The sequence below is a fragment of the Malaclemys terrapin genome, chromosome 4 (assembly GCF_027887155.1).
Source record: "Malaclemys terrapin pileata isolate rMalTer1 chromosome 4, rMalTer1.hap1, whole genome shotgun sequence".
NCBI lineage: Eukaryota > Metazoa > Chordata > Testudines > Emydidae > Malaclemys > Malaclemys terrapin.
Window position 1 is genome coordinate 9,858,840 of NC_071508.1, and position 142,873 is coordinate 10,001,712.

General features: G+C 52.1%; 2 protein-coding genes across 2 annotated transcripts in view; one reads left to right on the plus strand and one right to left on the minus strand.

The window, feature by feature from the left end:
• Positions 1–28,093: 28,093 nt before the first annotated feature.
• Positions 28,094–103,533, minus strand: TAFA3 (TAFA chemokine like family member 3). Its single transcript, XM_054026426.1, has 6 exons — positions 103,371–103,533; positions 67,024–67,112; positions 66,000–66,115; positions 38,610–38,759; positions 34,904–35,028; positions 28,094–30,107 (listed from the first exon to the last, which is right to left on the minus strand). Exons 2-6 carry the CDS (start codon positions 67,056–67,058, stop codon positions 30,096–30,098), a joined length of 438 nt encoding a protein of 145 aa, XP_053882401.1. The 5' UTR covers positions 67,059–67,112; positions 103,371–103,533; the 3' UTR covers positions 28,094–30,095.
• A 31,174-nt stretch (positions 103,534–134,707) lies between these two features.
• PPM1J (protein phosphatase, Mg2+/Mn2+ dependent 1J) overlaps positions 134,708–142,873 on the plus strand; it is a 17,233-nt gene continuing 9,067 nt past the window's right edge. The window contains exons 1-4 of the mRNA XM_054028671.1: positions 134,708–134,979; positions 138,556–138,682; positions 139,160–139,483; positions 141,000–141,112. Coding sequence (XP_053884646.1) covers positions 134,708–134,979; positions 138,556–138,682; positions 139,160–139,483; positions 141,000–141,112 — 836 coding nt within the window. The remainder of the gene's footprint in view (positions 134,980–138,555; positions 138,683–139,159; positions 139,484–140,999; positions 141,113–142,873) is intronic.

The following is a 142,873-nucleotide window of genomic DNA, read 5'->3' on the forward strand; positions in this document are numbered from 1 at the left end:
CTGCCATTTAGTGCTTTTAAACTAAGCTGCAGCATGACTGGCAACTGGGTGACAGAAAAGCTGGGGCAAGGGCAGCCAGGTTGGTAGGCCCAGCTGTGTTGGGCTTCCTGACCCAGTTGCTATTTGAAGCCACAAGTGCCACTCATGGTGTCAGACAGGGAACGTGTAACTATGTGTTCAGTGAGCCATGGTTCAGCCTTGGGGTAGGTAGTGTAAAAACATCCCTAGGTAACCTAACCCATTGACTTCAGCAGAAGCCATGCAGGTGGCTCAGTTCTGAGAATAGCAAAGGAACAGGGTAAATCAGGACCGACTGCTTCATCCGACCCTCCTCCTAGCGTTTCCCCTTCTGCCTCCCCACTGTGCCAGTTACATTCATTCTGCACATCCACCGAATACCAGAACAGGTGCGATCACTCCGCTCTGCCGCTTCCTTCCACTTCACAACCAGCTTTTATGCACCTGCATTTGTCCCTGCTGAATTTAGCCAATGCAATTCCACTGCTCCCACTTATTCCAGCTTGTTACTTGGCCCTGAAGATCTGTGCAATTATTTATGCATGATCCAGATATGCCATAGCTCCATAATGGAGATTTCATTATTATAAATGGATTGCCAAAACCTCCATATTCTACCTTCGGTCTTTGCAGAGATTTTTAAACACTTGGATTTTGTCCCACTGTGATGGAATAGTCCTACTGAGCCATCGTCAACTTCTCAGACTCCCAACTCCTGCTAAGACTTCAGAACTCCTGGAATCATTTTTAGAACTGAGCATCCACAATATTTATTATTGTTATTAATGCAACATGAGTTCAGCCCCTTTAATAACGAGAGGACATGATTCCCAGTGCATTTAAATAATAGATTGGCTTAGAGTTTACACACTAATGCAAATGCATCAACAAGAATTTAATTGGATTGCTACTGGATCCCAGCACCATGCAATGTCTCATGTTACCTGTAAATCAAGTTGACAGCTTTCTCTCTTTGCAGTGAAGTATCTATCCTAGCGGCTCAGCAGGAAGACAGAGATGACCAAAACTGGCTCTTTCACTGCTAAATCATGTTCCCCTTTCCTCCGAGATCAGCCCTGCTCTACGTGAAGCACAAGCCAAGCTGGGTTTCAGCCTCAGTGCCCTGGAAGCTAGAGCTACTTTGCAGGTGGACCGAAAAGTATTTAAACAAACAAATGAGCTAAAACTTCCCCCCTGTTTAAAATCCCAGATTAAGACTCAAATCTTAGTCCTATTAAAGGCTCTGGAAGTGTTGCCATTCTTCGGGGAGATGGAGGATTGGTCCCAGCACAAGCTATTGAACAAATAAGTAAATCTGAAAACTTCAATTATTTCCTCTCTACTCACTTGCCAAGCGTGAGTGGAGGATTCTGTGTTCCCCCTGTAATCGGTGACCTACGTCCTCGTTAACACCTGAGCTGGGAACTGCTGCACAGTGGTCCTTGGGGAAATGCAGCGTTCTGATCTCAGACCCCAGGGATAACTCAGTGGTTTGAGCATTGGCCTGCTAAACCCAGGGTTGTGAGTTCAATCCTTGAGGGGGCCATTTAGCGATCTGGGGAAAAATCAGTACTTGGTCCTGCTAGTAAAGGCAGGGGGCTAGACTCACTGACCTTTCAAGGTCCCTTCCAGTTCTAGTAGATGGGATATCTCTATTAATCTAAAAAAAAATTTTAATTTAACGTGCTCAGTTTGACCACAGCGGGGCCAATTCAATGCTGTGCTCTGCCCCCGTTACCCCAGTGTCCTTAGGGCGGTTCTGAGAGTGGCAGTGGTTTGATTTTTAAGGGCTGCCCTGATGGCTTGGCACAGTCCTATGCTCTGTTTTACAGCCAGCTGTTCCTGTGGGTTTCCCAAAGCTTTGGCTTTCGTGGGTCTCTATTTCTGCTAGTCGCCTTTTGCCCCGGCCTCCCTTTGCCCTGGTTTTCGAATATCAAAGTGGTTATTTATATTACAGCAGCATCTGGTGGCCCCATTGTGCTGGGCTTTGAACACACAGTGAAGACAAACCCTGCTCCTCAGAGTTTACAATTTAAACAGACCCAGGTGGAAAGGGCATCAGGTGAAAGGATTTTCCCAAGGTTCCCCAGCAGGTCAGTGGCAGAGCTGGTAGTATAAACCCAGTTTCCTAAGTTCCAGTGCAGAGCCCTCACCACTGGGCCATGCTGTCATGAAGACTCTTCCCACCAGACCCCAGTATTTCTAACCTTTACCATCCACCTCCCCATAGTGCTTCAAGGTCTCCTTGCCTTAATGAGGGATACAGAGGTGTGCAGAGACAGGCTGGCTGGGCCTTGGCCCTTGTAACAGGAGAGTGCTATCCTCCCCATCGCCTGCAGAGCCAAATCTCATCTGTGATTTCAGCCACTGGAGTCCTGGGGACCCACCTGAATGCCCCAGGCCAAGGTGTTCTCCAGCCTTTCCAGCCGGAGAGGCTGTCTCATGGAGCCACCTCGCCAGCACCTACTGCTTGGTTCACACTGTTTTGCTCTGCAGGTCATGGCTTTGAGAGCCACTGCTCCAGAACACGTGTCCCATATTGTATCTAGTCTGGTTTTGATTGGACCATGCGGGATCCCCTTTAATCTCTCCAGTCTAGAAGCTTGGAGATGCACCCCCATCCCTAGCTGAATCAAGTGGACAGACCTTGTAGGGAGAGAGAATGGGGACTTAAATATGTATTTAATGTATTGCAGAATAGGGATGGACTGGATCCAAATGTAAGCATTGTGATGATCCTAGCAAAGTGGGCAGAGACGTCAGAGGAGAAAGCAGGTGAAAATGGGCTCAATTCTAAAAGTCTGATATTTTGTTTGCTCAAATTGAGAATAAATATTTAAGAAAAAACCTTAAACCAAATAGCGTGTGTGTAGCACTTGGCACTGCTACATGCCTTGCTGCCTACCAGCTGTGTTCCTAATTTGAGCTATTATTTATGTGTCCCCTCATCAGCATGGAGACAAAGTTGTCAGCAGTTTCATCTGGAGCTTGTAGTGGGATTATTGTGCAATTATTTATAAATGAGAATGACTCCCGTCTCCAGTGACTAATACAGCCACATGTATTGTCCTTTTCTCCTGCTGCAGAGTGGGGCCCTGCCACTTTGTCAAAGAGGATCGATGACAAGGAGGCAGGTTGAACACATCCCGGCTTTGGGGGTTCGGTGAAGCCGAAGGAACAAACTTCCTCACTGTATTAGCAGAGCACAGGTGGCAGCATGGGGGACTGAAATCCGCCATGCACACACAGAAAGAAGCCATGCAAGCTTCCTCCTGCCTTGCATCTGTTTCCCCCTTGCTCCACAGATGGTGAGGGCTCAAGGAGTGCAGTCCCTGGCCTGGTCATTCCTTGGTGCTCCCAGCAAACAGGCCAGCACAGACAAACTAGCGCTGGGCGTGGTGATGCTGCAGGGTGGATACCTGTCCGCTGGGAATGCGAGTGGCGAGCTGCTAGGCTCATTTCTCCTACGCTACTGAAGAGCCCTCAAAGGGTGACCCCTAAGTCACTACCACACTGGGCTGGATTTGCACTGATGTGCTAGAGGTAAAAGGCTTTCGAAACATACCCACCCTGCTTCCTCCCTATTCCTTGGCAGTAGGCGGCCAGCTGGACTGACACATAGGGGTCACCATACATTGCCATAGCAGTAACCTACAAGTACCAGAAATGTATCCCCTCGGAAACAAAGGTGTTGGAGGCATTGGTTAGGATGAACTGGTTCAGGAGACCTGGAAGACAAAAACCCCCAGGGTATAAAAAGAGCCAGCCTGATCTGACATAGGAGAGACTCATTCTGGAACAGAGAACTGATAAACTTGTGTCTCAAGCTCCCAGGAGCCCCTGTGCAGATGATGAGTGACCCCTGATAAGCTGAGCATGTGTGCAGATTGTCTATTGTTTTCTCTGCAGTGGCTTTGTCCTCAATAAACGTCCCATGCTTTGTGAAGTTGGCTGGTCACTGGTTAACTCTGTCATTGGCCCTGGGAGAAAGCAGAACTGCAGGTGCTGAACTAAAGTCAGACCTGCTGGGATTAGCATAGTGAATTGCCAGGGGAGCCCTGGAGCCCTAAATACTTTGCTCTGAAGAGTGAGGAACCTGGGTCCCACCGAGTACCGAGCTGTCTGGAGGCTTGAGACCTAAGGGAATACCTGGGAGGGGGCCACGAAGGGGGCAGTTACCCCTAGAACTGTGAGAACTGGTCAGGGGAGCAGAGCCCAGGGATACCAGCTCTGCCATGGGGAGGCCTGGAAGGGACAGAGCAGCGCAGTGACATGGTGGCACTGAGGGGATAAGGTCTGGGATACTGTGTGGAGTGAAGCATCGGAACATTTCCAGGCCATGCACACTCCGGGATGCTGGAACCATTTTTAAGGTGGGGATGCTGATGATGGAAACCAGATATTTGGGGTCTGTTATTACTACTTCAAGCCTGGGGGTGCAGCAGCACCTCTACTTCTAACCCCACTGGGTACACATGAAGGTGGGGGGGAAGAGGAAGAACCTAGTCCCACCAAAGAAGGGTTAAAACCTCAGCCTGCCCTAGAGAGGATGAGCTTTTCCCCAGGTGCGGCCGCTGAGACAGGAAGGCAGGACGGTATTGAAAGGCAATGGAGCATGTGCTAATTTGTCTGTGTTTCCAGTTAGCAGGCATTTATAAAGATATCTGACTTCATTCATATGCAGGGCAAACCTAATAATATTATATTGATGTGAACAATCCAAGTCTAGCCATTGGTACTGGGGTTTTCCAGGAGAAGATTGTATCTGCCAACACACTCCCCACACGGAGCCTGCACTCACCCACCTGTGCCAAGCCCCCACTTCAGGGCTTAAACAATGCAGCCACTTCCGTTAGCATGCAGGGTATTGCTACTCAGGTGCCCCCAGAGCCTGATAGCTCCAGCCCCTTTATTACCACGGCTAGACAGACGAAGGAAATGAGGCGCACGGAAGGAAAACAATATTTATGGGAAGACGGTCAATAGCAGATCTTGGTTTCTTGGAGAAAACTGAGCGTTAGCCAGACAGGTTGTAATTAGGGAGCCAAAGTTTGCTGCCTCCTTTTAAACAGCTTTCAGCTATTTATAAAGCTTTTGTAGAGCTTAACCTGCCCCCTGGCTCCACGGTGATAGAAAGCAATGTCTGCTGCTCAGCCCCTTTCGAAGGCTAGTGGTGCTGTGCTCCCTTGGGTCCGTCTCTGGCCCCCCTCAGCATTAATGTATTCATCCTCACGTACCCCTGGCAGGCAGGGCAGCACTAGCAGCCCCATTGTGCAGGCAGGGAGCAGGGGCACAGAGAAGCTAAGTGACTGGTAGCCAGTTCTCCTCCCTCCCCTGCCCTGCCCCTCCTGCAAAACTCCAACCCCTGCGCTAAAGCAGCCGCAATACATGGGCAAGAGAACGGAGGGCAGACAGAGCTATTCTTTATCCCCTGGGGGAAGATGATGAGAGAGAAATCACCTAGGCAAAGAGATATTATGACTGAGTGGCTCCTGCCCGGAGGGCACCCGTTAGCAAAACTGCCAGCCAGGCCTTCCCAGCGTGCTGCTGAGAGGAAGGGAAATGAAGGAGAAACAGGAGTTTTGTCATTGACCTGGATTACATGGGAAAAAATCACTTTCTGCCTGAGAGCACAAGCCTCTCTGTGGGCTGGGAGAGCTACTCAGAGCGACAGCAGGGCCCAGACTGGATGAGCAGCAGAGTCAAGCTTAGGGTCCATATTGACAATAGAGACCCCCTCCGCATGAGGAGTGGCGTAGCAGAGGGTGCCCTCCCTGCTCTGGATATCATTTGGCACTGGCTGCTCTATGGGGAGCCACTGAACACAGGCCCAAATTCAATGTTGGCATCAGCAGGCATTGTTGGGGGGGAGGTAGGGATAGCTCAGTGGTTTGAGCATTGGTCTGCTAAACCCAGCATTGTGAGCTCAATCCTTGAGGGGGCCATTTAGGGAACTGGGGTAAAAATCTGTCTGAGGATTGGTCCTGCTTTGCACAGGGGGTTGGACTAGATGACCTCCTAAGGTCCCTTCCAAACCTGATATTCTATGATTCCCACTGACTTCACTAGGAGCTGCTTTTGCTGACTGCAGGGCATGCTCTGTTCTCCTGAGCAAAGTGTGCCACAGTGTCAGGGCTGCCCAAAAGAGAACCAGATTCTGGGCTCAGTCCCACTAGTGTTACTCCAGAGTCATGCCACCGAAGTCTGCAGAGTGACCCTGGCTGTACATCAGTGTAAATGGTCAGAACCTGGCCCACAGGCCTTCGAGCTGACACCCGTCCTGCTCTGCTCCAATTTCATTTTCAAGAGCATCTTTCAACAAGTTTGGGCCCACACATCGAGACGGGCTATCCGAGCAGGAGTCAAATTCAGTTTAGGCGATTGCAAGCCAAAGCCCACTCCTCTTGGCCCGGCTACCTCTCGCCAATACAACGGCTTTGCTGGGTATGTCTACACGGTGGTTTTGGACTGAACCTCTCAGCCTAGGCAGCGCTGGGAAGTTGTGGCTCGGGCTGGAACTCAGGCTCTGTAACTCAGCCCCCTCCCTAGAGTTCAGAGCAAAAACTCCAGCCCCGTCACAATTCCCAGCCCTGCTGATACAGCTGTTTTTAGAAGGCTAGCATGAGCCCCAGTCACTGTGTAGACATACTTATATGGTCCCTGTGCCTTTGGCCTCTGGTGATTCAAAGGGCCCTGAGCAAACTGAAGGCTAAAGGGCTCAGACAGGCATTTCGCTGACCAGGCATTTGAGCAAGTATTCCCGGACTTCAAAGACGTGTATTTGCCCAGACGTGGGGCACAGTGCTACTCAGATTTTCATTTTTACCTCTCTGACCCATTAATTAACCACAAAATGTAGGTGTAATCCCCCGCAGATGAGAGTCGGACAAGAGACCTATGGCTCTGGCTAATCCCCTTATTACAAAGTAAAGCTGCAGAAATCAAATGCCCACAATAAGTCAGGAGATTAACAACACGCTGGGAAATGTACAAATTAAATTGTAGTTTCTCTTGTTGCATTGCACAAGCCAATGGCATCGTTCCTAGCTCCATCCAAAGCAGGCTTTCTGGGCAGGAAAACAAGGTTAGAAATCACTTTATAAAAATGAAAATCTATTTTTAATCCTTGATCCAATCAGTAAATAGAACCTGCCCAGAACATAACTAATGGTGTGCTGCCTTCCCCGGTTGTGTTTAGTCACTGAAATTAGCCCAGAAAAGGGCCCTTCTCTCCAGTTGAGAATCCAATGCATTGGAATCCAAAACTGCAAACAGCCCAGTGAAGAAGGGAAGTGGCGGGGGATGAGGGCTCTGTGGCTGGAGCTACGGACAGGGGCCAGAAATAAACCCTTTCATTGGCAAGTAGATGGGATGTACCCTTTATAGAACAAAGGCTGGTGGAGACAAGAGCTGGCTAAAGCAGGTATGAGAAAGAAGGTTCCGGGCCCTAAATCTTCACCAATCCTTAGAGCCAAGCTGAAACAAAGGCATATTTTAGTTCCTGAAATAATGACTGGATTTCAGTGTACTTATGGTTTAACACTCCCCACCCCACGAGGAGTTAAATTTGAGAGCTTCCAAGCTATAACACAGAGTTCTACTACTTCAGCTAACAATGTAACTCCATTAGCTGGCAGCAGTAGTAGGCTGTTAACCCTTGTGAAATTGCCATCATCTGAGACTGCAACATGTGCTTTACCAGTGTGTTACAATAGCACTTCCAGTTTCTGGTCCAGTGGGAAAACCCTGCTCTCATTCCATTTTTGCCACGAGACTCCCAAGGTTCAGACCATATGGTGGCTGCTATTCCAAACCACAGTTCCAAACACTTAATATTCTCCCCTCCCTAACTTGCGGGGCCCTTTTGGCCTGAAGTGCCCATGACAAGAAAGACTGAGCCCTTGTTCACCTCCGAATTGGGATCTGTCTTTCAAGAGATGGACGCATGCAGCCCCTCGGAAAAGGCATTTCCATTTTTCTTTGACTTTGGGGAGTGATGGAGGTGGAAGCTCTCCGAGACCTCTTGCAATGAGTGAGTTTGAGAAGGCTCTGTGCCGCTGACATTCAGGGACTGGCTGCTGATAAAGCCAATTCTGTTTGTATAGCCAGCTCAGTGCTGACAGAGAAATATTAGTCCCCAGCGGCATAAGGCTATGACAGGATTCAGAGTCCTTTTGAAAAATGACGTGAATTTTAGTTTGTGGGTGTAGGGAGAAAATACATCCAGATGTAGGGGAGAAATAAAAGAAAACCTAAATAAACAATATAAGCCCCTGAGCAAATAGGCTGATGTTCTATGTATGAACCATAGCAGACTAATGTAATAGTTTCCCTATTCCTTCTAGAAAATTAATGAGTTTTGAGTTTTAGAGCAGAGGCCTGGGGGGTGGGGGGAGGGAGAGGATATTCCTAAGGTCTGTTCCAGATCTGGGCAGGGGGTGGGGTGTAGCGGTTTGGAGCAGGAGCTGGGAGTGAGAGCTCCTGGGCTCCATTCCCAGCTCTGGGCGTGATGTGTGGTCTAGTGAATTACAGCGCTGGAGTTCTATTCCACTTCTACTACTGTGGGACGATGGGCAAATCATTTAGGCTAAAACTTGGGTAACTGGTTAGGCAGCCAAACCCACCTTTGGGCACTAATAAAACTGGCTTGATTTTTCCGAGGTGCTGGGCACCCTCAGTTGCCACTGCCTTCAGAGGCAGAAGTACAGAATCTGGTTACTCAGACACAAAAGCAGTTGAAATCCCCACTGGCTTCAGAGGGAGTTGTGAGCGCTGGAAAAGAGGGCAAGTTTCTTTCCATCCCTAAACACGGATTTCAGTGCCCCACTTTTCCGAGTTTGGAAATTGCTGTTCTCACCTCCCTGGGCCTTAGCTTCTCTATCTGGAAACAGGGGTTAATACAAACTTCTGTTCCATGCAAAGCCATCTCTCGCCTTCCACACCGCAGTATTGTAGTGCCTTCCGGTCGGGCACTAAGTGACATGACTGGTGTATTACACGTGGTTCATTTTCTCTCATCCTCTCCCCGCAGGGAGAATTGGGTGTGCTGCCTAGTATTTGTTTGGGATTTTTAAAAAGCCTCTGTTTTATGTCGATGGTGCTCTGGGTTGCTATCAGAGGCGCACATCCAGCACTTGGGGTAGAAGGTGGGGAGGTTGGGGATGGATGGGCCTTAGAGCCTGAGGGCATTTATTCCACAGTATTGGACTGGCCCCCAAGGCAGCTCTGTCCCCTGCCCAGATAAGCATTATCCTTGGGCTGGACAGCTCCATTCTGCCTGAGAGCAGAGCGCTCTTCCTTCCAGAGCTGCAGGCTCATGTTTGAACAGCGCCTTGCACAATGGCACTCTGACCTCTACGCACTTCTGTAGTACAAATAATCATATACTTTTCTGAGCACACACATCAGCATGGCGCCTATGCCCCAGTACCTAAGTCTCAGGGATGATGGGAGGCTCCATTAACTAATGTTTGCACCCTACTGGTGAAGCATTAATTTGGTGTCTTCCAGGCCTGAGGCTTTGTCTACACTGGCAAGTGAAAGACAAAACTTTCGTTGTTCAGAGGTGTTAAACACCCCTCTCCCTCCCCCCCAGAAAGACAAAAGTTTTGTCGACAACAAGCACTGGTGTGACCAGGACATTGTCAGCAGGTGCACTCCCCTGCCGACAACGTGAACACCGGTCGTTGGAGGTGGAAGTTTAACAGCAGCTACACTGAGCGGCTTTTAGCGGCATGGCTGTAGCGGCACAGCCGTGTCACTAATAGCTCCATTGTGTAGACAGAGCCCAACTATCAGGAGGCGTCCTGCAGCCTCTTTCAGCACCTGCAGCTTGTTGCACATGGTCACACTTGATTTCACTTTCCTGGACGGAGCATCGTGCCCCGAATTGCCTCTATTCCTGGAGGGAGAGACGTGGAGATGCTGCCACTTCCCTGGGACTCAGCCTGTTTTTCTGTGGCACTGCAATCTTCAATGTGATAATGAACGGAACCATTTCCTTTCTCCAGCCCACTGGCAAGGCAACAGAGTGGCTTTCTGGGTGATGGATTCTATTTTCTGGGGACTGGGGGGAGGAGGAAAAGGGGAGGTTTCCAGACAAAGAAAAAACTAACCAGAAAAATAAAACTGTCCTTGAGCAAATAGCACTCCAGCTAGGAGAGGCGGCATGATCCACAGGGAACCAATGGTGCTGGAACTAGGGGTGCTTGAAATAGTAATAGCAACCCAAATACATGGTTTCCATCATCAGCACCCCCACTATAAAAATGGTTCCAGTCCCCTGCAGGGAGCTGAGCTGGGCCTCGGGGGACCTGGCTTCTATTCCTGCCTCTGCCATGGACCTGATGAGTGACTTCTCTGCTGCCCCCTCACCCTTTGTCTGTCCTATCCAGTAGACTGTCAGGTCCACAGGGCAGGAGCTGTCTCTTGCAAAGTGTACGGATAGCGCCTAACACAACGGGGCCCTGATCGTTGTTAGGTGCTACTGTAATGGAAAGAAGAAGAATACAATTTCCTTTGCACTACGCCGTGTACATTTGCGGTTACTCGCCTCAGCTCGCCCCGTGAACCATTATGTTTAACAAAGAGCTGGTCTAGTTTCTCTCTGATTTTGTTTCCTTTATAGACATAACGAGCTAATTGAATCTGCCAGCCAGCACCTGCTGCACAGTCCTTGCCCACCCCTAGGTGCCTGCGCAACACAGCAGAAGGCACTGGGCCAGCAGTAATCTTCTGTCGCTGAGCCCTCTCGCACCACTTAGCTAGGTATTGATCCGCATGGCCAGGGACAGCTTCGCATTTATGTTCTCCTCCCGGCTGTCAGGAGGGATGCAGGAAGTGCTGGAGCACCTGAGGGAGATGGAGGGAGGAGTGGGGAGGGAAGGCAATATGTAATACAAACTATTGTCAGCGTTCCCTAGCAGCCGAGGTTACTTAGTGTCCCCACGTTGGAGCGTTTTACACACAGCCCAGTAGCCATACTCCCAGTGCCCTGTTTTCAATATGGGTCTTTCACAGGGTGCTGCAATCATCTGAACCCATTTGGATTTCGTTGACTGACAACCTAACGAGCACTGTCCACTGGAACCCTTCACTGAACATGAGACCAAACGCCAAAAAAAGGCCAGCAATTGTGGGGGGCCAAATGGATCGCGTCCAGCACAAAACCACGTACGTTATTTTCATCCGCCTCGCTCGGTGCTGAAGATACAGATCTTGTTATTCATCCTTCCCCGGCACCTTCCACCCAAGGATCTCAAAGCACACTGCACACACTAATGAATTGACCCCTGTCCTTGGGGAGCCAGGACTGTCTCCATGTCAGAGAGGGGAATGGAGGCATGGGGGGAGGGCAGGAGCAGCTTTTCTCAGTCAATGACGAGAGCTACGAATAGAACCCAGGAGTCCTAGCTCCTGTGTCTTAAACAGGAAGCTTAAATGCCAGCAGCTATGCATATTGTCTACGCCTCCAGGGATGTAGCCTGTGCAATGCCCAGAAAAAGCATCTGGAAGACACGGACCCATCCAGGGCTGGCCCCCATTGCCAGGAAGAGCCAGTCAGAGGCTCCCTCACAAGAGCTGAGGTCACCAAATGGGCTTAATGGAAGGTGGTGAAGCGGGAGGACACTAGAGGCCTCATGGGATGGAAAGGAGAGCGGGAGGAGGAGCACAACAACAGCACAGCAGTAGGGGAGCCAGTCTCTTGAGGGGCCCAGAACAGAGTGTGAATTCCACTGGGGTCACTGTCCAATCCTTGGATCGGATTCTGCCCCTGCAGCTTGGGGCCCTTGTCTCTGGGTCCAGCTCAGAGCCAAGATGGTGGAAGGCTCACAAGAAACAGCTCATGTAACATGATCTCGGCTCCACTGAACGAGGCGAACCCTAACCCCAGCCCTGATTCACCCCTGTGCGTTCACCATCCGCTGCTCTCCCAAAGCTTGCCCTCACTCGGATGCACAGTTCACGTTATGGGCAAGTGCAAAGCAATTTGGGGGCTTTGAACAACAACTTTAAGATCATCCCTGGGAGAAAGGGTGAATTTTGCACCAGTCTCCCCATGTCTGCTCTGAATGGGCAGTGGCAGCAGCCTCGCGAGGTGCGCTCCCAGTCTCGGAAGGGCTCTCTATTATTCCTGACAGGTAGCAGTGATTTATAAAGCAGAAATAAACTGAAGCCGGCTGAACAATTTCACCTAATTTTGTCTCCCATTTCAAATTTTACATCTTTCAGCATAATGCTGGATGGTTAATTATGTTTCCATCTTATTTCTTGGATAATACCCCTCTTGTTCTGGGTGTCGCGTCTGCTCAAAGAGTTTTCATTTTACCTTTCATTTCACCTCCTAGCAGAGCTCTAAATTTAGTCAGCTTGTAATTTTTGGATATTTTGTACATTATGCCTGTATTGTTGTGAAGTCAAATGGAATCCTTGTCTTTTAATTCATTCGCTAATAACCCTCAATACAAAAGGCTTTTTCCGAGGGCTAATTGAATGGGGTATAATTATAACACCCCAGAAGATGATATTGAAAGTACCTTAACTGTGACAGTTTCCTGTGACTAACAGCTCCTCCTGTGACACATAAATCTTGGCTGTGCAAGTTCCCACATCAGTTAATGCACAAATGTGTTAAGACCAAGGCTTAGCAGTGCTTTGGTCACATTGTAACTTAGCGGCTGTGAGCTCAAGTCTTTAAAATGCTGCTGTAACCGTCAGTGGGAGGGGAAGTTTTGCCCATCAGGAGAGCCTGGGGAATGGGCTTCTCTGTGTGGCTTACAGGAAAGGGGAAGAGAAAAAAAACATTTTTATTATTGCTGCAGTAGTTTGGCCAAGGGTCAAGGAGCAAACTACACGTGTTGGTAGGGTGACCAGATGTCCCGATTTTATAGGGACATTTCCGATTTTTGGGTCTTTTTCTTATATAGGCTCCTATTACCCCCCACCCTCTAGTCCTGATTTTTCACATTCGCTATCTGGTCACCCTACGTGTTGGGCAGACACTGGGGTAACCTCCGTCCTACTAGTGCATTCTGCCCACCTGGGGACTGGACTTGTGCGCACTTTGAAACATGCCAGGACCATCACTGCTCTGCAGCAAGTCTGTTCAGTAGATGAGCCATAAAGATGACTGATGAGGCAGACACGGTGTGCGGCTTTGCTGAATTGGATGTCACCCTGAAGTTCTTATATTAACACGTTATCACCTGATTGTTCCCTGCAAGATCAGCTGTGATGCTTGCAGCATTGGGGCACGCTTGGCTTTGATAGGAGAATGCAGTGGGTATGCTGGCAGTCGATTACAGATTGGATGGGATGATGCGGAACTCAAGGGGAAAATCCTTCCAGGAATGGTGTCAAAAGTTTCCTAGGAAGTGGTGAAAAATCACAGAGTCAAGCACAGGAATCAGAGAGGGAAAAGATTGGTTCCCACAGGACATGCAGGCTAATTCCTTGCTGTTAGAGAATTGGACACTGATCAGTGCAGAATTCACGCTTCTCTTCTCTTTCTATTTAATTTTGCTGTTAAAAATAAATCTATTCTCTGCGTTTTGCCAAAGGAAAAGAGCTGAGATTTTAATGTGTCCCTCCGGAAAACATTGAAAAGACTGGAGAGGAGAGGGGGCACGAAGCCCTGGTGGGTTCCACTTGTAAGAGAGAAGCAGCTATTGGCGCTGTTTCCTTTGAAATCGGTTACACTCCAAGAGAAGAATCAGTGATTTTCTATATTTATATGTATTACCTTGATGGGTGTACAGATTAGAGACCCGGCAAGGTCAGCGCTCAGCAGAGACACCAAGGGGCCATTTCTTTACTAAACACCAGATTGCAGTAAGTGAAAAATAAGCGTTAAGGGCGGCTATTCTGTAGACAACACAATGTTTTCATATCATTGTGCATGTTGAGCTCAACTTATACTGGAGTAGCACCCAGAAGCCATATTCAGGAGCAGAGCCCCACCGTGCTAGGAGCTGCACAAGCACATAGTCACTGCCCCGAATAGTTCACAATCTAAACTGACAGGTATTGCACAAAGGAGGAAGGGAGATGCATGCAATCAAATCTATACAGCTTGTGCCTAGCATAGATATTTTATCTATAATCACCAAAAACAAGTCAACAGGGATGTGAAATGATCATCTTGCAGGAAAATGTATCCTGGAGACAGTAATACAGAAAACGCAACAGCTCAGTGTTCTGGAAATACCAAATCGAATTAGCCTTTGCTGTCCTGAACAAAGCCCAAAGAAAAGCATCACCGTGCAGGCAGGACTCTTCCCTCACCATTAAAACAAGAATTAAAATAAATGTGGGGGTTACTTTAAAAAAATCCCTCTTTATGCAGCAAGGAAAATCATGATTAAGAAACAGCTGTTAACTAGTTGATCATTGTAATGGTACAGCAAAGTGGTTGCAAGCAATCCTGGCTGGAGGGGCACATGCTTCGTACGCTGGTTGAACTACAGGTTCATTCTGGGGAGAGTTCTGACAAACAGAAAATGGAAGGAATGAGTTGCAAAGGCCCCTCCCTATGTCCAGGAAAGACTAAAGCCTTTCGCAGCTTACAAACACACACAGCTATTGCCCGCGAGCATGCACAGGTGTACATACACCTGTGTGTGTGATCTACTGGCCACAGGGGGTAGGGCTCAAGGGAAAGGGACCACCTAGGACCTCAGCGCAGAGCAGTGTCTGGGTTTAGCATAGGATATGACTGGGGGCAAAGCAGCCTTGACAAGTCTTTGCCATGCCACTTCCCACTGCTGCATTCCTCATTTTCCCAGCTCCAGCCATTTCTAGCACTTCTCTAGCTAAACTGCTTTGTGCAGAGCTCAGCGGCACACAGACTGCCTTGACATTGGTAGCTGCAGCTAACAATAATAATGCCAGGGAAGCGGTGGGAGCAGATCTGAGGGCACTATCCATGCTTGTGCAGGTGAGAACGTCCGTGCCTGGCCCAATGAGGAGAATCAATTAAAGCTCCCAACTCCATTAGCAGTGTCAAAGGGCAGAGTAGGCAGCAAATGGAAAAGGGTTTTTCTTTCACCCCCCAAGCAGCCGTCAAGGACAGCTTATGAAGGGCTGCAGAGTTTCATTTTTTAAGCCTATGTATCGAGTGCGAAAGCAGCAAGCACTGAACCAGACGAAGCACAAATCAATGCAGGACGCAATGAGCCACTTCCCCTGTCTGTCCTCTCCAGAGCAGAAGAACCACGGTATTCTAGGGGTGTGCCGTGTTTGCCCTTTCCCCCTGAAAGCAAGCACCGCACCCAGCAGGATGCAGCACAGGGTGCCAGTCGTTGGGGATTTCTTTCTGAGCGGGATGGACACATCCACCAGCTGACCTGGCCTGATGTGCTGGGTGGCGTGCTGCCTGCCCGGACCAGCATCTGAAACATCACAGAAAGATTGCCGAGGCTCCTCTGTCCCTCTGATCGCTACTCCCACACTGCTCATCCACCTGGGTGCCAATGACACTGCCAGGCATGCCCCTGAGCGGATCAGGAGTGCTTAAAGGGCTCTGGGAGCAAGGGTGAAGGTATCAGGGCACGGGTTGTGTTCTTGTGCATCCTCCCATTGAGGGTAAGGGCCCAGGCAGGGGGACACGCATTTGATCTGGAGTCCTAGAATCCCCATACATGTCAACAGCCAAGGCCTCTGGCAAAGCTGCTGAAATCAGAGGCAGAGCTTCTGGCACATCAGAGAAGCTGAAGACATTTGAACAATTATAGCAACGAATAATCAATCCTTCCCCACATGAAAAAAGCTGCTTGCTTGCATTTGGAGATAACTGAACAAAAGCAGAAATAGCGACAGACAGCAGCTCAGTGAGCACGTGGCAGACGGCCCCATGCAGCGGGAACCTTTGATTCCCGAAAAGACTCTCTGAGCTTGCTCGGTGCCTAATCTGCAAACAACGCTACATTTTAGTGTATTAAAAATTCATTAAACAAAAAACCTCCTGGATCGTCTCAACCCACTCGCTGCAGGAGACCTGCACACTCTCACCGGCTTCCCGAGATGAAACAGCCAAGCTGGAAGCAGCTGCATGGGCAGCCCAGTCTTGACAGAATCCAGTGTTTGTTAGAGTCTTTTTGGGGGGGGAGAGGGGAGGAGGGTAACTAAGAATTGGAAGAGCAGTTTATTGTGTTTGATAGAGCACCCAGTTCCATCCAGGGCTCCCTCCTCTCCTATGGAAGCAAACACCCTTCTAGAGAGCAGTGGCACCATTGCCTAATGGATAGCGCAACACACTGCAGAGACCTGGAAACTTTACTTAGCTCTGCCACTGGCCTGCTGGGTGACCTTGGGCAAGTCACTTCCCCGCTCTGGGCCTCAGTTTTCCCATCTGTAAAATGGGGGTGCTGATCCTGACCAGTTTATAAACTTGTTCAAGATCTACAGCTGAAAAGCATGGTGTAAGGAACAGATATTATAGATGAGCTAGGTAGTAACAGTTTTTATTGGACCAACTTCTGTTGGTGAGAGACACAAGCTTTCAAGCCACACTGAGCTCTTCTTCCGGTCTGGGAAAAGTACTGCCAGCATCACAGCTAAATGCAAGATTGAGCAGATTGTTTAGCAGCGTAGTTAACACACGTTTCCTGTTATTTACAGCAGAGGCTCAATATCACAGGATTGGGGCCTGAAGTTGGAGTTCTGAGATAAGCAATTGTGCCTGCCATTATTCCCTCCCTCACCCCCATGGTGGGAATTCCCACCAGGCACCAACTGGTTGTGTTTATTCCCTGGTTTCCAGGGAAGTGGTTTGCGGCCCCCTCAGGAGATCAGCGGGATTTAGCTCAGAGGATTTAGCAGTACCTCTGCAGGAGGATGCGGTCAGACCAGTCACTATCACAGTGCTCAGACTGTGGGTTTGGCAAGTTTCCAAAGCAGGAGCCTAGTGCCTGACACACGGAAACAGAGGTGACGGCCACGTCTCTCAGACAGAACGTGGTGCTAAGGGTGGTGGCAGCACAGACAATGCCTTCAGAGCAGCACAGACAGCTCCCTGCTCCACAGCTTGGCTGTTACAGAGCGTGCAATTATCTCCCTCAGACACGTCGGACTGGTCCCCAGGGCCGCCCCGATGGATTTTGTACAATCGTATTTGGCACCTGTCAGCTCTTTCACTCCTGGGAAGTATGCCGAGCTAGCTGATTAAAATGACTCAAAAACGGTGTCTTCCAAATAAAGCTTTATTTATTCATTCCCCAAAAGGTACAAATGGCAGAGAGCAAAGGGTAAAATCAGGCACCGGCCTCTGTGCTTTAGTCCGTCTTACACCTTCTTCCTTGCCGACTTGTCAGTTCCCCTCAGCCCAGCTAACCCCCATCTTGGGCTGGGCGTGGCAGACTGTCCTGCTCCCAGCCTGCTTGGCCCCTGGCCAGCCAATTGGCTTTCACTGGCGATCCTAGACAGCCGCTGGCCACTCACTCGAGCGCTAGGCTTGGCTAGGCCTGGGAGTTCTCGAACGGTTTAGTGTTCCCTTGGATCTCTCTCTTCTTGGCCTTGGCAAAGTAACTACAGCAGCAAGATTAGGGCCAAAGAATCACCTCTTCACCGCTATAAATCTGGCTGCAGGCTGTTCGTTGGGATGCTCCTTATGTAGGCCCTTGTTTTCTCTTTCCTGCTTGGTTCCTCAAACACTCCCTGTCAATCTAACTCCATAGCAGGTAACCCCTAACGAACACACACAGTGAGGCCTGCACCCCATTCATACATACTACCGTTACTCCCCTCCTGGTCCCAGCCTGCTTTCCTACCCAAGCTCTGAAGCAAAAAGCTGAATTAACGCTCTTCGGTGTGTGTGTCCTTTTATAATTGCCCCCAACGACACAGCTGACGGAGTTAGAAATGTACTGTGTGCTGCATTATTGGGCTGATCCCCTCCTGTGCGTAGGGAAAGAGCCCCAGCTTCCTGACAGGACAGCAGAGAGCTGTAACTCCCACTAAACACAGCTGTGTGTGTCACCCCAAAAGGATACAGGCAACTCCCCCCAAAACTCTCAATGTTTTGAAAATTCTGTTCCCCCTTTGGAAAATCATGTGTTAAAGATTCGGGGGGGGGAGAGGGGTTCATCAAAAATTGAATTTGACAAAACATGGAGTCAACGTTCAGAAGGCTGCACCCAGCTGCCTTCATTGGTGTGACCAGGGGCACAAGAGAACAGCCCACAGCTGCTCCCATCAGGCACCCACTACACAGCTGGCACTCCCGGTGCTCTCAGGGGAGCTGCTGAGCTCTTTTGAATGTCTGGCCACATCAGCTCTGTGCCTAACCAGGAGCCAAGTCCTTCAGAACCCTGGACCTTCCCCAAACATGCCCCCCTGCTTCCCTGCCAGCCTGGAAGAACTAAACTGACATTTGGGTTGGAGCTCATACTTGGCCTAAACCTAAGGCTTCTCTGGAGTCCTACAGCAGGCGGCCGTGTGTATGAACAGGCAGCAGAACGAGGACAGGAAGAGATGTAAGGAGTGCAGGGCAAAAATAGCACCTTAGATTCCCAGGATCCCCAGGGGAACAGAGGGACTGTGGAAATGCTCTACCCTGGAACCACTCACACAGCAGAGAGAAGGGAAAGCACCTTCACAGGGAAGATTGAGGGCCAGGGAAAGGGCAAATGCATCTCCCCCTCCTGTTGCATTTGTGCCCAGCCCATCAAACAGCCCCCACATAACCCTCCTTTCCCAGAGTGGTGAGCAAACACCCAGCAAAGCAAACCCACTCTGAGCCTCCTCTTGAGTGTGACAATCAACAGCCCAGCCACCAAAACCCCCCTTCTCTTCCCCAGCACAATAACAGCCCCGAGAAACACCCCAATCCCTTTCAAAGGGGAATCAGGGCATCCTCCCCTCCAACCTGATCTCTCCCCTCCCACACTGTAGTGAGATGGCCCACTCATCCTCCTCCTGTTATACAGTGCCCAGACAGGCTATCGGGACCAGCTGTGTGTGTGCCACGCCCTTTAACCCTTTCCTGCCTGATGCTGTGCCCATGGAGATCACAGCCCATCACAGCTGCTTCCCGGCCCCTGCTGCTCATCGTACAGATAGCGCAGGGCCTGGTCTGTACCTGCTGGGCTAGTTCCCAGTCCCACGGTGGCTGCGCGCAGGGAGAGAGGCCGATCCTGTTGCCTCCCTGATCTAAGACGCCACAAACTCCCCAGAATTGGGGCTGTGATTGTTCAGATCTGGGAACTTCCCTGGGCCCCCTCTTTCACTGTTCTTGGGGTGAGCTGAATCTTGAAGCTTTTCACATCACACACAGAGTGGGTGCAATTCTGGTTTTGTGAGAAATGTTGCCACTGACTTCAGGGAGGCCAGGATTTCACCCTGTTTGTTTCAGCTGCGGTGAGCTGGGAGGCCCGCAGGAAGCGTTTCTATGTTCACTCCACTCCCTGCCTGCCCTCCTCGTCCAGCACCGCTCTCTTCCCCCATTAACGTCTGTCTGAAAAGCATCCAGATAAATTATTTATAGTTGTAAACAAGCTATCAATAGGCAAGCCAGACTGGATTACTCCCACAGCCGTTTGTTTCAGACGGCCAGTCCCCGGCGCCTCCTCATTTCCTTGTCTGGGTGCACAACGGAGGGGCTTGCATCCCGTCTCCACTGCTCCCGCACCGCAGTCCTGGTCCCAGATTGCACAGAGCGATGACTGTTGAGACCCGTCTTTAAGAGGGGAAGCAGCCCAGCTTTGGGATACATTTGCAGGGTGGTAAAACACGTCTTCCTCCCAACACAGGAGAGACGCCAGCATTCAGCCCCGCCAGCAGCAGTGCCATCCAGGAGCCATGGAGCTCTTGGCCTTTCCATGCCGGAATGGATCAGGGACCCAGCAACACCTGGGACTTCAAACAGTAAAATACCCAGCGGACTGGAGTAAAGAGACGGCCCCTGCTTCCTCAGACAAGATTAAAGGGGGATTTATTTACACATTAAATCCTGGTAAGCTGTTCTACGTAATTCCCACCGTCCTTGGGGCCTTCCTCTGGGGCAGGGGGGCATCTGGGTCGTTCTGACACATCAAACGAATTAGGCACAAGTCGGTGGAACAAGGAGTAAAAGGAACTGTTATCCTGAGCCTTGTAACAGCTGTCCCACTTCAACTCCACACACCATCCAAATGGCCAACTCGACTCAGGTCGCCGTGGTTCCAGGGATAAGCTCTACCCTGCCAACATGGGCTTTGCACTAACAGTGAGTCACCCTAAGGAAACCAATGGGCTGCTCAGCTATGCAGGAGTTATGGCTGCAGCATTGGGGTTGGAACAGGCACATTTGGATTTCAGCCGTGAGGCCTAGTGATAGTGCACTGGTCTGGGACTCAGGAGATCTGGGTTCTATTCCTGGCTCTGCCACTGACCTGCTGGCTGACCTTGGGTAAGTCACTTCACTTCCCCGTGCCTCAGTTTCCTTATTTGTCAAACGGGGATAAAGATACTGACCTCCTTCATAATGTACTTTTAAGTCGACTCATAAAAAGCACTAGATGAGAGCTAGGGATTATCACTATTCATTAATATTTTTATTGGCACGGTGGCAGTAGAAGCCCTGCCCCCCTTTCCCCCTCTCCGCATACTAAGGCCAGAAATGAGAGAAGTGGCTAATGGGCTCGGGTGCCTCTGTTCAGGCGTGTCCTGTCTGAGACTCCTTGGCTTTGATTTTCCAGAGGTGCTGTGCACCCGCTGTGCCCATTGACCTCAGCTAGAGGCAGGCGTGCTCAGCAAGATGTCTCACGGTGGGCACCCAAAATCAGCAGCTCCTGCTGTGCTCAGCGTCTGTGAATGCGTCACGTTTACCGGGGAGGCTCCGGCCTCAATGTGCCGTTCTACAATGCTCCTGCCAGAACATAGCACGCTGCTGCCCTTCCTTTGCAACCTAATTGCCAAGCCCAAGTTGGTCCAATAAAGGTATCACCTCACTCACGCTTTCCTCCACCCTGTGGCTGTCTGGTCTGTGAAACTCTTTGGGTCACAGACCATCTACAATTCTGAGTTCATGCAGCCCCTAACACAATGGGGCCCCATTCTTGGATGGTCCGAGGCACTGCTGTAATAAACCTGATTCATAACAAGGGGTCCCAGCATGGCAAGGCTGACCAGAGGCAAGACAATGCTGTTGGATACTACAGTGATGAGCTTGGAAGAAGGACCTTTAAGTAGAACAAATACTGTTACCATGTTAGCAGCCTATGACATTAAGGGGCTGTATGTCCATAAATTATACAGTGTGGCAGGGGTCCTTAATTTTGTGGGTTTGTTTCATTATTACAAAGTGTTAAAAGCAGTGGGCAGGTCTTGAAAATCACCCAAAAAAGCATTAGAGAGAGCCCCTAATATGCAGAGACCTATCAACCAAACCGGAATAGGACATTGTCTCTGTCAAGTCTTAACATTCCAAAGCTGGAAAATAGAGACTGGGACAAATTCATCCTTGGTGTTACTTCAGTGAAATCAAGATTAAGTTCAGCCTGCTGTGTGTAACATTGGGTGAATCCAACACTGTTCTGTTCTGGTTTACTTACGTGAAAAGAATATGTCTTTTTAATCCAACATTAGCCTGTGTAACTGACAGCCACAAGATTTTATTGAGCGAAAGAATGAGAGATTTCTATGAATAAAGAGAGCATCTGCAGTTGCATTAGCTAATCTAGAATGTATCATGGATGAACATTCTTATGCTTCAGGATGCACACAAACCACTACCTGCTGGGGGTCAGGAAGCAACTTCTCCATCGCTATGCTCTTACCTAATTGTCCACCTGGGAGTATTACACTTTCCTTTGAGTCATCTAGGACTGGCTGCTCCAGAGAGGGGATTCTGGAGCAGGTGGGACGGTGATTTGACATGGAAGGGGAACTCCCATTTCCCTATGTTCCTAAACATTGTTTTCATCTAAAGCAGGGGTCGGCTTTCAGAAGTGGTGTGCCGAGTCTTCATTTATTCACTCTAATTTAAGGTTTCGCGTGCCAGTAATACATTTTAATGTTTTTAGAAGGTCTCTTTCTATAAGTCTATAATATATAACTAAATTATTGTTGTATGTAAAGTAAATAAGGTTTTTAAAATGTTTAAGAAGCTTCATTTAAAATTAAATTAAAATGCAGAGTCCCCCGGACTGGTGGCCAGACCCGGGCAGTGTGAGTGCCACTGAAAATCAGCTCGCGTGCCGCCTTCGGCACCCGGGCCGTAGGTTGCCTACCCCTGATCTAAAGTCTATCTGAGCTATCAAAACCTCTGCCGTCTGCCGAACTGGGTTAGAAATATCACAAAACAGGCTTTGGTATGTGAATTCCCGTATTCTGCTTCGGGTTCAGAGCACAAACACTCTTTGTGGGGTCTAAATTATTCAGTGTCACAAGTGAGTCAGGGAAAACCCTACTCTGCAAGGGGCTCCTCACAGAAGGGAACAACCCGATACCCACACGGGGCTTAACAGGGCTCCCTCTGAACCCAGGGGCATTTTGTCATTGACACCACTGGGAGCCGGGTCATGCCTCGGGTCAAGATAGGAATGCGTGAGAGGTGCAGCTGGACTGGGAGAGGTGAAGGAACCAGGACCGTGGAGAGGTGCGTGTGGCAGGGAGAGCGAACATTTCTTTTAGAAGGGGAAATCTGAGCAGATCCAAAGCCTTTGGGATCTGTCACCTGATAATGTGGGATAGTGAACTCCTGTTGAAGGCTGTGTTCACGCTGATGTCAGCACCCCGACTGGCTTGCTGTGAGATCCTGGCTCCATCTGCTCCCGGTGTAGGTTTGGAGTCTGCTAAAAAAATTAATTGCTACTTACTTCTGCTAGCCCCGCAGAGCCACTACAGCTACAGGAGACTGGAGTCTGTTCCTGCTTGTGCATCAACAGAACTGCGGACTAAATTCAAGTCCATGACACGCCCACTGAAGACAATTGGTTGCACAGCCTTTATTACTAGTCATAATGCATGAGAAGGCAAGAATCCAGCTTCATTTTCCATTTGCAGGGCTGGCAGCTAAAGAAAAATATCTTTTTATGTGTTACACTGACTGCATTTGATCATTTGGAATCATAGACAATAAATGAGGCCCCCACTGTGCCATTTTTACAGTCCCATCTTGTAGAACCCCTGATGACAAGGCAGAATTGTGCCGTATATTTATATTCTCCAGGGCTTTGTCCAGTCTAATTTAAAATGCCTCAGGCAAGGGTCTCCCACCACTTCCCTTGAGAGACTATTTCAAAGGCTAATGGAGCTCATTGTTGGGAAGTTTCTCCTGATGTTCAGCCTGTCCCTGTTTGCAAGTGCAGTGTCACTGGAGGAGAGTTTAGTGCAGGATGGACAGAAGCATCTGCTGAATACGTGTATTAAACACAAACAATGGAATTGTATAATTCCGGCCATCCTCTGCAGCTCCTAAATCCGATTCACAGAAACCACATCTCTAGGTTCAGTCGCAACGTATTGTTCCCTCTCAACCACTCACTAAAAGAATTAAAAGAAACCCGAAGTCCCATGTGGTGCAGAAGCTCAGAGGACTAAAAAGCCAGCCGCATATTTGAATACCATGGGAAAATAGTTATAAATCCTCCTCCTCTGATGACACTACAATTCATTTTTATGCATTACAACCACTAATAATGGCTTAAGGGTTTCTCTTTCTCCAAACAGCAACGTCTCTGTACACAAAAAAGTTACTGCCGTCCATGGCCAGTGCAAGCATAACTCAGGGATGCCAGAGAGAGAGAGAGAGAGAGGACGTGTGGAGCTAGAGAATTAGCAACGGCTCTTCTGACTGCATTCATCAGAGTGAAACACGAATACATCAGAGGCGTCTTAGGCAAATAAATGGCAGAAAGCTTATCAGCATGACAATAAACAGCTCTATTTTATGGAGCAGCTTTCGTGTTAAATGTATCTCGTAACCTGTCATAGAATTAATAATCTGGTTACAGAATGATAGAAAGGGGTAAATTATCTTTTTTTTTAAAATGAACATTGTAAACAATTCCTCCTGTTAAAGGGAAGCTCTACCAAAACAGATGATCATTCCGTCCTAGCGTTCACCCCAAAGGACCCCGAACGGCATGCAGAGCAGGCACAGACATGCAGCCACCTCTAGGAAGGCGGGAGGGCCACGACGGGGGGATGGGTGGGGAAATTGGATCAAAGACACTGAGGCAAAGCCTACAAAAAGCATTTGGTGTCCATAGAGCACAGACAGGTTTCAAAGTCCCATCTCAAAGAGGCACTTATAGTAAACTACACAGCATTGTGGAGAGCTGAGGGATGGTATCATTAGCTGTCTGCCTATCTATTTGTCTATCATCTTAGTAGTATCTAGGGGCTACTCATGAAAGATGAAACTTCAGGCTTTGGCCAGACAGAGAAGGTATAAATAACAGAGGAGCTATTGCATGGTATCTGTCCATCTGTCCAGCCAGGTACTTATGCGTCCCTCGTTATCACAGTGGCTGAGTCCCTCCCATGACCCAGCAGAATGGGGACACGTCATCCAAGAGCAGAACGAATAACTAAGAAGGATGCAGAATGGAGTTAGCAGCAGCCAGTGGGAAAGAGGGGGCTAGTTGGTCATGGACACATCTGGACGTGATAGGTGCCCAGGGAGGTCACAATCCACTTCTGCTTGAAAGTGATGAAGCACATTCAGTGCTTCCTTGCTTTTCCTATTCAGCAAGAAATACAAATCTGACCAATAGCTTGTGATTTCACTGTCAGCCTCATAGCTCGATGTCAGCTACTAGGAAGCGTTTAACACTTCCCTTTGGCTGGTGCAACTGATAATAGCCACAGGCCCCTAGGTATGCGCCAGAGTTTCTGCATACTTCACTCCAAAATGTTAGTGAGGCCTGGCAGAAATCTCCTCTTGATAGGTTTCCAGCTCAAGCATCAACCCTGTCAGACGCTGTTAGTTTTAGATCAATGTAACTGAATAATCTTGACCTCTGCCTTACAGGCAGGAAGCGTTACCAGGCATGTGACCACAGTGATTGCATTAATCACCTGACCGGAGTGGTATACCAGTGACAGCGGGGCATCTCCCTCGGCCCGGCTGCTTTCTCTCTCAGAGGTTGTGTGACAGCAGGTCCCATTCATGCCAAATGGGCCTCTATTTAGGAGGGCAATATTTTTTTTATTTTGAACCAAGTATCTATTGTTTTTACCACTCGCTTTTTCCAACATTCTCTCCTGGTCCAACGGAGCTTAGAAATGTGTCCTCCTTTTTCCTCCCTATTTATAGCTCTCAGTTAGCAGGGCTGGGATGTGCTGTTTGCATTAATTTCATGATATTCTTTCAGAACACAACAGAGGTCAGGGTTGGAGGGAAATGCTTAGCCCTCAGCTCAACACTTAGGCTAAATGTCCAAGGCTGTCACTCACCACCCATCTCTCCACATCCACAATACATAATTAGACAATACGCAAAGCAGCACAATCTAACGCCTGTAGAACCACAGCCATGTAGTGCCATCATTATTTTCAGCCCTAAAGAAGGGAGAGGCAATGTCCCAATCTGATGACAATGAATCACCTACATGAGAAGGTCAGTTCCAAACCTTGAATGGAGATGAACAAAGGCACCTGAGACCTGCGAACAGAATGGAATTACACAGGTAAAATGACTGCTGATTAATTGACAAGAAATATCAAAAAGATCAGGCATCGTCCAGTGAAAAAGGCAAATCACCTTCCATTTTATATCCCCCACATGCCCCTCCCCAGAGCAAACCAACCAGACTACCCCCCATTCACCCACCAAACACTTCATGGCCAAACCCCACCTAGGGAACAATGATCTGTAGCATTTATATGGTGCTTGCCATCCGTAGGAGCTTTACCAAAGTGGTTACATATTGAGAGGCCCAATTCTCATTGACGATATGACCCCTTTGCACCACTCTGGCAGTGTTAAGGGGCCTTCACATGAGTGTAACAGTAGCTTACATCTACTTCAAGGTCCTTTCATCCTAGCAGAGGGACTTCAGTGTAAATGAGAATCAGCCCCATTATTTCTAGATTGGAAACTGAGGCATATGAAGATGAAGGGCCTTAGCCAAGATCACCCAGTAAGTCGGCGGTTGAGCTGGGAACATAAGCGAGGACTCTGTTTGCAGTCTTGTGACTAATTCACTGCCTCCATTCACATAGCAGACCTATGCAAAACATATGCATGCCTATGCCTAAAAATCAGACCAACACAACCCTCTATGTGGAGCTTCACATACCAGCCTCATACTGTTCAATGGGCCATTAACTTACTTAAGAAGCATCCTTAAATATTAATGAAATTAATACAAGCCCAACTTTTTCACGGCATCTCCCTCAGGCAATAAAGTATTTGCAAAATGTTTCAGCAAGACACTGGAAGCTCATTCTTGTAAGTGGTCCCAGTTTTCCAGCATTCTGAATGCAGGCCAATTCCTTCCCTCACTTACATTGTGCAATCCTAGGACAAAGTCAAAGTAAGAGCAATGGGGTAAGCAGGCGAAGGCAGGATTTGTCCTACTGGAACCATCGTCCTTCTCACAGTTATTTCCTATTATTATCCTCTAGGGTCTCAGAAGTGTGACTCTTGGAGGACACTGACTTGTCAATGGCCAGCACTGTGCCTAATGAAAGTGCAGAAGATAATCACGTGCAAACCCTGGTTTCTTGGGGCTTTTCGGAGATCATTCAGCAATCGCTTTCTTGTATGCAGAAGCAGATGGCACCTTCCAAAACCGCCCAGAAGAAGTCATTAACCAGCTGGACAGAAGGATCATCAGAATCTCATGCAAAATCTGTGTGTTCATGAAAACACTTGTAACTGTGTAAAAAGGCTCCGGAGAGTTACTGCACGTTAGGTGCTGTTTCCATTCTGGCTAGCTACTCATTTTCATTCTGCACCATTGTTTACTATTCCATATCACATAATATTTCTGTTCCCCAGAGCATCCTCAGCTTTGGCACGTCACCCCTTCCTGAATGTGCCACATGTATCTTTACCCATTGCAGATGCAATCAAGCACTCTGGATGCTTTAATATCATAATGTTTAAATCCACACTGAATGCTTTTGCCTCTCAGCTTCCCATTCGTATAGCTATCTATTCTAAGTCTGACGAACACAAGTTTTCATGCTCCCAGGGAGGCGTAAAGATCCCAATGTCTCTGCAGCTAAACCTTCTTTCTGTGACAGTTCCCTTCTCCCCTGCTGCTGCTGCTTGGAACAAATTCTACTGCAAAAGTATTATCTAGGTAGGGAGCATCCAGCCAGTCCTTCCCTTAGCAAACAGACAGTTTTCCCTGCCCATAAAAAGGTCTGTTCTGGCATCCAGTCTTGGTGCAACACCCACTCCTGATAGCAGGAGTTAGGTGCAAATATCTAAAGCAGATAGAGAGAGTTCGGTGTGTCTTGTGCAGGGGCGGCTCTATGTATTTTGCCGTCCCAAGCACGGCAGTCAGGCGGCTTTTGGCAGCGTGCCTGCGGGAGGTCCGCTGGTAACGCGGATTCGGCGGCAATTCGGTGGCGGGTACACCAAAGCCGCGGGACTGGCAGACCTCCCGCAGGCATGCTGCTGAAGGCTCCCTGACTGCCGCCCCCACAGCGACTGGCAGGCTGCCCCCCCCCCGCTTGCCGCCCCAGGCACATGCTTGGTGCGCTGCTGCCTGGCGCCACCCCTGGTCTCGTGATACTCGCTGCTCCTGCGTTTCACTCACAGTGGGGAGCAGGCACTTTTCCTCTCTGTATACTTTACCAAGTTCCTATGGCATTTATTGATTGATTTTTCAGGGGGAACTGCTGTCTGTCATTTGAATATACCAGCAATGAAAATTCCTGTGAGCTGCACCACCTGCTCCATGAAGAAAGAGTTTTGAACTAGCCCTGGGCAAGCTTCAGTGACTTATCCGCTTATTAACCTAATGACAGAAAGCCACATCCATTACAAATGGCCTGGTCCTTCACCCACACACTTCAACAGCAGTAGAATCTGCCCCAGAATAAAGGCCTCACAAACCTTCTGCCCTTGAGTGGATTGATTTGATAAATACTCTTCAGCCCCCACCCTTTCTTTTCAAAAATGAAAAGATCCTTTGCAGAGATTAAAATGAATTTAATATTTCACAGTCTGGTATTTACATCGCATCTGACGCAGGGATTACATACCCCGCTACAAAAACGTCCCAGTAACAACTCCAGCAGGTTGTACAGTTGTAGCATAGACACCAGGCTGCTGCAAAACAGAACAGAGCCAGGCTGCGTTTGAAATGTGCTGCTGTTTGCTCCTTGCCTAGAACTTCCCACACCACTCCCCTCCTGGTATTCCTGGAATCCATGTCATCTCCGCACCAGGTTTCGCGTCAGTCATATGTCCCCTTTGGGTTACACTTTGCATTGTAGGCAACCAATGATCATACAGGTATTTTCACTTCCGAGGCTTAAATCCATGGGCCTTCTTGAGTCAAGAGAACCATAATGGTACCAATATCTAGGGGTGTAACACAGCGAGGGTTGGATTTGAAAGACTTTTTAGGGAAGAGTAACAAGGTTTCCACTGAGGAGGCATCTGTTACTTTCACTACTACTGTCGGATTAAGTAGGGTCTAACTTCCCCAGCAAACCAGCATCTACAACAGGCTTCTGTGACTGTCGGAGCTGGGACTCCCAAAGGAGCAAAAGGGGGGTTTAAGTACCACTGCAATTCTTCTTTGGGAGCCCAAAGGCCAGTCCTACTCCACTGACTTCAATGGCAATTTCTCCACTGACGTCTGGGGTGGGGCAGGAGATTAGTCCCCCAGACCAAAGAGTTTTTCCTTGTGATGTTTACAGCTGGGAGAAAGGGGATAGATGGGGCTCCCCCCGCATATATTGTAGCAAATTTGGAAAAATAGTTTGCCCTGGGAAGGGATTTGAGCTCATTTCAGGAGCCTGGTAGGTTTTTCTCTCTTTTGAATGAATGGAGCTAAGCCATTTCAATCTTTCTCTGGATAACAAAGTAAACTGCACCAGGCACAACAGACCAAACAGAGAGAAATTTGCCCCCCCTCCACACCCCCCCGCATTACTCTGAAATGCTATTGCAAACATGAGCAGTAATTTGGCTCCTATGACTTGGATCACAGAGCTCAGATTTGGAACTAACAGCCTGATCAGTGCAATTAATGAGCAAGGAAAACCCAGCCTTGCTTTGCTCAGCGAGTCTATTGTCTCACGTCAGGTGAATTCAGCAAAGCATCAGATGTTTCAGTCTGCACTGTCATTTCTGCTATACAGGAGGCCAGATTCTGATCTTGGTCACCCTGAGACAAAGACAGAGCATCTCCCCACTGACTTCAGTGGAGTTACTCCAGTTTTATGCCAATGGAAGATAGATCGGAATCTGGCCCCTGTCTGCAGGAACTCTTCCTGGAAACCGGTCTTCATTAAAAAACAATGAAACAAAGATGGGGAAGATTTAGACACTGATTTCTAAAACCCATGACAATGACACCTATTCAAGACCTTGGCGGAAAATATGGTTCTCCTGGCAATTATTTTATCCTTTCTGAATATGTGGCAGGAAACGAAGGAAGCCATTTTTTCTCTTTGTAATTGTCAACAGATTCTATGTGACTCAAGAATTTCTTGGCATGTGCATCCCTGATGCAGAGGGGAAACATGGAGTGAAAGGGAGTCTTGCAACTGCATTCAGAACCCATTACTATTGCCTCAATAGCATTGCTGCTTCAATACCTCAGAGGTGGCATTAACCAGTAGCTGGCACGGTTTTTCACTTCCAGAAAGGAAGGTTTCCCAGTATTCCAGGCCAGAGGAGTGCATCCGTCCCCTTCTCTGTAATCCTCAGTGTTGCTCCAAGGAGTACACACAAGTCCGCTGTCAGATGCACTGTAGTCAGAACCATAAAGTGCTCAGAGGGACAGCCATCCTGTCCCAACACTGCTGCGTTCCTGCCGCCACCGGAAAGTCCTGTTCACGGCTCTGCAGAACGCGACAGGAACTTCCCGCAACTGAATGAACATGATATTGTGCCATTTCACAATGCTGGCCGTTGCAACGCAGACGCCTGTCAGAGAAACTGTCAGGAAAGAGTTCCACAGTAACTACCGGGTGACCTGTGAACAAAGGAGAAGAGCACGTCACACCAGGGCCTGGCAGCCTATTGACTGGCAAGGCAGGGCTAGATTTGGGCTTTCTCCTAAAACTGACGCGAACTCATATTGTTTTCCAGACCTACTAACTTTTAATTGCTTCCTGCATTCCCTAATGTAGAACACTGAGAAGGGATTTGGAAGAAGGCAAGATTTTGTTTCCTTGTGTTCCCCTGCCGGTCTGTATCTGCCTGAGGGCTCTGATACGTAGATGTAAGCTCTTTGCCGCTTATTGTTCCGGATTTGTAGGGCATCTAGCATAAGATGGGCCCGGTCCTTGATTCTACTGCACTAGATCATAGAATATCATAGAATATCAGGGTTGGAAGGGACCTCGGGAGGTCATCTAGTCCAACCCCCCGCTCAAAGCAGGACCAATTCCCAACTAAATCATCCCAGCCAGGGCTTTGTCAAGCCGGGCCTTAAAAATCTCCAAGGAAGGAGATTCCACCACCTCCCTAGGTAAAGTGGTCTCCAAACTTTTTTGATTGCGCACCCCTATCAGTAAAAAATTTTTGAGCACGCGCTCCCTGCCGCAGCAAAAAAAATAAAATAAAAAAAGCCACTCGGACTCCCGCCCGAACTGCCGAAGCAAAAAAACCCCACAAAAACTGCTCCTCCTGCCACGCACCCCCAAGGATCCTCTTGAGCACCCCCGGGGGGTGCGCACACCCCACTTTGGAGACCACTGCACTAGATAACAATAAAGTCTTCAGGGCCATGGTGTTAGGAGAAGGAGGCAAAACTTAAAACCTAAACTGGGGTCATTGCCTGTGGTAAAAACAGCAGCAGGGGATTTTCCAAGGCTGGTTTCCCCCATATTTCCCTCAGGACCTGATTCTCCATTGTCTAGTGTAGCCACTGACCCCAGGGCAGAAGGGTGTCAAACACCATCATTCTGATTTGGAAGCACCACACACGGCTGTCAGTGACTACACAGTGTTGGGCCAGGCCCAGGCTGTTTTCATATGAGGGTGTGATCACAGTGGGAGGTGTGAGGGGCTTCTGCCCTCACCCCTGTAGCCCTGCTGGAGCTGGTAGGACCATGTGGGTGTAACTCATGGAACCATTAGACCCCAGGTGTCGTATCTGAATCTCCCCGAGTTCACACTAGCAGGGTTTCAGTCCCCCTCTGCACTCACTTTGCAAAGATTTCATTGACAACACAAGGTTCAGGGCAATGGGAAGTGGGTCACTCCTGATTTACATTGGTGTGCATTGGGGGTACCTCCACTAAAGATGACACTTACACTCGTGTAAAGGCAGATTAAGAGCAGAATCAGGCCCACTGCACTGTACTGAAATGGCAGATCTGAAAGGTCGCTCTGTAGCGGGAGTGCTGTCTAGTGGTCATAGCAGAGACTGGGGCTCAAGAATCCTGAGCTCTATTTCTTGCTCTAAGTCGTTGCATGGCCTCGGATGAGTCACTTCCCCTCTGCATGCCTCAGTTCCCCAACTGTAACCAAGGGGTAACAACCCCACTGCACAGGACCGGCCTGCGGCCTATTCAGTTCCTGTTGGTGGCAACGGAATAACAATCTAAATGCAATTCTTGCACCATGCAATCTGGAAAAGAAGATGAAGCCTGCACAAGCCCCTTAGACAGGCTGTAGGGACGTGGGCGTGCGTAAGTGTGTGTCACATGTATGTATATTTCAGAGAGAAAAAAAAAATTATTTAAAAATTGTCTCCCAGCCTTTTAAACGTTGGGTTATACTAGTGACCGTGGATAGTTTTACAGCCTTCAAATGTTCATATCCTATTTACCATAACAATGTCCTTTCTTACTGATTTCATAGCAGGTCTAGAGATTTCTCTCCAGGCACCCATCAGAGGAGTAGATGCATTTGAAATATTGCAATTTAAATTCCATTCCTGGCCACTTGTACATGCCAAGTACCAGGCACGTTCAGCAGGAACAATTCAGCAAATCTATTGCAAAATGGCAGGAAGATCAAACTGGAAGCATTAAAAAAAAATCCAAACAAAACAGGATAATTTGTGCACAGCACAGACCCACAGTTACAGGGACGAAATGTGCTTATTACTCAACTAGCCAGCTGCTAATACAGCACAAGTTAAACCCAAACATTCAAAGAGGAATGGAGAGAAGAGAAAGGAGCAGGGGAGCTGATTTAAATGATGCAGAGAGAGGAAGGAAGAGTGAGTGATTTTTCCAGTAGAACTGTTCAGACATTTTTCATCAAAACAATTTTTGATTAAAACTGCCCTTTTTGTCTAAATCAAAACGTTTCTAAAAATGTGTTTAGGAGGAGGAGGAAAAGGAAAGGAAAGGAAAGGAAAGGAAAGGAAAGGTGGAGACTAAGAACTGGAGGTCAGGCTCAGTGGGAGTAGGAGTCTCCTAGCTTGTGGTAGGCCAAGCAGTTGTAAAGCCTGTTTATAGTTGAAAACTTGTGGTGGGAAACTGATCATGAATAAAGAACACGGGTGTTGCGCCAGACTGAAGTGTCCCTGATTCACAGAGGAGAGGGGCTTCGGAGGGGAGCAATGTGGGTACCCCATTACAGGGTGGCAGCATATTTTCAGTGCTGCCAACTCCAGCAATTTTTTTCATGAGTCTGCTGATATTTAATGTTTTCCTTAACGCCCCAGGTCCTGGAGTCATGTGATTATAGAAAATCTTAGCTTTCATTTATTTAAAAAAGAAAAATAAGTTTCTAGCTTTCCTGGTTGCAGAGAAAAGCTTGAAAACATGTCCCTTTAAATATTCAGAAACCAGATGGCAAATAAAAATAACCCAACATTTATTATTTTTTCATTCTTATGATTTTTAAATCAATGTCATGATTTTGGGGAGTCTGTCTCATGAGTTCTGACCACTCAGTGTTAATGATATTGTATTTTGCGGGAGTCAGTTATAGAGTTTTAACAGGCAAATCCCCTCCTGGCTGAAAAATAATTTGTGACAAAGTTCTCCAGAGGAATGAGATCTCCCTCTTCGCACTCGGGGATGAACTGTGCCAACATCACACTCTCCTCTCATTTATCTGTAGTTTGAAATTATTTACCAAATGAGTTCCCTGAAGAATACTTGCTCTGGAGATTGTTTGCTAATGGAAATGGTCAAACTGCCGTGAGCAAGCAATCCAACACATCCAGCTGATTTTCCTGCTCGTGAACGGTGACTGAACAGACTTGAATAGATGCAAACGTATTCAATAGTTGCAATTATTTAACAGGATGTTTGATGCAGATTTCCCCCTGCGGATTGTTTATGCATACTCTGCTTTGGCTGCTGCTTCCAGTCTTGACGCGTTGTAATTTGCTATTCACGTGGAGTGGCGGGAGTGTGCCCAGAACTTTCTGAAAACCAGGCCTCTTTAAGCGGTCTCAAGATGAGCACCAAAAAACACTGGGTGCTTTGGAAAATGCCGGACTCCATCTCCAGCTTGCAGCTAGTCCAGAGCGAAGGGCAGAAGACACCAAAGTGCCTGTTCGGAGGAGTACCATAAACAGCTTTGTCCCCTGGCAGTGCTGCTGGGGGAGACACCTGAACTGCAGCAGCTCCAGCACCCTTCACAACTGAACTGTCCCTTACAAGAACTTGGAGCCATCATGCTGACGTCAAATTAAGATAGTGATGCGGGGTGGGGGTGGGGGATTAAATAAGCAATATAAATGGGGGAAATGAGAATGGTCTGGAAATACAGCTGCAATTGCTCATCAGTATTTGAGGCCTGTGCCAGGGGAGGCAGCTCTGACATTCATAAAAACAGTTTAGCAGGAACGTGCAATTTGTGGAGGAAAATAATAATAATAAATAAATCCCTGCCTCACTTTTTTTTGAAGGATAATTTTACAGCAGGGGGTGCAGGGTGAGCAAAGCTAAAGCATAAAGAATAATTATACTCAACTGTATGAACAATGATTACAAAATTATGCAACTGATTAACCATGACATACATGTAATTACTAATGAGTTTGATAAAATTTTAATTATACCTTGTTCTCCGGGGCATTCAGCAAGCCATGAAAATAATAATCATGTAGCTCTCTGTCACAGATGATTGCTCCAGCCGGGGGAGCACTGACATCCAAGAAAGCCCTTGACTGAATCACACTGCTATGGCAGAAGGCAGGCGATGAGGAATCTGCTGCTTGGGGAATCTAGCACCTCACTGCAATGCCAGGACAGACTGCAAACCAATCCTTTGTTAGCCAAGGACTAGCCTGGGAGCTGCTCTGATATCTTCCCCAGGAAAATCCCTCCACAGCTTCTACCTGGTGGCATCAGGTAACCACCTAACAAAAGCCACCAAAGGAGTTAAACTCAGAACAAAACCCAGGGCACTAACATGACGTTTGCCACTGTCACGTTGTTCACTCTGCTTGTGTGTCACAGCCCTGGCACCACCCTGTGTCCGGTGGGTCTATTTAGATGGTAAGCTCTCCATGCCAGGCACTGTCTGCTATGCTGGGTTGGCGTTGGCACAGGGCCCCATTCTTGGTTGGTACTCGGGCATTACCATAATCAGCATGAAAGACAGAGAGATGTAAAAACTCTGGGCAAGGCGCCTCGCTTCTCTTCCTGCACCTGAGCACTATGGAGGGACATTCATGGGCTGTGAAAAGAAGGGACTAAGCGCACTGAAGTGAGGGAAGGGTGGAAGCTCCTCACACCAACGCGGCCAAAGCACTTTGGTTCTGCCCTGCCCAGCTCTGCCAATGCCCCGTGCTCCGGATGGCTCACTCCATTTTCTATGGCAAACGTCTGGCTCCAAACAGCACCACACACATACCTTGGTCGTCTTGACTTTGTTGCCAGTACTGCAGCTCCATCCCGACAAGTCTGGCAGCACCTTACACTCCTCCCCTTCTAGACACGGCTCCATCTGACACCACCACTTCTGGAGGACTATGGAGGCTGAAAGGAGAGAGGGCCAGTGAGGAACAGAGCAGATACGGGCAGTGTGCCTACAGTTGGGCTGGATGAGGGGAGAGATGGAGACAGGGTGGGGAGTTAGTATTTACTATTAGAGACGGCCGGCATTTCATCAGCAAGAAGCTAGTTTATGGAGCAGATAATGGCTTTTTGCACATGATGGAAAGTTTTCAAATTGTTCGTCAACACTGAATCTAAAATTTGGGTATTTGTTTTATTTCCTCCTCCCCACTCCCTGTCCCCACCTTCTCCAGTGGTAAAAAAAAAAAAGGGAGAGGAGGGAGAAAAATCAAACCCAAAAAGGAAAGCTGATACTACTTCTTTCAATTCAAGTCCAACTGAAACACATTTTTTCATTTTGCTTTGATGAAAAATAAAAAATGTCTGTGAAAATTAAAAAAAACACCATTTTTGATCATTTTTGCACCATTTTCTGGAATCCCTGTTTATTTATATTCCATCTAAATCAAACCACTTTGTGAAATTGGGTCGATTTCACCAGACTTTTGTTTAGAAATGAAAAAAAGTTCCAACAATGTTGGAATGTCCCGTTTTGACATTTTCTGAACAAAACATTTCCACTTTTTGTTTTGAAATGACTTTTTGTTTTGAATTTTTTTAAATGTTGTATTATATATTATAATGTTTGCATAATTATATATTATACTGTATGATATAATATATAATTATACAACCACTATGTATATAAATATAAAATACTATCATGGGGCATAGCACACCCTACTGGCCAAATGTGGCATTGCCAGTGCTTTCTGCCTCAATTTCCTTCCCTGAGGTGGGTCTCTTTGGCTCTCCACACACTGGTCTGTGCTGGAGATGTGGCTTAATCCCCTGCCAAGTCACAAACAAATGTAACCCCTTCTAGGGCAGCAAATGTCCAAACTATAAAGTCCCAACAAACAAAAAGATTCTTCTGCCCTTCAACCTTCCCTCTGGGCCCTGTTCCCAGCTCCTTTCTGGATCTGGGATGGAGCACTCACCCCCAGGCTGGTTCTCCTTATGGTTCCATGCCAGACTGATCTCTCTCAGTCCTTTTTCAAGGCCTACCTGTCCATTAAGCTAGGCTCACGCCCTCAGCTGGGACACAGCAAATTAATGATGACACAGCTGTGGCTGGCCCCATCTTGCCTTACAGAGGCCAGTCACCCTGTGACAAATATATTATAATGCAATGCAAAACATTTTGAGAGTCTAAATCGAGATGAAACATTTAGAACGAAGTGAAATGGACACAAAGTTTGGAATTTACCCTTGTGGGGAACTTGGGGGTTTTCACTCCCATCAGAACGAAGCCTGATTTTGGAATCTTGAAATGTTTCCCAAAACGGCACGCTCCCCCCTCTGCACAGCTCTAGTCCCACATGCTCCCAGTTAAAGTGCCAGGGCATGAGATTCTGTTGTCGCCGTGTGCTGGGGTGCCCTGGCAGCCGCAAGCACAGCTGGGTGAGCGTCGCGTGGCCGTTTCTCTCCTGAGGTGGCAGTTCAGGGCTGTGCCACAGAGCTCGTCCCGAGGCCACCATGAAAGCAGGGACAAGCAACTGAACAAAGACAGGGCCCCCAAGTGCATTTGACTCACCCAGGAATCATTAGGCACAGAGCAGCCATCGTCAACTGTCCCAGCCCACAGCAAGCCGGCATCACCCAAGGACAGAAGGCATGCAAAAGCCCATCACCATAGTAACCTAAAGTTCAGCAATAGTGTGGTCTAAATTGACAGAGGCCAGAGAGGAGGCACCCAATGAAACAGTGCCAGAATCACATTAACAGGGAGGTCATTAGGAATCAGGGATTCAACAGGAAATACCGGGGGGGGGGGGCGTGAGGCATACGGAGAGGCGTTTAACTGTGTTGAGCCACTGCTAGGTCTTTTCCAGTTTGCTTCTGAAGATGAAAAGCTTGTTAACGGTGGCAAACAAAGAGCAATCTTACCCCTCCTTGCAAATCTAACGGAGTCCTGCCTCGCTGCTCTTCCACCAAGACCCCTCAGCGTCTTTCATCCCCACAGCGGACTCCTTTTATGTGCATTCTGTCCCCAGCCACCTGGCTGTTCCTGGTCACTGCCCACTGCACTTGGGCCACATTTTAATGCCGAGCAGAAGATGACTCGCTTCCTTTTTAATCTGCTTGTCTTTCTTCTGGCGCTGTGCGGGGTTCCCAGCGCCAGGTGTGTGTATGTGGGGGGGGGCCCTCACATTCTGTCCTTCTATTCTTGCCCCTGGGGAAGCTATGGGAGAGAAAAGCACTTGGGAGGCCTAGAGGGAGGCCCCAGGGAACTGCGCGAAGTTGCATTGTCTGCTGTGATGTCAGCTGCTGGCAGCAGAGTGGGATGGGAGGGGCTGGCAGTGGATTGGATGAGAACCACTCAGAAGGCTGTGAGAGTTTAGGCACCTGAGACCATCTTGCAGGTGAGCCGAGCGGGGATTGGCGTCCATCTCAGTGACGTGAGAGCAAACAGAGCTAGAGCCCTGGCCAAGATTATCCATGGTGGTTAGTGGTGTCAGGTGTCTAGAGTGCCTGACCTGTGAAATCAGGCCCCTTTATGGAGTCTCAGGTTGGGCTCCCAAAATGGGCTCCTAAATCTCTTGTCACTTTGGAGAATTTGGCCAAGCTTCACTCAGAGCTCTGCTTTGCCCAGTGTCTCAATACAGGGGCTGTTCCTAATTGGCCCTGTCTGGCTGAAAACTGCTGCCAGGCACAGTGCCAGCAGGCCCCCTCGTGAGCATCCAGCCTGGTGCATGGCTTTAAAAACAGTCATGAACACGGAACAGTATCTGGAAACAGCTTTCAAACACGTCCATCCCTGTCATGCGGGCAGGGCCATCACAGTCAGTGCGACACAGGCAAGGACAAGTCCTTGGTGCTCTCATCAGGCTGAGCAAACATGAAACAGCTCCAAACCAGGGATAGGGAGGCAGGGCTAGGTTCTATTTCCGGCCCTACCACTGAGCCCTCGGGCAGAATTCCTCTGCCCCTCAGCTCCCCATTCTAATAGAGGGAAATAATGACACTCACCTCCTCCCAGCTGGAGGCATCATGAATGAAAGCGAGAGCACCTGGGACAGATGGCACTAGACCAGTGCCAACTAGTTCTGTCTAGACTGCTGCACTTTGGGGAGGTTCGGGATTATTTTAATTGTATTTGTAGGCAATCTCAGGAGTACCTAGAGTGTATGTATGGAGGGGTGCCCTGCTCAGTGTTTGTAGACGTTCTAATGAAATAACTCAGGGATAACTACATTTTCCTGCTCATGTGGCAAGAGACTGGCACACCCAGGGGCACGAAAGCCGTCTCTGACACTTCTGCTTATCAGGCACTTGGCAGAGACTGATTGCGGTGGGAGAACTCGTCAGTTCAGCACGTTTGGATTGGGAATATTTTTTTTAAAACATTCAGTGTTACGGATGTATGAAAAAATCCCCACTGCTGGCAAAACGGGGCAGAATAACCCCATCCTCAGAGGCTGGAGGGGACGTTTCCTCCTCGTCTTTCCCAGCAAAACCAGAAAGCCATTACTCATCTGTGAAAGGCGGCGTGTACTCACCATCCACGCAGGAGGGAGCCGCGCGAGTCGTCCCCGCCACCTGCCCCGGGAAGCAGGAGCATTTCACCGTCTGGGAGCGCTCTTCGATCTTGTTCTTATTGCAGCATCTGTGGGCGGCGATGACTTCGCACGTGCCAGGCTCTATGTGCACTGTGGGGAGGCAAACAACCGCACCTGACCCGGAGCTGCGTGGCCGGAGCCCAGTCCCAAACTCTAGCTTAGCAGTTACCCCGAGCAGGCTCCAGCGAACTGCTTACACCAACGGAGCAATGAGAAAGGCCTCTCCGCTAGAAATAGACGGAGAAGCCCCATGAGCTGCACCAACACCAGACAGACCATGCAGGACCAAGGCTTGGGGGATCCTTCCTAATGGGCATCGTCACAGACCCTCCGCCATCTTGCCCTCAGTCCACTGCATAACAGGGCAACGTTCCTCCTCATCGCAGAGCGCATGGGTGGAGATGTGCAAGGAGCTGGCATGAGCTCCAGATGTCTCAGCCAGAGGAGGGGACCCCGTTAGCTCAGCGGGGCAGCCTGGCACTCTGTAAGTCAGGTTCTTACGCCCGTCCATCAGGGTGGTGACTGAGTGCTGATGGCTTGGGATGGTCAGCTAGAACTGCAGGACCCCAGATGTTCCACCATCATGTTCTCTCCCTCACCAGGGTTTGCGCTCTGGCTCCAGTAAGATGCTGGGGACACTGGTGCACACAGAGCCAATCCAGCCGCTGGCTCTCAGCCTGCACCAGTGCATTAAGTCCACAACATTGTCCCAACAGCAGTGAGCAGGTGCAGTGGGAAGCTCAGGGAAAGAAAGAACGTAGGGTAGCCTGCCGTCGCTAGCTAGCCCACTCAGTAAGAGGCAGCGGCACACAGGCCAATGGGAGTTTCACCATCTCCCCAGCAGGAGAGCACCACTCCATGGCTGCAAGTGATTAACGCAATGTTTCCAAGCCAGGGTGCCTGCTGGAAAATTGGACATCTAGCCAAGTGCTGCTGCTGAAGGAGTCTAAACCAGGCCTCAAGGCTGCTAAGGACACCCGGGTGGCTGTGTCCAATGGCTCCCCGGCCCCTCTCAAAGTAGGACGAACGCTGACCCTGGCTTAGTCTCATCATACTGCTTGAGTTCTATTTACTCCTAATCACCCGCCCTGCTGAGCAGAATTAATAGCCTCTCCCCATAGCTGAGGGAAGGGCTTTACTGAAATCAGCTAGTTGGTTAGTTAATTGGAACTGAAAATGAGATGCAAACTTGATATGAGCCCACAGAGAGAGAGGACGATGCCTCACAGTGCCTGTGGCTTCAGTCAAAACACCATCAGTTCCAGCCTCGAATGTTACCACCAAAGGGATGTTCATTTCTGGCACCATATCAGTGTGCAATCTGACATGAGTTCCAGCCACGGGTGTGTCTTAACTTCACAGCAACGCTGCAATTTCTTCCTGTTCAGCAGAAAGGGAGACTGTTGTTCTGCTGCTCTTTGCCCCCCCATTAAAATATTAAGGAAGAAGGAAAACGAATGCACTGGCTTATCACCTCTGGGATCCCAGCTTAGAATCTAGTTAGCATCACAAATCAATGCATTTCACTGGGTAATGGCTCACACAGCCGCCATACAAATTAGCCAAACAGGTCTGGATAGACTTTGATCCCATGACCTGAGAGTGAGTGATCCTTGAAGGTCTTGTTTAATGAGTACTGAAAGAAGTGATTGCAGCGCCACACACGATGACAACATCCCAATGTGTTACCAGGAATACACTGTCTTTGATCGATGCAGTGATCAGGAGTCAGGCTGTGATGGGGTTAAGGCTGTTATGCTTTTCCTATGCACCAGCACCAGTATGCAGAGATGTATACGGCACGTTTTCAAACCCTGCTGCCTAGCTGGACCCCCAAACCTTGCTCACACAATGTAGTTCCTATTCCTGTTCCAAATGAACAAAGACTGCTTGACCCTGCAAGGGGCAAACAGACACAGTAAAGGAGAAAATCTTAAACTGATGGGCTCTGAATTCTGGGGGAGACCAAGCACCTTTCGAACCAGGGCTCTTTCTAATGACAGCCCAGCAATCCCGAGAGGAAAGCCGGTCTGCTCTGCGCTGTCTTCTGTACCTGGCTGATTTAATACTGATTTAGTAACTGGGTGAAAAAAACAGTCTTGTTTTTAAGGCAAATTATTCATTTGGAAACATAAAAGACATTTAATGGATAAAACATCTTCTGCTGTCTCTGCCACAGGGCCCCCTAGGCTGCAACATCTTCAAAAGCAGCTATGGGATTTAGGAGCCTAAGCCCCACTTTCAGAAGGGATTTTAACACTTGGGCATGGGCTACACTAGCGGGGGGGGGGGTGGTTCAAACTAAGATACGCAACTTCAGCTTCGCTACTCGCGTAGCTGAAGTTGAAGTATCTTAGTTCGACTTACGTGACTGTCCTCGTGGCAGCGAGTCAACCGCTGCGGCTCCCCCGTCGACTTCGCTTACTCCTCCTGCCGAGGTGGAGTACGGGCGTCGATTCGGGGATCGATTTATTGTGTCTAGATGAGACGCGATAAATCGATCCCCGATACATAGAACACTACCCGCCGATCCGGCGGGTAGTATAGACGTACCCTTAGGAGCCTGCACTCCACAGCCTTTCAATGACAAGGGGACTCACAAGTGCCTCAGACATTTCTGAAAACAAGACTCGGGCTCCCAAATCACTAAGGTGCTTTTCAACCTTTTACCTAGAGTCTCATTTTTTTGCTGCCATTAATAATAAAAAACAGATAAAAGCCCATTTAAGTTTACCTGGATTTTCACCTTGCAAATGTCCAGACTCCCATGGTTGAGCAGCCAGCCAGCCAGATCTCTGATGCAGGGGCTCTGTCACCTCTACTGAGGACACACCCTGCTCACTCTGATCTCTCTATAGCAGCAACCACCTTCGCAGAGGTGCTGAGACCCTTCCGCTGTGACACCGCGAGCAAGTCATCAACACACGTCTCAGCCAACGAGCTGCCCTCAAAACCCTGCGGCAGCCCCAGGGCCGCTGCCGCCACACCAATTGCAAACAGAGTGCAAGGTAAACTGCACAATGTGGGAAATCCACGTTAGCTGGATCCTCTCTAGCGAGTGCCGTGGCACTAAACGCCATGGGAGCCTGCTCCTGTCAGTACTGGGCTTTGTCCCAGAGGCCCCTGGCTTGGTCCTCTTTGCAGTTCAGCGCCCACATTCGGACACTGTCCCTTCACCCTCTTCTATGTTGTGCCCCCAGTGAATTGGGGCAAGTCTAAGACTGGCTGCTGGTCATAAATTAATCTCTTACATCTGCTGATCGGCCTGTGCACTTGTTTCATCTCCTGGTGCTAGAAGCTGATGAACACCGGTGTAAAGAAATAAACCAATGCGCCCAAAGACCAAAGCGTGTGTCTTAACAATCACAACACTCCCGGCTCAGCAGTGTGCCCGCCAGGCAATGCTTTCACTTGAGAGTTCATCAGGAAGATATATGAGTGAGAGCCATCTGATTTCAAAGGAGACACAGAAACTGAGAGGACTGTGAATACTGACCCCTGTGCTCACCACTAAATCACCTGCAAGATCTCAAGCTTCAAAATTGATCTAGGATGTACAGAGTGGTAATTTACAGCCCCCAAAAGTATTGCTGTATGAAGCCTGTAAACACAGTAATGGCAAGTTAAGTGCAAAAATACTCTGGGTTTCCCAAGCCAGGATCTATGGGCTGTCCAGTGCTCTGCACACTGCAATAGCTGACAAAGATATTCAGCTCCACCTCCCTTCCTAGCTCTTACAGGACATTCATTACGGAGTGGGGCATTATGGAGAAGTCCTACAGCATTTAATAGAGAATACCAACCTTGCTGAAGGTAATCAGTCTGTAGACACTCATAACATGGCTCCCACTCACTGTTAACCCCCACAGACTGGGTGAGTAAGTTCTGAGGAATTCTATTGCTTTTATTTCTCTTCGATTCCATAAGAGTTCTCCCTAAAGATGGACACAGAGGTTGAGGAATTGGTCTGAAACTTTGCTCCAATTTGAATCCAAGTCAGAATTCTTTTTAGGGTCTAAAAAGATGGTATTTTTATATGGAACATCCATTTCCAGGAAGTCTCGAGAGACCCCAAGCAAGCACAGTCTCACTGGGGGTTGGGCTAAGATCAGATGAGCACAGAAACTGGAGGGTGCACATCTAAAGGGAACCCTCTTTAGTGGCCGGTCCATCATAGCAACAGCAGGAAGATGGAACTGAGTTCATACTGAACACACTGTGGCTTGGTGGGTGGGAGGTTACCGTGAAATCCCTGGTTCCAATCCCTCTCTGAAGGATTTGGTGCCAGAGGAGGCCAAGGGTCAGGCCCACGCTGCTCTGTGGGAGGCCTTTGCATTTCTCTTGTTAACACAGATTTTGTCACTCTCTATGTTGAAGTTCCCTACACTGATCGGGGTGGCTCTAGGCACCAGCCTCTATCTGAAGCCTAGCATGGGAGGTACGTGGATCCCACTAGAATTTAAAATGAGAAGTAAGGGAGGGGAGGTTCTACTGGACCTGGGCAGCTTTAGATACAGTACCAGGCACGTAGGAGGATTTCCACTTCTGAGCCATGGAAGCAGAAATTGACTTTTCCTCTCCAGATTTAGCTAATATTCAGAAAGGGAATCTAGCACCTGCCTTCCAGATTTGAACACCTCAAAATTCAGGAGTGCTCAAGCTCAATTCGGGCAGCTGCTACTTCATTTCTCCCAAATCAAATATACGGATCCACTGTAACTTGCTGTAGAAAAAGTCGGATAAAATTGAGCAAGATATGCTTCCCAGTGGTTATTAGGACTGGAATTGCTATTTTCAACAGCCATTGCCTTTTTTTTAGTTTTATTTGTTTAAAAGGAAGCCCGTGATATTGCATTGGCAAATTCCTCATAGAAACAAAGAGTGGAACAAAAGAATAATAAAGGTACCTCAATTTTTCCTCATTTATGTAGGACAGTCTTATAATATGCATCCAGATATCCTCCAATCACACAAGCCAAAAATTGTTCCACTTCACTGCAGTTCTGTAACCCTATGGGAACTAATCCTGTCTGTGTTCTGTGCACATCCAAAATTCCTGCTGAATGACCCACCCTGGGAGCAAGTTACCAGTGACCCAGGGCTGGGGCAGAAGGAGGATGCAGGCGGGGGTGGGGGAGAGAGTTCAGGGCTGGGGCGGCAGGGGGTGCAGGTGGAGGGGGCAGAGCCCAGGGCTGGGGTAGCAGACGGTGTGTGGGTGGGGGGGCACTGGTGGGGGGGAAGGGGGGAGCCCAGAGCTGGGGTGGCAAGGGGTGCGGGGGGGGGGACCCAGGGCTGGGGTTGGGGCAGCCAAAAATGTTTTTGCTTGGGGCGGCAAAAAACCTAGAGCCGGCCCTGTTACTGATGGGTTATAAAGGGTTTCTACATGACTGGTACCAGTGATGGGCACGTTACAGACATGAGCACGGGTGTTCTACACGCCAATAAGGACATCAGATGAAGGAGATACAGACGGTTATAAGCCATGATTGTAAGCGACCTAGCAACGAAGCGCTAGCCCACTGATACACTATTGATTAACACATCTCTGACTCATGCGTTAGCCCTTTATAAGCTCTCTGTACATGGAACCTCGATACGAAGCGTGACCCATGTTTCATTAGCACTAAGACAGAAGTGCAGGCTTCTTCTTTGCATCAACATCATGTCAGGGACCTTGGCGCCGCTGAGCTGTGCCAACGGGAGCCCTGCAGACTGAAGGCCCTGCTAACCCATCCCAACAGGCTCATGTTTCTCTCACACAGCCCCTGGCCACCCTCGCTCAGCCCTAACCTGGAAGGATCCCTCTGCGGGGTGAGGGGCGCTTAGTCTGAGTCGTAGGGGCCCAGGCTGTCCGGGGTCTCTCTGCCAAGGGGGACAGAATTTCATGGTGAGGAGGAAGTGGACCAAGAGCAAACCCCATTCCCAGCCATCCCACTGTACCAGCCTTTGCTCACAGCTGATTCGGCTGGACGTGCAGCAGTGCCCTGGACTTACTGGTTCAGCTTTCCCACTGGCTTGCTCTGAGGCACCCAGCTAGACGGCTAACACCCCGCCAGAGGAGCACTGCAGCCCCTCCCGTCCAGTCAGACCGTCTGAGAGAGGCTGCCGTCTCCTGCCGTTCCAAAGCTCTTCTAACCTGGCCACATTTAAAGCCCAGGGCACCAGGCAGAATTCACCTCCTCCAGCACGCCGGCCTTCCAGCCCCCACAACTGTTAGTATTTCCCTGCCCATCGCTTTCTCTTTGCCAGCTGCTCTCTTTTTGTGGACATGCCCCCCTAGTAAGGGCTGTTCAGTTCTGCCCCTCCCTGCTCTCCTGCCACTCTCTGTGTGCACTTCTCTCCCCTCAGCCCTGCCCGGCAGGCAGCAGAGAAGCACCAGGACATCAAAGAGCTGCAGCCCATCGGCGTCAAAGCTAAATTAGCTTGAATTTTCCTCCATTCACGAGCGAGCTGGCTTCCCGGTGCGCTCAAGCCTCCGTTGGAGAATTGTGCAGGGCACCAACCTGCTCTCTACCCCACTCCAGGCTGTGAAAGGTCTCTAGTGCTCAGCACCCCTGGCCCCAACTCATAAGCCGTAAAAAGAGATTCGGATACAATTTTTCTTTGCACTGCTACTAGCCCAAGCCTTCTTTCAGAGCTGCTCCTCAGAACCCTCCCATCAGCCTGTGCTCTGACTTAGGGTTTGTCCATCAACCCAATGCGGCTAACAACACTGAACAGCACCACTGTCATTGGTATTGTAGAAACACTGGGAATGGCTCAGCACCTGCAATCTCTGGGCCTTGCTCAGCGCTTCAGTGGAGGTTTTGTTTGACCAGAGAGTGAGAGACGACATCAGCATCTGGCCTATTGTCTCTAGAGTCTTGTCTACATTAGGGGAGGTTTGCAAAATTGTCCTGCTGTTGTTAACAGTGTTGGGAGCCCACTGGCTGCTGCTGTGCGTCACCTCCGTTAGAGCCATTAGAGCAAGGTCAGACGACACAATGCTCAGTGCACCAGCAGGCCATCTAAGCCAGAGCTCCCAAGGGTGCTAAAACTGGGGGGAGCTGACCTGGGGCTGCCAATGGTGGGAAACTTTTGCAAAATTCCTTTAGCACAGGTAAAACTTTGCTGTGGGCAGAGTGATCCCTCCCAGGGTCATTATCAAACTGCCTCTGGATGGGAATTCTAATTCAATGGGATTAGAAGGTTACAGACAACCAAAACTTATCAACAGTAGGGGAAAAAAAGAAAGAAATCCCTGGGTGTTCCTGCTTCTAATAGACCCTTGCAGATCATTCACACACCCCCGCAGGGAGATTTCTTTGGCCACAGGCAGCAGGGTGGCTGCTGTGGCAAACTCTAGCTGAAAGGAGAAACTAGCTGTCTTCCATTTCCAGGCTGATAAATACCCACTAGCAAGGTGCAGCTTTCCCTGGTTCAGCCCGGACTCCTGTGCTACCATTGTCTCATTCCTATGGGTGCTGGGAGGCGGGAGGTGGTAAGTGACTGGGCACACACTGGAGGACAGAATAAACCTGTTTCTCCCCAAATTCAAGCCACCCTGAGGTGACAATAGCTTGCATTCCTTAGGGGCAGCATTAGGTCGGGTCAAGTCACCATCCTGCGCTAAGCGTTTGCAGCACACCTTAGAGCCAGGGTAAGAATTTGGCTTCTTTCCTACCAACATGAATTTTGCTGCAGACAGGAGTTAGATAAAGGTAGAAGTTCAGCACAAGTTCAAGTCTCTGAATGCAAGTTTCTCACCCAGCATTTCCAGGCTTTCCACTTCATTCACACGGCGATTTTTTTGTCCTGGCAAAAGCCCCTCACGGGCCTCTGAGCTGTGTTATCAAACATTGGGAAACGTCTCTGGCTTTTCAGGCACATTCAAGTTGACTGAGAAGCAGTCACACCCGGTGCCTTCCCCTGGGTGGCATTTCCATGATTCTGAAGGGGAATTTATTCTGCTTTACAACAATGCTTTCAACTCCCTGCTGGGAAATAACAACAAAACAGAACCTACTGGGCTACAACAGTGAAACCTCTCTGGTTATGCTGTTGCTACAGGTCCCTGATTTTAAACTCAGTGTGGCCTTGTCAGGGCCGGCTCTAGGCACCAGCTTACCAAGCAGGTGCTTGGGGCGGCCACACCAGAGAGGGGCGGCACGTCCGGCTCTTCGGCGGCAATTCGGCAGTGGGTCCCTCACTCCAGCTCGGAGCAGATCGCGATCGCGGCTTTTTTGTTTGTTTGTTTTTTGTTTTTTTTGGGGGGCGGGGGTGGCCGCTTGGGGCGGCAAAAACCCTGGAGCCGGCCCTGGGCCTTGTTCTGAATCATTAATTTACACCCTGGATTACAAGCCTGTTAATTACAATCTCGAGGGGAGGGTTGAGTGACTGGGGCCACAGTTCGTTCCCATTGCATTTGCATTGTCTCAAAACCAACACCATCATAAAGCCAACACAAAGGTGTCCATCGTAGCAGTCAGGCAATGAGTCCCCCGAGCAGAACCGGCGCAGAGAGTTCAGACAGCTAGAACTTCAACATGAGCGACCTAAGGAGAGGGCGAACCAGACAACACGTTGGTGAAGTACTCTGGGCCCCCAGTGCAGGGTGAAATGGAATCTTACTACTGATGTGATGCAAAGGCGCATGACAGGCAGAACACCTAGGCATGGCTAGCCCCACAACACTGCACCCCGGGCAGTAGAGCGCATTGTGTTCTAACATTTTGGTGTACCTGGAACATATTGTTATGGTCCCTTGAGAGACGTCACAGCTGCTGGCTGCCTTTCACTGCGTTCGGACAGCTGCTTTGGTGGTTTGTGCAATTCACCTGGCCCATGTCTCATGGAGCCCTGCTGTACCATGGCCTTCTGTTTTCTGGGAAGTGTACGGTCAGTTGGGGAAAGAGTGCAGCATGGACAGAAGCTGCTTCTGGGCACCCTAATTGTCACAAGCCTGCAGGGATTATTGCAGGACTAGTAAATTCATTCTCAGTGCACACTGTACAGGCCCACAAAGTGCCTCCTCAGCACAGCGCGAGCGCCGCAGCCCCTTGCAAGAACGCTGCAGCTAGTGCCCAGGTGTGACACTCACACAGGTCACTGCTGTGGGGCATACAGCACACACACAACTCAGTGTGAGCTCACTTGGGCTGCCCCCTCCCACACCCTGCCAGAGACGCATGTCCTGCGTTAGAGTCCAGCTCTGGTGAAATTCATCCCTGGGCAACAGGCCAGAACGCGGCATGTGCACCACTGCCGTCCCACCCGAGTCCTGACCTGAGGCCATCCGTGACGGTGACACGGGGGGCTTGCACAGCACAGGGCTGAACTCCACCCTTTGGCAAGAAAAGCAGCAATACCATTAGGGTCGATAAGTGAGTTAGGGGCCGAGTCTTATCCCCCTTGGCTACAGGGCTGCGTCACTCCCCCTACACAGGGATTTCCGGCAGACCCTGCAAGCTGTGTCTTTAATCGAACACTCTCCTATTCCCCGCTCTGAGCTGGTTTTATTACAGCATTGGTAAGTAGCGTCCCTGCCACTCCAGAGGGAGCAGCCACCGCGTTTAATAGCCAATTTACCAGCCCTGACACCGCACTCTTCCTTCTTCTCCAGCTCGTAGATTGGCAAATAATTACCACAACAGGAAGGCATCAAATATTTATATCCCCTTAACCCAGGAATTTGTCTGGGCTGAGCTGCCGCTGATCTGAGCAAACAGCGCATTAGAGCAGGGTGCCTCACCAGAGGCATCGCCACATCACTGGGTAATTTCTTCCCATACAAGATGTTGCGGCTGTCTCTATTAATCAATTACTCCTAAGCTCTGCAAGCTCAGAGCAGCTTGGTATTTGATGCACCTTTTATGCTAACACCTATCTGGCTGCAAGAGGCAAGGGAGCTGAGAGGCTCTGGGGCCAGTCTAGCTAACTAGGGAGCTATTCGTCCTCTTCCACCACCACCCCAAATCTGGGCACCTGCCCAGCATTTAAAAAGAGGTAACAGGCTTCTAGGGGCTGAACCACACCCACTTGCCAATGACGTCAATGGGATAAGTATCAGGAGCACAGGGTGGCATTCACCCTGTGCAGAGGGCTCATACAAAGGCTATGCACTGCTAGGCCTGGTCTACACTAGGGAAGTAGGTTGGTATAACTACATCACTCAGGGGTGCGAGAAATCCACCCTCTAGAGGGATGCAGTGACACTAACCTAACCCCCGGTGTAGACAGTGCTAGGTCAACAAGAGAATTCTCCTGTCAGTCTTGCTGCTGCCTCTCGGGGAGGTGGAGTACCCCTCCTGTCGGCGTAGGTAGCGTCTGCCCGAAAGCGGTGCAGCTAGCCGCTGTAGTGGGTTATGTGTAGATGTACTCGTCGTGAGCGAGCCCATGCTCTGTATGTATGGGGCCCCAGATTCCATACCTACACTCTCCAGCCTCTTCCGGGAGCAGGAAGCATGGTCTAGGGTGCAGGGAGGGAGGTAAGTGTTAGGAGCTCAGGCTCTACATTGGGAAGGAGGTTTAATGATTTCTCGGTCATGTATCAAGTGCATGGCAGAGCAGGAAACTGAACCCAGGAGTTTCTGCCAGTTCTCTGCTCTAACCACAAGATCAGGTTACATCCTCTTGTCATGAAGTTGGGAGCTCGGTTCGCCTCCTGCTCTCCAGCCCTTCTCAATGCAAAACATGCTGTCAACTATTTTCACACCTGGGTGTCTAAAATTACAGCGCCAGCATCAACAATCACACATCTCAATGAAAGTGGCCTGGTTTTCAGAGGCATTAAGCACCTGCAGCTCCCGTTCAAGGCACCAGGATCTGGGGGGGCACCTCTGAAAGGTCAGGTCACATTTATTGGGATGCCTCGCTATGGACGTAGGTGCCTCACTTGGTGTGCCCAGCTGTGAAAATACTGGCCACGCTCCCACACGCAGAGGTGGTAAGGAGCAAGGCCACTTTCGGTGTCATATTAGGAACCAGGAGACAATAATGCAAACCTCTGAAAGTGGTAATAGTGCCTAGGACTTAAAAATACCCTACTGACTGAACCCAAGTCACCAGCCATTCCAGGGTTAAAATCTATACACCAGTATACCCCCCATGGTCTGGCTTGCAATTTCCATCAGTTCTATTTGGCTTTATTTATTGTTATTTCATGGTCATTTTCTGCTAATGAACCATCACTTCCATTCCTGCCCATAATAATTACACAATTACCTATCCTGGAAGTATTTTGTAATAACGTCTCCGGCCGTAAATTTTATTCTTCCTTTTCAATTCCATCATAATTCAGTTTTAATGAAGGTTTGACTCTTTTCTGAATGTGGAAATGACAGACTTTGGTGAAAGTGAAAAGAAAAGTAACTTGTGGTGGAACAGATGTGTCTGTATTCTGCCGCAGTTTTAATAGTTAATGGAGTTGGCTGCATAATCTGAGGAATAAGCAGTGATCCTTGGACTTGCTTTATTGTGAACATAAATGCAGATCTGTGCGGGTCCTTCCTGCAGTTGTGCCTCTGGACATGAAAGATACTGTTACGGGGAGCTGTTGAAAAGGTACTTGGATCCTTGCTCTCCTTTACAATGAAGTGCACTATGTGCATGTCTCAGGGATAGAGGCTGTTACAGCGCCATCCCTTCCTTAAGAACAGAATAACAGCACTCGGCACCTGCCTAACATCTACCAGCTGAAGATCTCAAATGACTTTCAATCCTGCAGGAATTTTTTATCTTCCTGTCCATCTGTCCACTCACCATGCTGTCCACCATGCCTGCCTGCCACTCACACAAAGCCAGATGGAGCAGACAAGAACTGACTGAAAAGGCAAAACCCATATTAGATGCATCAGTGTTCATGCCATGGGGTGCTCCCAGATAACTCCACTATCTTCTTCCTTTTGGGTAGGAAGCAAACATGCTTAGGGGGAACGCAAATGGTGGGTGTCATTCCTGACTGCTTAGGAGTGGAGTTCTTGCCTGTCTATCACTAAGTAATTTCACTAGTCTGAATATTTTAAAAGGAGGAGGAAAGGCAAACAAAACCAAAACACCAGCACTCCCGCTTCCAGCCCAATGGCCTCACACTGGCCCCGAGAACATGTTAATCTAGACCCAGCATCCCTGTTGAAGTCAATGGGATTTAAGCACAAGTTTAAGGTTAAGCACATGTTAATGTGACCCTGAATCTGAGCTCTATGGAGCAGGCTGGATGTCTGATGGCCATTAGCAAGATTTCTGGACAACTCAGCACAGAGCAGAGCAAAAACTTGCCTCTACTGCCAAGTAGCTTAATGCAAATGAGAAGGCAGGGGCTGAAGGGAAGGGGGCACAGGACCCACCACGCCACAGATGTGCTGTGCTGCTGCCAGCCAGGCAGCCCTGGGAATGTTCACAATGTGCAGAAGTGGGAGAGTTCAGGGCAATCACACCGAACCCACTGAAACACGTTCACTCTCTCCTCTCACCTCGTAAACAGGCCTGGTAAGTGCTGCTCGTCTCCTTCGCTTCCTCCTTTTGCACTCAGCCAACCCTTTGCAGTGCTTAGTGGGCGCCTTTGGCTTGCTTAGCCCGTTTGGTCAGAAGACTTGGCAAGCAGGCAGGCAAAGAGAGTGCAGAAGCTAACAGTCAGCGCTCAGAGGCATGCAAAGCTCGGCGGAGACTTAGGTGTTCGACAAACCGTAGGCAGCTTCCCTGTCCCAGCTCCGCGCCTGCCGCAGCTCAGCAATAAAATAACAGGACGACAGCCAGGAAAGAAGGGACTGAGGACAGAGCCGGGCCCTTAGCGTTTAGCTAGCAAAGTGGACTGAGTATGCCCAAAGGCTGGAGGCTTAGGTGCAGCTAGCAGCAGAGAAGCTGAGACTACGAGTGTCTACACTGGGAACAGGGGAGCGATCCCAGCTCGCACAGATGTGCCCACGCCAGCGCCGCTCGAGCGAGTGCACTGAATAGAGCTGTGTCGCCAGTACCATGGACAGCGGCAGTGTCTGGGCAGGTTTGTACTGCGCACAGCAACTGCTACGGCTACACTGCTGTTTTTAGCATGCTAGCTCCATGAGAGCTGGCGCAAGTCTGTCTGCACACGCTGGGAATCCCCCCTTAGCTCCTCACGCAGACGTAGTCCCAGTTTAGCTACAACGAGTCAGGAAAAAGATCTTGGAGTCATCGTGGATAGTTCTCTGAAGATGTCCACGCAGTGTGCAGAGGCGGTCAAAAAAGCAAACAGGATGTTAGGGATCATTAAAAAGGGGATAGAGAATAAGACTGAGAATATATTATTGCCCTTATATAAATCGATGGTACGCCCACATCTCAAATACTGCATGCAGATGTGGTCTCCTCACCTCAAAAAAGATATACTGGCACTAGAAAAGGTTCAGAAAAGGGCAACTAAAATGATTAGGGGTTTGGAACGGGTCCCAAATGAGGAGAGATTAAAGAGGCTAGGACTCTTCAGCTTGGAAAAGAGGAGACTAAGGGGGGATATGATAGAGGTGTATAAAATCATGAGTGATGTGGAGAAAGTGGATAAGGAAAAGTTATTTACTTATTCCCATAATACAAGAACTAGGGGTCATCAAATGAAATTAATAGGCAGCAGGTTTAAAACAAATAAAAGGAAGTTCTTCTTCACGCAGCGCACAGTCAACCTGTGGAACTCCTTACCTGAGGAGGTTGTGAAGGCTAGGACTATAACAGAGTTTAAAAGAGAACTGGATAAATTCATGGTGGTTAAGTCCATTAATGGCTATTAGCCAGGACGGGTAAGGAATGGTGTCCCTAGCCTCTGTCTGTCAGAGGATGGAGATGGATGGCAGGAGAGAGATCACTTGATCATTGCCTGTTAGGTTCACTCCCTCTGGGGCACCTGGCATTGGCCACTGTCGGTAGACAGGATACGGGGCTAGATGGACCTTTGGTCTGACCCAGTACGGCCGTTCTTATGTTCTTAGAGACCAGGGAAGGTGGGATTCGCAGCACTAGTTCGGTCCGCTGGCTCATCATGCTGGAAAGGCAACGCAATCGTCTTCTGGGCTTCTGCAGTGGGCTCCTTTCCCATAGGTCCCATTACCCACCTTCATGACATGTGCCGCCCAGCCAGCCGGTGAAGAGCAAAGCGAGGCTCAGAAAGGTTAAAGGAAAGATGGATCAATCTGGGTGCTGGGCAGACAGACACGTCTAAAGACGTGACCTGATTTTCAGAGGTGCTGAGCCCCCTCCGCTCCCATGGATTTCAGTGAGAGCCGTGAGTGCTCATCTGGCCTGAAATTCAGGTGATACAGTTATCTGCCTCACTGCGGATTTGGCTTTATCACCCTACTTGGCAAATGCTGCCCTAAGTGACTTGCCTGTGGTGGGGGAAGAGCCAGGAACCCAGGAGTCCTGACAGCTTAATGCTGTTCTCTGCTCATGAGGCAACACTCCCACCCACAAGTTTTCTTCCCCCTTCTACATCCAAAACCCCATACAGCACCTGCACAACTCTGTGATACTCCACCCAGCAAAAATACATCCTGCTGGATCCTAGGACAATGACACGTCACTATTCAGCCCTTTCCCTCTGCACCTACTGTGGGTCACACCCAAGATTTAATATCCTCTATCCCTCAGCATTCACACACACAAGCATACACTAAGTAACACATCTGCATGCTCACGTGCCATGCACACACACACACTCCCATGAGCTCACACACATGCATGCATTTCTTCAAGTTTTTACACAGCTGACCTATAAAACTCCGGTAGCAGAGTATTCCTGGGAGGGTCCCCATGGGGGTGGAAGGGCACAGACCCCAAACTCCCCTCCAGTCCCTTTGACTTCAGGGCTCTGTCTCTTTTCATTTTCAGTGTGTTGGAAGGTGCAGCAGAGAGAGCAAAGGGGGGCAGAATGGGGGAAACGGCTCCTTGGGGCCATTCAGCAAGCAGCTCTGCCAAGCGCACTCATGTGCCGAAGCCTTTGGAATTTCCTCACCAAGGTGCGGCAGGGAGATAAAGAGAAACTTGATTCCTGGAGTTACTGTCACTGGCTTATCCCAGCAACAGCAAAAATGAGCTAAGAGACTCTAGGGAGCCTGACCGCCCCTCACCCACTGCCCGAAACCAGTCCCATTAATTTCGACAGGGATGCCCCATCACAGGCTTTGGCTGTTATTCCGTCATAGGTGGGTACAGCACCCGTGCGCCACGGGGCGCTGTAAGCGTGGCAGGTGTGCGCCTCGGACTTGCTGTCTCAAATAGAAACACGGAGCAATGGGGACACAGAGCAATGACAGTTAAATGCCCCTACCAAACCAACCCCCCACTGTGTACACGGCTCTCCCCACGGGGGCAGGATAAGAGGATGGCCCACAGGTGACACTTCTACGTCAGAGCGGCTCAGAGACTACGGCCATGAGGCCGTACACAAACCTGCCTAGAACAGTATGAAATCACAGACTCCTAGAAATGCAGGGCTGGGAGGGACCTCAAGAGGTCGGCTAGTCCAGCCCCCTGCGCTGAGGTAGGACCAGGTGAACCGAGACCAGCTCCGACAGGTGTTTGTCCAACCTGTTCTTAAGCACCCCCAATGATGGGGATTCTACAGCCTCCCTTGGAAGCCTGGCCCAGAGCTGAACTATCCTGATAATTAGAAAGTTTTTCCCAATCTCCCTTGCTGCAGATTAAGCTTGTTACTTCTTTCCCTATCTCCAGTGGACACGGAGAACAAGTTTTCATCCTCTTTATAACAACCCTTAACACATCTGAAGACTGTTCTCAGGGTGTCTACACAGTATTCTGGAGGGAGCGGAGGATGCCTCCCAACCTGGGTCGATAGATGAGTTATTAAGGCTCACGCTAATGCTCTGAAAATAGCAGTACAGTCAGCGCTATGAAGCTGTCGCGGGCTCTGAAGCCCATCCTGACCACAGGCTTCAGAGCCTGAGTTCCAGCCGGAGCCACAACTTCCATGTGCTGTCTGTACAGCTGTTTTTAGAGTGCTAGCATGAGCCCTGCTACCCCCCGTCTATTGACCTGGGCTGGGACGCTTGTTCCCACAGGTCCCGAAATGCTGTATAGAATTTCCCACTGGAACTCCAGACTAAACAGGCCCAGGTTTTTAATCTCTCCTCCAGGTCAGGTTTCTTAAACCTTGGATCTTTTCCTTGCTGTCCTCTGGACTCTCTCCAATGTGTCCCCATCTTTCCTACAGCATGACACCCAGAGGTGGCCGTGGTACTCCAGCTAGGGCTCCACCAGTGCCGAGCAGAGCGGGACAGTTACCGCCTATGTCTGACCCACACAGAACAGAGCAGCTCTGAATCGAATGGAATAGGCTCCTGAGCTAAGACCCTCTCTGCAAAGCACTTGGGCTGAGATTTTCCAAGGTTCTTAAGGGAGTGAGGTGCCCAAATCTCACTGAAATTCAAAAGGAGTGCTTCTAGCTCCTGTCCCAGTCCCAGGCTCCAGCGCGTGCTAGTGATTAGTCCCCACTGACTTTAGTTCAGGGAGCCTAGCCAAGCCGGTGATTGCTTTAGACAGCAGTGCTTGGAGAGACAGCAGGGTCCTACTCTGCCCCACTGACTCTACGTGTGCTAATCCACGCTGAAGTGCCTTGCTGGGCAGGGCCCTCAGGGGGAGGGAGGGAGTGTCTCTCCCGTTCTAATGTGTCCATCACTCCCGTGCCCTCCTTCCCCCACAGCCTGCAGGAGATCTCCCCGCGTTTTCGTTCCCGTTTGCTCTTCATCCCACGGACATTTTTTGCAGCTTCGCGTCTCCGATTCCTTGTCCCTCTGCTCTCACGACAGCCAAACTCGCAGCACAGAGCTGGCACAAGGGAAAAGGCAGATCCATTCCTGTCCCGGTGCCAACGGGGCTGCTCCGGCGGCTATGACACGCTACAGCTTGATGCATGCCGCCGCGTGGGGCTGTCCCAGGTCCATAGCACACAGCAGCAATGAGGAGAGGAGAGGACGCAGCCTAAAGCCACGGGGGAGCAATGCAGGGACTAAGCGAGGAGATGAGCAAACAGTGTCATCCTCAGCCATGAAGGGCTGGGAGAGAGCAGGCCTGTCTGCAGCAGTCACCAGCTTGGCTACACCTCCTGTGCCGTTCTCTCTGCCGCCTGATCAGAACCCACCATTCCCCCCCTCCCGCCCCCCAGGCTCTCTGGGATGAATCTCATGTGGGCTGCAGCTCCGAGCTCTGAGCACATAGAAATGCTGCTGCTGGATGCGTGACCTCAGCGGGACTATGCCTGGACTTCAACGTAGGCACAAGCCAGCCCAGGGGCAGCTCTGGGAACAGAACCCAGGCATGCGGCTGTCTAATCCATTGCTCTAGTGCCCAACCCTCACTCAACACATGCTCTTCTGTGTATGCCCCACCGCCCTCTGCTGGGGGGTGACATCGGACATGCCCATGTGTTTATCACTGCGCCATTGTACCTACTCCTACCGGGAGCTACAGCAGCTTGATTAGAGGCCGGCCTTTTGGGGCCATGGTCCTGAGTTGTATGGCAGAGGCACCTGACTGGGGTCTGTGCAGGTGCTGCTGAAGCCTCACAGACATTGGCTGTGTGCAGAAGCGAGAGACGAGTGCCTCATTTGGGGGATTGGTAAAAATCCAGCCTCTGGTCAGCGCGCAGCTTTTCACACGTTCCTCGATTCCAAGGCCGAGGGGACCCCGGAGATCTGATCCCCTGTAGCCCACAGGCCAAGAAACTTCTCCACTGTCATTCCTAGAGCACCTGTCTATGGCCAGTGTCTAGATGTCAGTATGCAACTGTGCATGGGCATCTGTCCATGGGGCCCCATGGGGCAAGGATAAAACCCAGCTCAGCCTAGAGAGGCTGTTGTTGGTGAGCCCGTGCCTCCCGCCCCGCTCCCAGACAGTGCTACCAGCTGCCCTTAGCCAGGCTGTTCGGCAGGCACCTGAGGCCTAACTGGCAACACCTGCTTTTCAAACAAATCAGCCCGTTCTGACAGCAGGCGGGCGCCTTCAAGCCATAATTCTCAGCAGAGCAACAGAGCAGCCCTGTGCTTCATCTGAATGGCACGAACTCTCCCTCTGAGCCAGTCGGCGGGCAAGCACCTGATGGTAATGGACTCAGGCAACTAGCTCTGTGTCTGTGCACCAGGACACAGCACAGCACACAGGGCACGTGGTCGCTGCCCAGCATACAGTAACCGTGCTCCTTGCCAGCTGCCACATGGAGCCACGAGTCAGACGCAGGCTTTGTGCTGCTCCAGAATTCAGGCCCCGAACAGCTAATCTGCACAAGAAAAGCGGGAGTTGCCAGGGAATCAACGTGGCATCCCCAGAGACAGGTCTGTTGGCGTTAGCCCAGGAGGCTCTGCCCACAACCACCACTCCTGCCTCCCGTGTGTGCGCACCCCACGGCCCGAACCCAGTGATAGCAGCGCGCATTTCCACTGGGGCTTGGCCTCCTGGCTTCAAGCTGGGAAAGGCTCTTGTTCCGTCAGTGATGGTGTGGCCTCTCCCCACCTGTTTCCCTGTCCTGAGTTGGAGATTTGCCCTGTGTAGATCAGGCCCTTTGGGCCGAGGCTATCCACCTCCAGCCGGGGCCCTGGGGCAGACACCGGCATTAGCTGCCCAGCTGTAATTGCTCCCAATAAAGCTACAGGCTACGCTGAAAGTGCTGGGGGCCTTTCCCTTTGTAGTCTCATAACACCAGCCCGGGGGGTGTAGCTGCACCCAGCCCAGTCTGCTAGAGACATTAGGCAGCCCTGTGGCTTAGCTGCCTTTGTAATAGCTCATTACTGCTCCTCTCCAGACTCAGGCAGCCCCGCTCCCACCCCGTTGTCCGTGGGGAAATCGCACGCAGCCTGCCTGGACCCCGCAGTGCGGTGTACAAACCTGCCCGCGCTGTCAGCAGGTCAGGGTTTGAACCATTGCCATCTGAGTGGTGATGGTGGGGTGTGTGTATGGGGAGGGGGGTGTCAGAGAATTGGGTGGAAATGAAAGAAAACCTTGGTGTCTGATGTAAATAACAGGCTGCCTCTGCCAGCACTCCCTCCTTCTGGGCACAAGTCCAGCTCTGGCTTTACTAGGGCAGCAGAGACGCTTCTGTGAATCTGTTTTGGGGCCACCAATTATCCCAGATGACTCAACTGGGCTTCCATATTTTTCAGGCAGCTGCTCACTTGGTGCTCGAGTGCTGTCTGTATCACATGTTACCTGCTGTCAGAGCATGAGCAGGAAAGCCAGGAAAGCTGCTGCCCGCTCTCTGTTCAGCTGTGGGCCAGATCTGGGTCCTGCTGAGAATCTCTCAGCACTGGAAGCAGGATGTGGGGGAGGAAAGCAATGGTGAATGCATGCACCATTAATGCCCGCTTTCCCTATACCCACTGGAGTGGAGGGGCAGGGCTCAGCTCAGTTGGAGGGGAAGGAAGAGCTTGCAGCTAAAGCAGTGGATGGGCACTCAGGCCATCTGCGTTCAGTTTCTGGCGTGGCCACAGACTCCCTGTGCGACCCCAGCCATGTCCCATTGATTTACCGCAGCTGAGGATCTGGCCCTTACTCTCTTCGTCCTGCAGCTCCCTGTCTGTACAACAAGGATACTAATCCAGCCTTTGTTTATTGCACGCTGCTAGGGGCAGGGTCTGTCTCTCACTATATGTTTGTACAGCGCCTAGCACAGCAGAGCCCGGATCTCAGCTGGTGCCTTTGGGAGCTGCTGTGATAAGAAGGGGAAGGGAATTATCAGCCTCTGCTCTTGTGAACTGTGCCACGGCCTCTTTAATGACTGCACGTCATCTGCGGGGCCTTGCCTTTCTGCCCCCTCAGACAGATTTGCATTCCTGCTCGGCTTCAGCCTGGCTGGAAATACCACAAACAAACAGCCTCCCCTTAGTCTTTGCCTTCGTCCCAGCACAGGCAAAAATAAGAGCTAACAAGAGCTCAGAAAACATGGGGGACTGGGACAAGTAACAACTTTTTCAAACCTCCAAAAGCGTGAGTGATTCAAGTTCCCTTTCAGCAAGGGGCTGGGGGGTGAGATCTGGAGCAGTTCTTATTTTATCTGGACCAGGTTTGCCTTATGTTAACCGTGGCCAATATGGGCTGGGTATTGTAGGAGGACAAAGCCCTGAATTGGCCAATTCCCAGCCTATGACTAGGAAGATATTTGGGGTTTTTTTTTACTCGATGCAAATGAATCATTTGGCATCAAATACTTTGATTCACAGGACTGGAACACGTGACTTTGCTGTTCCCTCATTCCAGAATTTCAGCTTAATGAACAGCAGCTCGTCAGGGCAGATGCTGGGCTGTGACGGACAGCTCTGGAGAGATTAAAGCCAGTTACGGGTTATCCAGGTGGAGGCAGCAGTTGCTTACACAGGGCTCCACTGCTCAGCTCCACCCTAGGTCTCCCTTTGATGTCATTCAGCTGTGCAGAAAGAGACCTGAGTTGGGGAACAAGAGCAGTCAGAGCCATAGGATTTTTCTGAGCTCGCCTACAGGCGCTTCCTTTTTCTGCTGAGCTGTGGGAAACCTACTATTGGTTCGGTCTGAAAATGCAAAGCAGATCCTGTGTTTAACCCTGAAAGGTGGGAAACCCTCAGTGAGCCCAGGACAATTTCCTGGCTGCTTGCATGCCTTTTGTTCCAACCTAACTATTACGTCTCCCCTAGAGCCCTTTCAAAAAAACGGATCTCCTAGAAGCATAAAGGATTGTAAATGCACCCGGCTTTTGAATCCTGCATGTAAAAATAAAACAAAAGCAGTGTCCTATTCTGGTTGACCTTTAAGTGAGCAGCCGAACGTGGTTTTTATGGCATCACCTGAAACGACACAAGCTATCTAGCCCCGGAGAGATGCAGCCTCTTCCCAGCTCATTTGATGTACATATCGCTCCGTTTACAGGTGAGGAGTGTTACAAAGTGCAGACAGAGAAGCTGAGAACATGACTGCGATGTAAACCCAGACTATACCCAGGCAGGCTCCCTCCTCCCGTGTGGCTGAAATGCATCTGAGCCTGCCCACAACCAGCCCTGAAGAGCTGCTCTGCACCACCATGGAGCACACACGACCCCACCCTCCACAGCACATGGGTCCAGTCTCTGTACTGAGGGCCTCACTAGGAATCCAGAGCCCACATAAGGCTGCTCAGGTAAGCCCTTCATTGTCCAGACTCTTCTTTGGGGACAGCGTGGTCTAATAGCCAGGGCAGCGGAGTAAGCATCAGGAGACCTGGGTCCTGTTTCCAGCGTGGGGCTGGGTGACCTTGGACAAGTCACTTCCCTTCTCTGTGCCCACATTCTCCCTTTGTCTGGCCTGTCTGGTGAGATGGTAAATTCCTCTCTCTTTATCTGCATTTCTACAACACTTGTACACTGGGGAGCTGGTCTCTGTTGGTGTTTCGAGGTGTTACCACAATGCAAAGGATAGTAACATTAAGGATCTCAGTATTACCAGCAGTAGCTTGGTGCGGGATGCGTACCCACCTGTGTTCTGTAATCTGCCCCAGCGAGCCTCAAACCAGAGAGGAAATTCTGCTTTGCACAGATTTGAAGACCGGTCCATTCATCCCATGCTACCAGTGATGTAAGCAGCCTGTATGCTGTGCCCTGTGCGATACACCACAACTACTGCTATTCACTAAATAATTAAAGTTTTAAACTCAGTACTGCCTTTTACACATACATTATTAAATAGTTTTGGAGAGAACCAGACCTGTTTTTATTGCTCATTATCACTGCACCTCTGTTGGATTTTTTACTGCACTGTCGTAGCAAGACAACAGAGCATACTGTGTTTCCTTTGCTAAAGTCACACACGCAAAGGCAAACCCACAAAATGTGCACATACAGACTCTCTCAACACAGAAAAACAAATGCAAGGACATACACGCAGTGTTGCAAGGATTAATTAGTCTGAGTTTGTACAGAGAGAAATCTGCCCAGAAATATTGAGTGCCTCCTACACATAGTGCAATTAAGGCTGAGAGTCTCAAAGCCACGAAATGGGAGACAGTGTGGCCTAGTGGATAAAGCACTGGACTGGGGTTCAGGAGACTCGAATTCTAGTCCCCTCCCTCTGCCATTAACCAGCTGGGTAACCTTGGCCAAGTCACTTTCTTCCCAGTGCCTCGGTTTCCCTATGCGTAAAATGATACCTTTCTTTGTAAAGCGCTTTGAGAGCCACTGATGAAAACTGTGACATAAGGGCTAGGTGTTAGTATTACTATTGTTAATGATTAGGACAGACAATTCCCATTCATTTTAAATGGGAATTTGGCATCAAAATCCCATACACAGATTTGCAAATTTCCTCTTCAATGTCCATTGGGGAATGATCCTGCACTGGCAGGGAGATGGATAAGATGACCTACTAGATCCTTCTCTTTGCCATATGCCAGGGCCTGACTCTCCATTGTCCTGCCCCTTGGGTTGTCATTTGCACCTATGCAACTGGGTGTGAAAAGCTACTAAATCAGAATGCAAGCACTTCACACCTGTTGTGCACCTGGTGCCAATGACTGGGCAAGGTGCAGGGCACTGGAGAATCTGGCTTTGTAGTTCATCCACACATAGCTGTGCAAACACACACACAGCAGGGATTGCACCAGTGCCTGGCATAGAAGGACTTGGCAGAGGTGCGCAAGTTTCATCAGCAAAGAGAATTGTTTCTATTCCTCTTCTCCTAGGTCACTAGCATCAACAGGCAGGGCTCTGCATGCCAGCCTTTCCAAATGACATTCGGTCCTTTTGCTTCTGTCCTGTCTGAAGTAGTTTTCCTGCTGAAAACTGCCATGTTTCTTGTTAAACTGAAGCTCCTGAATTATGGGGGGGGCTGTTTGCTGTTTAATGGGAGTGTAATGGGGCAACTAATGAAATAGGCAGCCTGGAGTCCAGGGTTCCTATCCAGGCGAATGCCTTACCACTTCCATCCAGCAACAGCTACCCAACATCAGGCTTCTTAAACAAGTAATAAGCCAGGGTACCAGGATAAAGAGAGAGTCAGAGCTGAAGGCCAGACGAGATCATTACGATTGTCTAGTCTGATCCCCTGCGTAGACAGGTTAGAGAGCCTCGCCCAGTGATTCCTGCATCACATCTATTACTTGGCTGAGCGAGCGCAGATCTTTCAGAGACACATCCAATCTCGGTTTAAAGCGTTCAAGTGCTGGAGCACGAACCATTTCCCTAGGCAAGAGGCAACGGATCAGCAACATAACAACAGAAAATATCAAGCTGCTGCTGTCAGTCCACATGATGAGACACCCGCTAGTAATTCTTTCGGCAAGTTAACCACAAAGCTGGGGACTACCCCACACAAAGGGCTCTGGTGACTAACCACATTTGCCCACACAGGCGTTCAGCAATGGACTTGTATCCACGTGAGGATGGCGCTCTGATGATCAGCGCTAACAAATTCAATCTGGCAATGCCTATAATAACGTCTTACTAAGAGCATTATATGGACCAACAAACCCAGCTTGCCAATTAGAGGCCACCAACCTGTGCAGGGGATTAATTTCCCGGTGAGCCATTCTTCACCAAAGAGCTTCCCTATTCCATTTAGAAATGTCTTAATCTTAGCACTTGATTTATGTGGCTATTTAAATCCAACCTCGTAATCAAGGAAGCAGTGCTAGATCCCGACGTGTTAGCATTCTCTGTGTGCTAGGTGGATGTTAGTGATTAGATCTTCTTTCCAAAGCCAGACGTTTAAAATTCATTGTTTTCTTGAATTTGCACAGGCTAAAATGAAAATCTGAAGCGGGGGTGGGAGGAGAGAGTCTGCAAATCCAAGAGGCTGGAGTGAGGACTATGGTATTAATTTAGGGTGACCAGATGTCCCAATTTTATAGGGACAGTCCCGATTTTTGGGTCTTTTTCTTATATAGGTTTCTATTACCCTCCCCCCCACGTCCCGATTTTTCACATTTGCTGTCTGGTCACCCTATATTAATTCCAACCCTGGGAACTTGGCATCACAAACCACCACTGCTGTGGTTCAGGATACCTCCACAACCCAGCAGATCATGGGAATCCATCCACAATCCTACATTTAGTGATGATGTAGAGAGAGAGAGAATGTGTGTGTGTACATTACTGGGGGTTTTAGTCCAGTCTTCCCCTTGCTAAGAAGTAGTGTGGCCTAGTGAATAGGGCCTGGGAGTTCTATTCCACGCTCTGCCACTGATCTACTACGACACCCTGGGCAAGGCACTTAGCCTGCAAGCTCTGTGTCCCCAGGACTGTCTCTCAGTCTGTGTCTGTACAACACCCAGCACAAGGAGGCCCTGATTTTGGCTGAAGTCTCTAGGAGATGCTGAGTTTCCTGTTTGCTCACCGTGTTGCCAGCTATCGCGAGTCGCACAGTAATTGGTGCTTTTCGCAAAGCCTTGGCTCCTAGAGTCATGTTATTACACAAGAATCTCAGATTTCATTTAAAAAAAACTGAGTTTCTAGCCCTCCTGGTTGCAGAGAAAAGCTGGAGAATGTGACCCCTAAAGTTTCAAAAAACAGAAGGCTGTTTGGGGAGGCACAGCCTTCCCTACCCGGCCCTCCATACAGTTGAGCAACCCCGATGTGGCCCTCGGGCCAAAAAGTTTGCCCACCCCTGATCTAACTGAATAAACACATCTGCAAACACTGCATTTATCGTCCAGCAAGCTTCAGCCAAAGTATGTCTGAAAGGACTATTTCCCCAGCCAGGGCTGCATTTTCAGTTTCAGACTTCACAACCAGCAATCAAAGATCACATCTGGGACATCACTCAAGTAGACCACAGATATCCTGGGAAGCCCTGAGCTCTTGCCAAAGATAATTCCAGAGATGATTATGGAGTTTATCATCATATGCACCTGTTACAGGTTACAAAGTGAGTAAAGCAGGTAAGTGCTGACTCGCTGGTTGAGATAGTCACATTGGGAGATATGTGTTGGTTTTAAGGATGGGGATTATGGGATTAGAACGGTTTTAACTGTCGGGGAAAATGTCAGAAATGGGAAAAGGGTTAGGTGTAGGGTCATGCAAGAGCATATTCAGTTTAATCCTTAAATACTGTCTCTCCCAAACACAGACCCTATTGCAGTGTCTGGTCTCCAGTGGCAGAACCATCTCCAGCCAGGGTTAATGGTTCTGTCTGGATTTCAGTTATAAGCCCCTCTTCTGGGTCTCTTTAGTTTGTGACCATTGCTCCTTTCGTGACCCACACTGAGGCTGCTGGGCATGTGCACGGAATATAATGCGGCTCAAAACTGGTGCAAAGTTTTATGCCGACAGACGGGGGCAGGGGAAAGCTGGGCTGACTGGCTCAGAGAAAAAGGAGAAAAAGAATCTTCTCGTTTTCTGGAACCCGGATGGGCTGCCAGTTAAAAAGCCTGCCGTCCATGGCAGAATGGAGAAGAACAGGGGGAACAAACCTGAAGACAAGGGAGACCAAGTGGGACACATTAGCTGAACCTTAAAATTTCCAGGACGCATTTGATTGCTCAGAGTCAAGTCAGGCTTCCCCCACCTGCCAAACCAGTTGATCCAACCCACCCCAGGGGCTTGTTTTCAACGGAGACATGGAAAATAAACTGCAGGGCAGAATGAACAAACTGCATTTACAGATCAGCATCTCCAAGTTCCCCGGACAGGCTCAGCTGGGATTGGAGCAGTGGCTGCCTGCGTTCCCTCCCCAGACAGTTGCTTATTCATTTCCTTGATCCCACTCTCTCTTTGTCATTCCTACACTGTGAGAGAGACACCGTGCAAGGAAGCAACAGGGTTCAGACCCCTGTAGCAGGCTGAAGAGGTGCTGTCCAGACTGTGCACCACCATGGCTGTAGATCTGCAGTGAGCAGCCACTCAGCTCTAGCTGTGGCACTCAGGGATCGTGCCAACGAAGCAAACTCATCCCGGAATCCCGTGAAGTTGTAACAGTCTGTGTCCCCTCTGCCCAGCGCTCCCAACCACTTGCTTCAGAGATGGTGTAGAAAGTGAGACACCTCTGTGTCTGCTGGATTCTGATGTGTGTGCGCATATATGTAATTATATAGACGTATACGTCTGCACACCCACCAAAAAAATCTGTGCGAACGTAAACTTCTGGCTGCGGCAGTGTATTTCTGCCCAGCGACACAAACACTAGAGAGCAAGGAAGCCATGAGGGCAGCATTTGCACCTAACCCAGTACCAGTCTCCAAGCATTATTCCTTTGCCATCCCGCTACAGAGCCCCAATACTTTACCGACTCTCCCATGCAGTCGCTTTGGCCCAGACCCTGAAAAAATCTGATCAGTTATACACAATACGTACTCTTAAAATTCAGATACACACAGAGATGATATTGAAGTTCACAGATAGCGGGTGGTTCGTAGGTATACTCAGGATATGCTGTATAAGGAAATCACAACGTCAGAGCTAGGTGTACTGCCACGTGATTTGGGTGCTACATCAGTTCACGTTCCGTTCATATTTTAAGATTACCTTCACAACCGGAGGGATAACATTTTATTTTTTTAATGAAAGCTTAAAGTCTAGAGTGTCTATCTGATGACAAATGTACTTCGTGACAACCACTATGACCTAGATAGAAATGGGTATGACTAACAATATTCATCCATCAAAAATTAGCACATTAATAGACTTGAAACATAGATGCCTTAGATTTTGCTATAGTCAAGAAGTGAACCAGTTTTCAAATCCAAAAATTCTGAGCCAAAAAAATGGTTACTCACCAAACAATCATTCTGAAAGGGCCCGTTTTAAAATAATTACAACTCATAGCCCAGTTAACAGATTTACTGGCAAATTGTTCAGAAAAATCACCCTATACCCTGAGGTGAAGTGCCGTAAGTTTTCCGAGGCTACACAACACTCCACACAAAGAACTGCAGTCACTGCTTTACGTGAAAACGTCAACACAGCCCAACTAGGGTGTCTCTTCTATTGGAGAGAACACACAGATCCCCACTGGCCCATTTTTATTGGCTTCTGCAGGGGGCTACGAGGAAACCCAATGTTACTGCAGTGAATCCGTGAGGCTCTTGATTCACTGGGCCCAACCCTTGTGTTGGGCAGGTCATTACTCCCTCTAGCATGGCTTCAGCCAGTGCCTTCCTGAGCCACGGTGACAGGACTCTGCCCTCAGCCCCTGATTATCTATTACAGCGTGGCTTAGCGCTCTCCCTGCTAACGAGGCGCTGCAGTGCAGCTGACCTGCTCTGGTGGCAAGCTGGTTAATAAAGCAATGGCAACTTCATAGCCAAGAATGAAGCCAGTAAGACTGTAAATCCCCCCCTGGAAATCCCCTTCCCCCCCCCCCATTCAAGACACTCGGATGCCGTGGACCTGGGTTAGCATGCAAGGGTGTGATGAATGAAATAGGATATACAGCTCGCCCTACCTGAATGGCTTCTGTGTTGTGATGAGGCCAGTGTCAATCTTCCCCATAGCGTGATAAGGCAGAGAGTGAGCACCAATACCCATTTGCTCAAACTTCGTATGTCTCTTTCACTCATTCTACCGAAAACAAACAGAAAGAGAGAGATGCAGAAAGAGAGAACTCCAGCAATGTGCAGCAGGCCAGGGGACAGGTCTGCGGAGAGAGGCGGGTTAGAGGCAGCCGCATGCTGACACACTGACATCTCTGCGGGGTGGCACTCAGTGCCCCAGAACACAGTGAAGACGCATAGGATTGAAGATAGAACTGCTGCAAAAGACTAAGCCCTGCCCACGCTTTGTTCACGGGGTGCACACACACAATTGCACACAGAGCTTGGAAGGTATAATTATTCCCCTTTCACTAAACTTGGGAGCCTTTCACCAGCAACGCAGCCTCTGCACTTCCACTCTGGGAGCTGCCCTTGCTAGGGACAGAGACGGGAGTCCTGGAATTGCTCATTTGGGAGAGATGCCTGAATCTGACCAAATGCTTCTTTTTCACTCCTGCGCAGTGAGACAAGGGGCTCATTCTCCTGTTCAAGGGGGGGATGCCCCTTCTCTGGCTTTCCCAGCTTCCGCCTTACCTTGGACTCTCTTCCCCCTTTAAAGACAGCAGCAGTGTGGAGGCGGCGAGAGGGAACCTACCTTCTTTGCTGGTGTTTAAGAGGACAGATTCTGCTTCTCGCTCTACCGGCCTAACCCCCACTGACTCCAATGGAGTTACTCTGGTTTTACACCAGGGCAACTGGCACCATGGGTTTGGCCTAATGCATTTTCATGCTTAGAAAACAGAGGGTAAAAAGGCACCTTGTCATTTCAGGTGAACACCCCCGCAGGGAACACGCCCACCCACCCACACAGCAGCGTGCGCCGTTCAGAACTCACCCTTCTCACAGAGATCTGTTCAGATTTCTGAAAGCAGGATTGTCTGTTCAAGCAAGAAGAGGCCGTGCCACTTACACAGTAGCACTGGCAGAGATATTTACCTCTTACTGGGGTTTCGCAGCCACTGCTTGTGCATCCACCAGTCTCCGATAGATCTGCTCCTTACAGAGAAGGGCAAACATCAGGGCATCTGAAAGCAGAGAGAGAAACAGCCACTTGAATAATGATACCATCTATGAGAGCTCCACCTGAGCAAATCAGAAAGAATCACAGCTCCTTGGGAGCAAGCTGACTTGGAATGACCCACAGCTGCAATTATCCAGGCATCGCAACCAGGAGGGCCCAGCATTCACACCCCCACACGGCCTCACACACCCACGTCCTCTCTCACACCTTCACACCCACACATGCCTGCGTCCTCTCTCACACCCACACCTCTCTGGTTCGGACCCGAAATCCCACCCTGCACCTGAGAAACCTTTCCTGATGAAAGTTTCATTGAAGCGGATATGTTTATGCAAAAAGTCTCAACAAATTGGCATTTTTCCAACCAAGAAAGTGTCATTAAAAAATTCCTGACCGGCTGTACTCATGACATAATACGCTGAACAAATTTCAGCCGAAGACCAAACCAGCCACCCAATCGAGAAAACAATCCTTTATTCAAGGGGACCCTTAAAAATCCCTTCAATGATCCAGTGGTCCTAATTCTGAGCTCATTTGTCCCAGTTTTAAACTCCACTGATTTCAGCAGAGCTAGTCTTGATTTCACTGGTGTCAGTGTTATCAGAACCAGACCCAATATACACCCACGCTATGCATGTAGAGCAGACACACTGATTCAGAGTATAAGTAAAGCAAGAGAGCAAACTAACAGTGATATTTTCACAGCATTGGCCTTCTTCAGACAGGGGCTGACCCCGATATTATCACTATGGTAGCACTATGGAGCAGGGCCCTGCTGTACGAGGCACAGTACATACACCTATTAGTAGATAGCTGCTGCTTTGAAGCGTTTGCATTCTAGGTAGAAAAGAGAGACAAAGGCTTGCAGAAGGAGCCAGCATTCTCCCTGTTTTACAGATGGGGAAACCGAGGCACAATGACGTGACTTGCCCAAGGTTACATAAGCAGAGTGTGGACAAGCTGGGAACTGACCTCAGACCCGCTGAGTCCTAGTGCAGCATCTCAGCCACAGGACCAACCTTCCTTAGGAACAGCTGCAGCATTCGCTTTATAAGACCGCCACAAATAATGAATGATCCAGACAGACAGACCGACACTGGTTCCCCCAATGGTAAGGCACTGCCCTTACTAACCACCTGCTTAGTGCCCTGATTACACAGTGAAACGAGGGACACGGGAAAAAGGCACTAGGCTGGCAGAGACAAAGGTTTTATGGGCAGGTCTCCTGGGAACCTCAGCAGTGGCCTGGCAACACGAGGCACCCCCCAGAGTGCAGACACTGCACCGGGACATTGCTACACAAGGTGCTGTTCGGATTTGTGCACAACCCACCCCGTTCTGTCTGGCAGCTCCCAGGCAGAATCAAGCAGCAGCTAAAACCCTGAATTTACACACTGCTGTCAAGTTCCATTGCTGGGAGGTGAATCGTCACAACGAAGAGTATTTAAAATAATGCACTAATTCAGAGCCCTGTGAATGCGTACGCCAGCACGGGGGCTGAACCACAGCACCCCCCTGCTAGCAATGCCCAGAACGATACACTTAGCAGGCAGAGGAGAGGAATCAGTCCTGGAGCTGGGCAAAGGACGAAGCACCTGCTCCACTCCGAAGTCAGATAATATCCGCACACCCGGCTCCCTGCCTTGGAGAGACCATCTCTACAGGGAAGAGGGGAGCTCAGCCTTGTCCCTGGCACCTCTGCTGAGGCCTCCAATGGCGGTGATTAGCGCTGTCGGGGAGGAGAGGGGGTGGCTGTGTGATGCTGACACCTGTCCCTAGGTGCTACTGTAACCATTTCTACTATGGTAGACGCGCCAATGGAGGTCAGGGCCTGGTTGAGCCAGGCTCTGTGCAGAAATCTAGGGAGAGGCAGCCCTTGCCCCACAGGTCGACAAGACAGACAAGGAACTGAGACACAGGGGTCAAGGGACTGGCCCAAGGTCACACGTGGAGCCTGTGAGCGGCAGGAACTGAGCGCACGGCTCCTGTGTGCCGCTCCAGAGGGCCTCTCCCCCCATGTAACCTGGTGCTGATTTTTAAAACAATTTCAAGGTTGTGGAATCTGGATTTGGGGGGAATCTTTTTAATGTTTGTGCAGGAAACAAAAAAAAAAATCACATCATGCTTCCAGGCACTGATCCGGCCCTCAGCACTGTGGTACCTGAGCACCCTCACGGGACTAGCCGAGAGCCGGCAATAACAACCGCTAAGGCGCTGGGCTGAGCACTTCTGAAATCGTACCCCAGGTCACTTACAGCAGCTCTCACACACAGACGGGACCAGAACCCGAGTCTCCTGCTCCTAGCCCAGGGCCCTAGTTAGGGGGTTGCACTGTCTCCCAGTCCCTAGCCCCACAGCAACGGTGCTACAACCCCACCCCAATGTGCAGCACATGAAGGGGAGGTGTGCAAACATCGATGCACCCACTTCATGGAGCTGGTGCACCTTCAGCATGCCGCAGGCTGTGCCCACAGAGCAGGGCAGGATGCGCTGGCAGGCGCAGAACATTCATGTCGCCTCCGTTCCTTGAGTGAAATTAAAAAAATAAATCAACATTTTACTTTCTGCAGCTTTAAATAGATCCCTCTTAATATGTATGGCCGTGAGGTGGGGATGGCTCAGGGACTCTGGCGCCGGAGCGAGGAGAAAACAGTAATCAAGGTAACAGCCTGGATAGCAGAAAGCCCATTCTGCATCTGAAAGGTAAAATGACAACTTCATGGTCCTGTTTATTGCCTGCTGGGACCTGACAGGGTCCAGGGTAAATAACCACGTCCCCTGTAAAACTTCAGTGCCAAGCCAGGATTTATTACAGACAAGCTGGAGTCAGTAAATATTATCTGTGCTGATGCAGACACTCATGAGCAGCTCCGGCTGACCTGACGCACAGCCAGGCAGCAACCGGCCCCATCAGAACAGGCTGACGTGTCCCAGGCCAGGCAGCAACCGGCCCCGTCAGAACAGGCCGACGTGTCCCAGGCCAGGCAGCAACCGGCCCCGTCAGAACAGGCCGACGTGTCCCAGGCCAGGCAGCAACCGGCCCCGTCAGAACAGGCCGACGTGTCCCAGGGCCAGCAGGGAGCTGTACACCCCGCAGGAGAGGCAGCCCCTGCCCCAAGCATCTTACATCTAAATAGACAAGACAGGCACAGATGGGAAGAGACTTGCCCAAAGTCATCCGCAGAGCTGGGAAGAAAACTCAGGTCTCCTAAACTCCAGTCCCGTGTCCTAAATGCGAACCAGCTATTACCTCTCTCCTGACAGCTAGGTAGGAGCCAGCTGTGTATAAGGAGAACAGGGCCAGCTGTAGGGGCACCCAGATGCAGGGCCACAAGGCGGGAGGCTTCTAAAGCCAGACTGAGCAATGCATTGGAAAGCAGCAATATTCTGAAAGGAACATGCTTTTACCAGGAGATGAATTAAATGGCCCTAAAAGATCTTTCCCACTCTAGTTTCTATGATTGACAATCACAAAGCTGTGCCCAGTCTCCCCCTATCCAGACAGGACCCTGCCCCTTCTACACCCAGCTCTCCGCTGCTTGCCCTGTGCTCCAGCCACGTTTGCTCTGGCAGGACCCCGTGACGGGACAGCGGGGCTTTGTTAAAATTCCACCACCCCATCGCAGGGAAGCTGGAATAATCCCTGCCTATGACAGAGTCACTCTTGCTCCATCAACCCCAGACAGAGATGGCTAATCCCTGTGTCCCAGTACAATACCCCTGAAGGAGAAATCATAGACCTTCGGAATAGCCTGGATTGCAGCCTGTGTGAGGTACCTGCAGAAAATGTACAGGGCGGGGGAGCACGGAGATGGGGGAGGGGAGAGACCATCCTAGGAATCCACCAATAGGTCCCCTTTTCCCCAGCCCCGATGTTAAATTGCACACACAGCCAGTTCACATAGCCAGGTATTTTTCAGGAGCAAAGTCTCAGTATTTCCAGCAGAGGCACGTTAAGTTTGGTTGCCAGCTGGCAGGATTTCCCCACCGCCTGCCCTCCTGTCTGCAAACACGTGCGCCCCTGGTTTGCGGGGGCATCGCAGCCAAAGAAGGGGGGGGGGGGGAGTTCTTGTGGAGCCCCTGCGCTCTGCACTGAAAATACAGCACTTTGGCCTCTGCCAGGAGCAGGAGAGTGCTGGGGAGCTGAGGCTCTCTCCAGGAAAGAACATCCATCTCCTCACATTAACAGTGTTGTCCGCAGGCCGTAAGAAGTGAGCAAACACCACTGACCCATGGCACGCCATCCTAATCAGCTTGAAATTAATATTGGTTGCTAAGGAATGTCTATTCCTTCCCCACTTCACAGAGACGCATGGTCACAAGAGGCTGTGATCCCACGCAGACGCATGAAGCAAGACTGCAAATCACAACGAAGAGCCAGCGGACAGACAAGGAAATCTGCTGCCTCAGTCGTTCCTGGCTGCTGAGGACCCGGGGAAATGACACAGACTCGAGAGGAAGGAATTTACGGGCCATGCTTGGCGGACCAGCCCCTGACCGTACTCTGGGCTGCTGGCTGCCTGCCCATGTGGAATCCTGCCTGGCGGTGCCTTGTCAAGCACTTTCCTGTATTGCCTCTTTGCTGCCATTTAATTAATTCACACATCTGTACTGGCCCTTGGCACTGCACCTCTGTGATTGCAAAGGGGAGCAGCGCTGTCTAGGGACTGGAGCAGGGGCTAGGAGTCAGGATTCCTGGGCACTATCCCTGGCGCCACCACTGAGTTGGACAAGTCACCTACGTACTCCGTGCCTCAGTTTCCCCCGCTGTAAGACGAGGTGGGGGTTTGAGAGGCTCAGCTGGTTAGTGCCTATAGAGAGTTTTCCCTAATGGAGCAGCAAATGCTGGCGTGATGTCCCATGAACATGCAGCAGCGTGGCACCATCCCCGGACAGCACGGCAGGTCTGCCTGGCAGTGTCAGTGCCCCAGAAAATGCTAACCCCTCCAGGAGTGCAGTGCCAGGAAGGGAGCGTGCTGCCCTGGCGCCATCGCCCCATTGCTTTGGGAAGTCGATCTAAAGAGTAACCCTTCTTCCTCCCCTCTTCCCCGGGATATTTCTTCCCCTCCATCACGTGTCTCCCTCCCCAACCTCCACCCGGAAATCATGCACTGACACCATAGGAGCTCAGACAGCTGTCACACACTGGCACTGCCAAGCAAGGGCTGTGCTCCCAGGGTCCAAACAGCAGCGTTCACTGTGCCCATGGGCAGACTGGAGGGTACAGAATGGCAGATGGCCCCTCCAGCGCCACGTAGGGAATGTGCCGGGGATGGATCCAAGCAGTGGGCAGCTGTCCTTGTTCAGGCCGCTTGGCGCCTGGCCTGGCTGCTCCATTTTCCCCCGTTTTATTCCCCCAGGCTCGGGCTGCAGATGCGATTCCTAGCAGCAGCTGGTTCTCTGATGCCACATGCCTGTCCCACCAGGCCGGCTGGCACTGGCTGGGTTTTTCATAAGCCAGGACATAGCTGTGTTGCAATTGAGCATGCATCCCGCGATGCGCATCCCCGGACAGCAACGAGGGAAGGTGTTGGCTCATACCATGCAGCAGGGGCAGCATCTTGGAGCCAGTGCTCAATCCACTGTCACGGTCAACACCTGCCTCCCTCCTTTTCACTGAGTGCCCTTGGGAGTGGTGCTGGGAGTCAACATGCCTGAGATCTGTTCCTAGCTCTGCCACTGCGTCTCTTAAGTGCTCCGTGCCTCAGTATCCCTGCTGTAAAATGAAGGGGGGGGCTGGTGAGGCTCAGATGGTTAGTGTCTACAGAGTGCCTGGCCTGCCAAATGCTCACGTCACCACACACAGCAACAAGGATTGCCAAGCTCACCTCAACCTAACCCAGGCAGCAGGTGCTGATGGTGGGCGCTGAGGTAGAATAACTCTTAGCAGGCCAAGCTCGCTTTATAGCCATCTGAACCAGGGAACCGCGCCAAGGGCCAGCTGCCGTGGCTTCAGAGATTAACGAGGCTGGTGATCAACTGTCTCCGCTCTCCCAGCCCCTCTCACTGCCACCCCATGGGCTCTCCCTCCAGGTCTGACCTGGCCCCCCCGATTGTACTATCTGAGCACCTCACACTCTTTAAGGTGTTTATCCTCGCGCTCTCCTGGAGGCAGGGCAGGGCTGCTATCCCCACTGGGCAGAGCGGCTGTCACTGCCCCATGGGGGAGGGGGCTACGGTTGAAGCAGGAACTGAACTCATCACCCTTCAGGCCCCTATGCAACAAACCCGCCCCCCTGCTCCGAGCCCGTCGGCTGGCAGAGAGCCCAGCACAGCCAGCCCACGCCGCCTGCATGAGCCTGGGCACCCTGGACTAGGCACCGCGGAGGCAGAAATTACCCTATGTCCACTTTCTTGTCCCAGAATAAAATGGGCCGGTGGGTTAGCTGTGAGGCGTGGCTAGCAGAGTCTTTTTAGAACTGCCTCGGAGTGGGACTGTCCCTGCACACTGTGGCGTCACACACAGGAGAAGGAGAGTAAAACCCAGCCCGCCCTGTGGCACCACAACTGGCTACTAGGCTGCAGTTCTGCCCTCGCCTGGCTCTCCAGGCGCGAACAGAGCTCTCCCCAGATGCCCTTATTTTTGGCACTCGCTCCCCACCCCTGTGAGCCCCATTCACAGCCCTTGTTCTGGTTGAAGTTCAACAGGACCCTGCAGAGCGCATAGGAGGACAGTCTCTGGCCCCTAGCTTGTGAGCCCCATAGGGAAGGGGCCTTGCCTTCCTCGCTGTCTGTATGGCACCATGCCCAGCGATGGCACGTACCGAGACAACAAACGATAATGCATTAATGACACAAGCCAGCAGTGAGGAGATGGAAACTGAGGCAGAGTTCAAGGGATATGCCCAAGGTCACAGAGCGAGCCAGCATTAGCAGTCAGGAGTTCTCACTCCCACTCGCCTGCTCTAAGCAGCATTGCAGGACACAGCTGAGAAAGAGACAATGCCACCTGCCCCATGGCCCACGGCTCTGCGTGCGTTATCCTTATGGCCTGCTTGCGTGGAGAAGTGACCGTCTGCACGTCTCTGGCTGGCTGGCGCTGACAATACAAACATGATCTCATTGGACAGTTCACCATAGTGCACACCACTGAACTGCTCAGAAGGGCTGGGCATCACGCACTGCCAGCAGCTGCCTCCACTCAGCGTCACAGCCAGCTTCTCTCCCCAGCAAAGAGGGGATGATTTATTTATTTCTTGCCGGGGAAAGATGGTCCGACTGCAAGACAGAACCCTTCAAACATTTATGGCGCTAACTCAGCAGGGAGGGGGACTGCCCGAACGCGCTCTACTCACCTTATGGAAAATCCTGGGCAACAGCTCAGGTCTGACACAAACATTCCCTGAGCTCCTCTCTCTCGCTCTTTTCTATTTCACGGTGAAAGAAAAAAAATGGTCTCCCATCCCAAATGTGACAAACGCTGCCACTCACAACGTGGGTTTTCAGTCTCTTTGTTGAAAGGATCCTTCCTATTGGGAAAGCAACTTCATGCCCAGGGTGCAGTTAATCTACCCATGCGTAATGGGGCTCCAGCCCTGCGAGGGAAACATCCTTTGGAGAGACGGGAATGGCAGCTCGGTTGCTGCAATGTGCAGATCCCAATGGGTATTTGTAGCACAGCGCAGACTCACCCCTACGGCACCTCCTGCTGGTCGTCCTCGGGAATTAGCGCTTCAACCCAGGAGCGCTCTCTGCAGGCCGGTGATCCGCTTGCTGTTGGCCCCCCGTGTCCCTTCCAGGACCACGGTGCCCTTATCTCAGGGTTCTGCCTTCTGCAGTACCCCATAGTCTTACTGGGTTTCCCCCACCCCAGGGGAACCCCCACTCCCTATCCCCACGTCGCCTCAGTCATGGCTACTGCCAGTCTCAGTTTAGCCCCCGCGCCCTGGGGCAGTCTGCAGTCTATCAGCCGCTCATCACAGGCAACAAAGGGTTTGGACTGGCTGCCTTTACCCACCCTCCGGCTGCCCCTCTGCCAGCCCAATACCTAGGAGGCCTAGAATTAGGCCCTGCAGCCTGGGGAGTTGCTGGCCTGGGGCTTCCCAGCTCCTAAGGCCTTTCCCCAGCCCTGCCTTCCTCTAGGTCCCCTGGGTGAGTTCCCAAGCAGCCAGACCTGTCTCCCTCTCCAGTCAGAGAGAGACTGCTCCCTCTGGCTTCCCTGGCCTTCTTATAAGGCCTAGTGGCTTAGTTTGGGGCGTGGCCCCAGCTGCAGCCACTTCCCCCAGTCAGCCAGGGTTTTACCTTGCCCAGCCCCAGCCCTCTGCAGGGCTTTTCCAACCCCTCCAGCGCCGGAGCGGGTGCTCACCCCGCTACAGTATTATTAGGGGTATTCCCAGAGCTCTTCGAGGCCCCAGCTGAGACTGGGGACTCCTTACGCTGGACGCTGCCTGGAACGACCGACAGTCCATGCATGCCCTGTCGAGTTTACAGTCTCATCAGACCAGAGATACAAAGGGAGGGAGAAAAGGAAGGAATATTAGCCCCATTTTACAAGTGAGAAACTGAGCCATCAAAACAAGGGGGCAGGTTTTCACAGGAGCTCAGCACGGCGGGAAAACCTGGCAGTAAGTGTCACAAGGGGAGCTCTTTGTGCAACCTGCCCAGGGTCACACGGGAAATGTGGGGCAGAGCTGGGAACTGATCACAGATCTCCTGAATCCCAGCCCAGTGCCCTAGGTGCAAACTCATCCCTCCTTTTGGGAATCCTGGTGAGGATGAAACTTACAGCCAGGGGGCCAGGCCCAGGACTGGCCCCACATACAGTCATGCTGTGAAAAAACTGCCTCCGCAGAAAGAGGATTCCTCTGTCGAGTGAAAACCCATTGATATCTAGAACCTGCACAGCAGATGCAAGGTGAATGCCGAGCGGGTCCAGAATTCACAGAGAGCATTTCCGATGGGGTTTGGGTAACGGGCAGAGATGAAGCAGAGCACTGCACCTGGGCGACACTGATTGCAGGACTGCAGCCCCGTCCCTCGGCTACCCTCAGAGCCCACGGCACAGCCTTGCTGCCTACCCAGCCCCATTCCACACTGCTGCCCACCATTCTCTGGGTGAAATACTCCATTGTCTTGGCCAGGTCTCCTGTCACCTTGTGCTCCTGAGAACAGTGCCAGAAGGGGCCCATTAGATTACCTACTCCGAGGCCCTGCATTATAATCTCTCTCTGCCAAGGGCCTTCTCCAGGAGGTGCTTTTCCAGCCACGATGTGAAAGTGTCAGTCACCAATCACCTCCCCATGGATCCAATGCATGAGGAGGCAGCAGAGGACTGGAGATACCATAGGGAGCAGACACAACGCCCACCCCGAGCGTTAGCAAGTTCGTACGGACTGTCATGAGCACAGAACCCCCCATGATGCAGCTGCTGTTCATTCCCGAGACTCCCAGTTACTACATCACGGTCTCCCTCCTCTGCCTTGTGCACCCAAGGAGAGCACACCTGCAGAGCTCCTGAATTCAGCAGGTTTCTAAATGGATTTGACATTTCTATTGCTAATAGGAATATTCACTGTTATGCTAAATAGGACAAAACCGTAGCTAGAATAGGCCTCATATTGCATTGTTCACCATTAGAGTTCAACCAACTTCAGAAGCAGCTGGGACCAGCCACTGTTGGAGACAGGATAACGGGCTAGAGGGGCCTCTGCTTTGTTTCAGGAGAACACTTCATGTGTCTCTACACCTGGTTAGAGTACACCCGCCCCGCCAGTGAAGGTGGAACATGCCGGAGCGAGGGTGAATCTAGCTAGCAGGGGTAAACGATAGCAGTGTAGACTGGTGGCACAACTTTCAGCAGGGGCTAGTTCCTGGAGTATGTACCCAGGGGCCGAGCAGGCTTGCAATCATGCAGCTAGCCCAGCCAGGCACATAGTCACTGCTATTGTTCCCCACGCTAGCCCAATCAAAGCTAGCCTGGGCGTGCCTGACCATGCTCCCATCCCACCTTCACCTGCAGTTTAGATGTGCCTTACTCAGTGTGTTTTGTTCTGCCCAGGTCCCTTTTAACAGACCAAGGGGAGCACCAGGCAACAGCAGGGCACTGAAAAATGCGACTTTCCCCCGGGGGAGAATTTCAGAGTTAGTATCCGTTCCGAATCAGCGAAAGGTCAAAATAGAGAGAATTTTCACAACACCAAAATGCTGAAAAGTTTCCAATGGGAACCGTAGACACAGAAAACATCAATATTCTCGATGGAAGCTGAATGATTCGATGAATGATTCGATGTGGTGTTTCAAACATGAATAGTTTTGTTCCGAATCAGCATCCCAGAATGTAAAATGTCTCCTTTAAAATGTCGATTCGAAATGACATTTTTCATCTGGAGTCTGCTGACCTGGAAAATGGAAACATTTTGTCAAAATTGGTATTTTCCCACAGAAAATTTGGATTTTGACAAACCCCATTTTTTCAGATGTGAAATTTTTTCAGGCAAAATATTTCACCCAGCTCTAATGATAACCCTTGGGGACAGTGAGCCCCGCCATTTACAGCCTATGATGATGAAATATAGCCCAGTGGATTGTGCACTGGACTGGGAGTCAGGAGACCTCTGTTTACTTCCAGCTCCACCACTGCCTTGGGGACTATCTTGGGCAAATCTCTTCCCCGCTCTGACTGTGAGTTCTCTGGGCCAGGGGCTGCCTCTTACCAGGTGTACTTATGTCACCTAGCGCAAAGGGGCTCAGTTGCAGCGGGGGCCTTCAGGAACAACCATAATACACCTCTACCCAATATAACGCGACCCGATAGAACACGAATTCGGATATAAAACGCGATAAAGCAGCGCTCCAGGGGGGCAGGCTGTGCGCTCCGGCGGATCAAAGCAAGTTCAATATAACGCGGTTTCACCTATAACACGGTAAGATTTTTTGGCTCCTGAGGACAGCGTTATATCGGGGTAGAGGTGTACAATTAATAACATAATTAACATCACAAGACAGGCCAGGACTGAACCCCTTCTTGTCCAAAAGCACAGAAACAAGAGTGCCTGTCTGCAGTCTCTGCTCTTCCCAAGAGCCCTGCGCAGTTCCCCTGGTTATTACGCTTCCTGCAACACACAGCGATTCGTATGCAGTGCCCCCTGTTCAATAAATGATTCAGCTGGAGCTCAAAGCTGCTCTCAGTGACGTGAGGCAGGGACTGTAATGTACACCTCGAACCACTCCCCACAATCACCGGCGAGCCAGCCACTGCCTTCTCCCGCTATGATTATTTCATTACAGCGCTGTGCACACAGGCAGAGTAAATATTTATGAGTGAGGCCGAAGCTGCCAGGGGAAAGGGTGAAATGAAAGACGGCTGGACGCCATGCACAGGGAATAATTCATGGGGTGGAAAGTGAACTCGACTGGGCTGGAGAAACAATGGGGTTAAATGATAAATAAACAGTGGGAATTTCACAGGCATTTGCACATGGGGAGTCCAGGGGGACTGGGCAGCAGGGGTCAGGGATGCAGCAAGCCACATGGTCTATAAACTCAAGCTGAGCACAAATCAGAGATCTGGAGGCCTAAAGGACAAGTATGACCAACTCTTCTCTTAGCATCTCCTGGTTCCCAAGTAGGAAAAATGAGCTAGCCCAGGACAGCGGGGTGTAACCCGAGACAGCCTGGGACAGCTAGGCATGACACAGGATAGCTTCACTTGGCAGAACTCAGGACATGGGGTTGTTAGCCAGCAGGGTAGTTAACCACAGAAGCCATTTCCCAAGGGATGCAGCAGGTTGGAGTTTTTAAATCAAGACCAGATTTCTCTGTCTAGCTCAGACACGCTTGAGCTCACTCAGAAGCTACTGGACGCCCTGAAGGGATCATTGTGTGGAATTATCTGGCCCAGGTTAGGCAGGAGGTCAGATCAGATAACCATAATGGTCTCTTCTGGCCTTAAATCTACAAGACTAAGCCGGCCTGGAATGGCCCAGGGTAACATGGGAGAATGGCATTGCGTGGGACGGGACAGCAGAGAGTGGCAGGGCATGGCCCAGGGTAACATGGGAGAATGACACTACGCGGGACAGGACAGCAGAGAGTGGCAGGGCCTGGCCCAGGGTAACATGGGAGAATGACACTATGTGGGATAGGACAGCAGAGAGTGGCAGGGCCTGGCCCAAGGTAACATGGGAGAATGGCATTGCGCGGGACAGGACAGCAGAGAGTGGCAGGGCCTGGCCCAGGGTAACATGGGAGAATGACACTACGCGGGACAGGACAGCAGAGTGGCAGGGCCTGGTCCAGGGTAACATGGGAGAATGGCATTGCGCGGGACGGGACAGCAGAGAGTGGCAGGGCCTGGCCCAGGGTCACATGGGAGAATGACACTATGTGGGATAGGACAGCAGAGAGTGGCAGGGCCTGGCCCAGGGTAACATGGGAGAATGGCATTGCGCGGGACGGGACAGCAGAGAGTGGCAGGGCCTGGCCCAGGGTCACATGGGAGAATGGCATTGCGCGGGACGGGACAGCAGAGAGTGGCAGGGCCTGGCCCAGGGTAACATGGGAGAATGACACTATGTGGGATAGGACAGCAGAGAGTGGCAGGGCCTGGCCCAGGGTCACATGGGAGAATGACACTATGTGGGATAGGACAGCAGAGAGTGGCAGGGCCTGGCCCAGGGTCACATGGGAGAATGACACTATGTGGGATAGGACAGCAGAGAGTGGCAGGGCCTGGCCCAGGGTCACATGGGAGAATGGCATTGCGCGGGACGGGACAGCAGAGAGTGGCAGGGCCTGGCCCAGGGTAACATGGGAGAATGACACTACGCGGGACAGGACAGCAGAGTGGCAGGGCCTGGCCCAGGGTCACATGGGAGAATGGCATTGCGCGGGACGGGACAGCAGAGAGTGGCAGGGCATGGCCCAGGGTCACATGGGAGAATGGCATTGCGCGGGACGGGACAGCAGAGAGTGGCAGGGCATGGCCCAGGGTAACATGGGAGAATGGCATTGCACGGGACGGGACAGCAGAGAGTGGCAGGGCATGGCCCAGGGTCACATGGGAGAATGGCATTGCGCGGGATGGGACAGCAGAGAGTGGCAGGGCATGGCCCAGGGTAACATGGGAGAATGGCATTGCACGGGACGGGACAGCAGAGAGTGGCAGGGCCTGGCCCAGGGTAACATGGGAGAATGACACTATGTGGGATAGGACAGCAGAGAGTGGCAGGGCCTGGCCCAGGGTCACATGGGAGAATGGCATTGCGCGGGACGGGACAGCAGAGAGTGGCAGGGCATGGCCCAGGGTCACATGGGAGAATGGCATTGCGCGGGATGGGACAGCAGAGAGTGGCAGGGCCTGGTCCAGGGTAACATGGGAGAATGGCATTGCGCGGGACGGGACAGCAGAGAGTGGCAGGGCCTGGCCCAGGGTAACATGGGAGAATGACACTATGTGGGATAGGACAGCAGAGAGTGGCAGGGCCTGGCCCAGGGTAACATGGGAGAATGGCATTGCACGGGACGGGACAGCAGAGAGTGGCAGGGCCTGGCCCAGGGTCACATGGGAGAATGGCATTGCGCGGGACGGGACAGCAGAGAGTGGCAGGGCCTGGCCCAGGGTCACATGGGAGAATGGCACTGCGCGGGACGGGACAGCAGAGAGTGGCAGGGCCTGGCCCAGGGTCACATGGGAGAATGGCACTGCGCGGGACGGGACAGCAGAGAGTGGCAGGGCCTGGCCCAGGGTCACATGGGAGAATGGCACTGCGCGGGACGGGACAGCAGAGAGTGGCAGGGCCTGGCCCAGGGTCACATGGGAGAATGGCACTACGCGGGACGGGACAGCAGAGAGTGGCAGGGCCTGGCCCAGGGTCACATGGGAGAATGGCACTGCGCGGGACGGGACAGCAGAGAGTGGCAGGGCCTGGCCCAGGGTCACATGGGAGAATGGCACTACGCGGGACGGGACAGCAGAGAGTGGCAGGGCCTGGCCCAGGGTCACATGGGAGAATGGCACTGCGCGGGACGGGACAGCAGAGAGTGGCAGGGCCTGGCCCAGGGTCACATGGGAGAATGGCACTGCGCGGGACGGGACAGCAGAGAGTGGCAGGGCCTGGCCCAGGGTCACATGGGAGAATGGCATTGCGCGGGACGGGACAGCAGAGAGTGGCAGGGCCTGGCCCAGGGTAACATGGGAGAATGGCATTGCGCGGGACGGGACAGCAGAGAGTGGCAGGGCCTGGCCCAGGGTCACATGGGAGAATGGCATTGCGCGGGACGGGACAGCAGAGAGTGGCAGGGCCTGGCCCAGGGTCACATGGGAGAATGGCATTGCGCGGGACGGGACAGCAGAGAGTGGCAGGGCCTGGCCCAGGGTCACATGGGAGAATGGCATTGCGCGGGACGGGACAGCAGAGAGTGGCAGGGCCTGGCCCAGGGTCACATGGGAGAATGGCATTGCGCGGGACGGGACAGCAGAGAGTGGCAGGGCCTGGCCCAGGGTAACATGGGAGAATGGCATTGCGCGGGACGGGACAGCAGAGAGTGGCAGGGCCTGGCCCAGGGTCACATGGGAGAATGGCATTGCGCGGGACGGGACAGCAGAGAGTGGCAGGGCCTGGCCCAGGGTCACATGGGAGAATGGCATTGCGCGGGACGGGACAGCAGAGAGTGGCAGGGCCTGGCCCAGGGTCACATGGGAGAATGGCATTGCGCGGGACGGGACAGCAGAGAGTGGCAGGGCCTGGCCCAGGGTCACATGGGAGAATGGCACTGCGCGGGACGGGACAGCAGAGAGTGGCAGGGCCTGGCCCAGGGTCACATGGGAGAATGGCATTGCGCGGGACGGGACAGCAGAGAGTGGCAGGGCCTGGCCCAGGGTCACATGGGAGAATGGCATTGCGCGGGACGGGACAGCAGAGAGTGGCAGGGCCTGGCCCAGGGTAACATGGGAGAATGGCACTGCGCGGGACGGGACAGCAGAGAGTGGCAGGGCATGGCCCAGGGTAACATGGGAGAATGGCATTGCGCGGGACGGGACAGCACTCAATGGCAGGGCCTGGCCCAGGGTCACATGGGAGAATGGCACTGCGCGGGACGGGACAGCAGAGAGTGGCAGGGCATGGCCCAGGGTCACATGGGAGAATGGCATTGCACGGGATGGGACAGCAGAGAGTGGCAGGGCCTGGCCCAGGGTCACATGGGAGAATGGCACTGCGCGGGACGGGACAGCAGAGAGTGGCAGGGCATGGCCCAGGGTCACATGGGAGAATGGCATTGCGCGGGACGGGACAGCAGAGAGTGGCAGGGCCTGGCCCAGGGTCACATGGGAGAATGGCACTGCGCGGGACGGGACAGCACTCAATGGCAGGGCATGGCCCAGGACTGCGCAGTGCAGCATAGGAAAGCATGGAATGGAATGGCCTGGGACCGCACGGCATCGCTGCTGTGGGACAAATCCCAGGAGGAGGAGGTTAGACCTGTCATAAGGACAGACTCAGCCCCTGCCTTCTTTAGCCTTCCTTTGAAGAGCACCGTCCGGGCGCTAGCATTAATGGGATTACCCTGCTGCCTGTGACTACGCCTGGCAGTCACTCCCCGACCCAGCTAATCAGCAGCTCGTGGACCACAGATGAGTATTTAGGAGACAGGCCTTCTGAGCCCTGAGTACTCTGAGCTGGTCGAGCTGGCTGTGGGGCAATGGGGAAGGAGCTGGTTTCTTTCCTTTCCCTCTGCTTGACTCGCACATCGAGCTCTGCCCCGCTCAGCACCCGACTGGAAGGGACAGCGGCGGGTTAACATGCCCAGAGAGCAGCATTCCTTTGCTTTCCCGGGTCCAGCATCCCATCCTCCCACTTCCAGCTCTCAGGGAGCTCTATGCACAGCACGCTGCTCCCCATTCCCACGTGCGCATGGACGGGCACTGAATATTAACTGACTGCACTGGTACGGAGCCTGCAGGGTATCGGCGGGCAGCTACTAGACACGCAGCTGTTAACAGCCCCGAGAACAGCAATAGGTGCCGTCCGTGAGAGGGTGGGAGACAGCTGCTAACTCGAAATAGAGGAGCCGCTGCGACAGTCTCCCTCAGCCTGCTGCTGGCCACGGGGAACTGGACTTAGGATGTGCCCTTCGGGGTCGGCTATGGAGCACGGGGAATGCAGAGCCATTTCCTTTGTCAAAAGAATGAAATTACAGCCGGGGGGGAGGGGAGGGGGGTGTTGCACAGGTCATGGGAAGCAAAGCCAGCTCTGGTTCCCACCTGGTAGTGTGCATCAGGCTGGGCTGCCGCTACCCTGCTCATGTGCTCTGGGATGTCCTGAGCTACACTCTCTGAAGATGGCACCCGCCCAGTTCAGTCTGGGAGGATCCCAGCAGTGCTGTGTGCCTGGATTCACACCAGCCTGCAAACCGCTTGGTTCTCCCAGCAAGCAGCAGCTTCTCCTTTCCTGTAATACACCTGGCTGGAGCCTTCCCTCTGGACTGCTTCCAAGAGCGCAGAGTGCCAACAGGTCAGGCATCAAAGAGGAGACAGAAATGCACTGGCTGCTAGAAACAAGAGCCCAGCCACCAACACACAACTAAGCAAGGGGACAAAGGCCCCCAGAGACCTGGGCCTGATGCAGTGGGTGATCCCAGAGATGGCTCCAGCATCCCCGCCTGAAACAGGGGCTAACAGCACGCACCTGCCTCTGAGAGGGGCTGAGGCATTGTGAGCATTAGCAAAGCACTTTGCCCTTCTCCCCTAGCTCACCTGCTGTGCAGCCGTTTATACTGGCCCAAGTGGGCGTGAGATGCTACCACATCAGACTGCTGGCACGTGGCAGCCCCTGAGGAAGCAGAGATGACGGTGCTCACTGCAGCTTGTCAGAGGATCTGACCCAAGACATTTCTTTTCAAGACATCTCTTAGTTAAACTGCTCCTAGCCAAAATGACCCCATCAGGATGCGTTTCAGAGGCATCTCTCGTTCTCAGGAGGAAGCTGCACACACAGATGACTGTCCGTGTCCCACTCTTCTCCTCATTACCCGACAGGACAGGGAGAGGGGCTCGCACACCCCTCCAGACCCCAAGTGATCACTGCTCCAGGTTACCCAAGTTGGAAAACTGTCTTGCTTTCCTGTCTTGCTACTCTGGGGTATTAGGAAATCTACTAGAGCCAGTTTGTTTCCTTCGTCACCAAGATGCGTCCCACTGCAGGCAGAACAGCCACCCACAGCAACCTGCCAACCATCCCCACTTTGCTCACACAATCCAGCAAAGCCCATGCTTCACTTCGGTATGTGAGTAGCCCCTGAGCATCCCATCTGACTCCCTGGCAAGCTCAGGTTCAAACCCAACTGGCTCTAACCTTGCCCTGTATCTGTCTGAGGCAGAGAAATTAAGCTTTGTGCAGTTTATTCCACGGGGAGTCATTTGGCCAGTTCCCAGAACAGAAGTTCTGTGTGATCGGGGAGAAGCCAAAGATCAGGCTTACCCTCTGTATCAGAATGAGGGCTTGCCCCTGCGTTCTCACCAAAAGCCCCCGCCCTCCCCTTACTCCAGTCCTGCCATTAACTCTAGAACTACTGCCATCCTCCACCCCAGAAATGGGAGAACCGAGTCCTGTGTATCTGGTGCGAAAACTTTTTGGGACCTTACTGAGTGAAAGCCGCTGTGGCTGTAGTGGTCACTGCATGGATACAGAGCACTGCGTGCTACACCCATTCCTGCTCCCCTATGCAGATCCTCCTTGCGAATGCTGGTTCTGGGGGCACTGTATCTTCTCCCTCCTCCACTAGGCTCTGTGGGGTTCCTTTGGTTTTATCCCCTACATGCTGCCTTAATTAAGGTTTGGATCAGTGAAGCCTTGGGCCGCCATCCTCTTTCCTACACACAACAGGCACCCAAGCCTTGCAGATCGCCAGAACGGCTTGAGATCCCGCTGTGGACTCTCTCTGCTAAACTGGCAGTGCTCATATCATGTATCCTAGCAGAAGGTGCTGGACTAGCAGTCAGGGGACCTAGGTTCTCTTCCAACTCTGCCACTGACCTGCTGTGCAACCTTTGGCCAATCCCCTTCCCACTCTGGGCCTCGATTTCCCCTCTCTCCCTGTGTCTATTTAGAGTGTAAGCTCCCAGGGGAGACTCTCTCTCTCTCTCTAGGGGCATGTACAGTGCCTAGCACAACGGAGCCTCCCTGCGCCAGTGGGATCCCTGCACTCGGGGCAGGGACTGCATCCTGGGCTGCTAGCAGCTGGTGGGAGGTCCCACTGGTGGAGGCGAAGAGGGGGCTTTCCTCTAATAACGCCCCTCTGAGCCTGTCCTGTGGGATGCTGTCCTGTGGCAGGGCCGCGGCCACACTGGGAGGAATGCTGGAAAGGAGCAGCAGTGAAACGCCACAGTTCACAGAGGTAATGCGCATTTCTGCCCTATCCCCGGCTGTATCTAATTACCCACAAGAGGGAAAGGAACGCTCCTCCCAGGTAAGCTGCCTCCACACCACGGGCCTTGCTGCAAGGGCTTGGGCTGGCTTCACGTGGCATCCTGGAGTCAGCTCCCACCTTGAGCGGGAGAGGAGCAGCTCCAAAACCTTTCCCAATCCAAGGCAGCTCTGCCCGCCCCACAGTCTCTGTTGGTGCCCTGTTCCAAGGGGTGACCACACAGCCTCTGCTCTAGAAGGCCCCTCCCAGGTGTCACAGCTCCTTAAAAGCTGGCATGGGCCAGGCCTCCCTGCTTCAGCTTCTGGCCGAGAGGGTCAGGAAGAATCGCTCTCCCCTCCACACATTGCCATGGTCTCTGCATTCTGGGGGTTCCTGCACCTCCCTCTGCAGCAGCTGGTGCTGTGATGTCAGAGACTGGTCTAGGCAGTCCTGTCTGGCTGTTCCTGTTATTCAGTATTTCTATTTCAGTAGCTCCTAAGGACCCTGTCGGGGATCAGAGCCCCCTGGACTGGCTGCTGTAGAAGCAAACAGCACAGCACCTAGGTGCTGATCTCCAGTCTCCCCGGGGTGGTTTGCATTTCCCCTGCTAACCACAGTGTTTGCCAGCTGCATTAGATCCCAGTCAGCTGCACAGTTCGATAATGAGCCTGGCTCCGAGATGCACCCCAAGAGCTCTCCTGTCCCTCCCACACCGGCGCCTGCCTCCCGTTCAACCTTCGCTCACTTCTTTCTCCTTTGCCTGACTTGTGATCTCCAAGTGCACGACATCTTCCTCCCAGCAGCTCTTCACATCCTCAGCTTGCAGATGCCCAATGCCCCAGCTCTCCGGCCCTGCCACTGCTGCTTGGTTGAGCCAGGGGCGGAGATTTGGTGTGTGGTGCCAGCCCTCAGGACGGCCTCGAGCCTGCTCAGCACAGGGGTCTGATTATCCCCACAGGAGCGCCGGGCAGGTGCCTGGTCTGCGTCTCCGAAATCGGCTGGAAAAGGTTTGTGAAATCTGCAGGGGGTTTGTCTCTCTCTGGCTGGATTCTTGTAGAGCTCCCCACCACCACCCTGTTTATCTCCTTCCCTCAGGCCTAACCTGACTATTTGCATGCTAGAAAAATACCAATACAAATAGGATTATACAGCTGGCACAGCGGGAAAGCGACCAGAGGAAAGAACAGAAGCAGAGGGGGTGGGGGAAGGTGTAACTCCTGGGGAAGGCACAGAGACGATCTTGGAAAAGCACTGAGGAGATGGCGTGTCACAACGCAGGAGATGGGCCACAAGGCAAGAGAAGCCCCAGCGAGGCAGGATCGCCCATAACAAGCGCTCCTTCACTCTGTTTTTTTTAGTGTGAATCTGTAGAATATGCCACGTGCTGGGCACCTTCCACACCCAGCTCTGCAAGTGCCCTTCCAACCTGATTTATAGCAACTCCTTCTATCCGAGCCCTGCCACCTCGCTCTGCCAATGCCCCTCGAACCCAACACACAGCCCCCTGCTACCCCTGGGATCTCCCCACCACACACACAGTTCTGCCAATGCCCCTCAATCCCAGCCTATAGCGCCCCCCACATTATCCCAGTTCTGTGCTCCCCACCCAGCTTTGCAAAGACACTTGTGTCCTGGGCAGAGCCCCTCCAGAGCTGTGCTGACACCCGCCGGTCAGGACAGACAGTACCCCATGGCGACATCCAATGCTCTGATGCAGCCCAGCAAGAAGGCTGGGTAGACCCTGTCCTTGGGGGAGCATGTTGTAACCCCCATGTTCCTCATCTGTATAAAACTGTGATACTGCATACCTCACAAGGCATGCTTTGTATCAGGGAAAAGGTTATGCTTGGCTGAAAGTCACTGTTCTATCTAAATACATATATCTTTAGTGCATATGAAGTTTGAGAATTGTGTTGTATGGCTGGCACTAAAACATGCTGTAAGTTGGGGAATCAGCCAGATATTAGCTCCCCAGAGACAACAGGAAGGAAAGTAACCAGCGCCTGGGTGGGGTGTCAAACAACCATCAGCAACCATTGTCCAGCAAGGGAGCTACAACTCAATGACTCACCTGCCTGAGGCCACACCAGGGGAATTGCTCAACCTTGCCTGGGGACTCAGCAATGCCCACCAGACATGCCTGGACTTGTGCTCCCCAGAACAGAGCACAGGGAGCCACTGCTTGGCCTTTCTCCTGCCCCCACCTATGCTGCAAGCAACAAAGATACTCAGAAGACTCAACAGAAGAGACTGGCCCAGGTTTAAGGGACAAACCTGTATATTAAGCACTGCAATATCCAGTGGGGTGAGAAAAACAGCTTAATCTAGGTGTTGCCCAGTCTAATAGGGTTGAGAGCTTAAACCTTGTGCTTATATTTTATTTTATTTTGGTAACTAACTCTGACTTTTTGCCTATCACTTATAATTTTTCTTTTGTAGTCAATACATTTGTTTAACTGTTTATCTTTACCAGTGAGTTTGCCTGAAGTGGGGTAAATCTCCTCAGGTTGGCAAAGGCTGGTGTACATCCACTTTCCATTGATGAAGGGGTGAACCAATTAATGAATTTGCACTGCCCATCTTGAGCAGTGCAAGATGGTATATTCCTGAGGAACAGTGCTGGGAGGTGCCTTTCCCCGTGTGATTTATGAATGGCTCTGGGAACATTCATGCAATCTAGCTGGGTGTGGGGCTCTACGTGCAGTTGTGCTGAGTGATCACAGCGCCTGGAGGGGTTTGCTGCTTGTCACTAGCAAAGCATTGTGAGAGACAGCCCAGGCTGGAGAGTTAAGGGTCACAGTGGTCCCACAGTCCCAGGCTGCACCTCGGGGATCCCGTCCCAGACCCCATCGCTGAGAAGGGACTGCCCCCTTCGGTCGCTGAATCGATTAAATGAATTAATACGCAAGCAAACGCTCTCTGCTTGAAGTGGGCATGAGTTGATGGGATACGACTGGGCTGACGCCCTTGAGTAAAGATACATCTAGGCAATTTCAAAAGCTCCAGTGGGTCTGTCGGCTAAATCCGCGCTCCAATTTTTACACTATGGCCTGCATTGTCCTGGCCCCTTCAGAGATGGCACAGCCTAGCATGGAAATATTGAGACCATTTAAAAAATGTGAACTATTTCCTCGATAAAAAAGGAACCAGCCGTCTCTGCGCCGCTGGGGCCAATTGTGTATATCCATCCAGAGGTGCCCACGCAGCACCATCGGCCTGCAGCACCACGGCCAGCGCACGAGTGGGCGAGGGAGCCAGGAGCAGAAATGAAAGGCGGGCGAGGAGAAGATGCTGTGTACTGTCTCACCCTCCCACCGACCTGAACTGACCGAGTGGCAGAGGGAGCGGTGCACCCAGCAGCACACACCTGGCCTGCCTGCCACGGGACACCCACCGGCAGAACGAGAGCATGAGGCTTCCTCACCCTCTGCATTTCTCCCAGGGAAGAGTCTCTATCTCGCTAACACCCATCTCCCAACACCCCCCCATTTTCCTCACCACCCAATGCACCCCAATACCTCCCAGCCCCCCGACACCCCCCAGCCCACCCACGCACACCCCAGCAGAGCAGGATCATAATTCTTTGTTACTCATTTCCAATGACTACGGCTGGAGGCCAGGAGCCCAGGCTTCCCCTTCCAAAGGCTGGTGGTCAGACCATCTCAGGAAAGGCCACGCTGCTTGTCACACTAGCATGTAGTGACTCAGGACAACTCCTACAACAGAGGCTGGCTCATGGGGGCTGTTTGCAGCACCAGGGTCCATTCCAGCAAAGAATCCTCTGGCAGGGGAATAGCCCAGGGTCGCAGCCTATGACCGCAGGACAGTGAGGTGCGGGGGGCAGTGGGATTCCTGCCCACTTAAGGGCACCAGGGCTTTCCCCTTTGATTGGAGGATTTAGCTCTTCCAAATAAGGCCAGACCAGCTGCTGCTCAGTGCAGTCACATGGCGAGAATGCAGGCATGGGAGCCAAGAGGCCTGGCTCCGCCACTGTCTCACCTTGTGTTCTTGGGCAAGTCACTGCTACTCCGTGCCTCAGTTTCCCCCTCGCCATAATGGGGCTAGTAACGCCACTGGGTGTGCATGCCTGGCAGCTTGCTGGCATTCCCAGGGGGTTGGAGGAGAGTAATTATTTCGCATTAGCCTGAGAGCAGAGGCAAACAGCAACCTCCTGGTGAAGCAGACCCTGCTCCCCAGCGGGTGATGAGGGTGAAGGAGATCAGGGTGCAGGAGAGCCGCTCTGAGCAGAGGTCTGATCCTATTGCAAAGCAGCACTAGACAATTCCAGTGTACAACTCCCCTGGAGGGGAACCGCTCTTGCTGAGCAAGAAGAACAATGCCGTGTCCCCTCCTTCCTGTCAAGTCCGCAGGGTTAAACGCCTTGTCAGCCCTGCTTACCAACCTGTCCTCGGCTGCCAGAGCAGGCTGGCTCCATCAGGGTCAGGGAGAGTTCAGCTTATGCAGGGAGGTTACAGTGCATTAATCAGCCTTCTCTCAGGGCTGGGCTGCTCCCAGCTCACCCACCCTACGTTTAGAGCCATGCTCAAAATGCACTCCTTCGCCAGGCCTTCCTCTGAACACGGGGTGCTGGAGAAGCCCGAACTCCCAGCACCTGCTGCTACAGGGTGCGGGAGGCCTGGGGCAGGAGCCTTTCCCAGACCATACTACGGCCTCTTTCCCACAGCAAGTAGATGCGCGGGAAGCCACAGCTCTTCTGTCCTGAGGGCTGCGGGCAGCTAGGATTTGCTACCCGTGATGGTGAGGGGCCCACGGGAAGGGGACATGAAGGAACACATCTCGGAGATGTGCAGGGGGCCGAGCCCCTGCCATCCCCGTTCAGGCCAGCAGCAGGATTTGAACCAGTAGCTGGACCATGTTGCCCCTCCCAGGCAGAGCCAGCTTTAGGCCGATTCCGCCGATTCCCCGGAATCGGGCCCCGTGCCTAAGAGGGCCCCGCTCCCCCGGCTAGAGCACTGGCCTGATCCCGGCAGCCCCACTCCCCCGGCTGGAGCGCCGGCCCGAGCCCAGCAACCCCATGGCCCCGCAACCCCGGCCGGAGTGCCGCAATCCGAAGTGCCACTGAAGACTCGGCGCGCCGCCCGGTGAGTACAAGCCTCACGAATCAGGCCCTGCACTTGCTAAAGCCGGCCCTGCTCCCAGGCAGCTGCTGTTATCCACGGTTTGTGGGCTAAACCAAGGCATGGAAAGGTTCAGGCCCTGATTTCCACCCACACAGTGACTCCCACGGGAGAGCAGGTGCTTGGTGTACTGATTTGCGGTAGAGGGGACCTGCCGAAGGCCGTCATGAGGACATCTGTGGTCATGAGGAGACCAGGCCCTGCCACTGCACAAATGGATTTGCCTAGGTGGGGTGCGTGTGGGAAGAGAGCAGTGATGCAGACTCCTGGGTGTGCACCCAACCTGCAAAGCACCCGGGGGCCAGCTGCCTACTCCAGGAGGAGGGATCACTGTGTGAAACGCTCACTGGGGCAGCACATACAGCTGTAGCAACGTGGCACGTTCACACGTGGAATGCTCACTAGCACTGGGCAAAGCTGGCAAGCGCTGCCTCCGAGAGGAAGCTGGGCCAAGACCATCGCACGGAGCCCGTGAACCTCCTCTGATCCGCACCCCCCATCCATCTGCTGAAGGTCAGTCAATAACGGCCAGATGTTTTCAGATCCTCCATGGCAATTTAAATGCCAGCCTCTGTCCTTGTGGAAGTCAGAGAAATGTGCAAAATGAATGAATTACTTTAGCAACATCGTCTGCATATAGAGCAGCATCGCTCGCCTCCCTGGCAGGAACGGTGGGATGGGGGAAGAACCAGGCTACAGCAGCTCTGATGCAAGTGTCCTACTCCCCACGTGATCCGAAAGTGCTTGGCAAACAGGCACTTTCCATCATTAACTGGTGTCACTCGAGCCTCCTTTTCAATCTTCAATGACTCTGGTTCTTTGTGCAGGTGGAAACTGTGTCCTGAAACACCCACCCTCTTCCCCCCCCCCCCCCCCCCGGCTCTGCTGACTGATCTCCATGTGACAGAATGTGTCCTGAAACCAAACCCAGCACCTTCCCCGAGCCCGGCATCTGACGCCCAGGAGAGACGTGTCCCCACTACAAGTGGAGTTCGAACGCTTCATTGCTACACTGCGAGGGATCTGTGCTACAACACGGAGCAGGGAGGGATAGCTCAGTGGTTTGAGCATTGGCCTGCTAAACCCAGGGTTGTGAGTTCAATCCTTGAGGGAGGCCATTTAGGGATCTGGGGCAAAAAACTGGTCCTGCTAGTGAAGGCAGGGGACTGGATTCGATGACCTTTCAAGGTCCCTTCCAGTTCTATGAGATAGGTATATCTCCATATATTATTATTATTATTAGTTTGCAGAAGGAGCTGCCAGGACCATCAACTCCAGGCTTGTAACAACATAGGCTACAGAAAGATAAGGGAGCAATGCTGAGACAGCACTGCCTGGTGACTGAGGACAGACAGAGAGAGAGGGTGTATAGGGGGAGGGAGAGAGATTTGCTCACCACCTACTTCAGACTCCCCAGTGCCTCACTGCTGGTCTGTCCCATTGGTTTGACCAATGCACACTGACATAAGGCAGATATCGGGGAGTCGTCTTGTCTTTGCTCCAGGCCTGGTGATTCTCCAGACCTCAAGCTCCTATATCACACCCCATAGTCATCAATCGTGTCTCTGACCTTCCAGGGCAGGTGCCCCACGCTCTCTAGGGCAGTGGTTTTCAACCTTTTTTCATTTGTGGACCTCTATAGAAATTGGAATGGAGGTGCAGACCCCTTTGGAAATCTTAGCCATAGTCTGTGACACCACAGGGGTTGAGAACCACTGCTTTAGCATCAGCAGGGCCTGGGACCCCGTTCCTGGGGGAGAAGCTGTGACCCTGGCGGAGCAGCACTTGGAGGGGCATTGGCTGCTTTCACTGGGGGCTGCCTGAAGCCCTCCTCATGGCTGCCAGGGGGCTTGGAGGGAAAACAGGGGATCCCTACAGATCTCAGTTGCTTGGAAACCAGAGAAATAATGCTTCCGGACTCAACCGGAGCTGGAAAACGCATGGTCAGGAGGAGCCTCAGCGAGTCTCTTTCAGCTCCACACCAGCATTCAATCTATATCTCACCTCCTTCCACTGACGCCCCAGCTCAGCAGGCAGGGATGGAGCAAAGGGGCCACACACACCCCATCGCCCCGGGCAGGAGATGAGCACAATCTGACGTGCTCCCAGCTGAGACCAGTTACACCGAGTGAGCAGAAAACGCCTTGGGAATGGATCTGAATGGGGAGGGTGAACCCTCAGCCACAAGGCAGAGGGTGCTGGGATTCGGGGCAGGGGACGTTGCCCCTGGATGCACTGCACAGAGTCGGCTCCAGATGTTACCCAGGCAAACGGAGGAAGAATCGCTCTGTGGTCACAGTGCTGGACTGGGGCTCCAGAGATGTGGATCCAACCCCCTGCTCTGCCACAGACTTCCTGTGTGACACCTGGCAATTCATTTATCCTGCTGGGCCTCAGTTCCCCCATGTGGGCCATGGCGATGAGTCGATTCCACACAGGGACAGCGTCCGCCCTCGTCACCAGAGCATAGGAGCACCGTCCAGCAGGGTGTCACGAACGTCCTTCACGTGCAATAATAGCAGCCTCCCGCTCTCTGTGTGCCTCGTCTATTCAGATTGTGAGCTCCTCCGGGCAGAGACCTTCTGCTACTCTGGGCCTGTGCAGCGCCCAGCACAAGGGGGGGTTTCTGGGGGAATCTCTTCCTGGGACAGACTCAAACAGCTGTAGAAACCAAGGCTGGCCAAGCACCCCTACCTTCTCAAAGCCGTGCACTCGCTGACAGACACCTGCTGTGCAATCTATAGTTAGTTAAGGAAGGCTGAGCTGTTTAGGATAGCTATGAAAATATAAATAAATTACAGCATTATTAATAACGCATCTTCAGCTGGCCACAGTATACCGAGCAGGAAAGCTCTTGTGTGGCACTGGAAGAGCTGGGGACTGTACTGCCTTCATGAGCGCACTCCCTGCTGCTAAGAGAAATGCAGGGGATCTAAAGCACTGCGTGCCATAAAAGAGAAAGTGAGGGCACCGTCCAGCCTTGTGAAACACGGCACCCTGAGCCATGCACTCCTGTTCCAATCAACTTCACTGGAGCTGGTCCACATAGTTCCATCCCAAAACTGTGATTTTGCACAGTTCACTGTCTTCCATGGGAAAAGGCTGAATTCAACACAATCTTCTGATTGTCCCAAACGGGAGACTCCAACCCACCCAGTTTGAGTTGGACATTTTGAAACAAAATGACATTTTTCATTCTGAAATGCTGTTCTGACACATCAAATCATTTCCTTTGGTTGAAAGCACGGATATATTTCCACTTGGACATTCCCAGCTGGAAAGTTTTCAGAATTTTCCATTGGCAGGCTGGATTTTCTTGTTGTGCTGGTTTTCGTTCGGATTTGGAAACATCTGACCCTCCCACAGTGTGAAAATGCCATTTCCCATCCTGCTCTCACCAAATGCTGATGGGTTTGTTTCCTGAGACAACAAAGCAAACACATAACTGTGCCAGAGACGTCATAGGAGCAGAGATTTCCTCTGCAAACAACTTCCAGTTACAGGCGCCTACTCCCAGGACTAGACACCGTTCCTCTTTCTGTCCTCCAGAAAGCCCCCCTAGTTCAGCACCAAACCATGTGCTCCAGAACCAAAGGTACTGAGCTGGGAGTCAGGAGCCCTGAGCTTTATTCCAAGAGGCTCAGGCACCCAAATCTCACCAAAAGCCAGTGGGAACTAAGCACCAATGCCCCCTTTCTCTCCCGCCCCCCCACTCCGAGGTGCTGGGCTGGGACTCAGGAGATCTCAGTTCAATTCCTGGCTCTGCCACAGATTCCCTGAGTGACCTTGGATGGGTCACTTAATCTCTGTGTGCCTCAGCTCACTGTCTGTAAACTGGGGATAACTATGCTGACAAGCTTTATCCAGTGCTTTGGATCTGTGGATGAGACACACTGCACAGTGGGGTTCGGGTCCACCACACGGCTCCGAGGCGCTTGGATCATACAAATAACAACAGGTGTGAAAGGTGGCGAGCATTACCAGCACTCTCGTATTGCCATGACGTCCCTACGGAGAGATCTCAAACCTGGGTGAGGATGGGCACCCCTTCCCCCACACACCACAGAGAAAGTCCTTTTCACCCCATAACTGGAGCTTTCTTGCTAAAGTTACCATCAGCCCCCAGCTCTGTCTCTTTAATGGCGTGAGGGGAATTAGTGGCACCGCTGCAGAGGACTGGTCCTGCGGGGCAGGGTAGGTGAGGGATTTCAGTTCTTTCTGTGGTGATGCTGCCTAGGGCAGGCAAGAAGGGCCAACGCACCTGTGAATAAACACACACCACCACCTGGGGGCCTGGCGACAGCCACTAGGATGAGCAAGGAATCCTCTCTCCCCATTCCTCCCTTTGTCTCCTGTGTTAGAGCCTCTCAAAGCCCAGCCAAACTCCACCCATATGTCTGTCTCTCTCTCTCTCTCTCACACAAATACACACACACACACACACACACACACACGGACGGACGGGATACGCGCTGCAAACTGCCCTGTCAGATCTCGGTGCCTCTGGTGGGAATATCAAGATCAAGGCTCTGTCGCAGGGCAAGGTGAACACGATTCCCCTGCCCTGCCTGGATGATTTTATGCAGGGTACTCCTCTGCCGGGTGCCGTCAGAGGGAACTGGGGCCCAGCCGAAGGGAGGTTTGCTCTGCTCTGAGAAGGAGGTGGCTGGGACACTTTCATTCACCAGTGAGTTTCCCCACTTGGTGGAGGCGGCTTCCACTGCTTTCCTTGCTAATGAGTTTGGTGTGACAGACACTTATCTCAGCGATGACAACGGAGCCGGAGAGCAAAGCAGGCACGAAAGGCTGAGCAGAGAGGAGACGGGAACCTGCCAGCTCCCCAGAGACAGGGCAGGTATCCCACGCCCGTCTCCAGGATTCACTGGCAATGGGCAGCACTCAGCCAGCAGCCTGTCAGAGTCATGCTAGCTGCACACGGAGCGAACAGCGACATCACTGGAGGCTCCAGGGCAGGGGTTCTCGGCCGTCTCTGTACCACAAGCCCACACCACAAACCTCGGGGACATGAGGGGAGGCCCCATGGGTCACGGCCCCAGATTGAGAGCTCGGGCTTTGGGAAATGAGCCCCATACACACTGGCTCCAATGCCAGAGGCTGAGTGTGCAGGGCCCATGGAGCCTGGGTTCCCTTCGTCGCACCTCCAGGCAGCCCTGCAGATATCTCAGCTGCTGTTTGCATTCCAATAGCACCAAGAGGCTGCACTGGAAAGCGCTAGGTGTGAGGGATGCACACCGAGCCAGTGCCCACCCCAAAGAGCTTGCACAGACCAGACAGAGCAAAGTGGCAGAAAGGAACTAATCTCCACTGACAGGTGGGGAACGGAGGCACGGAGAAGCTAAGTGACTTGCCCAAGGTCACACGGGGAGTCTGTGACAGAGCTGGGAATTGAACCAGGATCACCTGCGTCTCCCTCAACTGCCATAATCACAAGACCAGCCTTGCTCCTGTGCAGCACACGCGGACGCTGCCCACGCTGTACCTGCTCAGTGGGTAGAGTCCCCAACGCAGCCTCTTTCACCAGAGCTAATCCCGCTTTCCAAGGAGTGAAACGCTGAGCCAGAGAATGCCTGCCCCGGTTACCTGCTCACTAGCTTATCAGGATTTGGGGGGCGGGGATGGTTTGGCATCTTTTGTTTCTGTGCCCCAGTGGCAGAGACACACCCGTCCTATCCCCGCCTGCCCAGGGAAAGACAACAGCCACCGCGGGAACCAGCTGGCCAGCGTGCCTGCCAAAGCCCATGCCAACGCCGAGGAAACACTGCACTGTAACCTGCAAGGGAGGCGGCCAGACATGGATCCCTGACTACAAATGGCACAATGTGTTTCATGACAATGCCAGTTAAGTCACCATGGGCTGCTGTCAGAACCGTTGCCAAAAGGCAGGCTGACAGGAATGCTGACGAGAGTGCCAAAGTGTCCGGGGCCTAGTCCTCCCTTTGTCTCGGGGTTCACATTTCATGTTCGTCCCCGCCAACAATCTGATGCCCCAGAAGAGCTGCTAACAAACTGGGTAAGATGACATGATCAAGCTTAAGGAGATGCTGCATTCGGTGACTCCTATGCAGCTCTGGCGAATAACTACCATGCTATCCAAATGGAAGAGAGCATTTTTAACATGGGCCATTTTCTGGGCCTGTTCTAGTCAGCCTCTATTGTGCTAGCATCACTGCAGCAGTTGTGTTTAATTTTATAATGCATTCATTAAGTATGGTACAGAGCTGTGAGTGATGAAGTGTTAAAGAGAGTTAGCAGAGGTTAATCACCAACAGCCATGGAAATTATGATCTCAGCACTAAGGTGTTGATTTCATTTTTACCAAATTATATGGTCTGAAATCTAGAGCCTTGTTTTGTTGTTGTTGTTAAAGCAGCATTTTAAATGCTGAACCTCCAGTTGGTACGGCTCCAGCTGTAACGCCGTTTGGAATGCAGTCTGATGCCCAACAGCGTTAATGAGGGACTTTCTGTCACCATCAATTATGCTCTGAGTTTTGGAAGTCTGGCACATTATGTGCACAGGTTTGTGAGAGAGGATAATTATACTCAGCAATATTCCATGGGAAAAAAAGAGGAGAAGGGGGAATAGGAATTAGGCACAAGGTTTTCAACGCAAAATAATACAGTACTCGTCTCTAAAGTGATACCACATCACACCCCTCTGCACACATCGGGCCCAGCAGCTTTGCCAGCCTTCAGAAAGCTATTCTAATAGTCCAGCTATTTCAGCACATCTATGAGTTTGCAGCATTTTTGGTTGGTCAGGAAGTACCAACAGTGCCCACAACCCTTTAGGGACAACATATCAGGTCAACCAAATGTGTGTATTTGGGGGAGGAGGGGTAGTTGAGAGGGGGAGAAACTGAATCAAAACACTCATGATTGTGTTATTAAATTACAGTACAAGGTATTGGTTGGTTGGTTGGTTGGTTGGTTGGTTGGTTGCTGAATTTAAACACTCCCCCTACAATGTTTGCAGCTCAAAGCAGAACAGCATTGGGCTAATGCATGAGAAGTAGAATTTGAAGCAGACTGTAATCTACGGTGAAACTGATTAGTCCATGTCAATTTTCCAAAAGGAGTGAAATACAAAGGGTAAACCAAGCACATAAATGAAAGTAAATTAAGGTTGTACAGTTCTGGACATTGCATTCACCCCTGGTTTTGTTAATAACACAGTCACGTGTATGATGTGTATCTATCAATATGGAATATTCTCATGCAGCCTCCCTGTAGCACTAGGAAGTCTCTCTATGAGCCAGTGGACAAAACTGGAATACCCACTGCAGAGTAGCCCTTGGGAAGCAATATCTGTAGCTACTGATGGCTCCATCGCAATAAGTGTGCCTCAGCTATCCATGTCCTCAGCCAGGGCCCAGCTCTACAAAGTACTGACCCCCATCACAATCCCACTCGCTTTCAAACGGCCGAGTGAGGCAGCAGTTTTGCCTTCCAGGACAGCACCTCTCAGAACCAGCCCCGAGCAAAGATGGCCACTTTCAGACAGGAGAGAAGATTACGACCCATGCTCCAGCTCTCTCCGAGCACTCTGGGTGCTGCCTCTGCCGCCCTGAGAGCTAAGCAAGACCTCTATGCAGGCGAGGGATTCTGTCAGTGCAGTCCACACAGGGCACCATCGGCACAGCTGCGTGTGTCAGCTCTCCCTACTGTAGTGCCTAGCTGGATGCAATGGCTGCAGAGGTTAGCTACAGCAATAACTGAGCAAAGGTTCCCTGGTATTGCAGGAGGATTAGCCTCACCGGTCACTTCATGCCACATCCCACAAGGCAGGGAAATTGAGAGAGAGAGAGAGAGAGAGAGCACAGTGTCCTCTCCCAAGGCAAACCCCATGGTGGGTGCACAGCCTCTGGCTGCAGCTGCTCTGAAAGGCTGTTCAACAGGGTACCTCTTGGTGCAATAGATAAAGGTGCCCACTGCAGAAGCACTCCCGTAGCTGGCACTAACTGGCATCCTACATGGCAGCCTCAGGAAGGAAGCTGGGGATCAGCCAGACCACGGAGAATGAACTCCTTCCAAGGCATTGCTCCAGGTGAGGAGTGAGGCACAGGGCAGGAGATGGGCACCCTGCCGCTGTAGCTCAGGTGTCCAAGGACTGCTTTGGAAGGAGAAGGCAAAGACAGTGGGTGGGCTGTAGCGAGAAAGGATGAAAACCAGCTGGCGCTTTGCACTACGAGTCTCAGCACCTCCAATACCCACCGCAGCCCAGGAGGCACGCAGCCCTGGCAGGCTGAGGAGTTTGGGCCCCATCGCCTGGACTGGACAAGACCCTGGTTGCTCTCTGACAAATCCTGCTGCTCTCCTCACCAGCAAGAGCTACAGGGTCTGAAGAAAATCGGAGGATTCCTGGGGAGGTTGGCTCAGGAAGATGTTACTGTCCTTCGAATATAAACTGATCGTGACAGGGCTAGAAACTCAATACGAATCAGCTCAGTGTTTACAGTGGAACCCACGGGTCACACTGACAGGTTAACTTTTTCTGTAGTGCCCTCCAGGTGATGAATCATGCTTAAGAAGCAACTTCACCTGTTCAAAATTACACAAGACAGAGCTCTAGCAGGGGTTGCTGATGCTGCTTAGGGCAAAGTGTCCCACGGAGCTAGCTTGCCTTCCCACTCACAGGCTGATTGTTTCCATTTCTGCACAGTAATTTCAGGCATGCAGCTTCCGCCCTCTCACACGCTGTACTCCCATTGTCCCTCCAGCTTTCGGGCATGTCTCCGCCACTTGTTTTTAGACTCTTGATCCCTTTTTTTTGGTACTCCAAGTGACACACATTAGAAAAGCCTCCGTGACGTGACGGTGCCGGAGAGACACAGTGTGGGAGAAGGTTACCCTGCTGCTGTATCTCGGGTGCCAGGGAGCCCAGCGCCGTGGGAAATGGGAAAGCAGAGAACGCAGAACTTGCCAGAATGGACCAGCCCCAAAATCCACTAGTCTAGTATCCTATCTCCAACAGTGACACCAGCTGCATCAAAGGAAGGTGCAAGAACCCTAACAGCCAGCAGATGGGGGGATAATCTGCCCCAGGGGAGTTTCATCCTAACCCCCAATAGTTAGGCTCTGGCATAAGCCCTGAAGCAGTAGGTTTTATGCCCCTTTTCATTTTAGAATTAGCTGTTCCTGTTATCAGATGTCCACTCCGACTGTGAATCTTGCCAAGATGGTGGTCTCCATGACATCCTGTCGCAATGAGTTCCACAGTCTAATTACATGTTGTGCAAAACAGTGGGAGCTGCTGGGATTCTGCTGGGCAGACCCAAATGAGGCACAAACACACTGTCCAGAATGACAAAGCAACAGCAGGGAGCCCTGCAGAGCAAGACTGAGCACATCTGCCCATTAAAGGGTCTCTCTCCTTCTCTCTTCCAGTCTGATTTCCTTCCACCTCCTTGTTCATTCCTTTAGCGTTGGCTGCATTTTCTTCTCCGCCAAGGGTGAGCAAGGGAGTTTTTAACTCGAATTCAGCCCAAATGCTGGGACTGACTCCTGCCCTTGTGTGCCGCAAATCCCATCTCCTGGTGCTACTGGCATTTTGAAGGCCAGCTCTACTGACAGCTCTATCCTCAGATTTATCCCGGGCCAGGAGCTTGTCTCTCAGATGGACAGAGGCAGCTCAGCAGGGGGGTTGATACCCAAGGTTAACAGCAGTTAAATCAGTCTGGTCATTCCAGGAAGGTAGGACAGCTAAAGTTGTTGTCCCGGCGCCGCGCCCCGGGAGCACGCGTGTGCCGCCAGCACGGCTCCACGCCCCGGGACCACGCATGTAGTGCTGCAGGGGAGAGCCTCTTGGATATCTTTGTGCCATGTCACCAGCAATGGCCAATCAACTCGAATCATGCAAGAGGGATTATTCAGAGAGTAACCCCTCCTATTCTCTCTGCCAGGCCAGTGCTAGGGCATGGGATCCCCCCTTTTCCATCTCTTTGGAAAGGCCATGCCTCTGGCTGGCACATTCCTCCTTCCTAGATGACAGGCCCCCGTTGGGAATCTTTCCCCAGGCGCAAAGGGGCCAATGAGAAGAGGGGGATGCTCGTGCCATGCGTAAGGACAGCTCCATCCCCTTCTGCCCTTACCTTGTTCTACGAGTCAGCTCGACAGGACGTAGAATCTTTGGGCCCGATTCTGACCTGATGTAAATCAGGAGTAGCTCCAGTAAGCCAATGGAATTACAGCAGGAGAAATGAGATGAGATCAGAATCAGACCCAGCTAGCATCTTAACTCCTGTCTGAACCCCCCTGCTGTCGGGAACAAATGGGGCCATTGGTGAGTTCTGTATTTTCCTTCCCAGAAAGAAAACCAACAGTTGCTATAATAACTGAGCTTTTATGCATTCTCAGGCTGCTTTCCAAAGGAGGTCAGTATAATTAACTCCCTTTTACAGATGGGGAAATTGAGGCACAAGAGGGGATGTGACTTGCCCAGCATCAGCCAGCAGCAAAGCCAGGAACTGAGCTCTAGTTCAGCTCCCTATCCACTGAGCTGCCCTCTCTCCCTCCCATTTTTGGGGCGATGGAGCAACGGCAGCAGGAAACGTTTGCTTCTTTTTTGGTCCTGAGCCAGTCATTTTAGCCGATCAGTTTGCAAGTGCTGGCGCAGGGAAACAGCCTGGATGTGACTCGCCAGCCTCCATTGCTCCTGCGAGGCTGATGACAACAGAAGACTCAGCTATTGCATACGCTGGGACAGAGGGAGTGGGAGCTCTCGGACTAATTCTGGAGATTTTACAATAGCCAGGTACAGTGCAGGAAAACGCTACCTCTCTCAAACAGTAGCCAGATAGCAGGACTGACTTAGATCCCTGTTGGCTGGCTGTCACCATGCGTGCATCCTGCAAGCCACTGCAGCGGGGACAGGACCTGGCACCTGTGTAGACAGCAGCAGTGCCGGGGGAGCCTCTGTCTCGCTGAGCCAGCAAGAGCCGCCCCAAGTTGGTCCTAGCTGGGAGCTGCATTCCTCTGGCCAAGCGAGCCAAGCTGGAAGTCACTCGGCAAATCTCACAGTGCCAGCTGGCAGCTGCCGATCACCGTCACGGATGACTTCCACTGAGACCTGGAGGATCTGCCTCTGCTATGAGTCACTCTCCCAGCTCAGGTCTCTCTCTCGCCTACAAACGATGCAAGGTTTTGGGTTGGGTTTTTTAGATGCAGGTTGGAAGCGGATAATTTAATTAGCTTCACTGTTGGTTCAGCCTTGCGCCTAGCGGGAGCTCACAGTTTCTTTAGAACCAGTCCTGTTTGGCATGAAGCCACAGACCTCCCTCCTCACATCTATGCCACCACTCCCCCGGGGTACCTGCATTCCAACACCTAGGCTCTCCCCTGGGCACAAACACAGAGCTGATCCTACAGGGAGGTGCACGACTGCCTCGCTCAGCAGGCTGGGCTGCTAGGTGAGACATAAACGCAGCTAATGGAAACCAGGTCTCGCAGATTTAACTGGCTCTACATCCTATGCAGGAAAGCGCCTCCCCGTTGGCGGTGCCTCCGTGGAGAACTGCCCGCCTCGGGGAAACTCAAACAGAGACCAGGCTCCCACATACAGACGCACGCCAGCCAGGTGGTCACCCAACATACTTATGCTTCAGGAAGGTTTCCTGCCCTCGAGCTCTCCACATTCCCCCAGCCCTGACTCCTCATGCCACTGGGACACTCCCCTGCTGAATCTGAGATCACAGCTCACCAGTGCCACCTCACTGGGTTATGACTTCACAGCAGGGAACGAAGGAGATGCTGTTATTCAAACCCCAACAGCAAGGGGAGAACCAGGAAAACACTGCCCGGAGGCACCTGTGTTTGTATAAACATTCCCCTAGTCTGCCCAAGCCAGTAACCCATTAGTGCCAACCCTCTCCTGCCCTGATGCAAAGAGCCAGGGGGAGATTTTTAAACTCTCTCGCTGCTCCTCTCTGTGAGCAGAGCCTGTCCCCACACTCCCCTAACCCAGCAGAGGAATGGGACGCTGTGAGGAGGTGCCAAGAACGCTACCCCGGGGAAATTACTCCAGAATAAGGCAGCGCGGGAATTTAAAAACACAGTAGCTAATTGGGACTAATGCCCTGTGTGGACGCTCTTATTCCAGAATAAGGGAGCCTTTGCTGACTCCGCTTCCAAAACGATTCTGGAATAAGTGTGTTCCTCCAGGGAGCTCACTGCAGTCAGTGTCCCTGTGGGGCGGTGGGGGCTTCTGATCTGCATTTTCTTTCCTCCCGCGCCCCCTTTGCAAGAGGTTGAAATCTCTGCGGAGAACCAAGTCCCCCTGTGACATGCCGGGGGAGGATGGTGCATCCCCAGGAGCCCTGGAAGCCCCAGCACGCCTCGTGCTCCCCGGGGAGCGCCCGCTCCAGCTCCGGGGACACGGCCCGGGGCAGCTTTCGGCCTCACCCCCGAGACTTTGCGCCGCGGCATTTGCAACCCGGGCGAACGGGGAGGAAAATCCGGCTCCCGCGGGTCCCTGGGCGTCTCTCCAGCCCCCCAGGTCTCCGGCTCGCTCGGAAGTTTGCACAGAGGCAGCCCGGAGAAAGTTGGCAGCCAGGATGCGCGCAGGGGGGCGCGGGGAGCTCCCGGAGCAGCGTCCCCAGAGCTCGCCTCGCCCTTCCCAGCACGGGAGCGCCCGGGGGCCGCTTTCCGAGCTCCGCACCTGGCTGCAGCGTCCGGGCGCCGAGTCCCGGGGGGGACGCTCCACAGAGAAGCGCCTGGGTGCGAACTGGGAAAAGGGGGCGCCCCCCCCGGCCCCCGCGCACCTACCTGTTGGGTCCCGTCACAGGTGTCCCCGCCGCGCGCCCCAGCCGCTGCCCATCCCCGCCCTGCGCGCCGCAGCTCCGCGGCTCGGGCTGGCTGGGGCTCCCCGGGCAGGGCTGCGCTCGGCTCGGACGCGCAGCGTCTGGCGGCTCCGCTCGCTCAGCACCAGCCTGGCTCGCTCCGGCGCCGCCCGCCGCAGCCTCCTCGGGGGCCGCCGGGCAGAGCCTGGGCGCCGGCGAAGGGGCGCAGCGACCCCTAGCGCTCGCACGGCCCCGCGCGCTGCACCTCTCCCGGCACGGCCGGTCCCCAGGGAGCCTCCCGTCCAGTCACCTCCGCGCCCTCCCCTGTCGGCCGGGAGCCCCGGGCCGAGCCCTGGGGAGCCCCTCGGGAGCTGCGGCGCCAAAGGGACTGTCAGTGCAGCTGGCCCCTCAGCCCCCGCTCCCACCCTTTGGCACAGCCCCAGGCACCGGGCGTAGGGGCTGCTGGAGGGGGAACTAGCGCCCTGCTCCCTCTGCTCGGGGCAGGGCTGGCTCCAGGCACCAGCGCAGCAAGCAGGGGCAGCACATCTGGCTCTTTGGGGGTGGGTCCCTGGGGCCCTCTCCGAGGGAAGGACCCGCCGCCGAAGTGCCACCGAAGAAGAAAGCAGCGCGGTGGAGCGATCACGGCTCCCCCCACCGCTGCTTGGGGTGGCAAAAACCCTGGTGCCCCCGGCTCGGGGCTGCCCACCTGTGGGTCTTCACTTCAGCACTGGTCCCAGGGGCTCCAGGCCTGGCTCTGCCCAGGCACGCTGAAGGAGGAAGGCCAGGCCCCAGTCTGATGTGAGCCCCACTGTGCTAGACCCTGACAGCCCCTGCCCCACAGAGCCTACAGGCCAGGGCTCCCACTCAGGACACCACACACTCAGCTTTAAACCCCGTGACTTCAATGGGACTTAAGCACAGGCTTAAAGTTGTTTTCTTGAATGGGGGGGCCTAAGTAATGCGAAGGAGATGGCCCCCCACGCTGGGAAAAGCATTTCAAACCACTCCTGGGAAAGCTCCCTTGCGAGAGGAGGAACAGACCAGGGCCGGATTTAGGGGCAGGCGACCGGCCCCTGGGGTGCCACGCTCGGGGGGCTGGTTTTATTGTTAGCGACAAAAGGGAAAATGGAATGTTTGAAGTAAAATGTTTCAGGTATTCCGTATGTGGAGTCATTTTTCACTAACCTCCTAGAATGTTCTGGACCTTTGTAGAACCTCGTGGAACCTTCCAGACTTTTTGAGAACTATCTTTTCCTCCGGCCTCAAAGAATGTTGTCAGCCATTCCCTGTTCATTTTAAAATGAGAAAGTTTCTATAAGCTTAGCGGAAACTATTTTTTTTTAGTTGCTCATATATGGCATGAATAAATACAGATTCACAGATCCTAGTGTGTAAATTTATGGTCTTACATGACAGGAATAACTCATGCATCCAATTCGTGCACCAAAGTCATGAAATGGGCGACAAATGCAATACAAAGTAAGATATTCAAAAGTTTAACAATTGGGGGAGGCAGAGACTCTCCTCACCTGGGGCACCATTTGGTCTAGGGCCAGCCCTGGAGCAGATCTTTCCCCACCTTTCTCCAGTAGGGGACAAGGAGCTGCAGCAATGGGGGAGAGGGCAGAGCAGAGCCGGTATGAGTTTGTTTAGTCACCAGGGGCATAGAATCAGGCTTAGAGTAAAAAGGAGCTCGTTTTTGCTATATAGGAATTTAGCACCTTTTTTTTTTTTAAAGAACCAAGTCAAAATTGCATTTTTTAATATGTTAAATTAGACCAGGTTAGTCAATACAAAGGGAAAAGTCCTACAAACCTATAAACCCAGCCTCATTAATAAGCTGTTAAGTAAATACAAACATTTTACTTTTCAGATCACAGAGTTTTAATAACAACAACAAAATCAATAAGAAGCTAAATGAAATCTGCCATTTATATTCATCAGATCACTTGAAAGAAAAACTCACAAAATTAGGCATCTATTGATATGATAATAAGTCAATACAAACATATTCCTTTCCAGATCACAAAGTTTTAATACAATCAGTAGCAAACACTATAAAAACTACCTTTCATATCAGACAAATGTCAGTTAAATTAGAATCATATTATTCAACAAGGAAATCTTCACAATTTAGACCCTTGCTGATGTAATGGTTTGTAAATACAAACACGTTACTTTCCAGATCACAGAGTTACAACACAGGGGGAGGGGGAAAATCGGATTTATGTAAAACTGATTTCATTCGATCTGAATCAGGTAATTGATCTGATTTCATCTACAAATTCATTTTTTGTTTTGGTCCAGTTTGGATTTTGTTTGTTTTTTCCCTTCTCTTTCCTGGATATCGTCAAGGATTCCACCACTTCATCATAATCATGCAAAAGAGATTTCGTAGTATCCTTAAAAAGACAAAGTTTGGCAGGGAAAAGAACTGATACAGCGAATCCTAATGAAGAAGATTCAATACAACAAAGGATTGCCTCTTAGCCTGGGTTGGACTAGACATACCTAGGCAAACATCATTATCCTGAGTCTTTCCTTCAGAAGTCTGATGTCAGTCCTTCCGACTTTGCTTCAGCAAGATACAACTTAGAGAATTTTTCACTTGGACCAGAGCTGAAACACATGACTAGGCCCATTAAAATCAATGGGCCTACTCATCTGCTTAATGTTACACACATGCTTGAGCAATTAGCTGTGGCTTCACAGTCTAAAGAAGATGCAAAAGTTACAATGAAGGTTTCCGTCAGAGGATGAGAGCAGATGCTGGAGTTTTGTTGGCATCTCAGAAATATTGTAATGGTTAATATGAGTAGCTGAGTGCCAGAGCTGTGTGAATAACAGGTCTTTGATTTGCTGGCTATTTTGAAAAGTTAAATATATATAAGGTTGAACCAGAAACACAATTTTTCAAAAGCTTTGGTGAATCAAAAAGTCAACAAAAGTTTGTTTGGGATCCACCAAAAAGTTTAATTTAAACAAAATTGAAATGTATCATTTCGATTTGGACAATTTTAAAATTCGTTGAATTTTTAAAAATAAAGTTAAAGGAAATTTTGAAATGAAATGTTGTTTCAAGCAAAAAAAATGGAGTTTCATTTTGAAACTGACATGAATTCACAAAAAAATTTGGTGTCGCTGAATCTGCATTTTTCAATGAAAAAAGTTTCAGCCAAAACTTTTCACCCAATTCTACTGAGCATGTGACATCCCCTACTGAGGACTTTGCTTTCTCTCTGTCTCTTTGGCTTTGTCTACCTTAGGAAACTTCAGCAAACAGTTCCCACTCATGGTTCAGTTGTACCAGTGAGAACCCTAGTGCATCCAGAGCTATGAGAGGAAGTGGTTCCAGTGGTTAGAGCACTAGTCTAGAAGGTGGGAGACCTGGGTTAAATTTCTCTGCTACAAATGTTCAATGTGCCCCGGGGCAAGTCACTTAGCCTCTCTGTACTTCAGTGCCCCATCTGTAAAATGGGGATACATCCCCGGGGTGTTGTGAAGATAACTCAAGACTGTGAGCTGCTCAGCTACAATGGTGATGTGGTACCTAAGGTAGATAGGTAAGGCCCCACCATATCCATAAAAGTGTCTCTGAACTGCTGACAAACTTTGGGAGTCGTCAGTTGCCCTGTCGCATTTGCTAATTGGGGAAGAAATGGATTTACGAACTGACTGCTAGGCCCCCAGTGCAGCAGTGTCCGACTGAAGGAAACCAGGAATGAAGATGTTCTCTTCTTGACATACGGTGCTCTAGAGCTGTCCCTGGGGGGCCCTTGCTAGAGAGGGCAGCAGCATGCTGCAGTCAGGAGACCCGGCTTCAGTTCCCAGCTCAGCCAGAGTCTTGCTGTGTGACCTGAGCATGTCCCATAACCTCCTTCTGCCTCGGTTTCACAATCTAACAAATGGGGATAGTCACATTCCCATTGTCTATGTGTTGTTACATTGCTGCAACCGAGAGCAGGCCTCTGTATGCCGGGCACCATCCAGGCACGAAGTCAGAGGCAGCGATTATCCCCATTTGACAGGTGGGGAATCAAAGCCCAGAGAAACTAAGAGACTAAGTGACTTGCCCAGGGTCACACAGGGAGTCTGTGGCAGAGCCGGGAATCAATCCACATCTCCTGAGTCAGCGCCTGAACCACAAACCATCCTTCCTCTCTGGAACTGCTTTCAGATCGACCTGATGAAAAAGGCTAAGACTTTCCAATTGGCCACAAGGAGATAAGTGCCTAACTCCCACTGGCTCTCCTTAGAGCTAAATATTCTTATGATTAAACATTTCTCCATTAGTGTCCTCCATTTGCTCTTTTCCTGCCTATTCAGCAATATCCTGTGAAAGTGAGAGACTGAGAGGAAAAAGTCACTCCCAAATGCTAGGAAGTTAAAAGGAAGAGGGGGGCGAGGCCAATTCCAGTAAAAAGCGAGAGGGTGGGGGGAGCAGCCGAACTACTCCAGCCGGGCTAAGCCCCTGGCATCAACCCTTTCTGTGGCAGCAGGCGAGGGCACAGACAAAGCTGCAGGAAGTCTCTGAGGCTATGAGGTCAGTTGGGCTGCAAAACGTGGGCAGCGGGAAGCTGCAAATGGGGTCACGTAAAGTGCTCGCGAGACACTAGAGTCTGGAGATTTCTCCTTCCCTGCACTGGAGTGGGAGCAGACACAAAATGAAGATGTGTGGCTGCAATCAAATTACCCCTTCAAAGAAATAACAATAAATTCTGAACTTCCCAATTACAGGGACAGGCAAACCTTGGAAACCATTAAAAGCAGCTTCTTGCATTGATGAATTAGCCAGAGTGCACAGAGCTATTTGCTGAGCTGTACTGTATTACACTAATTATAAATTAATATATTGCTCATTACACACTAAAGCTGTGTCGTCAACTAATGCAGTGCTGCACAGAGGCTATTTTCAAACATCCTCTGGTATTTTTTATGATCCAGATGTTTAATTTACTTTTGTATTGGTTTAAATGTCACCAAAGTGTCATTCTCCGAACTCTTTGGTGGGTTTGCCAGAAAGTGCATTACAACTCAGAAGGAAATATCCCCGACTTCATCCTACTTCCTCCAGGGCTTTGGAAACACATTGAAATGAGGAACCTTTCAAAGGATTTTTAGGCTGATCTGTCATACGCTAAATGGAGTAAAACGGCAGCCTTTAAAAGGCTAATTCCTTATGTATTTATTTTTAAACAGAGCCTTTCATACCACTGGAGTGGCAGCCCTGGCTCCAGACATTCCCTGTTTAGCCATTGAACCAATACAGCATGGGCCGCAGTATATATATATATATATATATATATATATATATACACACACACACAGTGTGTGTGTGTGTGTGTGAGTGCCTGGGAGAGGGAAGAGATAGGAAGAATCCTGGTGGAGTGAGCAGAACAAGCTCCCCGCAACTGTTTTGGGGTTATCAGACCCTCCGGGGCAGGATTCGGGGCATGGCCAGATGACTGGGTGGGTGAAGCAGAAAGGAGGCTCCAAGCCCAGTCAGGCAGAACCCGTGGAGAGGATGAATCCAGCCTGCTGGAGGGCTGTGAAACCCTGGACTTAAGGGGAGCTCCGCAGGCTGGGGAGAGCACTATTTGGAACACACCGTTCCAAGACGGAGGAGCGCGGAGCCCTGAACGTAAGGGGGAGAGGCTGTCTTGGGAGCTGGGTACTGTTTGATAAATTAGACCACCCCCGGGGAGGGGGATTATTGTCGTAACGCCTCTGGGCGTGAGTGGATTATCCCCAGAGGGAAACCGAGGGTGGGATGCGAGCAGGGCTGCCCTGTGCCCCAAGCGGATGTCCCTGTTACACAGACCCTGAGGATTTAATAAGGGAGGACAGGACACTAGCTGTGAAGTTTTCCATCTGTCCCTGGAGCTCTGACTCCCAGCTCGGAGGTCAGCCAATCCACCAGGCCATGCTGCTTCCTGCTGGTTTGTTTCATTGGTTTTCGGATGTGCCCATCTCCGTTGCCTCTGGAGTATAAATAGCTGCACAGGAAAGCTGAACTGCAGCGCAGAACAAGCAGAACTGCTTGGGCCCCTCGAGACATGCAGTGATGTCCTCTGACCCCAGACCAGTAAGCCAGGGGATGGTGGTAATCAATGCAGCTTTCCTAGAATGGTGAGATGAGGACACGGAACGGTGAATTAGAGCGCTCCCTTCAGTGTCTCCTCCAGCTGAGGGCCGGCCACAGGCCTTTGATCTGGTATTCGGTAGCGTTCCAAAGGCAAAGAGCTGGAAGAGCCAGACCTAGACATGCAAGATTGCTTCCAGCATCACAGAAAGGAGTCTTAATTGCCTTTCTGAGGAGGCTGTTAAGTTCAGCCCTTGCTGTACGGTGCCCCAGCAGTGTAAGCTTTCGATAGCAGATCAGAGAAAAGCCCAAGGACTGAAACAGCCCCGCAAGGAGCCTAGGTGATTCATTTTCCCTGGCTCGTTTCTTCCAAGGACATTGCAGAACATCTCTCATTCCTCCAACTTTTTGTTCAAAAAAGCAATTTCATGTCTATTCAAGGGGAATCATTGCAATTTCATGACGCTGACAGGAGGCCTGGGGTTGCCAAGATGTGCGGAGGATTCTCCACAGCCCGGTTTGAAAGCAGAGAGGAGCTGAGGAGGGGTTCGGACAGGAAAACAGGGGCGGCAGATGATGATATTAAAGAATCAAACTACTTGCAGCTACAGCTCAAGCTGCTGTGTGGTCCTGCCAGACTAGGGTTACCATATTTTGTGCCTCCAAATGGAGGACACTCCACGGGCCCCGGCCCCGCCCCCAGCCCCGCCCACTCCCCAAAGTCTCCGCCCCCTCCCCTGCTTCCCACGAACATTTGATTCGCGGGAAGCCTGAAGCAGGTAAGGGGGGGGTGTGTGTGGGGGGAGGAGGCGCGGCCCAGGCTGGCCCCCCCGGCGGCTCCAGCCTGGGTCGGCTCGGGCCCTGCGGCCCAGCGCACCCCCCCAGCTATCCCGGACTGGCTCCCGGCCCCGCGGGCCAGCGCACCCCCCGGCGGCCCGGACCCACAACCCCGGACCGGCGACCGGCTCCGCGACCCCGCGCACACACCCCCCCCGCCACCCTGGACCGGCCCGCCGCCCCGCGCACCCCCCCGCTACCCCGGACCGGCCCGCGGCCCCGCGCACCCCCAGCTCCCCGCCCGGCCCCGCGGCCCGGCGCACCCCCCCGCTACCCCGGACCGGCTCCCCGCCCGGCCCCGCGGCCCCGCGCACCCTCCCGCTACCCCGGACCGGCTCCCCGCCCGGCCCCGCGCACCCTCCCGCTACCCCGGACCGGCTCCCCGCCCGGCCCCGCGGCCCCGCGCACCCCCCCGCTACCCCGGACCGGCTCCCCGCCCGGCCCCGCGGCCCCGTGCACCCCCCCGCTACCCCGGACCGGCCCGCAGCCCCGCGCACCCCCGGCTCCCCGCCCGGCCCCGCCCGGCCCCGCGCACCCCCCCCCCCCCGCTACCCCGGACCGGCTCCCCGGCGCACCCCCCCCGCTACCCCGGACCGGCTCCCCGCCCGGCCCCACGGCCCCGCGCACCCCCCCGCTACCCCGGACCGGCCCGCGGCCCCGCGCACCCCCGGCTCCCCGCCCGGCCCCGCGGCCCCGTGCACCCCCCCCCCCCGCTACCCCGGACCGGCTCCCCGCCCGGCCCCGCGCACCCCCCCCGCTACCCCGGACCGGCCCGCGGCCCCGCGCACCCCCGGCTCCCCGCCCGGCCCCGCGGCCCCGCGCACCCCCCCCCGCTACCCCGGACCGGCTCCCCGGCGCACCCCTCCGCTACCCCGGACCGGCTCCCCGCCCGGCCCCGCAGCCCGGCGCACCCCCCCCCCCCGCTACCCCGGACCGGCTCCCCGCCCGGCCCCGCAGACCGGCGCACCCCCCGCTACCCCGGCCCGGCACCGCGCCCGGCCCGGCACCATGCCCCCGGCCCGGCCCCGCACCGGCCCCGGCCGAGCCCTCCATCCCTCCCTCCCGATTTTCCCGGACATGCCCGGCTTTTGGGGATTTCCCCCCGGACGGGGATTTGAACCCCCAAAAGCCGGACATGTCCGGGAAAATCCGGACGTATGGTAACCCTATGCCAGACGAAGCAGGGGCTATACCTGGGGGAAAGGCCTCTAAGGAGAACCCTCAGGGTTGCTAGAAATGGTTTGGCCCAGACACAGCATTCATAGTTACCACTAGCCGGGCAGATACAACAAACATCTTCCAGGCAGTGGGGCTTGCTAATTCCTGGATGCTCATCACCAGCCAGGGCGACTCCTCTACCACCTAGTGCGCAGATATGTGTGAAGGCATGTGCAAAAGGCCTGCGTATGATTCCGGAGCCGAGAGCCCCATTGGTGCCTTTCCAAACCAACCTTCCCCATACAACCTGCCCTCAGGCCCCGCAGCTCCTGTCATGCTGGCTAAGCAGACAGCACGCCCTCCTGAGCTCACTAAGGGGGCTGCAGATTTGGCCACAGCCCAATGCACCACGGAGGGGGAGCTCAGAACTTCCACTTCAGAGCACAGTAAAGACAGGCCCTGCTCTCTTTCTCCAGAGCTGGAACCCCATTGCTCAGCCCTGTCAGAAGCAGCCCTGACTAGGGTTAAAGGAGCAGGGATTTTCGGGAGCACTCACAGCTGGCCCAGCTCTTTCCCCGTTGGACTCAGTGGGAGGTTCCCCACTGGTTTCAGCATGGGCGGAGATAGACCAGCGCAGGGAGCTTTGGAGAATCACATCGTGAGTGTCTAACTTGTGAAGTCGACTAGGGGCCCTGGGTGACCTACCAAAATAGTAATAAGCCTCTGTTCAGAACCGCTTTAACAGCTGTGATGAGGTGGCCACCCAACACTCACCCTGTGGGGTCCAATGCAGGCCAGGTGGGCCAGTTAACCCATTAGGCAGCCGTTTAGGGAGGCTCAACTGGGCAGGAATAGGTGGAAAGCCCAGGAGCTGAAAGCAGAAGGGACGGTGGGAAAAGGAAGACACTGCCAGGAGAAAGGGAGGAGCAGGGACCGTAGACTGATGTCACTCCCTGGGAAGAGGGAGGATGCTTTGGGAACTGGTAGGCCCCAGGAAAGAAAGGGGAACCAGTAGGAGGAAGCAGCCCAGGGATAGAGCAGTGAGGCCAGAGAGAGAAGGCCCAGATTGCTGAGCTGAGGGCCTGTGATGGGGCAACCCCACCCTGCACTGGCCCCAGCGACGTCAGACCAGTAGCTCTGACAGAGGAAGTCCCGCCCCGTTCATACTGGGCATGCTCCGGATGCTCACTGAGTATAAAAGGAGGGAACTCAGCTCAGTCAGGGCTGGTGGCTGCAGGGGAAGGACCTAACTGGGAAGCTCCTGCAGAGGACCAGCCAACGCTCTTGGAGCTGTCAGGAACAGAGGCTTTTATCGGCCGGCTCGAACCCTACTGCGGGAGGAACCAGAGGAGGCGACGGATCTGGAGACTCATGGAGAACCCTGGGATCCATGGGAGACCCCCAACTCCCTAGCCGGTAGGGAGTGACCCGGGGGAGGTGACGGACTGGTACCTTGACCCCGGTAAGCCTCAGCCTGTTTCGGTAGGACCCCCTCGCTGAGCCAGTAGTAAGGTCCTACGGCCCTGCAACCAGGGGCGCTTATATGGACTTTGGCCATTAGGCCGTGCTGCGCTGCAACCAGGGGCGCTTATATGGACTTTGGCCATTAGGCCATGCTGCGCTGCAAAAAGGGTTGATCCTATGAACTCTGGCCACTAGGCCGTGCTGCCCAGTAAGAAGGGGTGTGAACCCAGAGAAGAGAGTAGGTCCAAGTTCCCCTACCGGCCACTTGATGAGTGGCACCAAGGCAGTGAGCGAGAGGACTGCCTAGGACTATTGAGGGTGCACAGACAGAGACACGAAGAGGACACTGTGGTTCCTGAGGCTGCGGGAGGAGCTGCGGGCGGACAGAGTGAGGGGGGCATCGGCCTCGAGCTAATCCTTAGAGTACCAGGAGGAGGCGCCAGTGCACCTCATGACACAGCCGAAAAACTGAGGTCTCCCTAATGGGAACTCTAAGGCAGTGGTCCCCAACCTTTTCCATGGGGCGGGCGCTGGATGACTAGCTGCTGAGGACAGTGGGCGCTGGACAAGCAGCTGCCGAAATGCCGCTGTGAAGCAGCAGCATCAAGAGGCGTCGCCGCCGAAATGCCGCCGAAATTCGGCGGCATTTCGGCAGTAGCGCTTCTTGACGTTGCCGCTTCTCAGCAGCATTTCAGCGGCTGCTTGTCTGGCGGCCAGTAGATGGGCACACATGGATGCCCCAGCGGGCGCCAGGGCACCTGCGGGCACCACATTGGGGACCCCTGCTCTAAGGGGATCAGTATTATAAAGGGAACCGTGGATATGTAGGCAGGGGACCCTTGCACTGAAATGGAAGGAGATTGGGTTTTTTTCTTGGTAAATGAGCATTAGCATTGCATTGTGTTTGATCTGTGGGCCGTGCTTTCCGTACAACAGTTATTTCATGCCCAAATAACACCATGCGAAACAAACAAAACCCAGAAAAAGAGTCCATGTGGAATTCATTTTGGAAACACCAGTGTCCTCCTTTCTGAAGTCACACTTCAGGTTGATGAAAGGTTTAAGCAAACTCCAGAATAAATAAATAATGCAAATAGCATCAAGTCTGGGCACCAACCGCCCGGCACACACAAACAAATGAGAAAACTCTGGGACTTAAATAAATCCTCCTAAAACTAGCAAGTGTCAAGCAGAGCTGACAGGATGTTGCAGCCATTTCATGCCTTAGAACAGTGGTCTCCAAAGTGGGGTGTGCAAGAGGAGCGTTTGTTTGTTTGTTTGTTTGTTTGTTTGTTTGTTTGTTTGTTTGTTTGTTTGTTTGTTTGTTTGTTTGTTTGTTTGTTTGTTTGTTTGTTTGTTTGTTTGTTTGTTTGTTTGTTTGTTTGTTTGTTTGTTTGTTTGTTTGTTTGTTTGTGCTTTGTCAGGCGGGAGTCCGAGTGCCTTTTTTTTCTTTTTCCCTTTGCTTCGGCAAAAATGGTAGAGCCGGCACGGCAGGGGGTGCGTGCTCAAAAAATTTCTACTGATAGGGGTGCACGATCAAAAAAGTTTGGAGACCACTGCCTTACAAAATGGCATATGTCTGATTATGAGAACTTTTCTCTGTTTACTTTTTAAAAATTGCACAGGGCAGATTTGTGTGTGTGTGAAAACATGATCCTTGGGTGGACCCATTCCTGCTCTCACATGTTGCCAAACCTATTTTGCCCCCATGTGAGAGCTAGTCTGTACAGACATGGTCTTTCCTGAGCTGACCGTCCCATCCTGGGATGAGCTCCTGACACTTGGGAGCCCCGGAGCTGTTCTTTGACTTATATCCATGCAATTCAACATTTTTATTTTTAAAAAAGGGAAGATTTTACAATGATACATGAAGGGTAATTTAGCACAAACTAGGGACTGATTTGTATTTCCAACCTGCCATTGTCACAGTCCCGTCTGCTCCCGCCCACCAACAATCCCCGCAAATCTCCCCATTCCAGCTATTTGAAAACGTAATCTCCAGCCTGTCACATTTGCCTGGGAATTAAATAAACAGCATAATGGGTCAGTTCTTATGGTTCCCATCTCTTTAAATTGCAGTTTAATGGCAGGGGGGAAAGTGAGGCCATCTGTGGCTGCAAACTACCTCATGAATTCATCTTGTGTCGGCGCTCGCAGAGACGGGGCCAGCGGCCCAGTGAAAATTAAAAGGCAAAACTACGGGCATCGCAAAGGAGCAGCAGAAAACAAACAGGGCTAACAACGCCCTGGGTGTGCTAAGAGAAGACTCCAGGGCTTCTCTGGTGGCACCCAGTGCTCTTAGGAGCTTGTGGGCCTTCCAGGGGTTATTTTTATTTGCTATTTTAGTAATGCCCAGAGGGTCCACTGGAGGCCAGTGCCCCATTGTGCTGAGTTCTGGGCAAACACACAGAGGCCGTCCCTGCCTCAGAACCTGTAGAGTCTAAACAGCCAGGACAGGCAACGGAAGCATTAGCATCCCCACTGGGGGACAGACCCACAGAGAGATCAAGTGACTGGCTCAAGATCACGCAGGGAGTCTGTGGCCAAGTCAGCAACTGAACCTGGGTCCCCTGCACCCGGCCAGCGCCGTAACCACATGACCAGCCTTTCTCGTGTGCAACACTTCATTGTCCCGACCTGTGCGCAGGCAGCAGCAGAGCGGGACCGACGTTCACCGGGCTACGCGGGAGCCTAGAGCTGTGCTCATTTCTGCTCTCCTTCCTTAAAGCAAAGATGTTCCTTTTTCTTGCCGCCAGCGTGGGGGAGCCGAGTGGCGCTGCTGCCCCGCCCCCAGCCTGTTTGCAGGGCCCTTTGGGATTAATGCACATAAATAGCTCCCTGAAATGCTTCCCATCCCGCTCCCTGTCTCCAGGTGAGAAAGGCACCAAGGACCTCAGGCAAGACTCGCTGAGCTCCATGGGAATTGGGGCTGCATCAAGGGCCTGACATCGTTGGAACGATTTCAATGAGCTATGGATCAGGCCTCGATTGGGGCCGTAATAAAAGCAGCCTGTCTTGTGTGAAACGGTGCTGTTCAGCTCTCACCTCCAGGCCAGAGCCTCGGCTGGTGCAAGCTGCTCTACCACCTCACACGGAATAGCTGCCCACGTCAGGCCTGCTCTGTACCCATCATCCAGTTTCCGCTTTGAAACGTTTGCCCTCCTGCGCAGCAGGGCGCTCCCATTCCCGGGGCACGTGGCAGGCCTGCCCTACTGAAACAGGAGGAGAGTTCTGCATATCAACAGCTGTTTCCCAGGCAGACCCCAGCCCTGCGAGCTCCACCGCAGTTGGCCGTTCCTTAGTGAGATGCCAAGCCTGCATCATTTCATTCCCATCAGTCCCCGGCTATCAATCATGTTTGCAGAGCATGACCCTCCAGTGCCTGGGGAAGCTATCTAATTATCTTCTGCCAATAGAGAATAACCCACTTTGCAAGCTGGCACTCACCTTCCACCCCGGAGACCTCTACAGCAGCCCGACCAAGACCCGGGCTCTGTAGCAGATTGCCTGTGAGTAATAAGTCACTACCGTCAGCCTAAATTGTTGTGGCCGGGCTGGGAGCGGGGAGGACTGGCTGAGTGACAATAGACACCAAGCCCAGGAAAGGGCAGAAAGCTGCAGGACAAACCTCTCTTCTGAATGCAGGTCAACTCAGTCAAGGGTAGCGAGGGAGGAGCAGCTGCTGGGGGGAGAGGGTGGTAGGAACTGCCCCAATCCCGGGGACGTGCCTGGCCTGGCGAGGAGAGCAAATGTCAGACTAGGCACCTCCAGGAGCAAGGGGATCTAGGTTAGAGTGCACATGTATGACATTAACCCTTTGCATCCTGGGGAGTAGTGCAAGCCAAGGGCAGAACATCCCACGTATGGCAAAAGGCCATGGGGAACTGAATGCTTCCAGCGTTTCTTATAGAGCCATAGGGGTGATTCATTTCCATAGGTTATGAAGCAGATACAGTGCATCAGGATCCGTAGAGCTACTGCACCATCATAGGGCTTCAGCTCTAAGGTGTGTCTACACTGCAGTAAAAAGCCCGTGGCACCGAGTCTGAGCCAGGGGCAGCTGCGATGGGCTGGCGGGGCTCGAAGCGCAGGGCTATAATATTAAGAACATGGATCACTTGATGATGACCCGTTCTGTTAATTCCCTCTGGGGCACCTGGCATTGGCCACCGTCGGTAGACAGGATACTGGGCTAGATGGACCTTGGGTGAGACCCAGTATGGCCATTCTCATGTTCTTATCCTGGGGTACAGCATGTCAGCGAAGCTGGTCTGTCCAGCACACGGCTTGTTAACTCCATGTCTTTAGATCTCATTTCATTTCATTTTTAGATTTCACTGTCGAAATTTTTTTCCCCCTGATAATCCAGCTATTAAGATTTCCTTAATGCCATCCCATTGCTCCTGTGATAAACCCAATAGTCCCGTGCAAATCAGTGCTGATCAGTCTTGTGGCCCACGGCCTTTTCAATCACGCACTATCGAGGTCCTCGATTCTTATCAATCCGCAGCTGCGCTCTTTGTTTTTGCAAAGTGAATGCCAAAAGCAAAATAAAATCTAACTTACGCTGGGGGCTGCCAGGCAATAGAATTCAATTAAGCAGAGACAATAGGAGTCTGCACATCTCAGGTGCAGGACAGGGAGCCATGGCTGGCTGCTTTCAGGGGGGAGCTGCCTATGCTGGCATGCAAGGAGAAGCTGTGTCGGGGCTGCCACAGGGGAAGAGGAACAAGGAAGCGCTGTAAATCTCTGAAGGAGGGCTCACCTCCCTTTCACAGGGGCAGGGAGACCCTACTGCTACTCACTCCTAAGCACACTCCCACACACCTTGGGAGGATTTGACCCTCACGAATACAAGGCTTGGATGCTCTGATTCTGGCCCACCGCACACGCAAGGGGTGGCAACTCTTGTCTCTGCTTCAGCCCCTAAACTCCAAGCCAGCCCCTTGGTTTTTGACACTCTCCCTAGAGGCAACTCAAACTGTGGCCCCTAGACTGGCAGTCTGTGTGGGCTCAAGGCCTCCCAGAGATGCTAGACAATGCAGATCTGCAGATAATGCGGTACCATACATTACCACTGGGACCTGTGCTATTATCACAGTGGGTGAGGTAATATCTTTTATTGGACCAACACCTTTGCAGCTGTACCTTACAATACGTGTCAGCCCCTACGATTTTAGTTTAAACCAATTTTTACCAAAAAATTCCTGGGTTTTACAAAAAGTATTATTCAGTTTTTTCTGATATTCACCCTGCATGAGATCTATGTATTACAATAATACATTAGTCTGTATGTATATGCCAAGCTGCCTCAAAGTAAGGCTCTGTATTAGTCTAGGGGAGATACACACACACTAAACAAACAGGCACGCACGCACGCCAGCTCTGAAGTGCGTGTGCATCCGAACGTACTGATGAATCTCACGCCCACCACGTATACAGTTCAAGCTGTTAGCAGATAACGGTTTAAAGATCTGACACACTAAACTGGGAAGAAAATGAAAATTTGTATCAGAACACAAGGAAGTATTTGAAAGTTTTAAAAAAACAAAACCAGGAGAAAAGGATGAAGTTGAGTGTATGCGCTGCAAATGGTGCGGCACAATTATTAAATGTAAATATTTACAGGGTAATAGTCATAAGTCTACAATAGTAAACTGTTTATTCAAATAAAAAGTTTTGCTTGGGGACTAGTGAGGTATTGTTTTCTTAAACTCAGAGGTGCCATTGTGTTTTGAGTTCTGTTTTAGTTCTGCAGCAAGCCACACTGATGAATGGAATTCAAAGCATTAATCTGCTGAATACTTTTTTCCACCATCTTTCCGTCCCCCAAAATAAACCCCGATATTTACCTAGAAAAATTATGAATAGTTTTGTGGCATTAATTTTCACCTGTTTTTGTTGTGGTGGTAATAAACATTGATAAATTCCCAAGAAAAATTAAATAACAAAAACTGAAAACAAAGGGCCCTAAATATGTGTTAACTACTTATGCTAAACAATCTGTTTTCCCCTTGCATTTAGCTGTGACGCTCGGAGTATCTTTCCCAGCCTTGATGAAGAGCTCTGTGTGACTCAAAAGCTTGTTTTTCTCACCAACAGAAGTTGGTCCAATAAAAGATATTACCTCACCTACCTTGTCTCTAATATCCTGGGACCCACACAGCTACAACACCGCATACTATTATCACAGTGACAACCAGCTCAAGCTCCGCCTCTGAGCGGAAAACAATAGCAAGCAAATAAGTAGGGACCAAGACAGAATCCAAACAGGGTTCAGATGGACCCCTCGCCTGCAGCCATTGAAACACGGATTGTAACTCAGAGAGCCCTACGCCGTTACGGGCTCCCTCCTGCCTCAGTGAACCTTATTAAAGAGCATTTTGAAGCCCAGCAGCCATCCTGGCTTCCTCATCACATTTGCACATATGCAGCGCCGCTGTGAGAAACAAAATATTGGGGAGACATGCACTTTGGCACCTTCTGCAGAACTGCATGTTTAATGAGCATCACCGCACTGAGAGTCATAAGATGTGAACCCAGGCATCTTAATGAAGATGATGCTCACACTTGTTAATAATAACAAGACCCATTTGCAAGGCTTGCTTGGGAGCAGCCCTGAGGGGAGAAAAACTGGTAGCTGAGAGCAAACCATTTGTACCTAAAATAATTATCCCGTGCCCTATTCCCGTAGCTGCCAGATGCGGATCCCAAAGCACTTTACAAACCACTGTTACCTAAGCATCACAACACAGTTACATGGGCACTGCCAGACCAGCTCAGACTCGTCGTCCATATAGCCCAGCCTCGTGCCTCAAACATTGGCCAGTACTAGGTGCTTCAGAGGGAGGTTCAAGAAACCCTGCAGCAGGCAACTATGGGATAACCTGCCCCCAGGAAAAGTTTCTTCCTGCCCCACTCCTCCCATCAGCAAGAGGGTGGCTTGTGCCATTATTAGTAGCAATTATTGTGTTGGCATACAAGTGCCAGCTGAGATCCAGGCTGCGCTGACACGGCAGGAGAGATCGGCCCTGCTCCTAACCTGCCAAGTCCATTAATGGCTATTAGCCAGGACGGGTGAGCAATGGTGTCCCTAGCCTCTGTCTGTCAGAGGATGGAGATGGATGGCAGGAGAGAGATCACTTGATCATTGCCTGCTAGGTTCACTCCCTCTGGGGCACCTGCCATTGGCCACTGTCGGTAGACAGGATACTGGGCTAGATGGACCTTTGGTCTGACCTGGTATGGCCTTTCTTATGTTCTTATGTTCTTAAGACAGACAAAGGATGGTGGGGGTGGGGAGGAACTTACAAAAGAACGGCCCTACTGGGTCAGACCAAAGGTCCATCTAGCCCAGTATCCTGTCTTCCAACAGTGGCCAATGCCCGGTGCCCCAGAGGGAATGAACAGAACAGGTCATCATCAAGTGATCCATCCCCTGTCGCTCATTCCCAGCTTCTGGCAAACAGAGGCTAGGGACACCATCCCTGCCTTATTCACATAGTTGGAGTGGCTTAACTTAGGTCGACTTACCCCAGTAGTGAAAACAAGCCCCTAGAATCGAACAGAGGAACAGAAGCACCGAGAAGCTTCTCTGCGGAGTACAGAGGTGCTCTGGGGAAAGTCACTTTGTTGGCTATTGCCATGTGTCCTCTGGGGCTGGAGCAGGGCACTGTGCTCCCAGTTAACCCACCAGAAGGATGAGACAGGAGGAGGGGCTGGACTAGTTGGGTCCCCAGGATCCTGCTCCTACAGCATCTGATGGGTAGTGTGAGCTCGTAGAACTCCTCAAGGCACAACACACCCGTGGCCTTTCATTCCTGTGGTTTATTATTTGCACTGTGCTCACCCGTTGGGGCCCCAGCCTGGACCCGGATCGCAGTGTGCTAGGTGCAGTGCGCACGCACAGAACTAAGAGATGGCCCCTGCCCCGAGGAGCTCACAGCAGCCTTCTCCCGCCTGCCCCTGTTCTGGAGCATTTGCTCCTCTGGGTGCTGGCAGCAGAGCAGCATGGTGGGGTGCCGGGTGCTGGGGAGGGGAGCTCACCCTGAGTACGAGTGTGCAGCAGCCAGGCAAAACTCTCCCGCTGAGGGGCTGCTGGCGTTTTTTCACCCTGCATCCCAGATTCTGACTTACTTTTAGGGTCTCCCACCTAAATTAAAGGCTCACGCCTTAGGGTGACCAGACAGCAAGTGTGAAAAATCGGGACAGGGGTGGGGGGTAATAGGAGCCTATATAAGAAAAAGACCCCAAAATCGGGACTGTCCCTATAGAATCAGGACATCTGGTCACCCTACTCACACCTAGAAAGCTCAGCTGTCCTGCTGAGACACCGTATCACCTGGCTTCCTTTGTGTGTCAAACACCTGCCTGCCATGTAGTCACCAGCCAAGCACGTCCCACTTAGACAGCGCCTCTCCCATTGAAGGGAGTGTCTCGGGACGGTTAATGGGCAGCTTGGAAAGCCATGAAGGGGCCTCTCTGGGGCTCTTAATGCTTGCCAGCGTTCCCAGCAAATCACGTATTTACAACCCCGCTGAGATGGGAAACGGCGCCAAAGGAGCCCAGTGATTTTCAGTCTTAATAACACGGAGGATATTGCGCTAATAATATTTGTGGTTCCTGCTGTGACTGGCAGCGGGATGGAGGCGCTGGGATGCGGAAGGCCGGGAGACAGAGCAAGAGGAATCCGGGGGGGGAGGGCAGGATGCTTGCAAGGCATGGGGTGGGGACTGTGACCCCAGGCACTAGTGCAGCAGTTCCCAACCATCCCAGACTGTGCCAGCCTGTGCCCATCACCTCCCATTCTCAGTGTGCATCCTAGTGCAGCTTAGGCAGCTGCCAGACCATGCAGCAGCCCAGACCACTGAGCAGGTGAAAGCGTGCATGGGCGGGCAGCCGTGACCTATCACGGCAAGTGCCCAGATGGGGAGCAAAGGACCATTAATGGCGGAAGCCCCAGAAGCTGTAAGTGTCCCAGGGGCTGGGAACCACTCTCTTTCTGGCCTGAGCAGTGAGCTATGACACGCCCTGGCACTCGGGTCTGCTGAGTGATATCAACGAGGAAATGTACGGAAAGGGGGGGCAGGTCAGAAAACAGGGGAAACCGCGCAGGGGAACTTTGGAAAATACTTTCAATTGGTGGTTTCAAAAAGAACCAACTTTTGGTTTTGATTAAAATTTACTTTTTGGGGAGCTCGCTTTTTTTCCTTCCCTTTCTCCCTCTCTTTCCTTTTTCCTTCTTTCCATCTTGCCACGGACGAAGAGGAGGGGGGAGAAAGAAATGAAACTGGAGCTTTGGGGGGGCTTCCTAAAAACAACTGAAAATTTCAGAAAACATTTCTGGTTTGGGGGAAAAGGCCATTTTGGGACAAAAATGTTGCCCACCTCTGTGGAGAGGGTTATGGGCGATATAGAGCTCAGACAAACAGTACCTCTGAATTCCTGCAATTGCTCCCCATAAGAACAAATATCTGCATTGCCCGGGCTGCTTGGTTAAAGCCGAGATATTACCTCACCCACCTTGTCTCTCTTGTGAAAGCTCAGTTAGTGCTAAATAAGCATCAACTAATGGCAAAACCCCAAAGAGACAGGTACTGGAATCTTTCTTTAGCTTCCTTCCCTCGTCCTCTGTTATGGTCTCAGATCCCGTTTCCAAATAAGCACTTCTGACAGCCGTAATCTAAAGCTTCCTGAATTGCTTTTCTGTGGGACTTGGCTCTGTCGGCGGTGGACCGTACACATAAATTGCAGAGCAGCACAACCCTAAACAATAGAAATATGTGAGGTGTCCGCAATGCCCTGCTCTGCACTTTGCCGTAATCTCCAGCAAATGTGATAGAGGAGATGAGAAATGGGAGCTGGCTGGTGCCCTGAGGTGACATGGAGCCTATTCAATTCAGTGTTTTATGGCAGAGCAAGAGGTGTTCACGTGACCCTGGCTTTGATGGGGCCCCTTTACTCCCATTCACCTTCTGCTGAGTAACCGTCTGATGGGCGTTTGGAAGGAATGTCAGTACAAGGCAACTGTAGGAACTGGGCACCCCAGAGAACCTGGAAACTGAATCCAGGAAAGAAACAGGGTCCAAGATTTCCAACAGAGATCAGTGATTTTGGGTGCCCAGTTTGAAAGGCATTAAAGGGGCTTGGTTTTCTGAAGGGGCTGGGCACAGGCCCTCTGGCAACCAGGCGTTTTTAAGCCTTCTCAGGCTGTTTGCCCACGTGCTCAAAAATCATGGCATTTAAAAAAAATAATAGATGTTGGGTTCTTGTTCTTTTCCTTCTGGTTTCTGGACCTTTATGTAGCACTCAGGTCACGAGCTGTTCTTCACAACCATGAGGGCTAGAAATTTGCCTTTGTTAAAAAACAGAAGCTGAGATCCTCCCACAATCACCTGACTCCTGGAACTTGGGCTCTAAGAAAAATGCCCGATTTCAGGAGAGTCACTCCAAATGGTGAGAGTTGGCACCACAAGCTAGCACAACGCCTGCCACTTCTGCTCCATCCCCAGTGAATGTCACATTTTGCCATTGCATTTCTGCCTGAAAGGGGGAAGGTGATTTATCTTCCCATCCCAGACCTGTGCTCCTGCATCTCTTCCCATTCCTTCAGCCCATGAATCACCTCCCTCTGTCTCCTGCTGGAGCCTGCTGCAGTCTGTTGATAGGAGAATTTCTAACACAACCATTCCATTACATACTGGGTAATGATTAGACAAAGCCAAATAGCCTGGCCATTAGGCAGACAATGAAGTGTGAGCTCCCTGTCGGAGACACAGCTAAATCCTGTCAGAATGGCTCTGAAGTGTCAGCCATACAGGGAAAATGGAGCTAGCAAAGCGTGGACAGAAAAGGAAGGATGGAGTGGGACAGTGCATCAGTGAAGGCTGGTCTGCAAAGGGAAAACAACCAGGGTGTCTGGGGACTAATTTGCTGCTTTGTGACATGGAAAGAGGGCTGGGATTCCCCCACACTTTATAAATTTAATCCTTGTTTGCCCTCTTGTTCCTGGGTAACTCTCTGGGTGAGCAGAGAACTTGCAGGGTTATGACAGCACGTGCCCCAAGGAAGTGAAGTGGGGCCCGGATCATCACAGCCAGTTCCAATCCCGCACCCAGCCTGTGCCTTGCTCCACAGTGACTCTACAGGAGCCCCCATGTACAAGTGCATCAGCCTCTGAGTGAGGAGTGAGAACAGCTGGGGGGCCCTAAAGCCGCACCCTGGGGAGCCTGCCCTGTTCTGAAGACTCGCTGGGGAGAAGCATAGAGACCCCATCACTGCAGTAGTTAAGAGATGGGGCAGCCCTGCAGGATGCCAACTGCATATACCCATTCCTGGCCTGGACTAATTTCCAGAGGTGATGAGCACCCATAACTCCAAGCCAGGCCCTCGGCACCCATAGGCCCTGCCCTTGGGGATCCCTCATGTTTGGCTATTTGGAGGGGGAACATTTGGCTGCTTTTGCCTTTCACCATCCTTACACACAGAACTAGGTTTCAGAATACAGCCGCTTGGGACATGAATTGTTTGCTTTTTTCCACTGGAAAAAAAATTTCAACCAGCTCCGTTGCCGAAGATCTCCTCTCTCATGAGCCCAAACAGGGCCCCTCTCTGGCTGGATTGCATCCCCTGTAAGACCTGCTTTGTGGTTTGAGGGGTTCCTGTGGCATTGGGATGGCGAAGGACAGGTCCCTTTGTGGGGTCGAGAGCGTACAGCCTGGGAATGCGCCCCACTCCTTGTCCCAGATCACTCTCCACTTTCCTTTGGCTCCTCCAAAGAGCCACCCGCCCTGGAGCTGTGACCAGCTGCAGCCAGCCCCCTGAATGGCTGGCAGCGTGAAAATGCCTCTGGAACAAGTTTGCTCCCTGGCTCTGTTTCTGGTGTCAGGGCTGTTGCACGGGCTGTGTTGCCCTCTAGCGCCTCCTCGCCTAGCTACAGTTTTTATTCATTGTCATTTGTTTTTGTTTTATATTTCCAATGTGGACGGAGCGCTGGCGGAATGTGCAAGCGTAGCAGAAAGTCTGTGTGTGCCCCCAACATGCTGTGGAACTAGGGGGCTTCACTTCTGCCCTGGAGGGACCCTGCCCTGGGGCTAGGTGGAGCTCAGCTTCCATGCCCCATTCAGCCCTTGGCCTCTTGCCTGAAACTGGCGCAGGTAGTGCCCGTTCTGTTTCTCCATGACGTGGGCTCCTGTGGACTGGCAGAGAGGGGGCCACGTTGTGATATCTTCTGCCACCTCGCTCCTAAAAGTGCAGAGTTCCTTGTGGGCGGGAAAATCCAAGGGATTTTGCTGCTGTTGTTCCCCTGCTGCCACAACAACTCACTCTCACCCTTTGCTGAGAGGGGGGCAGCTAAAGGGGCCCCAACAACGTTTCACCGCTAGTCATCGGAAAGCAAAGACACCGGGTACTTGGCACTATTTCTCGTTATTTGTGTGATACAGGGCTCTTTGCAATAGACGGGAAACTCAGCACCCTTTCCCCACAAGGTTTCCTGCCTGCCGCCGGACATGGGACAAGAGGCCACATTGGGCAAGACTGTGGAGACAGTGTGTGGGGAACCCAGGGCGAGGTGAAGTCAAGGGGGGATCTGCTGGTGGAGCAGGCGGGCACATGGGCACCCGGAGGGAGGCTGCCCCAAGCACAGGCCAGAATAAGAAGAAATGTGCAGTGCTGGTCATGGGAGCAGTGAGGATGTGCAAGAGGACAGGGCAGCCTGGGTCTCCGGGAGCTGATCTCCCCTGATCCCTTTGTCTCAGTGCTCGGCAGGGTGCTGGATTGAAAGCAGTTCATTGTTATGTGCTGCGGAGCTTATCATGTTTCAGGGTAAGAAGTTGGTGAATGATGGGGAGGGGCAAAGGGATGGAAGACAGAGATTCACATACTGACCCATTGTTCTATGCATTATTTATTTACTTCCTTGTACTATGGAGGCCCCTAAAACAGGCCGCCATGGTGCTAGGTGCTGTACAAACACAGGATAAAAAGACAGCCCCAGCCGCAAAGAGCTTAGCTTCGCAAAGGGCACCAGCCCCATGGGCAGCCATTCCCAGGCTCTTTAGCAAATAAGGTGACTCCACAGCGAATGGCTGGCAGTTAGAGGCGCCAGGATCTTACTTTACTATTTAACTCTACTGCAAAGGCAGAGCATAAACTCCTGGGAACAGAGTCCTCTGTATTTACTAGTGGCACTTTAAGGAGCAGCTACATTAAAAACTGCCCGGATTACTGAGGGCATCGGAGAAAGCAGCCCTTAGTGGGTATCAAGGGGAAATCTCTGAGTGTCACCGCACCACTGTGAGTCCAGGCAGGGGGAGTCTGCATCCAACCACACCACACAGTCAAGGAGGGGGAGGGAGGTAATATCTTTTATGGGGACCAACGTGTGTTGGTGAGAGAGACAAGCTGTCATGCTGCATACCCAGAGCTCTTCTTCCGGTCTGACCATGCCCACGCAGAGTCACTCTCCCCACTGGAGGGCAGCAGATACCTAGGCTGAGAACCATCCCTCCACAGCAGTGATTAGAACAGGAAATACCCTTCCGGATCATCTGTGGCTGAGTTTCCCTTAGGCACTTAAGCTAACATTAGCTGCAGTGTGGAGAGATATGAAGATCCTCGAGTCCCTTTGACCTGCCTCCCCTCCCAGCTGTAAGGACCATCTGTGGCTGGGAACTGCAACCCCCTTTTCCTAAGCAGAAGCACATTTCAGTTCTGCTGGGGTCAGGGGCATGCGCCTGGTGTCGGGACTGAGGGCAGGTGGCTGGAAAGGCCTGACAGGGCCATCTTCAGTCCCGGTGTGAAACCTCGCAAGCCAATGAACTTGCATCAGGAATGGAGTGAGGGGAAATGTGGGATGCTGTGGGAGCTGCTCAGTGCTTGTGTTTGTGTGGCAGCCAGCGAAGAGGTTCAGCAGGTTCATAGGTTCCTTTCTGTGCTGCCTCTGAAGCGCTGGCGGAGGGGAACAGGAGACGCGGCAATGAAACAGTCATTGGGAGTCACCACCAGCAATGAGAGCAGCCATGCCCAGGGCCGGTGCAAGGATATTTTGTGCCCTAGGAGAAACTTCCACCTTGTGCCCCCTCTCCTCCCCCGCTCCCCGCCGAGAATCGCTTCTTATAAACTTTCAAAAACGAATACTGCATAATGTGGCATTGTTCATTAGAATTAATACAAGGGGGTCAGGAGATAATCACAACGGTCCCTTCTGGCTGGGGGGAACCTATGAGCAAGGAGGAGGCTGAGAATGCCCCCAGCTCTCAGGGTCTCTAAACGTTCCCAGGCTCTGAGTACTTCGCCCTCCGGGGGGGACCCAGGGGCAAGGAGGGCAGAGCCAGGCTCTCCCAGGGAGCAGGTGAGGATCTCCCTGGGGATCAGGGCCGGCTCCCCGCATTGGCACAGTGCCAGCGGGGGGGGTGTCAGTGTTTGAAAGCGGCACCTGTGCCAGCCCTTTCCCCTCCATCGCGCTGCAGGGTTTAGTTTCACTTTCCCTCGCCCCAGGAGGTGGCTGCGCCCGGCCCAGGCACGGCGCGTTGGAGGGCGAAGCTCACCTGAGCTCAGGACCACGTCCTGCCTCCCCCAACGGCTCCATCCCTTGGCCGCGCTGGTCGCTGCACCCGGCCGGCTGTCTCCTCCTTGCTCTGCTGCAGGCTCCCACTGACTGTCCTGCGCACCCGTCGCTGCGGGGGCGGATTTATTATGGAGGCCTCGCTCCCCACCATGCCCCACTCAGCTGACTCCCATGACGCCAGACACTGCTTTTTGATGCCCCCAAATCTTGGCACCCTAGGCAGCCGCCTAGTTTACCTAGTGGTTACACCGGCCCTGGCCACGCCAGCAGCAGGCACTGCCTGAGGGAGGGGAACGGGGTTTTAAACCATGAAAAGAGAGGGAAAGGGAGCCAAAGAACTGGGGCTAGAAGGAGCGGGGGTAGCATTAGACTGAGCCACACCAGTTGAGGAATGCATTGCAGGGAGCTGGGGAAGAGGGCTGGGGGTGGGGGAGCTGTTGGGGTAGGGGGAAGAGATTGAGAAGGGAAGGGCAGGGCACGGCGGCTGGCTAAGGAGTCAGAGAAGACAAGTCAATGAAACGAGAAGAGGGTGACACTTCATGGGTGGGGTCTAACAAGAGAATTTTGGCAGCCTGGCATCTCAGAGGGACCTGAACCAAGACACGACGGGGCAGGGCTGAGATGTTCGCTGCACAACAGAGAGGAATGTACATGCGGGTTTAGAAGTGGGGTTCTGCTCAGGTTTCACACAGAGCTGTTCAGCTGCAGAGTGCTTTACAGGCATTAAGCCCCCAACATTCCTGTGCGGGAAGGAAAGAGCGTTCACCTCATCGTACAAATTGGGAAACTGAGGCAGAGAGTGGGTAAGACCTTGTTTTCTGAAACGGCCTCTAATTTTGGGTACCCAGCTTTAGACCTCTGGGACCTGACCTGCAGATGTGCTGAGCCACTCCCATTACAGTCACTGGGAGCTGAAGGTGCTCAGCTGAGGTGTCTAAAGTTGGGTTCCTAGAAACTCACATCCCAAATTAGACACCACTTCTCACATTTGCCCTTAAGTGACTTACACAAGGTCACCGAGTGAGTCAGTGTCAGAGCTGAGCTTATCGGCCTGGAGTCCCAGGGCCCACTCCTAAACTCAGGCAAAGAATTAAAATACATGGGCTGGGTGCACTCCAGATCAGCCAGCGAGGGGTTTTCCATCCTTAGTTCCTATCCTTCCCCTCAGGCAGGTGCTGCGATTTCCTCATGAACCCGGACAAGGATAACGCATCAGAGCTTTTCTGGGTGTATGGTGGTGAGCCGGCTGGTTTGTTTGTGGAACACACCCTGGCTACACACAGTGATCTCTGCAATTCATCTGTCAGGCTTTCCAGTCCCACAAGAAGAACAGGTCTGGCTGCGGAAACCAGTGGAAGCAGTGTGGGGAAACCAGGACTCTCTCGCCAGCATAGCACAGATTGTTTCTCCTCAGCTCTGCTAGTCAGAAACTGGTCTCCTAAGAGCAATAAATCAGACAGAGACAGCAGGGAAGCCCTGCTTCTGTTTGCTGCTCACTGAGTGTCTCACCTGTCCTGTGGCAAGTGAGGCAGGTGCTATTGGAAACAGGGTAACCCCTTGGGTCAGGTTCATTTTGTGATGCACAGTCTGCATGGCTAAAAGAAATCAGCGCTCCTGGGTTCTGCACCAGTCTGTGCCAGGTGCTCCCTGTGTGACCTTGGACAAGTCATTTCGCCCCTCCGTGCCTCAATTTCCCTATAAGACATCTCCTTTGTAATGTGCTTTGAGAGCACCGAATGGAAAGCTATATTTTCCTAACGCATGGTGCAGTAGTGAAAGGATCCTTGCTCCTGTCTGTGTGTTGCCCTGCTCCACTCCCTCCCAGCTGTCACTCTGCCTCCCCTCCACACTCCGCTCCATCTCCCTCCCCTGGAGAGGACAGGCTAAGGCAGCAGACTTTTTAGCAGCGCTCCATGTTGTCATAGAAACTCTGAAGCTCACTAGGTTGGAGCTGAGACAGAGCGATGAAAAAAGCTGGATTGCATGGAAGGATGCTGGGTGAAATGCCTGGTTTCTAGTGCCCGGGTGTCTGCTCCCAATTGGTGCTTAAAGCTTCACTGTTAATCAAAGGATTAAACTGAGTCCTAGCCCTCCCCAGGGCTGGATTGTGCCTGAGCTGACATAACAGGGAGAGAGAGACGCTGTCAATCCCTTGGCCACATTAACTCCTTGCTTCCCTGGGGGCTTGGCCTAAATAGCCCGACAGGACACAGCCAGAGCTCCTCCGAGGGGACAGATTGAATTTCACTTGATAAAATGAGGGGTAGCAACCGAACACCAGTGATCATGGAAGTAGCTGTGATATCCAAGGGGCCGAAGGGTGACCTCCGTGTGGGCTGGGGAAGAGCCAAGCCCTCATGCCAGTGACAGACCCTGTCTGTTGAGCAGCAAACGCAGCAAGAAAGGCGGTGAAGAGCGAGTGCAAAAGGTCAACGGATACACGCCAATGCCTTTGACCAGTCAAGTCCCTCCCGCAGCCAATAAAGGGCACCTTCCCCCTCTTATCCCACCCAAGGCTCAAAGGGCCATGCTGTGAGAGGCTGTAACATTGTGACCCGGCTCGCCGTAATTTAAAACTAGCTGCAGAAGAGGCAGCCAGCGGGCCTCCCCAGGCAAAGCTCCTTAGCTAGCATTTCTGTGGCACAAAAAGATATCGCCGTCTTTATTAGCAGCTCTCTTTCTCCCTGGACTCTATGCCAAGAAACACTAAGAGGCACAGAACTCTGTCAGATCAGTCAGAACTCTGCCCCTTTACCCGCGATGCAATTTCAAGCGGATGCTAAAAAGAGCCTTCTACTTATTGCAACGGAAAACAAACCGCCCCGTGACCTTCTTCCATTACCCTTATTCAGTCATCCTTACTTCGATTTTAGCACGGGGGAGAAGTGCTGCATTGACATTCCCAGAGACTATTTCCCTCAGCTACTGCAAAGGCAGCAGCGGTGCATGCGCCAAAGGGCCTCAGCTCTGTCCAGGACAGACGACTTTCCAGGGGTCAAGAGGAGGAGCTCCTCTGCTGAGCTTGTCATTTAGCAATGCTGATTCTGAGCTTAATTGGGCTAAATCCATATGTCAGTTATAAACTGATTGACATGGTGTCTAAACAGGGGTTTGCACCGGTTTAACTAAGGCTACGTCTACACTACCCGCCTGAATCGGCGGGTAGCAATCAATCTCTCGGGGATCGAATTATCGCGTCTCGTCGGGCCGCAACAATCGATCCCCGAATCGATGCTTGTACTCCACCAGCGGAGGTGGGAGTAAGCGCCGCCGATGGGGGAGCCGCGGAGGTCGATTTGCCGCCGTCCTCACAGCGGGGTAAGTTGGCGCCGATACGTCAAATTCAATTACACTATTCACGTAGCTGAATTTGCGTATCTTAAATAGACCCCCTTCCCCCCCCACCCCGTAGTGAGGACGTAGCCTAAGTCAATCTAAAAACTGGTGTTAGTTAAAGCAGTGCAACTTCTGGGTGTAGACAAAGAAACAACTAGCAATCTGTCTCCAGGCAATCCCCATCAGGACTCCTTTCCATTGCTCCTTGTTAACGGAGTTTGGAGGCAGGGGTTAGTTACCAGTGAGTATTGAGTACAGTGTGTGTGTTGGGGGGGGGGTTAGGGGGTCTCTGTGGTGCTGGAGGGGGGTCAGTGCTTACCTGTGAGGGGCAATCACAACTACTCATCAGAGGCCAAAGCCTTGAAGTGTGAACAGGCCATATGTCCCGGTATTTAAATAGCCCGTCTTGGCTACCGAAAGATTCATCATAAAGGCTTAGGTGCCCCAGCTGTATGGTGGTACTGGAAGTACTAATATCTTGCCTGCTTGCTCACCAGGAAATTTCTCTCTCCTTGGATGTACATTGTACCAGCCTGTTCACCCTAGGCTGGCGCAGGCTTCCTGTGCTGGCAGTAGCTTTTAACAGAGGGGAAATAGCCCAGCAGAAGCAAACCATATTGTAATGTGCCATGCTGTCTCTCTCTCTCATCTAGGGTGACGGGGGTGGGACGGGGGTGGGGGGTAATAGGATCCTAGATAAGAAAAAGACCCAAAAATCGGGACTGTCCCTATAAAATCGGGACATCTGGTCACCCTACTCTCATCACCCGTCCACTGTACCCACTTCAGCCAGGCAAAGCACTTCCCCAAGGCCCCAGCCCCTCCACACTTGCTTCTCTCTGCTCAACCTCTGCTGTGCAAAAGATGGAAGGAATCCTGCAGAAAGTGGCATTCCCGTGATGGTGTGATGCAATGAACAACCCACAATGCACTGGGCCTTCTCTGTGTGCTGATACTTCACACCAGCATTACACAGCCCTTTGGAAAGCTGAACCCCCTTTCAGGAAAATTAACCCTCGCCCCATCCCCAGCATCCCACCAGCTGCTGTTAAAGTCTACATATTTCAATGTATACATCATCAGTGCCTCCTCCCAGGTAATTCTTTACCACCACCACTCCCTCTTTGAGAGCAGATCTTCATGCTATGATACTTCCTCGCCTTTCTTAGCCACTTTGACAAGCAGTAAAATAGTCAGCCATATTAACATCTCAAGTATCCTCACTGGATTCTGAGTTAGAACCCTTTAAAGTACAAGGGGCTCTTCAAACCACTCCAAACCATTGTTGCAGGCTCTCTGCAAACTCAGGTAGGTGTCTCAGCAGAGGTCACACTCATTTTGAAGATTTTCTTCACCACTATCACAGAGGTTTTTTGGAGCTTCCCCCCACCCCCTTTTTAAATTAAAGCTGAAATGTTACTGAACAATCAAGTTATGTCCTCCCCACCCTTCCTTTGAACTCCTGCAGGGTGTGTGCTCCAAACGTGGGGAAACATGTTTCAGACACCATGCAGAGAAGACACAGTATTCTGTAGGTCTGTGAGTATTAGACTGAATAGATAGATCTGGCATGTGGAAGATTCACTTTACAACTGGAGGAAAGGGACAAAAGCCAGGGACACAAGGGTTAAAAACAGAAGGAGTTTTCAATTAATCTGTTTCTGTTTGTGCACCACTTATAAAATATAATGCAGAGAATAAACGTGAAATGTCGTTACATTCCTGTATTTTACCGAGTTCTTTTGCAGAAACAAAGCTATTTATTTACAAGTCTCTCTACTGGAGGGTTTTCCGCAGCATCCCTCATCCCAGTATCTACGCAAATGGAAATACAAAAGAAAAACAGCACACCAGTAAAGGAAGGAGACGCTGTAGAAAAGGGAAAAAGAAATGGATGCGGTTTGGCTTATCATGCTGCTCCAATGAAACACCAGGCAAGAGGTCCTATTAGGAGACTTGTTTCTGTGATGCCAGAGTCTGGAGGTTAGTAAATTACAGCAATAAGAAACAAGCAGTGAACAACATATTGTAGGGGCCGCCTTGCATTGACTGAGGGGTAGGTTAAGGCAGTGGTTCTCAAACAGGGGTATGTGTACCCCGGGGGAACACAGAAGTCTCCCAGAGGGTGCATCAACTCATCTAGACAGGTGCCTCGTGTTACAACAGGCTACATAAAAAGCACTAGGTAAGTCAGTATAAACTAACATTTCATTCAATGACTTGTTTATACTGCTCTATATACTATACACTGAAATGTAAGTACAATATTTATATTCCACTTGATTTATTTTATAATTATATGGTACAAATGAGAAAACAAGCCATTTGTCAGTAACAGTGTGTTGTGACACTTTTTTTTATTTTTTGTATTTTTATGTCTGATTTTGTAAGCAAGGAGTTTTAAGGGAGGTGAAACTTGGGGTACGCAAAACAAATCAGACTCCGGAAAGGGGTACAGTAGCCTGGAAAGGCTGAGAGCCATTGGGCTAGGGGACATAACATAGCTCGTCATTTCTAATGTCCTCCACACCAAATGCCGCTGTTACCCTGGTGTAAATCTAGAAATTTGGGGATCAGTGGGGACCAAGCTCCACAGTGAGAAACCTTCGTCTAAGGAGCTGGGATTCGGGAAGTAAAATATTTTATTTATTTAGGAAAGCTAAAAAGAGTGCCCATCCATTCGCTCTAAGCACCTTGATGTAAATTAACAACAGCACTTTAAAATCACTCACCGCCAGCTGTCTGGGGGAGACAAATCAGAGAGGCAGGGACAAGCGAAAATAGAGCTGTTGCCCCTCTGAACTCCAAGGGAACTCTAGGGGTCTACACAGTCCCTGAGATGTGGGGAGCAAAGGGAGTGGAGGGTGGATTCTGGGCTGGTATCGGTGGAGATGCAGGGGGTCTCGGGATGTTGTAGGGAGGGCTGTGGGGATCTCAGGAGTGGTGGGGATGTGGGGTCACTGGGGAGTTGTAAGAGGAAGCACTGGAGGTTTGAAGGGTGGTGGGGATAGGGGGTCTTGGTCTTGTAGGAGGGGACAGTGGAGAGTCTAGGGGTGGTGGGGATAGAGGTTCTTGGGGTGTTGTAGGAGAGGCAGCGCGGTGCAGGGGTCTCCATGGTGCTAGAGGGGAGTCAGTGAAGGGGTCTAGGGGGTGCTGGAGGGGTCAGTGGAGTACAGGCGGTTGCGGTCCTGGAGGGGGGGGTCAGTGAAGGGGTCTCAGGGGTGGTGGGGTGCTGGAGGGAGCAGTGTTAGTTTAGGGGCAGCAGGTGCAGGGATTTTGAAGGTGCTGGAGGGGGTCAATGATGGGGTCTCAGGGGTGTTGGAGGGGGCAGTGGGTTACAGGGGGGTTGGGTGCTGGAGGGGACAGCAGAGTGCAGGGATTTTGAAGTGTTGGAGGGGGTCAGTGATGGGGTTTCAGGGGTGCTGGGGGACAGCAGGGTGCAGGGGTTTTGGGGTGCAGGGGGCAGTGGGATGCTGGGGGAACAGTGGGGTGCAGGGGGTTTAGGGTGCTGGAGGGGATCAGTGATGGGGTCACAGGGGTGCCAGGGGAACAGCGAGGTGCCGGGGTTTTGGGGTACTGGGGGACAGCGGGGTTTGAAAGTGCTGGTGGCAGTGGGGTGCAGGGGGATTTGAAGGTGCTGGGGGCAGTGGGGTGCAGGGAGGTTGGGGTGCCGGCTGCCGGGGACAGCGGGGTGCAGGGGGGTTTGAAGGTGCTGGGGGCAGGGGGGGCCAGGGGTGTTGGGGGGAGCGGGGTGCAGGGGGGGGGTCTCTGGGGTTGCCGGGGCGGGGCCAGCCCGGCGGATCCGCAGCCCGTGCGGCGGGGAGGCGGGGAGCGGAGCCGGCCCGCCCCCAGCGGAGCGCCAGCCGGCGGAGGCAGCATGTTGGGCAGGGTGCGCACGGCGGTGGCGCAGCTGGTGGGGGGCCTGGGCCCCGCGCCCGGCGCTCAGCCCCCCCGGGACTCGCCTGCGCCGCCCCCGCTCGGCCCCAGCGCCTGCCGGGGGCCGCCCGCGGGCGGCGGCTTCTTCTCCAGACCAGCCTTTCTGCAGCTCACCTCGGAGGAGCTGCAGCGGGCGGACGATCACGCGGGCAGAGCCGTGCAGAGCCCCCGGGAGAGCTGCCGCCGCCTGCCCTGGAGCACCGGCTACGCCGAGTGAGCCGCGGGGCGCGCCGGGCTGGGGAGCCGGGCCGGGCCGGGCGGGGACACCGGGCAGATGCTGCGGGCTGCTCGGGGCTGTCGGGCTCCGGGGGAGGGAGCTGGGCAGCGGAGTACCCGTGGGTGCGGAGAGCCATTGGCCCACACTGCCAACCCGGTGCTGCAAGCCGGCAGCACCCCCAGTTCCAGCACCTGCGCTGCCAGGTGGCCGGGGACGGAGGGAGAAGGCCCCGCAGCGGGGTCCTGCATGTCCGCGGGTGCAGCTGCCCAGGGGACAAGGCGGGGGGTGGTTTGCACAGGGCACTGCCGCGGGAACAGGACCCAGGCGCTCCTGTGCTGCGGGGTATCCAGCCTAAGGGCGCTGTGGTGCCTGACTCCCCCAGTGGGATCCCTGTCGAGAGAGGGTCCCCTTGACTCAGTCTGGGACCCTGCATCAGGAGTCCTGGATCAATGTGTATAGTGGGGATGCTGAGAGCCCTTGAACCAAAGTAAACCCTGTATGTGAGGGAATCCACTTCAAGCCAGGGGGTGTCAGCACCCCTAGTTCCAGCACCTAGGCCCTGAATAGCTCCCTTGTTCCTGCCCCTGGGGGGGTCTCTCCATGCGCAAACATCAGCCCTGCGCCTCACTGGGAAAGCAGAGCCAAGCATGCAGCAGTGTTTAACTCTCCAAGGGCACTCCCTTTCCCCGGCGTATCCACTGCCTTGGCCACTCTGTGCAGTCACCGTGTGGCGCTTAGCATCTCCAAAGCCTGTCACAGCTCAGAGCCAGACATTTAGCTGGAGGCACCGTTCTGCAGAAGCTGCGGACACTGATGCACGTGAGTAATCAGTGAGTGAAGTGAGTCTGAACACAGACACATGAGTTAACAGGGAAGCCTGTTTGCAGGATCACGGCTGTGCTGGTGGCCAGCTTCCCTCTAGAGGCCCTGACGCTTGCCGTTTACCAGAGGATTTTATATTTCTAGAGCCCTGGTGTGTAAACTGTTCGATGACTGGCTGCACATCGTTCTGTATTACAATTGCCATACTGCCGAGAGGCCCCATAGTGCTGGGGCCTCTGCGCGTACAGAATGAAAAGGTGATTCCTCTCCCAGAGAGTCTACAATGTGGGAGTTTCATTTTTAGCAGTATTTTTTTGTATGAGCTGAGATGGAGTAAAGCAAAGGTCCGCACTGCCTTAGAGATGTCTGCCCACTTTCGTTTCCTCCCCTGCAGTTTCAAACCTGTGGTATTGCTAAAGGGAAGCTCTGTTTGTTTTCATTCTGTCACAAGTTCCATTGAGGTTCCCTGAGGTCTTTTGACACCCTGACACGGCAAGACAGCTCGGTTGTAAGACGGTTCCGGGGGCTCAGCCTTGAGATAAAATCTATTGTAAATATCGTCATCTAGTTGGCCAAGTGTCAAGTCCTGACTCTGATTCCATTTGTTGCCTGTCCTGGAAGGCACAAGTTATGTTTTCCTTTTAAATGGATTATTATTGGCTTACCTGTGTACCTGCGTAGGTGAAACAAATACCTTCTGTAGGGCAGCAAACCTGATGGGCCAGTGCCTGCTGCCCTCCCACTGAATGGTGTCTTTAGCCCCAGGCCTACAAAGATTTACCTGTTAGCTTAACTTTTTGCAGGTGAGCAGTCACATTGCCATAGTGGGATGACGTGCAGAGTAAGGTGTTATTCTGGGTAAATAAGGGTGTTGGAACCTGGCCCTAAGAAAAGTCAAAAGTAGATTTGAGAGGAGCCGGGCTGTGCTGTTTGGGCTTTTGGTTTGCCCTTTTGTCAGCTGGATATACAGCCCCTATCATTGCAGTAGCCAAGTGCCTCACAATCTTTAATGTATTTACTGGATGTATCTCACACTATCCCTTTTCACAGGTGGGGAACTGAGGCTCAGAGAGACTGAGCTTCCCAAGATCACAGAGGAGCAGGGACTTGAATCCCAGGCTCCTGGGAAGGAGCCACTTCACACTTCCTCTTTAAAGACCTGCTCCTATCATGCTCATTGGGAGCAGGAGAGGCCCCCTAAGCTAACTTGGCTGTTTTACCTGGGCCGTTTCCAGAGACGTTAGGCCAGTCTGGTCACTTCATCTCCTTGGGAGGAGCACAAGGGACCCTCCCGCAGCCTGGCCTTTTTTGGCTTCGTCACCTCCGTCCTGTAGCCGGCCCTGAGACTTTTGAAATGCCAGCCATGAAGCGGGTGAAAACTAGACTTAATGGGGAATTCTTTGCAAAGGCCTCCCCTTAAGCTGGGAGAGAGGCCAGGAGGAGGTGTATGTTATTGGTGACAAGGGCCTTAGATAATCAGGGGTTCATTTCAGTGTGTTTTTTTTGTCTGGTGCCTGCTCTGCTGATTTTCACAGTGGTACGTGTTGTGACTGCCAGTTTTCTGGACCTGGATTTTCCAAGCACTCCCTGTTTTCTTTTCTATCCTGTTAGTGCTGCACACAGCTCTGTTATTGTCCTTCAATAACAAATATTGTCAGAAACCTCACTTCCTTTAGGGTATTACAGTGAAACCTACCTTCAAGTGACCACCCCAGGGACAAGCAAAGATCTGTCATCTAGTAGAAATTTGTCTTTAATTAAAGCGGGGGGGGGGGGGGGGGGGAGAGGGGAGAGAGTACTGGAAATCCTGGAGAAGCTATAAGATATTTTTGTAAAATGATATATTTTAGAGGTGGCCCCTGGTGGTGCTGTTTCACTATAATAAACAGCAGTCACTGTCTTAGACTTTGGCATTATTATGGTTCTGAAATTACCATCTTTCTTGTTTGTTTACACACAGTTGGGGGTTTTTTGCTCACAGTTTGTGATGGTAACAAGCCAAAGCTTGGATGAGTTTTTCTGGGTTTCTTTCCAACTTCTGAACTCTTTGAAATGTTACTTGCTCCAGTGCAGTAATGGGGATAGAAAACCCTGCCCTTGAGTTCTCAGAAGTAGGAACCTTTCAGACTATTAGAGGAACTCGTTAAAAGCACCCTTCAGTTTAGCTTTGACTGCTTCTCCTGCATGTGACACCATCCCTTCCCTATAAACCACTTAAAGAGCTGCTGCCCAAAGAGCACTTCTTGTTTTGCATATCTACAACTTCCTCCCACAAAGCGGGTTTTGCAATCGAGATCTGAAATTTGCTTAGCAAGGGGGGATAGCTTAGTTAATGTCACTCTGTTTGCAAAAGTTTCTGCTGGTACCTCTTGCCTTCCCACTTCTGCTTAAGCAAACCAGGCTTTCCGTGGGGCACTGAGGATTTTGGAACACACTGGAACGTGACCTAACCCATTCGCAGAGGACCTGTGGCAGCAAGATTTGGTGTGTGTACCTTGCACACGACTGCAGCCGAGGCTTGTAGCAGGTTCTGAGGCAGAAGCTTTGCCTGATGCACAGGAAGGAACAGCCTGCCGCGAAAGCTAGCTGGTCTCAGTGGGCAGTTGTTCTCTGCGTGCTGTATAACCAGGGGGAGTGAAGGGCTGGCTGGCGCCTGCCGCGTGTCTCTGCAGTCACAGAGTGAAATCCGCTGATAAATGGAGTCTTTGCCCCAAATCATTGTCTCTCTCATCTCTTTCGGTTCCCCCTAGGGTGATAAATGCTGGGAAGAGCCAGCACAATGAGGATCAAGCCTGCTGCGAGGTGGTGGTGGTGGACAGGAGATGCAGTCCGAGGTGTAACCCAGCGCCCAAGGAATGCACAGGGGAAGCGGAGGGGGTGAGCAGTGTAAACAGTGAAGGCCGGGATCCTCGCAGGGCTTCCTGTAATTCTCACGCTGACTCTCTCTGCGCCACGCCCTGCTCCTGCCAGGGTCCAGGCAAAATGGCTTTGGAAACGCACATGCAGAATTCCATCCGCTGCGTGTGCTGACAGGGGAGGTCACACAGGCCTGGGCCCCTTTGGGGTGTGATTGGATTTCAGTCCATTCAGTGCTTGGCCTCGCCAGGGGAAGGGGCCGCTTGTGGCAGGGAACTGCGCTGAGGCCACCAATGAATTGATTTCGCACAAGCCACTGAGCAGCCAACTTGGTCAGTCCCCTCGTGGGCTGGACTAGAACTGTCCTGGGATCAGTGCCTTGGGCCAGCCAAGCCCCAGCCCTGTGACCCTAACCTCCCTGCTCAGCTGTGCCCACCCTTTCTTCCCTCTTGTTTTCCTCCCAGGGGAATTCCCTAACTGTCCCGTTTCTCCCAGCAGGGCAGGAAGGACCTTTGCTTCCACTATTGGGGCTTGTTTGACGGCCACGCTGGCAGCGGTGCCGCTGTCATGGCATCCAAGCTGCTTCACCTTCACATCCGCGACCAGCTCAGGGACCTGGTGGATATCTTACAGGACTCCTCCCCTCCCCCGCTCTGCCTGCCGAGCGATTCCCGGGCACTCCCAGCTGAGCGGAACCGGGCCCCCCTCGCACAAGCGGATGCAGAGCTCCCCAACGATGCCCTGCCCCGATTCCACCTGGAGAAGGCAGTCTCTCACGAAAGCCTGGTGATTGGTGCAATCGAGAACGCCTTCAAGCGGATGGTGAGCGAGCCGGGGAGCGTGCAGCCCCAGAGCAGGAGGTGGAAGGGGAGGAGCTGGGTAGAGAACTGTCTGAGGAGGAAATGCCTGTAAACCTCTCCTCCCCACAACATACATGGCACAGTTAACCTGTGGAACTCACTGCCACGCAGATCACCGAAGCCAGGAGCTCAGCAGGATGCCGGAAAGGATTCAGCCTGTCTGGGGCTAATGAGCGCATCCACAGTTACAGCAGGGAGGAGAAAAGTTCCCTCCAAGCGTTCCTTGCTCTCCCCAAGCCCTGTCTCCTCCCCTGCAGGCTGCGCTGTGTGCAGATTGGCCCCGTTGCTGGAGGTGCTCTGCTCAGGGGTCGTGCCACACAAGATCAGCTTCTCCCGCCGCGCCACGCGATGCCACGTCCTCTTCGTCACCATTAACAACAGGAAGCATTAAGGCCCCCGGCGGGAGGGAGGCTGACGTGTCATTTCTGTCTCACACGGAGACTGCCTCATGGCACCCAAGGGAGCCTAGCCCAGCTCTGCACAAGCAGCTCCCAGGCTGTTTTTTCTTTGCGGCTACTTTCCCAAGCCCCCAGCAGGCTGAGGGAAGCCACTCTCTGCAGGACTCCCCTGTCCGCAGCCTGCCCCCGGGAGAGCCACAAGGGGAACCCAGGCGACACCCCACTTCCCATAGGAACCACTATGTCCAACGCCGGCTGGCCGGAGCCCCTGGGATCAGGCAGGGGGATGTGCCCTGGCCCTGGCCGAGCAGCTGCGTTCCAGCTGGAACGTACGCTCATTTCCTTTAGCAGCCAGTGTGCTGATGGGACAGCAGAGGGCTATTTTGGTCTGCTGGGGCATGTGTGCTTGGCTAGCTGCAGTCTCTGGACTCAGGAGCCGGACCCTGTCTTTGCTAACCCCCGCTGGTGCTGAGAGCTCAGCCAGTGCCTTGGAGGTGACGCATGCTTGGCCTGCCTGGCACTTTATTTTGCCTGGACCTGGGCCCCATATGCAGTGCCACGCCTCCCGTGAGCATGGGGGGCAGGCAAGACTGGCCCCACGCACCCAGCAGCAGGCACAGGGCTGGCAATGGTGCCCAGCCATGTGAGTGAGGGTGCAATCGATAAGGGAGAGGAGGATCTGGCGTTAACCCTCTCGCTGCTGCTCCTGGCTGTGGCAGAGCATGGCAGTTGCAGAGGTTGGGGGTGGGGAGGGTACAGGATACCCATCTCCCAGGGTCAGGAGGCTGAGGGCAGAATGAGGAATTAACCAGGGAGACGTGCGAGAACAGCAAGGGTGTTCAGGCCGAAGAGCTTTCGGCATACGGAGGAGGGCGGATTGGCGCTGGGGGGCCCTTGCCCAGCTGAGGGCACGCTGGAGGGCCTGTTGCAGCGGTAACCCCTGCTCCATGTGTGCGGGTATTTCCCACCCGCCGTCTGGTTCACCAGCCTGCCTAGAAGAGCCCTGCTCCGTCTGGGGCCCGGACGTCTCTCTTTGAGCTGCCTCCATCTGTGGATTTGTCTTGCTGTCTGTCTCCGTAGGATGACCAGATTGAGCGGGAGCGGACGACCCGGCTCGTGGCGGGAGGCTGCTGCACCCTGGCTGTGGTTTACCTCCTGGGGAAAGTCTACGTGGCAAACGCAGGCGACAGTAGGTAGGAGACAGCGAGTGTGTACAGGGGCCAGTATCTGGGCCCAGGGCAGCTGCAGGCACAGCGTGACTATGGACTAAGACTCCTTCGCTGCCTGCTGGAAATGGGTCTGACCCCCCCGCCTCCAGTCACTGACTGATCGAGGAAATAAACACACCCATGTAAAAAAAAAAAAGCTTTGAAGTCATGTGACAGCCCAGGAGAATCCCTCCTCGTCACAGCTACTGGCCAGGCGTGGATCCTCTGCATACAGCCGTAAACGGCAGGTTCGTGCACTGCCACGGGGTGTTTCAATAGCAAACTGTCCAGAGCTGCAGGTAATGGCTGAGCAGCAGAGTAAGCCCTGAAGGAAGGAATGCTGGTGTCCTCCCGTCGGCCCGGTGCACTCGGGTAGTGTAGAATTGCCTCCTTTGACTCGGGATTTGATTCCTTAAGCTCCAGACACCTTCCTTGGCAGCACCTTGTTGTGTGTGATTAAAAACGGGGGGAGTGGGTCTCTGGAGTGAGTTCTTCTGTTCCCCTAGCAGTATTTCCTAACAGCCCTTTCTGCTGCATGCGTTACATATTGTTGTAAATCGGACTCCAGGCCTGACCTGCATTTCACTCCGTAGCCGGCTGGAGGGGAGTGAAAATCCCCCTGGGGGAGATGTGCAGGAGCGCCTGGGCGTACGCCTCCACGGCAAGGAGAAACCACTGAGTCTCGGAGCCCTGCGGGGCTAAAACTCGCAGCGTGGCCGTTTGGCCTCAGGCTGGATCCCCAGGCTCTGACACCACCCGTGTTGTGGGGTCTCAGAACCTGGGGTCCAGCCTGAGCCCAAACGGCCCCGCTGCCTGAGCCAGGCCAGCCATGGCTGTGCCACGCATATTTTATTGCAGTGTAGCTGGACCCTGTGCGTCTGAGCCCAGGGGTGCAGGCACTTTTTGTACCCATGTAACTATTTTGATGTGGGGGGGGATAGTTTAAGTGGTGCAAAACCTGTGTGTAGATAAGCCCTTAGGCACTTGCAATCTAAATCTTATTTACAAAAGCACCTATGTGACTTAGGTGCTTAAGTACTAGTGGAAATCAATGGCATTTAGGCTCCTAAATCACTTAGGTACTTTTGAAAATTGTAGCCCCCTTGCATAAGTGTCACCCCAGCAAACGTGGAATTTGTTGTTTGGAGGGGCAGCGGGGGGTGAACTTGGTGCCCTGCGTAGGGGCGTTTCATGCCCAGCTGAGCTGCTGTAGGAGCAAGTTGAAGGAGGCTGTGAGTGGCACTGCCAGCTGATGAAGCTGGGCTGGGGGGGAGCCACTGGTCTGGAGAGGGTCTTGCTGAAGCTCTCTGTTGACCACTGGCCAGGAAATGCAGCGAGGCGGTGGAGTAGGCCAGGCTGTGACTGTCGTCAGTGTGAACCCTGCGTTGCTGGAGAGCCCTGTGCTGCGGTGTTGCTGCGTGGAAGGTGCTCGTGCCAAATGGAGGAAGCATCTTCCAGTCACTACTGCGGGTAGCTTGAGGGAGCAGGCATCGGTTTCATCTCCAGCAGCTTCTAGTGGCCTCCGCAGGCCTCTCACGAGCTCCTCTCCACGCTGCCAGCTGCTGTCCCATGCGTGGGTCTGGGCAAACTGTCCCAGATAGTGAGATCCAGCTTGGCCAGAAGAGGCCCATCTCTTGTGTCCCTGTTGGAGTGCGGCTGCTGGTAACTGATCCAACGTGCTGCTCTGGGCTCCCACGTTCAGCTCTGTCCGTGGTGCTCGGTTAAACGAGGAATTCCCCCCACGCA

What these genes read in the sequence shown, in the direction of transcription:
- TAFA3 (XM_054026426.1), bottom strand. Translation starts at nt 67,058, where the DNA reads ATGCACAAGCAGTGGCTGCGAAACCCCAGTAAGAG. An exon ending in CTGCGAAACCCCAGTAAGAG is followed by an intron (nt 66,116 to 67,023) that starts GTAAATATCTCT and finishes TGTTTTCGGTAG; the next exon opens with AATGAGTGAAAGAGACATAC. An exon ending in ACAACACAGAAGCCATTCAG is followed by an intron (nt 38,760 to 65,999) that starts GTAGGGCGAGCT and finishes GCCTCCCCACAG; the next exon opens with TGCACATAGAGCCTGGCACG.